This window comes from Phocoena sinus, chromosome 8, assembly GCF_008692025.1.
Source record: "Phocoena sinus isolate mPhoSin1 chromosome 8, mPhoSin1.pri, whole genome shotgun sequence".
In the NCBI taxonomy this organism is placed as follows: Eukaryota; Metazoa; Chordata; class Mammalia; order Artiodactyla; family Phocoenidae; genus Phocoena; species Phocoena sinus.
Window position 1 is genome coordinate 104,972,545 of NC_045770.1, and position 130,513 is coordinate 105,103,057.

General features: G+C 58.0%; 14 protein-coding genes across 36 annotated transcripts; 6 read left to right on the forward strand and 8 right to left on the reverse strand.

Moving 5' to 3' along the window:
• The first annotated feature begins 325 nt into the window (after positions 1-325).
• RAD9A (RAD9 checkpoint clamp component A) lies at positions 326-7,112 on the forward strand. Of its 2 annotated transcripts, XM_032640076.1 has the most exons (11): positions 326-469; positions 557-627; positions 1,078-1,206; positions 1,649-1,763; positions 1,851-1,950; positions 4,445-4,551; positions 4,642-4,751; positions 4,841-4,905; positions 4,997-5,134; positions 5,872-6,079; positions 6,168-7,112. In XM_032640076.1, the coding sequence occupies exons 1-11, from the start codon at positions 436-438 to the stop codon at positions 6,261-6,263; spliced, it is 1,173 nt and encodes a 390-aa protein (XP_032495967.1). In that variant the 5' UTR covers positions 326-435; the 3' UTR covers positions 6,264-7,112. The 2 variants fall into 2 exon arrangements, with proteins under 2 accessions (XP_032495967.1, XP_032495966.1); XM_032640075.1 differs by having other exon boundaries at positions 329-469; positions 4,445-4,751.
• On the reverse strand, positions 6,891-10,213 carry PPP1CA (protein phosphatase 1 catalytic subunit alpha). The gene is made up of 7 exons (XM_032640077.1): positions 10,054-10,213; positions 9,418-9,549; positions 9,033-9,263; positions 8,307-8,411; positions 7,637-7,860; positions 7,424-7,558; positions 6,891-7,338 (listed from the first exon to the last, which is right to left on the reverse strand). Exons 1-7 carry the CDS (start codon positions 10,106-10,108, stop codon positions 7,228-7,230), a joined length of 993 nt encoding a protein of 330 aa, XP_032495968.1. The 5' UTR covers positions 10,109-10,213; the 3' UTR covers positions 6,891-7,227.
• Positions 10,214-10,445: 232 nt separating this feature from the next.
• TBC1D10C (TBC1 domain family member 10C) lies at positions 10,446-20,016 on the forward strand. 3 transcript variants are annotated; one of them, XM_032640072.1, is made up of 10 exons: positions 10,446-11,197; positions 11,430-11,608; positions 12,357-12,456; positions 12,682-12,789; positions 12,876-12,982; positions 13,190-13,304; positions 13,997-14,062; positions 14,187-14,376; positions 15,852-16,006; positions 16,306-20,016. In XM_032640072.1, exons 2-10 carry the CDS (start codon positions 11,433-11,435, stop codon positions 16,651-16,653), a joined length of 1,365 nt encoding a protein of 454 aa, XP_032495963.1. In that variant the 5' UTR covers positions 10,446-11,197; positions 11,430-11,432; the 3' UTR covers positions 16,654-20,016. The 3 variants fall into 3 exon arrangements, with proteins under 3 accessions (XP_032495963.1, XP_032495965.1, XP_032495964.1); XM_032640073.1 differs by having other exon boundaries at positions 11,112-11,179; XM_032640074.1 differs by lacking the exon at positions 13,997-14,062.
• Positions 20,017-22,564: 2,548 nt separating this feature from the next.
• RPS6KB2 (ribosomal protein S6 kinase B2) lies at positions 22,565-37,782 on the forward strand. 6 transcript variants are annotated; one of them, XM_032640067.1, is made up of 23 exons: positions 22,565-22,619; positions 23,054-23,093; positions 24,413-24,686; positions 25,488-26,314; positions 26,547-26,721; positions 26,807-26,892; positions 27,586-27,817; positions 27,900-28,180; positions 28,866-29,816; positions 32,488-32,702; positions 32,799-32,919; positions 33,267-33,335; positions 33,875-34,022; positions 35,084-35,141; positions 35,258-35,358; positions 35,437-35,527; positions 35,612-35,702; positions 35,820-35,927; positions 36,472-36,534; positions 36,679-36,756; positions 36,840-36,947; positions 37,047-37,159; positions 37,359-37,782. In XM_032640067.1, exons 2-23 carry the CDS (start codon positions 23,091-23,093, stop codon positions 37,549-37,551), a joined length of 4,386 nt encoding a protein of 1,461 aa, XP_032495958.1. In that variant the 5' UTR covers positions 22,565-22,619; positions 23,054-23,090; the 3' UTR covers positions 37,552-37,782. The 6 variants fall into 6 exon arrangements, 4 of the variants coding, with proteins under 4 accessions (XP_032495958.1, XP_032495959.1, XP_032495960.1 ...); XM_032640068.1 differs by lacking the exons at positions 22,565-22,619; positions 23,054-23,093 and having other exon boundaries at positions 24,425-24,686; positions 25,488-25,577; positions 25,827-26,314; XR_004351083.1 differs by lacking the exons at positions 36,840-36,947; positions 37,047-37,159; positions 37,359-37,782 and having other exon boundaries at positions 35,612-35,680.
• Positions 37,783-37,892: 110 nt separating this feature from the next.
• Positions 37,893-40,347, reverse strand: PTPRCAP (protein tyrosine phosphatase receptor type C associated protein). The gene is made up of 2 exons (XM_032641005.1): positions 40,231-40,347; positions 37,893-38,744 (listed from the first exon to the last, which is right to left on the reverse strand). Exons 1-2 carry the CDS (start codon positions 40,231-40,233, stop codon positions 38,130-38,132), a joined length of 618 nt encoding a protein of 205 aa, XP_032496896.1. The 5' UTR covers positions 40,234-40,347; the 3' UTR covers positions 37,893-38,129.
• Positions 40,348-40,629: 282 nt separating this feature from the next.
• Positions 40,630-46,057, reverse strand: CORO1B (coronin 1B). Of its 2 annotated transcripts, XM_032641002.1 has the most exons (12): positions 45,973-46,051; positions 45,282-45,353; positions 44,965-45,164; positions 44,443-44,565; positions 44,209-44,338; positions 43,861-44,042; positions 43,653-43,772; positions 42,855-42,959; positions 42,628-42,773; positions 42,389-42,446; positions 41,282-41,560; positions 40,630-41,108 (listed from the first exon to the last, which is right to left on the reverse strand). In XM_032641002.1, exons 3-12 carry the CDS (start codon positions 45,160-45,162, stop codon positions 40,983-40,985), a joined length of 1,467 nt encoding a protein of 488 aa, XP_032496893.1. In that variant the 5' UTR covers positions 45,163-45,164; positions 45,282-45,353; positions 45,973-46,051; the 3' UTR covers positions 40,630-40,982. The 2 variants fall into 2 exon arrangements, with proteins under 2 accessions (XP_032496893.1, XP_032496891.1); XM_032641000.1 differs by lacking the exon at positions 45,282-45,353 and having other exon boundaries at positions 45,973-46,057.
• A 4,576-nt stretch (positions 46,058-50,633) lies between these two features.
• On the reverse strand, positions 50,634-52,425 carry GPR152 (G protein-coupled receptor 152). The gene has a single exon (XM_032641003.1). The coding sequence runs from the start codon at positions 52,017-52,019 to the stop codon at positions 50,634-50,636; it is 1,386 nt and encodes a 461-aa protein (XP_032496894.1). The 5' UTR covers positions 52,020-52,425.
• Positions 52,426-53,158: 733 nt separating this feature from the next.
• On the forward strand, positions 53,159-57,240 carry CABP4 (calcium binding protein 4). Its single transcript, XM_032641004.1, has 6 exons — positions 53,159-54,425; positions 54,818-54,848; positions 54,929-55,072; positions 56,137-56,246; positions 56,597-56,744; positions 56,857-57,240. The coding sequence occupies exons 1-6, from the start codon at positions 54,069-54,071 to the stop codon at positions 56,883-56,885; spliced, it is 819 nt and encodes a 272-aa protein (XP_032496895.1). The 5' UTR covers positions 53,159-54,068; the 3' UTR covers positions 56,886-57,240.
• A 5,884-nt stretch (positions 57,241-63,124) lies between these two features.
• Positions 63,125-68,135, reverse strand: TMEM134 (transmembrane protein 134). 5 transcript variants are annotated; one of them, XM_032639036.1, is made up of 7 exons: positions 67,817-68,134; positions 66,786-66,861; positions 66,237-66,441; positions 66,005-66,081; positions 63,875-63,919; positions 63,606-63,659; positions 63,125-63,515 (listed from the first exon to the last, which is right to left on the reverse strand). In XM_032639036.1, the coding sequence occupies exons 1-7, from the start codon at positions 67,988-67,990 to the stop codon at positions 63,433-63,435; spliced, it is 714 nt and encodes a 237-aa protein (XP_032494927.1). In that variant the 5' UTR covers positions 67,991-68,134; the 3' UTR covers positions 63,125-63,432. The 5 variants fall into 5 exon arrangements, with proteins under 5 accessions (XP_032494927.1, XP_032494929.1, XP_032494931.1 ...); XM_032639038.1 differs by having other exon boundaries at positions 66,237-66,326; positions 66,797-66,861; positions 67,817-68,128; XM_032639040.1 differs by lacking the exon at positions 66,005-66,081 and having other exon boundaries at positions 66,237-66,326; positions 67,817-68,135.
• Positions 68,136-70,866: 2,731 nt separating this feature from the next.
• AIP (aryl hydrocarbon receptor interacting protein) lies at positions 70,867-77,194 on the forward strand. Of its 3 annotated transcripts, none has more exons than XM_032639033.1 (6): positions 70,867-71,062; positions 74,051-74,230; positions 75,551-75,739; positions 76,128-76,304; positions 76,406-76,547; positions 76,880-77,194. In XM_032639033.1, exons 1-6 carry the CDS (start codon positions 70,964-70,966, stop codon positions 77,083-77,085), a joined length of 993 nt encoding a protein of 330 aa, XP_032494924.1. In that variant the 5' UTR covers positions 70,867-70,963; the 3' UTR covers positions 77,086-77,194. The 3 variants fall into 3 exon arrangements, with proteins under 3 accessions (XP_032494924.1, XP_032494926.1, XP_032494925.1); XM_032639035.1 differs by having other exon boundaries at positions 76,406-76,539; positions 76,880-77,091; XM_032639034.1 differs by having other exon boundaries at positions 70,924-72,435.
• A 572-nt stretch (positions 77,195-77,766) lies between these two features.
• Positions 77,767-92,084, reverse strand: PITPNM1 (phosphatidylinositol transfer protein membrane associated 1). Of its 2 annotated transcripts, XM_032639032.1 has the most exons (24): positions 90,879-92,084; positions 89,818-89,936; positions 88,118-88,332; positions 87,912-88,033; positions 87,483-87,707; positions 85,682-86,008; positions 85,509-85,604; positions 85,316-85,423; positions 84,535-84,596; positions 84,191-84,441; positions 83,684-83,873; positions 83,477-83,584; positions 83,098-83,255; positions 82,794-82,999; positions 82,170-82,340; positions 81,339-81,503; positions 80,962-81,110; positions 80,726-80,836; positions 80,179-80,295; positions 79,818-79,966; positions 79,583-79,732; positions 79,319-79,502; positions 78,897-79,025; positions 77,767-78,263 (listed from the first exon to the last, which is right to left on the reverse strand). In XM_032639032.1, the coding sequence occupies exons 2-24, from the start codon at positions 89,893-89,895 to the stop codon at positions 78,000-78,002; spliced, it is 3,735 nt and encodes a 1,244-aa protein (XP_032494923.1). In that variant the 5' UTR covers positions 89,896-89,936; positions 90,879-92,084; the 3' UTR covers positions 77,767-77,999. The 2 variants fall into 2 exon arrangements, with proteins under 2 accessions (XP_032494923.1, XP_032494922.1); XM_032639031.1 differs by lacking the exon at positions 90,879-92,084 and having other exon boundaries at positions 79,583-79,746; positions 80,179-80,410; positions 89,818-90,044.
• A 145-nt stretch (positions 92,085-92,229) lies between these two features.
• Positions 92,230-94,623, reverse strand: CDK2AP2 (cyclin dependent kinase 2 associated protein 2). 3 transcript variants are annotated; one of them, XM_032639043.1, is made up of 4 exons: positions 93,919-94,623; positions 93,513-93,613; positions 93,293-93,425; positions 92,230-92,756 (listed from the first exon to the last, which is right to left on the reverse strand). In XM_032639043.1, exons 1-4 carry the CDS (start codon positions 93,998-94,000, stop codon positions 92,689-92,691), a joined length of 384 nt encoding a protein of 127 aa, XP_032494934.1. In that variant the 5' UTR covers positions 94,001-94,623; the 3' UTR covers positions 92,230-92,688. The 3 variants fall into 3 exon arrangements, with proteins under 3 accessions (XP_032494934.1, XP_032494935.1, XP_032494932.1); XM_032639044.1 differs by having other exon boundaries at positions 93,777-94,570; XM_032639041.1 differs by having other exon boundaries at positions 93,513-94,080.
• Positions 94,624-99,482: 4,859 nt separating this feature from the next.
• On the reverse strand, positions 99,483-105,154 carry CABP2 (calcium binding protein 2). 5 transcript variants are annotated; one of them, XM_032640534.1, is made up of 7 exons: positions 105,065-105,154; positions 104,681-104,909; positions 102,461-102,491; positions 101,399-101,525; positions 100,586-100,695; positions 100,327-100,474; positions 99,483-99,726 (listed from the first exon to the last, which is right to left on the reverse strand). In XM_032640534.1, the coding sequence occupies exons 1-7, from the start codon at positions 105,135-105,137 to the stop codon at positions 99,701-99,703; spliced, it is 744 nt and encodes a 247-aa protein (XP_032496425.1). In that variant the 5' UTR covers positions 105,138-105,154; the 3' UTR covers positions 99,483-99,700. The 5 variants fall into 5 exon arrangements, with proteins under 5 accessions (XP_032496425.1, XP_032496426.1, XP_032496427.1 ...); XM_032640535.1 differs by lacking the exons at positions 104,681-104,909; positions 105,065-105,154 and adding exons at positions 103,068-103,241; positions 103,799-103,956 and having other exon boundaries at positions 101,399-101,533; XM_032640536.1 differs by lacking the exons at positions 104,681-104,909; positions 105,065-105,154 and adding exons at positions 103,064-103,241; positions 103,799-103,950 and having other exon boundaries at positions 101,399-101,533.
• A 5,578-nt stretch (positions 105,155-110,732) lies between these two features.
• On the forward strand, positions 110,733-117,765 carry GSTP1 (glutathione S-transferase pi 1). The gene is made up of 8 exons (XM_032641519.1): positions 110,733-110,800; positions 110,928-110,963; positions 111,375-111,481; positions 111,583-111,670; positions 112,686-112,789; positions 112,868-112,975; positions 113,139-113,379; positions 117,154-117,765. Exons 1-7 carry the CDS (start codon positions 110,746-110,748, stop codon positions 113,325-113,327), a joined length of 687 nt encoding a protein of 228 aa, XP_032497410.1. The 5' UTR covers positions 110,733-110,745; the 3' UTR covers positions 113,328-113,379; positions 117,154-117,765.
• Positions 117,766-130,513: the final 12,748 nt, after the last annotated feature.

Genomic DNA, 130,513 nt, shown 5'->3' on the forward strand with positions numbered 1-130,513 from the left:
TAAATTAGTGACCCAGGCGGGCTCGCCCGCACATCTCCGGATTCGCTTCCCCACACCCTTTGAGCGCCTTGCGTTCGGGCGCGCAGCCGCGATGGGCCCCGCTGACAGGCCCGGCTCACCCGGGGCGCTGAAGGGCCGAGGGAGGCCCTGGACCCCGCGAAGAGACAAGCCAAGAAGGCGCCCGGCGCTCCCGGATCACGTGACCGCCACCAGCAGGACTCTGTCACGTGACGGCGCAGCCGGCGAGCGTTTTTCTCACGTGACGGAGGTGCAGGCGTGTGGCCCAATGAGGAGGCGGGGGCGGGGCTTCCGGGGGCGGTGCGCGGGAAGAGAACCCGGGGCATCCGCGGCGGCAGGGGAGACCCAGAGGGGAGCAGCGAGCTGGGTTCCAGTCCGGGGCCCGCCGCCTGTCACAACCCGGCCGCGGGGAGCAGCATGAAGTGTCTGGTTACGGGCAGCAACGTGAAGGGTGAGTTGGGGCCAGCCCGGGGCTGGGGGCGCATGGGCCGGCCCAAAGCGCCAGCAAAGCAGTGTTTTTCTCCTCTCCTCCCCGCAGTGCTCGGCAAGGCCGTCCACTCCCTGTCCCGTATCGGGGACGAACTCTACTTGGAGCCCCTGGAAGACGGGGTGAGGAGCCACGGTATTGGGGGGGGTGAGATTCCCAGAGGGAGCCCTAACCTGGGCTCGAGTCTCGCCCCCATCAGATAGGATGCCGGTGGGCAGATTTGTCTGCTGAGTTACAGTTTCCTCCCCTGTTGCTGGGACGTCACCTTGAGCCCTGTCATCTTCCCAGACCAGTGTGTGAATTGAGAGCATTTGCCCTCCCTGAAGTGCCCGGGGGCGGGTGGGGTCGGCGCTGAAAGCTGTGTAGGGCCCTTGCTGCGGGAGCGGTGCTGAGGGGCACTCCGGGAAGGCTTCATGGAGAAGATACCCGCTGATTGGAAGGAGAGGGAGGGATTCAGCAGACGACGGTGGAAGTGGAGGACATTAGGGCAAGTGTGTGAGCAAAAACCGGCCAGAGGGCTGGGCCTGACATTGCTGGTGACTGCATCCCTCTCCCCGCTTTTCCTGGCCCAGCTCTCCCTCCGGACCGTGAACTCCTCCCGCTCGGCCTATGCCTGCTTCCTCTTTGCCCCGCTCTTCTTCCAGCAGTACCAGGCGGCCACCCCTGGTCAGGACCCGCTGCGCTGTAAGATCCTGATGAAGGTGAGGCCCCTCCCTCAGCGGTGGCAGTGCACTCCCCCAGGAACCTCTACCACAGTGCGTTTGCTCTGAGGCACACAGTAGGTGCCAGCTGGAGAGAGAAACATATGCAGGAGCAATCCAATGCAAAATGCAGCGCAGGGGCATAGTACAGACATCCACAGGGTACGGTAATGGGAGATATGGAGAGGCTAGTTGATTCTGCCGGGGACCTGCAGACAGTGGTGACATTCAAGCTGGTCCTTGAAAGGTAAGCAGGTCTTTCAAGGCATTCCAGACAAGGGGAGCAGTATGAACGAAGGCCTGGAAGGGTGTAAATTTCTGTGTGTGGGTAGGTCCTTTCCTGGTGTGACAGTGCTGAGCCCGTGATGGGCCAGAGCCTAAGGGGATGTGGAAGCTGGCTGGTGGAGGCGCGGCACTGGGCTGATGTGTTTCCATCGCCTAGTCGTTCCTGTCAGTCTTCCGCTCGCTGGCGATGCTGGAGAAGACCGTGGAGAAATGCTGCATCTCCCTGAATGGCAGGAGCAGCCGCCTGGTAGTTCAGCTGTACTGCAAATACGGTGAGTGAGCGGCTGGCTGGCCAGGTTGTCCTTGCGGCGTGGGGTGGAGGCTGGCGAGGCCCACTGAGACCCTGTCTGCCCATCCAGGGGTGAGGAAGACTCACAACCTGTCCTTCCAGGACTGCGAGTCCCTGCAGGCTGTCTTCGACCCAGCCGTGTGCCCCCATGTGCTCTGTGCCCCAGCAAGGTGAGCACGCTCCCTGGTTTTCAGCTGAGGCCTAGGTTTCTCTCTTCCTTCTTTGGGCCTCAACGGTCAGTTTAAGAAGGCACCTCCTCCATTTTCCCTACAGGGTTTCTGTAGACCTCAAGGAGTTTATCCAACCCGGTTTGCTTTCAGGTCCTTGCCTGGCTCCTCTAAGGGCAGAGGCTGGAGTGAGGAGGGGCTGGGCGCTCCCTTGTTCCATGTTCCTCACTGTCTTCTGGAGTCTGTATTCTCCGCCTCAAAGGTCTGACTTGGTTTTCTGACCACTCAGACCCATTATGACTCCTCTGTCAGAGAACGAGTCTCTGGCCTGCCCTCAAGTCTTCTCTGGCCTGAACACCTTTGAAGGTCCCTTAATTTTTGTGGCTCAGGGACTCATGACCCTTCTCTGGCCTCGTCATCCTTCTGGGATGATCCCCATTCAAGGGCAGCCTCTCTTCCTACCTGGCTGGGCTCTAGCCTCGAGGGGTCCCAGCAGGAGGCCAAGGAAGGAGGCTAGGCGGGGAAGTCCTGGTCCAGGAGGGCTGCCTGAATAAGCAGCTGTAGAGATGGAGCTGTTCTGGGGAATCAGAGGGGCTGTGCAGGGCCCAGGAGACTCCAGCAGATGCAAAGGTCCCTGGTGAAGACAAGAGCAGAGAGGAGTGGCTCCCCTCCCACTCGCCCACACGCTGGGTGCCACTTGCATCCAAGTAACCCAAGGTCTTGTGTTTCTTTTCTTTTGGTAGCCGAAGGACATGGTAACCTCAAGGTCCATTTGGGTCCTGACTTTCTGTTTTTCTGAGTTCTGTTGAAACAGCACTGCCCAGGATTCCTTTGGGTAGAGAAAGAGGGAATCAATCTGTGGTCTGTATTTTGAGGATTTTTCTTTCTCTTTCTTTTTTATTTTTATTTATTTATTATTATTATTTTTTTTTTCGGTATGCGGGCCCCTCACTGCTGCAGCCTCTCCCGTCACGGAGCACAGGCTCCGGACGTGCAGGCTCAGCGGCCACGGCTCACGGGCCCAGCCGCTCTGCGGCATGTGGGATCCTCCCGGACCGTGGCACGAACCTGCGTCCCCCGCATTGGCAGGCAGACCCCCAACCACTGCGCCACCAGGGAAGCCCCTCTCTTTCTTTTTTAAAAAGAGCAATTGTGTTGAGATCTATCCTGATGGGGCTTTTTCCGTAAACCTACGTCGTTGGAAAAGCAGTCAGACTTTTTTTATCTTAGGTATTGGCCTATCCCAACAATCTGTACTGTTCTAGGGTGTGATGGCTTAGGAGTGAATGTGATTTGAACCTAATACATTTTTAGAGGGTGTCAAATTCAGAACCAGGCAGATCCACCTCCTGACCCTAAACATGGTCCTAAAGTAAATTGCTTGAGGAAATTGGATCCCAGAGATTACAGGTGGGGAATTCTGAAGTGTGTCCATATTCCATTGGAGATGAAAGAAGCCCAGCTAAGAGAATTGGGGGCTGACTCACATGACAGCTTATTTCTGAAAAGGCTATTTTATCTTGAAGATTATAGAGTTTGGAGGAACTAAGGTGATTGACAGTGGAAAGAATCAGAACATGTGAAATTCCTTAAAAATTTATTGACTTAAATAATTTTGTCTCTGTTAGACATAATACAAAAAAAAACTTCAAGAAAAAGCAATTGTTTCTTGTTTTTAAATTTAATTTATTTATTTTTGGCTGCGTTGGGTCTTCGCTGCTGTGCGCGGGCTTTCTCTAGTTGCAGTGAGCGGGGGCTACTCTTCGTTGCAGTGCGCGGGCTTCTCATTGTGGTGGCTTCTCTTGTTGCGGAGCACGGGCTGTAGGCGCACGGGCTTCAGTAGTTGTGGGTCGTGGGCTCTAGAGCTCAGGCTCAGTAGTTGTGGTGCACGGGTTTAGTTGCTCTGCGGCATGTGGGATCTTCCCAGACCAGGGCTCGAACCCATGTCCCCTGCGTTGGCAGGCGGATTCTTAACCACTGCGCCACTAGGGAAGCCCCTGTTTCTCTTTTTCTTATGGGCAATTTTAAATTCATAAAAGTAGACGCCAGTTCCTGTCCCAAGTGTTTTGAGGCAAATTCCAGATGTTATTTCACCTGTAACTGTTTATCGGCATGTGTCTTTTCTAGACAAGGATCTGAGGGCTCTCCCTGAAGGCCGCATTTATGCAGACCGTGTGGGGATGGTCTCCCGCCCCTGGGTGGCCAGGTGCCGCCTGCCCGGTTTGGTTCAGCGCAAACAGCCCGTGCTTCCTGCTGTCTTCTGTGGGCTCTGCTCTTGTCCGCCCCGTCTCTTGCAAGTGAACTTCTCCTCCCACGACTGCCTGGGAGCCTTGGACGGGGCAGGGACCATGTCCCGCTCCTGTCCTCCCTGGGGGCATGCTAGGCCTGGCCTGGTTCCCTTTGGACATTGGTGTGCGTCACCATCCCGCCTCAGATCCTGAGAGCGAAGCCACAGGGTGGGGCTGAGTCTTGGGGTGATGCTGTGCCCTCCTCACAGGGTCCTGGGGGAGGCTGTTCTGCCCTTCCCCCCCGCGCTGGCCGAAGTGACCCTGGGGATTGGCCGTGGCCACAGGATCATCCTGCGTAGCTACCAGGAGGAGGCAGGTGAGGGAGCCAGACGTGGCCTGGGGCAGGGGGCAGAGATGGGCTGGGATGGGGCAGGGCCCAGGTTTCCTCCTGTTGCTGTCCCCACAGACAGCACCGTCAAAGCCATGGTGACCGAGATGAGCATCGGGGGGGAGGATTTCCAGCAGCTGCAGGCCCAGGAAGGGGTGGCCATCACTTTCTGCCTCAAGGAATTCCGGGTGAGGTTGCCCGCCATGCGCTCACCGCCCGGTCCACCGCGCCTCCCTGCCTGGTTCGGGGCCTCACTGCTCTGCCTCTCCCTTCCCAGGGGCTCCTGAGCTTTGCCGAGTCAGCGAACTTGTCTCTCAGCATTTACTTCGATGGCCCTGGCAGGTAACTCGGAGCCTCAGGACAGGGTGGGGAGGGATCTGGGATGCCAGGAGCTAAAGGGCCTTGACCTTGCCTGGACCCGTCACCTGCCCAGGCCAGCCATCTTTGCCATCAAGGACTCTCTGCTAGACGGCCACTTTGTCCTGGCCACGCTCTCAGAGCCGGACCCCCACCCCCAGGACCTGCGTGCCCCGGAGCTCCAGCAGCCAGCGCCTCAGCTTCAGGCTCACAGGTGAGAGCGCTGCCCACCCACTCCTCCCTCCCCACCTCTGTGCACCCTGGGGAGCCTGCTGCTTCCAGTGTCAGCGCCTCCCCTCCCCCCACTTCCTGTTGGGCCCCAGCCCTGCAAGCTCAACCTTACCGGGCAGCTGTACTCAGAGACTCCCCCCACCCAGGGAAGTGTCCCCAGGGTCGGGCTGGCTTCCTTCTCTGGCTGAGGCCTCCCCTCCGAGCCTCCTCCCAGGCCAGGGAGAGAAAGGGCTGCCGGGAAGCGGGGGGCTGCCTGGGACTGGGGAAGCCGGTGGCTGAAAGGGCAGGTGGGTTGGGGAGGATGGGCCCAGTGTAGTTTAAGCAGAGGAAGTTTGGCCTGGCCTTCTGCCCAGCATGTCCCTGGGCCCCAGTGCTCTCCGGTTCCTGTCCCCTGGGAAGGTACGGGCTTGGGCCCCAGGTGGCCCAGCTTACAGGACTTGCTGCTCCCCTCCCCCAGCTGAGCTAAACCGGCCCCCAAGATGTCTCCCTCAGGCCTCTACCTCAACTCTGATGAAAGGATTCCAGGTCCACCCCCTCCAGGAAGCAGCCACTTAACCCCAGGCATCCTCTCCCCTCCCACCAAATCAGGAAGTAATAAAACCAAGAGGTCACCAACGGTCACAGGGCTTTTGCAGCCCCCCGCTGAGCCCTCCAAGGTGGGGCCCTGCCTCTGTTCCCCCTCTTCTCTCCCTGCCCTTGCTAAGCTGTCTCTGCTTACAGCACGCCCCACCTGGACGACTTTGCCCTTGATGACATTGACTCGTACATGATCGCCATGGAAACCACCGTGGGCAGTGAGGGCTCACGGACACTGCCCTCCACCTCCCTTTCCCCTGGCTTCCAGCCCCACTGTAGCCCTGGCTCCCACTCAGAGGAGGAAGATGACACCGAGCCCAGCACAGTGCCTGGGACTCCCCCACCCAAGAAGGTAGGAGCTGGCTGGAGACGGAGGCAGGGATGGGAGGTGGAGGGAGCAGCCTCCAGAGCTCACTTGGCTTCCTCTGTTTTCTCGCCAGTTCCGCTCGCTGTTCTTTGGCTCCATCCTGGCCCCTGCACACTCTCCCCAGGGGCCCAGCCCCGTGCTGGCTGAAGACAGTGAGGGGGAAGGCTGAGCCGAGAGGCCCTTGGAGGACTGGACCAGAGGAAGCCCCAGCCTCCCCATCTCCCAGCGCCAACAGGGGCGGGGCCAGCTCTCCTCCAGGGTGGGTGGTAGAGGTGGGCTGTGCTGGAGCTCAGCTGGCTGGTCCTGCCGCCTCCCCCGGGCCCTGCTCGGCTATCTGTGACTGGCCTGGGTCCTGTCATCTCCCTTCGGCCCCCAGTCGATCATGTCTGTTCCCAGTCTTGGTGCTGAGCTGCCACCTGGTGGGAGGCCCCTCACCTCTTAATCCAACCATGTGGCAGGGTTGGGGGCCTGCGTTCTCTAAGCCCACCTCCCTAAGAGAAAAACCTCGGTGGGGCTGCTGGCCCCTGCTGATCCACCTTCTCTGCCAACCAGAACCTGTCCCTCCCTCAGATCCTGGGTACACCTTGGGGATCCCCTGTGGCCGGCACACACTGTTTTGCTTGCTTTTCCAAAACTCTCTGGCCCTGGCTTGGAAATTCCAAGGGCCCCTGTGACCTGAGCGTGTGGCTGGTGTTTCCCTCACTCAGGCCCCATGCCCAACAAGCCTCCCAAGTGGCCCTAGGCAGAAGAGGTCGCCAGGCGCGGCATTTGGGACAAGGGAGACAGACGCCATGGCGAGAATCCAGCTTTGACCTTTATTCGAGAGACCAGATGGGTCACCCCAGGATCCGGCTGCCAGCCCTGAGGCCAAGCAAGGCTGGGGACCCACAATCTGGCCCTGCTCTGCCCTGAGCTGCAGCCTCAGCCCCAGGATCCTGCCTGCAGCCACTGCAGGTGCAGGTGGAAGGAGCCCTGGGGGTTTGGACGCTGCTATTGATTCATAAAAAAAAGAAAAATACACCAAGGCTCCGTGTTCCCTGTGATGGGCGGCCCTAGGGGGCCAGCATGAACCCTCACAGCCACGTGATTTCTGTACAATCCACCATCTGGGGCAGAGGGCGGGCACACGGGGGCTATTTCTTGGCTTTGGCGGAGTTGCGGGGCGGGGTGATGGGCCGGCCTCCAGGGTTCAGGCCGCTGAACTGCCCATATTTCCCCTTGTTCTTGTCGGCGGGCTTGAGGATCTAAAAGAGGCAAGCTGGTCAGGCTCATGGGGCTGAGCCATGGGCCCCCCCCCCCCGCCCCTTCCATCCCCATCTCCACCCCCACCTGGAAGGAGCACATGAGCGTCTCGTCCACGCTCATCATGGCGCCTGCGTTGTCAAACTCGCCACAGTAGTTAGGAGCTGAGAAGAGTGTCACTAGCTGCCGCTTGGCAAAGAACTCATAGCCATCTTCTACCACCTGGATGAGGGTGGGGACAGTTCAGCAGGTGCTGCTGCCCGGCCCCCGCTGCCACCCAGACCAGAGCTGCCAGCCCACCTGGTGTGCCCGGCAGATGAGATCCAGGTCGTGCTTGTGCAGGAACTTGGCCACGACCTCAGCTCCAAAGGTAAAGGAGACGCCACGGTCATTCTCGCCCCAGCCCTGCACGTCCTTGTCAGGGTCAGACCACAGCAGGTCACACAGCAGGCCTTGGTCTGGCACGTCTGTAGGCCGCATGATACGCCGGATCTGCTCCATGGACTGTAGGTCCGGGGACAGGCCTGGGGGGGGCACCGGGGGCAGGTCACTTCCTCAAGCCTCAAAACAAGGGCCCTCCCTTCTCCAGGAAGCCTTTGCCAATCAGCCTCTGTTCCCCCAACCCGCCGCCCTCTCCCGGATTCCTGGGAGCCTAGACAGGCAGAGCTCATCGCCTTCTGCCTCTTCAAGTCCCTGTCCCTTCCAGGAGCACAGTGCTCCCTGGAAAAAGACAAGCAAACTCCACGCAAGAAACCGAGGCCACGACATGGCAGTGAGTGCAGCCTAACGCTGGGGTGCGGGGGGACTTTGTGGAAGAAGTGATATCCAAACCAGGGCTCCAGGGAGAGCTGTTCCAGGTGGCTGAGAATGTGTCCTTCAGCTAACACTTCTGTCCCAAATCCCCCAGGGATGTGGCCAGGCTCGTCCTGCCCAAACATTCCCTCGCCATGCGGCCCAGAGCCGCCCTCACCCCCGTGACAGCAGAAGATCTTTTCATCCACAATGGCAGCAATAGGCAGGCAGTTGAAGCAGTCGGTGAAGGTTTTCCATAGTTTGATGTTGTAGCGTCTCTTGCCTGCCCAGAGGAAGGAGAGGGCTCACGAGAAGGCCCGTCTGCCCCACCCTCAGTGTGGGTCTCTGGGCCTTCCAGGGCACATTGTGTGTTGTTCAGACACAGCTGGCAGAAGAGAATGGAAGGCAAGAAGGGAACCCCCCAACCCCGGGCCAATCCCCACCCCACTGCCTCCCAGGAGGAATTCTAAAGCAGCTGAGTCCACAGGAACCCCCAAGTTCCAGTTCTGGAACAACCTCAGGGTTGGCACTCACCCCCCCGCACATGAGCAGAGCCAGGCCAAGACCGGGTCTGGTCTCTCTCAGCTTCTGGCCAACAGAGTCCAGTCCAGACAGGCATCCTAAGTGCTTAAGTAACGGATGCACTGGAGGGGAGTGTCGGCAGGCAAGGCCCTGCATTAGAATGCTGGCAGCCCTTCAGTCAGCAACCATTCACCATGTCCCTCCTGAGCGCCAGGACCCATGCCAGGAGGGCAGGGCGGAGAGACGTGAACTGGCCCTACCTTCACAGAGCTCAGTCTAGAAGGTGTTTGTCAAACACTGCTACCCCGGCCAGCAGGTCAACACGAGGGCCGCACTGAATGGCGGGGGAGAGCCCTTCAGCCCCAGAGGCTCAGCCACTCACACTCATCGTAGAAGCCGTAGATGCGGTTGATGCTGGCACACTCGTGGTTCCCACGGAGCAGGAAGAAGTTCTCGGGGTACTTGATCTTATAGGCCAGCAGCAAGCAGATGGTCTCCAAAGACTGCTTGCCCCTGTCCACGTAGTCCCCCAGAAACAGGTAGTTGCTCTCTGGAGGGAAGCCGCCGTACTCGAACAGCCGCAGAAGGTCGTAGTACTGGCCATGAATGTCGCCTGTGACCCAGAGAACCAGGTCAGCACTAGATGCAGTCTGAACTTGGACCCAGGGCCAGGGTTGGACTCGAGGGAGGAGAGATCCAGGGACTTTGGCTGGTGGGGGGGTGGTACCCACTTTCAAGAAGCAAAGGGGCCTGGGCAGGGGGCTCACCACAGATCTTGAGGGGTGCCTCCAGCTCCAGAAGAATGGGCTGGCTCAGGAAAATCTCCCGGGATTTGAGGCACAGACCACGGATCTCGTTCTCTGTCAGCTGTACATTCTTTCCAGGCCGCGAGCCCTGCACTGGGAGTGGAATGAGGCATCAGGACCCTCAGGCAAGAAGAGGGTGGGTGACATGGGTGGCCCCATAGGCACTTCTGGGGGGCGCCTGGGCCTCCCGGGCCCCGCCTCGCCCAGGGGTAGCTGTTGCTGCTCAGCCTCCTGGGACCCCCGCCTCAAGCCTCAAGGGACGAGACCCCCCAACTACCCTCAAGACACTCGAAAGAGGATTGCTGTGCGCGGAGGCCTGCCAAAACCTCAGGGGCTAGGCTTCTCGGATTTCTTTCTAACCCCAAGAGCCCTGGCTAACCCGTGCGCCCCCGCCCTGCTCTGGCAAGGGGAGCAACCCCAGACCTCCCAGGGGCGCCGCGATTGGGAAGGGGGGGCACCTGCGGCCACGGGACCTCGCGGCCCGTCCCCGCCCAGTCTAAGCTGGTCCTGGGAGGGGCAAGTCCACCCGCGCGCCACTTCCGGGCCGGGCAGGGGACCAGGGCGCGGCCGGCGCCCACCTCCCCTGCCCCGGCCAACCTTCCAGCAGGCGGCCGATGATAGAGTCCAGGTTGAGCTTCTCGCTGTCGGACATGGCGGCGCCGCCGCTCTGGCCCCAGCAGCTCCGGGCCCGCTCCTGCCTCCCGCCCTCCCGCTGCCTCCTTCCGGCCTGGCGCTCCTTCCGCCCGCCCCGGCTCGCCGCCCCGCCTCCTAGGCCTCCTGCCCCGCCCCGCCCCGCCCCGCCCCGCCCGCTGCTCCTGCGCTCTAGCGCCTCCGCCGGACGCGGGGCGCTGGGGTCGCGGCGGCCCGGGAGGCGGGGCCTCGGTCAGGGGACCGGACTTGGACTGACTCGTGTGTTTGGGGCGGAGCCTGGCCTGTGGGCGGGGCTTAATGGGGCGAGGTCAAGCCTAGCTCCGCCCTTGAGGAGTTACCCTCGGCTGTTCGGAGGAGGTGCGGTCGGAAGTACTGTGGAAGTTGTTTTTCTCTTTCAAGGGCTAAGCAGTCTTTCCCACTTCTGTCCTGGTCGGGAAGGTTGTGTGACCTCATTGGTAACTCATTGGGTCTCCCCAGACAGTGCAGATTAAGCCCTTGAAGTGCAGGAAAGGAAACTGAGGCTCAGAGATAGTAAGAGTTAGCTTCAAATTCACGGAGGACCTCTACCTCCTGAGTCTGGGGCCCTCGGGCGACTGGCTAGGTAGAACCAGACACCTGTTGCTGAACTCCGAGCTCATTTTGGTCCACACTGCCTGTGGTGCATGCTAAATTATTACTTTTTGTAATGTCTCATCCTTGCCTTTTGAGTAGCATAGTAATGCTACATTGTGTGCATGTTGAAAGTATTACTTTGTAAAGAGCAAACACTAAATACACCATGACACTCGTTGGACCCTGAATCGAGTGTTTTACATGCCAGTGACCTCAAATCTAGAGGCAGCCTGCCCTCTCTACCTCTGGCAGGCCCTGGCCGCGTCACACCCAGCACAGGAACCCAAGCCTGCACCCACCCAGCCCACCGGGATGGTGGGAGGAGCCCATGGCCCAGGGCCAGTGGGGCAGGCCGGAAGAGCCCGGGACAGGAAGGGGTAACTACCCCCCCACACGCACTTAGGAGGGGCCCCCCGGCTGGTTGCCGAAGCTGTGGCTGAGGAGGAAGTGAGAGGAGGAGGTGAGGTGCAGCAAGGAGGTAAGCTGGGCTGCAGGGGACAGGGGCCTGGCCTTTCTGCCACTTCTGGGCCCATGCTCCACCCCCACCCCACAAGAGAAGAGGGGACAGAAGGGGCTTGGAGAGATACCCTGAAATCTGTTCCCTCTGACCACGCAGTCAGGTCCTGGGGCTGGGGCCTGGCTGGATAGGAGCCCAGGCCCCAAGCTGGCTAGGAGCTGCCTCTCATATTGGCTTTCCCCACATGTTGCAGCCTATGGCATCAGGCGTCTGCAGCACCATGGCCCAGGCCCTGGGGGAGGACCTGGTGCAGCCTGGTGAGCTGCAGGATGACTCCAGCTCTTTGGGGTCTGACTCAGAGCTGAGTGGGCCCGGCCCATATCGCCAGGCTGACCGCTATGGCTTCATTGGGGGCAGCTCAGCAGAGCCAGGGTAAGTAGGGAAGGGGTGGGGTAGGGCGGTGGGGTGCTGGGAATAAGGGTGGGAGCTGAGGGCTGAATTCTAGAGTGAGGTCCAACCTCGAGGGTCCTGGGCAGGTCTGGGGACTCAGCCACTATCATCCCTTCTCGGGTTCCAGATGGAATCCTAAGGTTAGCAGGGCTGCGGGGGGTGGCTCCTGTATGTCTCTTTTACTCCCAGTCTCTGAGGGTTTCCACCCACCTCTGGGGCCAAACATTCTTCCCCTTTTAATCTGGCCCGGGAATCCCAGATCCAGATCACAGAACCCGCACTTCTTCTCCCACCAATCCTCTGCATTCCTCATGTACAGACAGGAAGACAAGTCCAGAAACAGATAGGAAGGTCACACAGCAGATCAGAGACAGAATCAGACCCAAACTCACAACTCCTGGCTTCCAGTCTAGGACTCTGTCTACCCAACTTCCCTGATGACTTGTCTGTGTCCCTATCCTGGGGGACAATCAACAAGCCCCTCCCTCAACACACACCTACACACCCCCTTCAGTCTCTCCTGCTTCCACCCACATTGGAGCCACATCCTTTCCTGTCCCCATGACAACCACTGGCAACTCCTGGGTGACAGGTCCCCACCCCGCCCCAGAGATTCCCAGAGATCTCCAGGGCCAGGAGTTAGGCTCACCCAGGTAGCATGAAGGGTGGCAAATGTGGGCTCTGGGTAACAGCTGCCCAGCGCCTGGACACCTGTGCCATGTGTCCCCAGGCCAGGTCACCCTCCTGCAGACCTTATCCGCCAGCGGGAGATGAAGTGGGTAGAGATGACCTCACACTGGGAGAAAACCATGTCTCGGCGGTACAAGAAGGTGAGGGGGAGAGTGGTCCCACCCAGGCCTCCGTGGCTCAGCTCCCTTTGCCTCGGCCCATGCCCAGGCAAAATTCACCCCTCCCGTGTCCCAGTACCTCCTGCCTTTTCTCCCTGCTACCCAAAGTGGCTCTTGCCTGATGACAGGTTTTGCTTGGGGCCTGCCGACAGGAGCAGGGGAAGCTGGTGTGGCTGGCCTAACGGGGTCCCTTGGCCTCACCCACAGGTAAAGATGCAGTGCCGGAAAGGCATCCCCTCGGCCCTGCGGGCCCGGTGCTGGCCCCTGTTGTGCGGGGCCCATGTGTGTCAGCAGAACAGCCGTGACACTTATCAGGTGAGGGAACTGGCAGGGGTCCCACCTCCCTTCCCTGGCCCTTCACCACTCTGGGCCTTCACATTCACCTTTTTGTCCACCCACAGGAACTGGCTGAGGCCCCTGGGGACCCACAGTGGATGGAGACCATCAGCAGGGACCTGCACCGCCAGTTCCCTCTTCATGAGATGTTTGTGTCACCCCAGGGTCACGGGTACGAGGCCAGTGATGCCCAGGGACCCCCAGCCCCACAACCCCCAGGTGCTTTGGCCTAGTACCCACCCCCCTGCCCCAGCTTTATATCTTTGCATCTCAAAGGACCCAGCAAGGCCCTCAGGGGGCTGAGGCCTGGGCAAGGGCCACCAGAGGGTGGGGAAGGGATGCCCAGAGGACTGGCCCCTAACGGGGTCTTCTGGCACAGGCAGCAGGGGCTCCTCCAGGTACTCAAGGCCTACACCCTGTATCGGCCGGAACAGGGCTACTGCCAGGCCCAGGGCCCTGTGGCTGCCGTGCTGCTCATGTATCTGCCCCCAGAGGTGAGTACCCTCAACCCTGCTACGGAGACCCAAGACCCTGACCCCCTAACCCCAGTGATCCATGACCCCCAACGCTGGTGACCTAGGGACCTAATAACCCTGTGCTCTGGACCCATGACCCCTCCATCCCCAGGAACTCTGGCCTCAGGGACCTGGGATCCTTGACTCCTACCCAAACCTGTCCTAGTGAGTGACCCAGGGCCTCATGACCACCAACCTCAGCGACCTTCAAACCCAACGACCTTGACTGCAGGAACATGGAACCCTGAGCCCTGACATTTGCCCCAATGATCTAGGAGTCTGGTTGTTATTACCTTGACCTCATGACTTCTGATTCTGAACCCTGTGACCATGATCCCTGACCCCAGTGACCCCAAGAACCCAAGACTTGAACTTTGGGACCTTCCCTAGCCTTGACCAGTGAGCCCCTACCCTGTGACCCTCAAATTCAACCCCCCGAGCCCTGTGACTTCCAACTCCCTACGCCCCTTGGTAGGCCTCTATCTGGGCAACGGGAAGCTTTTTGGTAAGACCTGCCCCTCCTTACCAGCCCCAGCACTGAGTCCAGGCTCCTGGCTCCAGAGTCACCCCAGATGGTGTCCAGACCCTCCCCTGCACCCCTTTCCCCCGCCCTGTGGTCCCCTCCGTGGTCCCCTCTGCGGTGGGCACTCAAGGCCTGTGCCCGCCCCCAGGAGGCCTTCTGGTGCCTGGTACAGATCTGCGAGGTTTACCTCCCTGGCTACTACGGGCCCCATATGGTGAGAGGCTGGAATGGGGCCAGAGGGCACAGGGGGAGGGGCTGGGTGGGGGGTGGGGAGGGGCCTGGGGACTGGGTGGGGGCCTGGGGACCGGGAGTGGAGATGCTGACGGACGTGGCCACAGGAGGGTGTACGGTTGGACGCCGAGGTGTTCACGGCCCTGCTGCGGCGGCTGCTCCCGCGTGTGCACAAACACCTGCAACAGGCGGGCGTCGGGCCCCTGCTCTACCTGCCCGAGTGGTTCCTGTGCCTCTTCGCCCGCTCCTTGCCCTTCCCCACGGTGCTGCGTGTCTGGGACGCTTTCCTTAGTGAGGGTGAGTGTGTGGCTGGCCAGGCGGGCGGGGGCAGGTGTGGGAACTGGGGCCGGGAGCCTCGGGTGCCAGCTCTGCTCTGCCCCACCGCCACTGCCAGTCCTGGCCTGGGGTCTGGGTGCTGGGGTGTGCCGAGGGTGACAGCGCCCTGTGGCTCTGGGGAAACGGCCCAGCCCTTGGCCACGGATCACCAGTGTAATGAATGATAGCCCCCACCCCCAGCAGTGAGACCACCACAGGGAGGGCACCATCTGCTTGGGGGAGGGCTGGAGTCGGGGGGCGCTGCAGAGATCACAGCAGTGAGACAGCTCAGGGACTGGGCACAGTGGGGGCATGGCCGATGGAGCCCCATGGGCCCTTGGTGAGCGCTCTCGGAGGCCAGCGCTGCTCTGGAAGCCAGGGCCACTTGAGTGAGTGAGACCTACATTCTGGTGGAAGTGGGGATGGGAGGCAACGGTACTAAATTAACAAGATATTTATAGATTGTCAGAAGTTCTGTGAAGAAAATAAAACAAAGGATGTGCCAGAGTGTAGGGGGGCGGGAGGAGGAGAGTGCTGTTTAAAGGTGCTCGTGGCTGCTCTATGGAAGAGGCAAACTTGCAGGGCCAGTGTGGAGGCGGAGAGGCCAGGCTGCAGACGACTGACGTGGGGGTGCGGACATGGGAGAGGTGCCAGGCCAAGAGCAGGGTGGTTGGACCAAAAAATGGTAGAAATCAATCAGTACATCTATTGAGCACCTGCTGTATGCCCAGTTGGCTTCAGGCTGTCTTAGAGCTCTGGCCACGGGTGTCCAAGTTGCCATCTACATGGCCTCCCCTGCAGACTCAGACCTCGAGGGCGGGGCAGGGCAGGGCCCCCCGTCAGGGTGGCTGAGCTACCCTTGCCCTCTGCCTCATGCTCCCTTTCATAACGGTGACACCGTTAGTAGTCGCTGCTGTCCCTTTACAAGTCACAGTTGTCACCAGACCTCGCTGGTCCCCTGACTGCTGTTCTCAGCAGACCCGAGGCTACCAGGAAGGAATTCTGAGGCTCCAGGAACAGGCCCAAGGTCACAGCCATGTGTGTGTGTGCGTGTGTGCGTGTTTGTGTGCATGTGTGTCCTATGCTCTTGGCTTAGAGGTGAGGAGTTCTGGCTAGAATCTTTCTAGAATCAGAAGGTCACAGGTCTGAGCTGGAAAGGCCTTCACGTCACCACCCAGCCCCTCCTTGGAGGGACGAGGAGCTGAGGCCCAGAATGAGAAGGCTTGGCGTGAGGCGTTCAGTAGCCCCTGGCTCCTGGCAGGCTGCTCTGCCCAGAAGTGTCTGTGGCCGCTGAGACATGCTGGCCAGAGCTCTCAGATTGCCACCGTACTCTCAGTCATTGAGTCACGGCAGCAGAGCTGCAGGAGGGTGGAAGGAGTCTGGCTGAGGGCAGGTTCAGGTGCAGACTGAGGAAGCCCAGGGCTGGCCCCCCAACTGAGTGAGCCCCCGGCCTGCAGGTGTGAAGGTGCTGTTCCGCGTGGGGCTGACACTGGTACGCCTGGCACTGGGCACCACTGAACAGCGCCTGGCCTGCCCGGGGCTCCTGGAGACGCTCGGCGCCCTTCGAGCCATCCCGCCCACCCAGCTGCAGGAGGAGGTCTTCATGTCCCAGGTGGGTGCCCCTTGCCCGCCCTCTGCAATGGCCCAGCCCCCCTGCACAGTTGCGGAAACTGAGTCCCAGAGGGGGAAGTCAGAGTAAGAACCGGGGCTCAGTTCTTGTCCTCTCAGCAGCAGAGAATGTGGAAACCCCAGGCCTCAAGTGGCTTTCGGTGGCTCCTTTAGTCTCTTTGTCTGTCAGTCCCTCAGCCCTCAGCCACTTCCTGCGGCTGTGTCCTGCCCGCCCCACAGGGCTCTCATCGCTTCCTGCCCTCCCCCAGGCCAGGCAGATTCAGTATCAACTGCTCCCCACAGGTGCACAGCGTGGCCCTGTCCGAACAGGACTTGCAGCGGGAGATCAAGGCCCAGCTGGTCCAGCTGCCCGCGTCGGCATCTGGGCCACCCCCGAGGCCGCAGGCCCGCCTGCCTGGGGCCCAAGCCATCTTTGAGGCCCAGCAGCTGGCAGGAACCTGGGGAGCCACCAGGCCCGAGGTACCCCGCATCGTGGTTCAGCCCCCGGAGGAGCCCAGGCCGCCGCGGCGCAAGCCCCAGACCCGAGGCAAGACTTTCCATGGGCTGCTGACTCGGTCCAGGGCCCCCCGTATCGAGAGCCCCGCCAGGTCCCATCGAGGCTCCACCTCCTCCCTGGACACCCGATTCTGAAGGTCCCACTTCTGAGGGTACCAGAGACTCAGGGTCCCCCAACCCCAGTTGCCTGAACGGTGGATGCCAGCCTCCAAGTAGGCACTGCACTTTACAGCCAGGATGGATGCCTCAGCTTCTCTCCCGTGGACTTGTCAGGCTCGAGGAGGAAGGAAGGTGAGAGAGTGAGGTTTTGAGGACCCAGGCCCGTCATCCGCCCACGGAGCTGTCCTGCTGCCTGGGCCCTTGCAGGCATCAAGCTGGCGCTGAAGGAGGGTGAGGTTAGGGGCACAGGCTGGGCTTAGGGGACCCCAAGGCTCCTGAGGAGGCCTGGAATAAAGTCTGAGCAGAAGCCCGTATGCAGTCAGATGGAACGCCTTCCAGCCTCAACCCCGGACCAGCAGCTCCTTCCCCTCCGGCCCTCACTCCCCTCACAGCCCCACCCCTCCGAACCCAGCCCTGGCTCCTCAGGGCTCACTGAGGCTGCCCATTGGCTGCTGGAAGGTCTTCACCAGCACCAGGAGCCAATGGTAAGCTGCAGTGCCCAGCCTCTTGGGGTCAGGGAAGGCTTCTGCACCTGGGGGAGGAGGGCTCCCCAAGTGGGTGCTGGGCCCAGAAGTGGGACTCTGTCCCCTCTTCTGCTCCCTCTCCCTGCTGGTTCAGGATTCCCCCCAGGGCTGTGGACACTCTAAGGCAAGTTCACCCCCCACCCATGGTCCTGGTCCCGTCCTCAGAGAGAGCCAGCTGAGAACAAAGGCCTAGTGTGCCCGGACAAAGGAGGAAGGGCCCGCCAGCCCTTGCCCCCTGCCTAAGCCCCAGCCGCACCCCCTGGGGACTGCCACTGTGGAAACCCCTCCCACACTCGCTAATTGCCCCTGTGGGTGCCTGAGGTGCCTGGGACTGGAGCCATCGCCAGGACAACGGGGCTGGTTCTGATGTAGGTTTATGTTCCTGCAGGGCCCATTCCCAGTGCCCTGCCTCCCTGCTTCCTTGGGTGCCCTCCCCTGAAGGGGGGAGGAGGAGGGGGAGTACCCGGAGAAAGTGTCTGCAGTCCCACTTAAATGGTGGAGTGGGTTCTTAGTTCCCTGACCAGGGATCCAACCCGAGCCTCCTGCAGTGGTGGCGCAGAGTCTTAACCACTGGACCGCCAGGGAAGTCGCAATGGTGGAGTGTTTGATCCATCCTTCTCAGTGGCTGAGCTGGAGCGTTGGCACCCTCAGATCTAGTGACAGGGCCACGGCTGCAGGAACACGCTCCCTCCACGTATACTCTTGTGGCGCTGACTGTGTGACTGGCCAGGCCCTGGGTCCTGGGCAGACCATCCCACTCCCTGAAGGAGGGACTCACGGAGGTCCAGACCCAGAGCTGAAGTTTACCTGGGGGGAAACTAAGGCTCAGGAGGGGAGGCAACTGGGCCAAAGCTTTGCTGCCCAGGGCAGACCCAAGGTTCACCGCTACCCCCGCATCAACAGCCACGAACCTGACACCCACCTCCCTCTGCCATCCTGGGGCTACTCTCTCTCCCACTGCCCCAGTCTCGCCCCAGCCTGGGTTCTGAGTGTGGGCCAGGGGCTGGGCTCCTGTGAATTAAAGAGAGCTTCCTGAGCCCTCCCTCCCCACTCCCCACCCCACTAGCGTACTTGGAGCTTAATAATAGCACAGTCCCCTGCAGTTCACGGACCCTTTCTCGGACCCCCACACCCTCTCTCTGCAGGTGGCACTGAGAGCCTCTTTAGAGAAGGGGGAGATGGCCAGGTTGAGCGCCCAGCCCAGGATCACAGTGGGGGGCAGACCACGCCTTAGACTTAGGGCGGGTGTCTCATGGACTCTCTGCTGGGAGCAGGTAGGTGGGGGAACCTGCAGGAAGTCTATGGGATTTGCCCTGCACTCCCTGCCCTCCGTGCGCTCAGCTCTTCTGCTGCGAAGGTAGAGGAGCAGGAAAGCAGCAGCCTTGGCGCCAGGGCTGCTGAGTCTGAAGGAGAGGCCACGTGGTAGTCGTTCCCCCTGGATATAGACCCTGGGGCAGGTGGTCTCCAGCAGGGGCCTCTCGAGCTGGGGCTGAGTCACTGCCTTGTCTACTGAGGGAAGCATTTTCTGGGCAGTCCTTCTGCAGGTCCCGTTATCAGCCATCCATCTGGGAGGCCTGAGCCAAGGGGTCAGACCAAAAGAGGACCAGCTCCCTCCTTGTCGGAACGCTTTTTTACACACGCTGTTCCCACAGGGCTGCGCTAGCCCCCTATGGCTCCTGTGCACTCCTTGGGAGAAGATGCCCCTCCCCCAGGTACATGCATCCCTTGCAGGACAGAAGGGAAGTGACCACTCAGCAGGGTACCTTTGTGCAGTGAGCAACCTGCACAACCACACTCAGTGAACCTAGCAGCCCCAGCTCCCCACAGACCTGCCTGGAAAGGGGCTCAGAGAAGGCGAGGCACGCATCTGAGAGTACTCAGCCTGTGGGGACCAAAGCTGGGATGGCACCCAGCGATGTCCATCGGCTGGGGTCAGCCCAGGGGACAGGAGTGGGGCTCAAGCAAAGAAGTGGAAGGGCAAATGGACCCCCGTGTGGGGGGCCGTGGTCTCCACCTCGACTGCCACCCACCCCATAAGTCCCCCCATCCCACACTGTCCGGAGGCCAGGCTTGGACTCCCTGCAAAGTCCCTGCATGGGAATGGCCTTCTCACTCTCTCTGAACCTCAGTCTCCTCCTACAGATAATAGGATAATAACAGCTCCCACCCTAGTCCCAAGAGCACTCTTACCTGTCTCATTTCTATGATGGTTATTGTTTAGTCAAGCTGGGTAGTCACCCAGGGATTGCCTCTCGTCACCTCACGCCTACCTGGCCCAGCTCAGCCTCAGGTGACCTCCAGGCTCTCCTGGTACAAACAGAGCAAGACTGCCCTGCCAGCCTGCTTGCCCCAACTCCCAGGGCCCTGTGCTGAGCTGCAGTTGCCCAACCCTGATTTTCCTCCCTGCGTCCACAAGGCAAACGCCATCACAGCCGGTGCCCAGCCAGGGCAGTCTGGGAGCGGGCACAGAACCACACTGCTCTGTGTGCATGTATACACACACTCTGGCAGAGGGAAGACCCCAGCCCTGCCTCTCACCAGCCGTGTGACCTTGGGCAAATCACATCACCTCTCTGAGCCTCCATTGCCTCATCTGCAAAAGGCAGAGACTCATAACTGCTACCCAACAGGGTTAAGTGAGATATGGCACATAAAGTCCTCTGTACAGTGCCTGGGACAAGTCAAAAAATGTTTGCTGGGGCTTCCCTGGTGGCACAGTGGTTGAGAGTCCGCCTGCCGACGCAGGGGACACGGGTTCATGCCCCGGTCCGCGTGGATCCCCCGTGCCGCGGAGCGGCTGGGCCCGTGAGCCATGGCCGCTGTGCCTGCGCGTCCGGAGCCTGTGCTCCACAACGGGAGAGGCCACAGCAGTGAGAGGCCCGCGTACCGCAAACAAAACAAAACAAAACAAAAAAACCCAGAAAAACAAAACCGTTTGCTGGCACTGCTACCTTCTGCCAGGTGCCCCCTGTCCAGCCAAGCCTGGGCTAAAGTATGCACTATAATCCCCATTTGAGGATGAGAAAACTGAGTCCACAGATGCTACACTGCTTGGGTTAAAAACAAGACAGCAGGGACTTCCCTGGAGGTCCAGTGGGTAAGACTCTGTGCTCCCAATGCAGGGACCCAGGTTCAATCCCTGGTTCGGGAAATAGATTCCGAATGCATGCCACAACTAAGAGTCCACATGCCGCAACTGAACATCCCGCATGCCACAACTAAGGCAGTGCAGCCAACATAAATAAATAAATAAATAATTTTTAAAAGAGTTAAAAAAAAAAAAAAAGCAAAAAACAAGACAGCAGGCCCAAGGTGGAGTCATTTTGTCACCAAACCGAGATAACTTGATTACAGTTTCGGCTCTCCTGGAAATTGTATCTTAAACCAGTCAATCAGGAATTGCCTGACCAGCACTAGCAGGTTCATCTGCCTGATAGACCCCTGCTATTGCCTAAAAGAAAGTGATCTTGCAAGAACCAACCCACTTTTTTGCCTAAGTGTAACTTCTTTGTGTCTGCTCCCTTCTGCCTATAAAAGTCTTGCATTTTACACAACTTCTTGTAGCTCCTTTCTGTCTGCTAGGCGGGATGCTGCCCGATTCATGAACCGCTGGATAAAGCCAATAAGATCTTTAAAATTTACTCTGTTGGATTTTGGTTTTTAATATTTGTTAAGTATCAGATCTCATGCTCTTTGGTGACATCCATGCCCCAACCCTGCTCCCTCCCGTGGATCTCCGTGGAGCTCAGGTTACCCCCTCAGCAAGAGGATGGATCTTCTTGGGTGGCCGCACCTCATTCCAGGAGGCTGGGCTGGCCACAGGGAGGAGTGGAGTGTGGATCTGGTGCTGGGGAGCCCAGAGCAGCCCTAGAAAGCTGTGTGGGGAATGTGGGCTGGGCTGGGGGGCCCCAGGTAAGTCACTTCTCCTCTCTGAGTCCCTCCACTGGTAGACAGGGTGGTTCCTCACAGGCTGCTCTGTGTACGGTTGTAGAAAGGGGCCAAAGCAGCCACCTTTGCCTCCACAAGTGCTGCGGGGCCGTCAGTACACTCCCCCAGCCCAGGAGGCTCTAGGGAACAGTCGGGGGGTGTCCCTGGAGAGAGGGTCTGAGTTTGCGGGGGTGAGGTGGGAGAATTGCAACAACAGCCTACGTGTGCTGGTCTCAGGCTGCTGTGATAATCTTCATCGCAGTCCTATGAGATGGTAACTAGACCCATTTAAGTTAGGAGGAGAGGGAGGTTCAGTCAGACAGGAAGGGGAGGTGCCCAGGCCCGACAGCTGGATCTAGGATCGGAATCCACCTAGTGGGACAACACTTGCGAGGGTATGAATCTCTGGGTGTGTTTCTTGGGGTGAATATGTGGCTGTGATCCAGGTCTCTTGAGGTGTGCTTTTGTGGGTGTTTGGATGGGTGCACCTGGGGGTAAGGATGTGCGTTTTGGGGAGATTGTGGGTATAACTGTGGATGTCCAGCTGACCTGGGTGTTGATGGGCAGGGCAGATCGTGTAGACAAGCCCCTTCCTTTGCTGTGCTCAGACCCACTGGAACTCCCAGCCTGGCCACCCTCTTCCCTCTTGGCCCCCAGCAGGGCAGAGGGTATCCCAGGGAACTGGGACTGCCCTTGTGGGGGGCGTCTTACCTAGTGGCCACTACTCTGGAGGGGCTGGGAGAGATGAGGAGGGGACCCCGCAGATGTACAGGGACCCCTGTTCAAGAAGGTCTTTCTGGGAGTGCTTGCTGCCGTACGGCACAGTGCTCCTTGGCAGACAGCTGCGGCCCCGGGTGCTGGGGAGCTCAGGACTCCATCCAAGGTTAGGGCTCCGGACTGTGTGCTCCAGCCGCTCTCCTGGCCACCCCAGCCCTGAGGGCAAGCCCTGGTACCAGTCTCTGCCGGCTCCAGCTTTCCCCTCCCCCTCTATTCTCTTTCCATCTCTCTTCCATTATGGGTCTCTCTCTATTTATCCCCCTCTGTCCTCTGTCTTTTCTTTACCGCGGCCCCTTAGTCTGTGACCCTTTCTGACGATCGCTATCCGTTAGAACCTGGCCCACTGTTCGACTTACTGTCTCCGAAGGTCTCCTGTCTGTCCCTCGGCTTGTCTCTGTTTGTCTCTCCCTGCCCCCCCCCCCCCCCCCCCCCCCGGCGCCTTGCCTCTGGCAGGGTTGGGCCCGCCCACCCCCAGGACCCCAGGTTCAGGATGGGTGGCGGAGGTTTTGCCGGGTCCCCCGGCTGGAGGACGGTGGGGCCGGGCCACTTCGCCCCGCGCCGCCCCGCGCCTGGCACTGGGCATGCCCCGGGCGCTTCTATATAAAGCGGCGCCGCCTCGGCCGGACGCTGTGCCGCCGCCGCCGCCGAGTCCCGCCGGGTCCGCGCCGCCCGCCGAGCCCGGCAGAGCCCCGCCGAGCCGCTGCCGCCCGCCAGGTACCCCGGCTGCTGCCCGCGCCCCGGGGAGAGCCAGGGAGGGGGCTGCGGGGCAGGGGCCGCGGGGACGGGACCTTGAGCGCCCGCGCCCCCCAGCGGGACCCGCGACACCGCCTGCACACCCCTCCCAGACGTGCGCACACACGCGCGGGGACCCGGCGCGCCCCCCGCTGGAAGGGCTGAGCGCCAGGACCCCCGGCCCTGCCCCGCGCAGCTTGGGATGTGTGAGCTTGGGGTGCGGGCCCTATGGGGTCCGGGCGTCAGCAATCCCTCTGCTTCCTTGGGGTGGGGGTGGGGCAGCCTTGGACACCTCCTGGCTGGGACAGGAGAGCCGCGCGCGGTCGCGGCCACCTCTCTGACCCAGAGTCTTAGGGGCTGGGCTCTGCAGTAGAGATCCGACCGCCCTGACTCCCTCCTCTGTCTCTCTCTGTCAGTCTCTTCCATCAGTCTCTCAGCCTCTCCACCTCTGAGATGGTGAGTCTCCTCTGGTCCCTCCCCACCAAAGCCCAAGACCCTAATCAGAGGGAGGGCCCGGAGGGCGGCATCGGCGCGTAGAAGCCTAGCCCTGGGGCTGCCTGTGCGGACAGACCCGTGACCAGCTGCGCACACACCCCTTGACCGCCCACTCTGTGTGCCATGGGACAAGCAGCTGCTGTGTGCCAGGCACTGCCTCTCTCCCCCATCAGCTCTGGGAGGCGGGCACTCTTGGTCCCCTTTGGCATTCATTCAACCTGCAACTTATTATTACCATGCGCCCTGCCCCATTCTAAGTTTGGGAACATAGCAGTGAACCCATTCTGGGCTCTTAGGGGACTCAGCTCCTAAGAAAGGGCACCAAGCCTCAGAAGTTGGCACCGGCGAACCGAGATTCCAGGCCAGGTCTGAGGCCCAGACCTCTGCCCTCCCGGCTGCCTGCAGTATGCTGTCTCGCAATGACCATGGTGATTCTCTAGGTCCGAGCCTCATCAGTACCCCGGGGGGGGGGACAGGGCAGGCACCAGGCACTCACAAGTCCCAAAGAAACCTCACGACTTGTCCAAGGAGGCCCAGCCTGTCCCCCGGAGGACAGGCCTACCTGTGTCTGCATGTGTGTTCACAGTGAGCTTCTGAGCAGCCTCATTTGGGAGTCAGCCAGCCTCAGAGAGGGGCAGGGTGTAAGATTTCATCTAAAGTGAGCATTTCCATGACTCAGAACATCTGAAAAGAAGGGCACCAGCTTCTTCCTTACTGATGCCTGGCCCAGGACTGGGCGTATGGTAGATTCTCCAGCTACTTGGAGATGACCGTGGACCAGCTTCACCCACATATTTAGGTCTCAGCAGAACTCCACGGTGGTACCTGGGTCACTGAGGCCAGAGAAAAGAGAGCAGCCCAAGAGAGATTGCTTGGTTCATTCGTTCACTTATTCTTCAGTCATCAAACATTGAGCAGCTACAGCGTGCCAGGGCTGTTTTAGGTCCCAGGGCTGCCTCGATAAACAAAACCGGCAAAAAACCTCTGCCCCTCTGAACCAAGCTGGGGCAGACCTGGGCGTGGGATGAGGGGGCAGTGATCCAGCCAGCAGTGCATTGCTTTCTGCTCCCACCCGCTGGGGCACTGCACATACAGTTTACAAAGCACTCCCACTTACATGTTCCTGGTGACAGGCCTTCATCCCCCAACCCAACCCAACCTCTTTTGTTCCTAGGACAGTGTCTGCCCAAGGTTAGGAGAGTGGGGGACTTACACCCTTGGGTGACTTAATATGCCCCTTGCCCACCTTGCCCAAGACCCACCACTTCTGCCTCCCTCAGCTGTCCCTGGATCCGCTGGGTCCCGAGTGTGACTCCCCCCTGGGCTCCAAGGACCTGGAAGAAGAGGAGGGCCCATGGGGTGGGGGCTCTGGCCTGCCACCCCCAGGCTGCTTCCATGGTTCCTGGCGCCATGACGTGGCCCTGGACTGCAAGGGCTCCCCCGAGGGGGCGGAGGCCCGGGCCTGGACTGTCTACTACTACAGTCTCCTGCAGAGCTGTCTGCAGCAAGCTGGCCTTCCGGAGACCCAAGACCGCAGCCAGGTGCCCCGCACAGGTGCCTGAGGGCTCCATGGAGGGGGGCACCCCTGGGGGGGAGGGGGCACCCCTAGGAGGAGGGAGGCACCCTCAGCCCAGCCTGCTTCCCATCCCTGTCAAGGTTGGCCCCTTCCCCTAGGCTCTGGCTTGGTCTGAAGCCAGGGAGACAAGGCCAGTCAACCTCTGGAAGGCAGGCATTTCAAAGGGCATCTAGCACCAGTAAAGTCAGAGACCACGGCTTCCCTCCCACCCCCAGAAAATCCAGCCCTGGGATTTGCAATCCATGTTCTGTGGAGCCAGAGCTTCTACAGAAGTGTCTTGGCAGCTGCTGTGGAGGCAGCTAGCAGCTGGGACCCAGGACTCCTCCTCTGCTTTATCTGTTTTATGTATCAGGCAGCCACAAAAGATTTTGTGTGGACAGAGGGCTTACAGCTAGAGTGCGTGAACATCACAGACTGGGCCCCATTGTACAGACTGGGAAAGTGAGGTGCAGAGACTCCTCCCCCCACCGCACAGGGACCAAGGGTCACACAGAAAGTCAGTGGCAGAGCTCAGGCTAGAACCCACGTCTCCAGTCACCCAGCCTCCAGTGCCTTCTGGGCCAGCTGCAGAGGGAGGGAGCTAGTCTCAGAGGGCTAGGCGGGCAGGCAGCTTCCCCTTAGCTCTCCAGCTTCCTCTGTCCCCTTTACTTTTCTCGTCCGATACCCCGGGAGGACCTGGGGGTCCAAGGGTGAGGGCAGGGCTATGGGGGTGGGGAAAGGTGGGCGGAAAGAGAGCAAGGGGAGCCCCTGGTGAGCTTGGCAACGTTCTCTTCCTCAAGGCTGTCCTGGGGCGGAGGTGACCTTGTGCATTCTGGGATCCCCCAGCACCTTTCTGTCTCTGCTGCTGGAGGGTGGGGTCCAGAGCCCGGGTGAGTGTGTGCCCAAGTTCCCCCACCCCCTCCTGCAGAAAGGGCAGCCCTGCCCTGGCCCGGCCACATCCCAAAATACCCGCCAACCCTGGCAACTGCCTGCATTCCACCGGCCCAGCTGCCCTACTCCGAGTGGGGGTGGGTTCTGGGAGCAGCTGCCCCCGACTACCCAGGGGCCCAGGCTGGAGGTGGAGGGCATGGGGGCATTAAGCCTTCCCTGGTCAGCAACCCTCCTCCCTCTGCCCACAGGAAACATGCTCCTTTGCCTGTCCCCTGCTTGGCTGACAAAGGTGCCAGCACCAGGGCAGCCGGGCGAGGCAGCCCTGCTGGTCTCCAAGGCCGTGAGCTTCCACCCGGGGGGCCTGACATTCCTGGACGATTTTGTCCCCCCTCGCCGTGCCACCTACTTCCTGGCGGGCCTGGGGCTGGGGCCTGGCCGGGGTCGAGAGGCAGCTGAGCTCGCTCGCGACCTGACCTGCCCCACAGGAGCCTCAGCCGAGCTGGCCCGGCTGCTGGAGGACCGGCTGCTGACGAGGCGATTGCTAGCTCGGCAGGGTGACGTGGCTGTACCAGCTACCCTGGCTTTCACCTACAAGCCGCCGGCACTGCTGAGGGGAGGGGATGCCAGCCCGGGACTACGGCTGGTGGAGCTGAATGGCAAAGAGGGCCAAGAGACACTGGTGAAGGAGGAAGTAGGGGCTTTTCTGCACTCTGAGGCCCTGGGTGATGCCCTGCAGGTAACAGGCTCTGCCCCCGAGATTGTGCAGAGGCCAGCAGGAGGGGACCCGTGGAGGGTTACCGGGTCCTGCTGGGAAGCGGTCCCCAACTTTGAGCCCTACCACTGCCCCATCTCTGTGGTAATCCCCTGCCTTCTTACCTCAGTTTACTCATTAGCTTCTGTGGTATGAGCGTCCCACCCTGCATGTACGTGGGGTGGTTGAGGAGGCCCCCTTCCCCTGCCTGTTGCAGGTAGCCACGAAGCCCAGTGGCTGGCGCTGGAGGGGGCGGCAGGCAATGCGTCTGTATCCCCGAGCTGAGCTGGGCCCAGTGGTGGACACAGTGCTGGCATTGCTGGAGAAACTAGAGGAGGAGGAGAGTGTCCTGGTGGAGGCTGTATGCCCACCTGCCCAGCTGCCCTTCCCAGGTGAGAGCCACCTGTGCCAGCCAGAGGGAGAGCATGGCTCGGCCTCCTGGCTGCTCTGTGCTCAGGCCTCACCGTCTTCCCCCAGGCAGCCCCCTGCCTGGCCCTGAGCTGGCTCTGCGTATCTGTGCTGTGGTCTGTCGGACACAGGGTGACAGGCCCCTGCTGAGCAAGGTGAGCATGGCTCAGGTCCAGGTCATGCCCCTGCTGCCACACCCCAGCCCAGTTCCACTGAGCTGATGACGGCTTCTGGGCAGAGAGAGGACAAAATCTTGGGGGGGGGGGCGGTGGAGGATTTTGGTTGCCTCTGGGAGGACTTCATCTGACACTTTCCCTCCTCTCCAACCCTTCCTGTGCTCCTCCCACATCCGGAGCCCTACTTGGTATCCCATGCTGGGTACCAGGGCCCAGGGCTGAAACCTCTTCCCAGAGAGCTCTTCCCTACAGAAGAGGCTGACCCAGGGTCCCTGACAAACCTCCAGGGCCTGGAGCCCTTTAGGAGAGAGGCTTAGGGACCCTCCTAGGTACACAGCTCTGGGCCAAGCTGAGAGGGAGAGACTCAACCTTGCCCTCAGGGAGCTCTAGGGCTAAGCCCACCAGGGTGGGACAGGCCCCCAGGGCTGTAGGCACTAGGAACAAGCATGCTTAGAGCCCTTAGGGAGCAGAGGCCCCAGCTGGGCCTGGAAGCCTGGGTAGAGTCCCCCCAGGGGGACCAGACGGGCAGTGTAAGTCACATTGGAGGACAGGACTTGAATGTCCAGTGAGGGCTGTGGCCTGGATCGTGGCATAGGGGAAGGTGTGCTGGGGCCGGGGACAGTCCCGGGCGGACTCCTCCTGGACCAGCCCCCTGAGCCGCACCTTGCCCAGGTGGTGTGCAGCGTGGGCCGTGGGGACCGGCCTCTGCGGCACCAGAGCTCCTTGCCACGGACGCTGGAGGCGGCGCTGGCCCAGTGCGGCCTGGGTGAGGCTTCGCAGGTGGCAGTCGTGCGGCAGCGCGTCAAGGCGGCGGCCGAGGCCGCGCTAGCCGCCGTGCTGACCCTGGAGGCCGGCCTGAGCGCTGAGCAGCGCGGCGGGCGCCAGGTCCGCACTGACTTCCTTGGTGAGTGCAGGCCGCCCGGGACGGGGACGGGAGGAGAGGGACCCGAGGCCCGCACTGAGCCCGCGCCCCCTGCCCGGCCCAGGGGTGGACTTCGCCCTGACGGTGGCCGGCCGCGCGCTGACCCCCGTGGCCCTGGAGCTGAACGGAGGCCTGTGTCTGGAGGCGTGCGGCGCTCTCGAAGGGCTGTGGGCCGCGCCGCGCCCGGGGCTGGCGGCCGAGGAGGCGGCGGCCGCGCCGCTGGTGGAGACGATGCTGCGGCGCTCGGCGCGCTGCCTCATGGAGGGAAAACAGCTGCTGCTGCTCGGCGCGGGCGGTTTCAGCAAGAAGTTCGTGTGGGAGGCGGCGCTCGACTACGGGCTCAAGGTGGGCGGGGCGGGGCGGGGCGGGGCGGGGCTCAAAGTTCTGGTCTGAGTGGTGGAGGCAGGGCCCGGGGCGGGGCCAGGGGCGGTGTTGGCCTTGGGGCGGGGCCTGCGCGGGGCGATCTAGCCGGGGGCCTGGAGCCCAAGCGTAGGGGCGGGGCCTGTCGCCCCGTCCAGGTTAGGAGTCTCAACTTTTTCCCGCCCCTAGTTGAATTTTGTCCCTGCTAGGAGTAAAAGGCCACTCGGGACACCAGACCAGCAGTCCCAAGCCCTAACCCTGGTGGTTTCCCTACGAACCCTGGTGGTTTCCCTACGAACCCTGGTGGTTCCCTACAAACCCTGGCCAGACTGAGCCTGCCAGTGGGAAAGATTCCGCCAGCCCTCTCTGCCACCCCTCCCATCTAGATGACACCCGCCCCTCCTCCTGCAGCCATCTTTCCTCTGGCTAAACCTTAGTGAGCTCCCAGGTTAAGCACTGCCTCCTCTAGGTTGCCTTCCCTACCCTCTTGGCTGGATTAGGTGTCCCACCTCTGTACCTTCTACTCAATCATCAACAAATATGTTTTGAGCGCGTAGCACTGGTGAAGCTGTCTCCCCTGAGGGCCAGGACCATGTTCTAGGCCCCATCCTATTGCCCAGCGCCCAGCACAAGCTGATCTCGGTGTGTTGCCGCCCTGTGGTTTCTGCAGCTGCACCTGGTGGACTCAGACCCCAACCACTTTGCGTCCCAGCTGGTGCAGACCTTCATCCACTTCGATATAACAGAGCACCAGAGGGATGAGGAGAACGCACGGGTGCTGGCGGAGCTGGTGCGGGCACGCGGTCTGCAGCTAGACGGCTGCTTTTCCTACTGGGATGACTGCCTGGTGCTCACGGCCTTGCTCTGCCAGGAGCTGGGTCTGCCCTGCAACCCGCCAGCCGCCATGCACCTGGCTAAGCAGAAGAGCCGCACCCAGCTGCACTTGTTGTGCCACCATGGCCCACCCTGGCCCGCACCCTCCCTCTATGCTGTGCCCTGCTGCCCACTGGAGAGCGAGGCCGACGTGGACAGGGCTGTCCGCCAGGTGCCCCTGCCAGGTGTCATGAAGCTGGAGTTTGGGGCGGGTGCAGTGGGTGTACGGCTGGTGGAGGACGCGTCGCAGTGCCATGAGCACTTTTCCCGGATCACCCGAGACCTGCAGGGCGAGGCCGACCACCCCGGCATCGGTCTAGGCTGGGGCAATGCCATGCTGCTGATGGAGTTCATCGAGGGCACCGAGCACGATGTGGATCTGGTGTTGTTTGGGGGGAGACTGCTGGCTGCCTTCGTCTCCGACAATGGCCCCACACGGCTGCCTGGCTTCACTGAGACAGCGGCCTGCATGCCCACTGGGCTGGCACCGGAGCAGGAGGCGCAGCTGGTGCAGGCAGCCTTCCGCTGTTGCCTGGGCTGCGGGCTGCTGGATGGGGTCTTCAACGTGGAGCTCAAGCTGACTAGGGCTGGGCCGCGGCTCATCGAGATCAACCCCCGCATGGGTGGCTTCTACCTGCGAGACTGGATCCTGGAGCTTTATGGTGTGGACCTGCTGCTTGCTGCTGCTATGGTGGCCTGCGGCCTGCGGCCTGCCTTGCCTGCCCACCCACGCGCCCGTGGCCACCTGGTGGGTGTCATGTGCCTGGTGTCCCAGCACTTGCAGGTGCTGCGTTCCACCGCCAGCCGCGAGACCCTGCAGGCTCTTCACGACCAGGGCCTGCTGCGTCTCAATCTGCTGGAGGAGACCCTTGTGCCTGGAGAATACGAGGAGCCCTACTGCAGTGTGGCCTGTGCTGGGCCCAGCCCGGCCGAGGCCCGTCTCCGCCTGTTGGGCCTCTGCCAGGGCCTGGGCATCGATGGGCCCCACTATCCCGTTGCCTACTTCTTGTCCCACTTCAAATAGTGCTGGGGCCAGAGGGCGGGGCCAAGTGCTGGAGGGGATGCGGTGGTGCCCTCTGCTCCCTGGTGCTCTCCCTGCTTCTCTTCCCATGGCCCTGCCCCAACCGTTGGAGAGGTCTGGTCCCCTCCAAGGCCCCAGGTCTGTTCCAGAGCGGCAGGGCTATTTTGACACCACAGCCTCCTGGACTTGAGGGGCCACAAAAGAAGTAGCTGGTGGGCTGCTTGTCCTCCCGAAGGCCCCAGTCCAGCCCATAGCTTCCCAGGACTCTAGTCATGGAGAAGCAACAACAGCTGCACACACACACAGACACACACACACACCCTGCCCCCAGGTTAGTTCGAGTGGGCCCAAACCCAGCGCATCCTTCCCACCCCTCCAGGTCTGTCTCTTCCTGCTGCCTACAGGAGAGAACCTGGCCTCTGGCTTTGGACAAATCCCAAGAAAATCTGAGACTAAACCCCTCGTCCTCCTACTCTCACCCCCTCATTTAACAAATTCTAGATAGTTCTGGAGCCTGCTGACAATGTTTGGCAGTGCCCCACCTGCCTCATTTGGCCTGAGCAGTAGAAGCAGGTGACTTGGGGTCAGTAATAACCATCTCCCCTCCAGGCAGACACTATTGCCCCATTCTACAGAAAAGGAAACAGGCTCAGAGAGGAAAAGCCACTGCCTCGATGTCATACCACAGTGGATGAAGAGTCGAGGGACAAGATGCAAGGTCCAGGTTTCTGCTTTTACTAAGTTGTACCTGCCCACTCAGCTTCCAGGCCCCACTCACCTCCTATATGTGGCCCTGAGACATGTGAACACCCCTCCCGTGCACTATGCACCTTATCCACCAAGCTTTGGTGCTTTGGCCTCAGGCACACCTAACCAGCATTGGCAGAGGAGACTCTACACTCCCTTCCTCATTCAGGGGAGGCTGCTTTAAGAACTCTGCCTCTGTGCTGCACAGGGGCTGTGGACAGCTCCATAAGCGTCCCTCTCCAAATAAAGGCTTATGGACTAGTGAAACGTCCAGAGTCTGGGATAGGTTCTTGCGACTTGGCCAACACTTCTCAAGCTCAGGTAGACAGGGGATGGGGAAGGGGGAGGGAGAGGTAGTTACGGGATACCTGTAGCGTCTAGAGCTAAGGATAAACTGCCACATTGACCAGGCCTCTGGGTTGACCTTTGGCGAGGAGCCTGCCAGGGGCACCTACACCAGGACCCAAACCCGAGGGAGGAATTACAACGAGGGCCACACCCAACCAGATAACCCTCCTCCAGCCTGGAGACCCTGAATTCTGTCCATTTGAGCTCATATCTAGCCTCCCCTGTCCAACTGGAATGCACACCCAGACAGCTTCCAAAAATCAGAACTCATCCAAGGCCTGGTCTGGCCCAGTTCACACTCCCAGAGTCCCATCCAACAAGAATCCATCCCCAAATCTAAACTCACGGACTAGGTTTGGTGTTTTCATTATTGTAGTGTCACCAAACACAAGTTCGTGTGTCTGACGCACAGCACAAGCCCATAATTACGGGTGGATCAGTGAGACCCAAACCCTTTCCGGCAGGAATCTGGCAACAAAGCCCAGCAGTGAGCTGAGCACGGAGCAGTAGACGCTGACTTGAGGGTCCTCGAGCGGGAGGCACGTTAGAGACCGTGATGCAGCAGCCGGCTCCCTTACAGAGGCGAACAGAGATATATACTCGACCCGCCTCTCTCTACCACCCAGACAACCTGGCAGCGTAGGGCTCCAACAGGGCTGGGAATTGCATTTACACTCACACCTGCATGCACTTCGACTCTGCCCCGTCCAAAGTCAAAGTCGCCCCAGAACCAAAATGATCGGCTTCCAGGAGGCCCTTGTCCTGTGCCACCCCGGAGGAAGCTGTGCTGGGAAGACTGAGGGGCCCGCGGAAGAAGGTTCGTGGGGCTTAGCACCCCGGCACTCAGGAACTACCATTCCCGAGATGCCTTGTGACGGACGCCAACTTTTCTCGCCGCCAGCTCGCGGGAGGGGCAGTCTCTTGCGTCATCGGCGCGCGAGACCGCAGTCGCGGAGTGATGACGTAAGACCCGGGCCGGTCTGTCAGTCATAGCGCTGCTAGGTAAGCGCCTGGGAGCCCGCGGGGCCGGCGCAGGCATGGCGGCGGTGTTTGACCTGGACCTGGAGACGGAGGAAGGCAGCGAGGGCGAGGGCGAGCCAGAGTTCAGCCCCGCGGTGAGTGGTCCGCCCGGGCGCAGCTCGATCCCGGCTCGATCCCATCATCCAGGCGGTGGGATCAATCGTGCGACCCCCGCCCCGCCACCCGCCCCCAGAGTGGGCTCCTCTCCTGCAGACCCCGGTCTGTCTAAGATCCCGGCCACTATTAGGTTCTGACCCTACCTTCACCCCCACCTGTCTTGCAGGCCCCCAGCCCTTCCCCTGCGTCTCCCTTTCCTGCCCTCGCCTCTCCTCCGCAGTCCTGGCCCATCGCCTGCCAGCTCCCATTCGTCACCCTTTCCACGCCTGGGCCAAGCAGTCCAGCTTGGGGGGAGGGAGCCTGGCACCTCCCTTGGCTCTTACCCCTCGGTTTCTCACAGGACGTGTGTCCCCTTGCCGAGTTGAGGGCGGCTGGCCTGGAGTGAGTGAGGGTTGTGTTGGGGGAGGAGGGAATGGGCTGGGGAAGGGGACCTGAGGAGCATTGGAGCTTGCGCCCGTTAACTTCTTGTGTCCACAGGCCTGTGGGACACTATGAAGAGGTGGAGCTGACTGAGAGCAGTGTGAACCCGGGCCCTGAGCGCATCGGGCCCCACTGCTTCGAGCTGCTGCGCGTGCTGGGCAAGGGGAACTATGGCAAGGTACCGGCCCTCCTCCTTCCTCACTGGCCTCACAGCCTTAGTCTTGCTGCACCAAAGGGTCTCAAAACAAATTAGACTTATAGAGACTTCTGTGGCGGTCCAGTGCTTCCAATGCAGGGGGCAGGGATTCGATCCTTGGTCGGGGAACTAAGATCGCACATGCCCCGCAGCCAAAAAGTTAAAAGAAAAAAAAGTTTGACTTGTACATCCTCTTAGAATCGGACTTGAAATCTTTACCGCCCCACTCCTGGGTGGGCCTCTCGGTCCCAGTACCAGAGCTTCAGGGTAGGGCTTTTTGAAGATAGAATATGGAGAGGGAGGTTGATCCTGTCTCCCCTGCCCTGCAGGTGTTCCAGGTGCGAAAGGTGCAGGGCACCAATGTGGGCAGAATATATGCCATGAAAGTCCTGAGGAAGGTGAGTCATTCGTTCAGCCGACAGATCCTCACCCAGTGGCTGCCATTCCCAATGTACTACAGTGGCCTTTGGGAGACAGCAGTGAACGTAGTGGAGGAGATGGCCACTATCTTGAGCACTTGCTTGTTTATTGTCAGTAGCAATTACATTGTTCCGCAGTATATTCTCAACCATGGGCAGTATTGCCTCCCAGGCAACGTCTGGCAATGTTGGCAGTGTCGATGTACATTTCTGAGTCACGACTAGAGAGGGGCTGCCACAGGCATCCAGTGGGTCGAGCCCAGGGATTCTGCTAAAGGTCTTACAATGCAAAAGACAGCCCCCCACGGCAAAGAATTATCTGCCCCAAATGTCATGAATGTGGAAGTTGAGAAACACGGTGCTACTAGAATAAACCAATCCCTGGAAAGGATGGTTGCTGATAGCTGCAGAATTATGGAGAAATACAATGGGGTGATAGAGAATGGCTGAAGGGTAATGGCTGGAGGGACTGAGGGAGTCCTGGGGGCCCACCTTCTAACTGATCCCTGCCTCTGCAGGCCAAAATTGTGCGCAACGCCAAGGACACGGCACACACGCGGGCTGAGCGGAACATTCTAGAGTCAGTGAAGCACCCCTTCATTGTGGAACTGGCCTATGCCTTCCAGACTGGTGGCAAACTCTACCTCATCCTGGAGTGCCTCAGTGGTATGAGTGCGGGCCCATCTGGGGTGTGGGCAAGGCCAGGGAACCAGCACAGGGAGCTCTGGGGGGAGCTGGGAGAGACGTGGTATGTAGAATGGCCAGGGGGGCCCCACCTCATCCATCCCTCTGTCCGTTCGTTCATTCATTCATTCATTCAGCAAACGTCTGTCCAGTGCCTCTTGTATCCCTCACCGGTGTTGGGGGTGGATGGGAATGGTGGGAGTTTGTATAGATGTCCAGAGGGTTGTTTTGTCCATTTCCAGTAGCCCTTCATGTGCTGGTCGCCCCTTCTGTGTGCCCTGCATCCAGTCAGATCCCAATCCAGACGGTTCATTCTCTGCAGTGTCCTCTATCCTCTCTGCTCTCTTGGGCGGAGGGGAGGCGTCACAGTTGTTTCTTAACTGGCCTCAAAGCCTCCAGCTCACCCTCTTCCTAGTGTCTCCTCCACCAACTTCCAGGGTCATCGTCTCAGAGCACGGGATTGCCCCCAACACTCCTACTCAGAATTCCATGGCTCCCTGCAACTGCCCGGATCAAGCCTGGCCTCCTTGGCCTGGTGTCCCCTGCTCGCCATGAAGCGATCCGGGCCTGCTTTTCCTACTGACCCCATCTGTCCCGATGAGCCCTGGGAGCTTCATTTCCTGTGCTCCATCTCTGCATCCCCTTTAAGTCTCACCGCTGCCAGGGACTTTCTCTGTCCCCTCACGCTGGGGTTAACTGTGTCCTCCTGTCTCCTCTGTGAAGGTTTTGGTAGGCTCTCAGGGCCGTTGCCTCAGTCTGGCACATTGGAGCAGCTGTGTGCGTGTCTGTCTCCCCAGTAGACTGAGCGTCCTGCGGGCAGTGGCTGGGGCTCCTCACCTCTGTCCCCAGCTTCACCCAGCACAGGGCCAGGCACCGAGTAGGCGTCGGTAGACGTTTGCTGAATTGAATTGAGTCCCCACGGCAGCTCTGGGAGGCAGGTAGGGCGGGAATTACGAGCCCCACTCTCCCCGAGAAGAAACCAAGGCTCGGCGAGCAGAGGAGCTTGGTCCCAGCACACAGCTGCTGACATGTTTGTGTCACAGGCGGCGAGCTCTTCACACATCTGGAGCGAGAGGGCATCTTCCTGGAAGACACGGCCTGGTGGGTGTTACCTCCAGCCTCTCTCCTGAGGGGGTCCAGGGACCCCTCCCCACCAGGGCCTGGCTCCACCCCCCCCACCCCCCCCCCGTTGCCTTCACCCTGTCCTGTCTCTGCAGTTTCTACCTGTCAGAGATCACACTGGCCCTGGGCCATCTCCACTCCCAAGGCATCATCTACCGGGATCTCAAACCTGAGAACATCATGCTCAACAGCCAGGGTGCGCATGTGTGGGGAGGGCTGAGCCCCGCGGGGTGGCCCGGGGTCCTGACCGACCCGCCCTAACATTCTTCCCCAGGCCACATCAAACTGACGGACTTCGGCCTCTGCAAGGAGTCGATTCACGAGGGTGCCGTCACCCACACCTTCTGCGGCACCATCGAGTACATGTAAGCGGCAGCCGGCTGGGCCCAGGGGTCGGGAGGACAACCGGGCAGGGCTCGGCCTGACTGACGGTTCCACCCGGCCCCCAGGGCCCCTGAGGTTCTGGTGCGCAGTGGCCACAACCGGGCGGTGGACTGGTGGAGCTTGGGGGCCCTGATGTACGACATGCTCACTGGATCGGCAAGTCCGGCCTCCTCGGGAGGGTGGGCATGGGGGCGGGAGGAGGGCCCCCTCCCGGGGCAGGGGCGGGCCCGGTGGGAGGCCCGCAAGGCTCCTCTCACCCTCTGCCTTCTCCAGCCACCCTTCACTGCAGAGAACCGGAAGAAAACCATGGATAAGATCATCAGAGGGAAGCTGGAGCTGCCCGCCTACCTCACCCCAGATGCCCGGGACCTCGTCAAAAAGGTGGGCTCCCTCCTGCCCTTGGTCCAGCCCCCGTCTCTTCTCCCAGGCCCTGCATAGGCTCCTGAGTCTCCCTGGGCCAGGGTTGCTGGAGCTCCCCACTCCCCTTCCCCCACCTGTACGATGTCCCTTTGGGACGAGGAGCATTGGCTGTGAGGTGTGAGACGTCAGCTCTGGCGCGGACCAGCTGCCGACCTTGGCCAGGTCCCTAGTCTGAGTCCTACTCAGCGAGGCCTGCACCACGCACTAGCCGCTCTCCTCAAAAAGTCGGTCACTGGGGATCAAAGTGGGAGGCTAGGCACCCCATCCAGATTGTGAGTTGGATCCCCACGAATGTGCCCTGGGGTGGTGCCAGCAAAGGCTTTGTGGAGAAGGGGCCATGGGACCAAACCTTGGAAATCCTGAGGGTGTCAGTAGGTGGAGACCACACTCCAGGGCCCCCAGCGCAAGCCACGACCCCTTTCTCACCTTTCCCCACCCCCTGGGGCCACTCGGAAGCAATCGGTACCTCCGCCCGAGACCCTCACCCCCTGCCCTTGTCCTGCAGTTTCTGAAGCGGAATCCCAGCCAACGTATCGGGGGTGGCCCCGGGGACGCCGCTGATGTGCAGGTGGGTCTGGGACCATTACGAGGGGACAGGGCTGAGCCCCCAGGGGTGTCTGGGTGCAGGGGGCAGGGCCCTAGAGCAGAGGGGGTTTCTGAGGGAGCCACGGAGCGTGAAATGTTGGCACGTTTGGGGGCACTCTGCCCACAGAGGCACCCCTTCTTCCGGCACGTTAACTGGGATGACCTCTTGGCCCGCCGAGTGGACCCCCCTTTCCGGCCGTCCCTGGTGAGTGGAGGTCCCACTGGCCTGGGGGCGGGTGGAGGCTCCTGTCCTGGACACCCCTGACTCTCCCCCTGGGGTGCCCACAGCAGTCGGAGGAGGATGTGAGCCAGTTTGACTCCCACTTCACGAGGCAGACGCCGGTGGACAGTCCAGACGACACGGCCCTCAGTGAGAGCGCCAACCAGGCCTTCCTGGTGAGGTCTGGGGGCCTGAGGGTTACAGGGACTCGGGCAGGGGTGTGGCCAAGGAGCGGTGGACCCTGAGCTTTGCCTGGCCCCGCCTCTGCCCCCTAGGGCTTCACGTACGTGGCGCCCTCCGTCCTGGACAGCATCAAGGAGGGCTCCTCCCTCCAGCCCAAGCTGCGCTCCCCCAGGCGCCTCAACGGCAGCCCCTGGACCCCCATCAGGTACCGCGGGGCGGGGGTCGTTCTAGCTTTGGCTCTGCCGTCAACCCCAGGGCTGCCTTGGCCGTCTCTGAACCAGCCTCAGCCTCTGTTTCTCCGTCTACCATGGGGACTTCTATGGCAGGGGCCGCCTGGGTGGGCACTTGACTGCATCCTGGGCCCGTGCCAGTAAATGCTGACTCTGCCTCGGTTTCCCCTGCAGCCCCCTGAAGTTCTCGCCCTTTGAGGGATTCCGGCCCAGCCCCGGCCCACCGGAGCCCCTGGAGCCCCCTCTACCCCCTCTCTTGCTGCCGCCGCCGCCACTACCGCCGCCCTCGAGCACTGCCCCCCTCCCCATCCGACCCCCTTCAGGGACCAAGAAGTCCAAGAAAGGCCGTGGGCGCCCCGGGCGCTAAGAGGGTGGGTAGAGATGAGGGCAGTGGGACCCCGGGCCAGTTCCAGAGACCTGGGGCTGTGCCAAGGGGTACAGGAGCGAGTGTGCGTGAGCGTGTCTCTGCTGGGGGTGGCCGTGCCCCTGAATCATGAACACGAAGGACTGCAGACTACGGCTGCCGGTCGAGGGGGGCTGCCCCCCTGGCCTCCCGCAGTTGAGCTGTGCCCTTGGATTATTAAAGTGTTCAATCATGGCACTGACCTGGTTTCTCCTTTGGACTTCTGGGGCAGGGGCGGGTGGGGTCGTGCCGGGAGGAGTCACTGCTAAGGGATGGGAGGGGCCGTGACAGGACCACAGAACAGCGGCGGGCCGGAGGGGTTTTATTTCAGATGGCTGCCCAGTGCCCCCTGGGGACGGATGGCCTTCCTGGAGGGGCCAGGGATACACAGACTTGGGGACTAGAACTCGTGGCGGGGAGTGACTGTCTGAGGCTCTCCAGGCGGGGGTGTGGGTCACATGCGCCCAGGGCAGGCTGTGTCCAGCCATGGCAGCTCAGGAAGCAGAGGCACAGTGGCCAGGATGTGGCGCCAGGGCTGGCTCCTACAGTGCGGTGACATGGAGGCCCCGGCTCCCAGCCGCCCTAGTGCTGTCGTCCCAGGCCGCGCTACCAGCAAAGGCGTGCAGCTCACTCAGCAGGGCCTCGGCGCTGCCCCCGGAGCCCACCGGCCCCTGGGAGCCGAGGCCCAGGCCCCCTTCGGTGTCATCGTCATAGGCTTCCTCGGCCGGCTCCGGGGCCTGCTGTGGGCTGGGCCCCTCTCCACGCTGCCCCTCTTCCTGGGATTCACGCTCCTCTTGGCCACCACCCAGGTCGCAGTCATCTTCCACGTCCCGCTCATCCTCCTGCCGCTCCGGGTCCTCTTCTGGCGACCCCAGCTCAGCCCGGAGCCAGCGGCCTGGCGGGCTGGCCCAGAGCAGGCGGCGAGTGTGGCCCCACAGCGCGGCGCCCAGGCGGGCCGGGTGGTAGTAGCCCCCCGAGTCCCGGCTCAGGCGGCACCAGGCCAGCGCCAGGCCAGTGGCCAGCAGCAGAAGCAGCAGCAGCAGCAGGACCACGGTGACCGAGGAGCTGGAGCCCGGGCTGTCCTCGGCGCCGCGGCCTGAGCCCAGGGCCCCTGGCAGGGACAGCAGCGTCCAGAGCCCTAGGACGCAGCGCAGGTCCTGGGGGGGAGACAGGAAGGCGCTCATTGCCTGCGGTTGGTGGCCTCTTGGGTAAGATGGGGACAGTCAAGCAGAAAAGCCCTTGTCAGTAAGGCCTCTCCTGGCTCTGTGATGTCCGCCAGCGATGCGTCCTCCTGCCTCTGGCCTCCCTCTCTCCCACTGCACCACGTAAGCCAGCTCCTGCCTGGGGCCTGTGCACCGGCTGTCCCCTCTGTCTGGAATGCTCCATCCCCCCCGAGAGCCACATGGCTCCCTGCTCACCCTGGCTCAAGGCACCTCAGTGCAGCCTAAGCTGGCCTGGATTAGTACCCTGACATTCATCCCCACAGCCCAGCCCTGCTTTACCCTCCTACCCCCTCCCCGACACAGGAGATAACTGCCCGTTTAGTATGCTTATTCTTTTCTCTTCCCCCCAGGAAGATGGGGTTCTTTTTGGCTTAAGCACCTAAACAATTCCTAGCGCTGAGTAGGCACTCAAGAAATATCTGTAGGGACTTCCCTGGTGGCGCAGTGGTTAAGAATCCGCCTGCCAATGCAGGGGACACGGGTTCGAGCCCTGGTCCGGGAAGATCCCACATGCCGCGGAGCAGCTAAGCCTGTGCGCCACGACTACTGAGCCTGCGTGCCACAACTACGTGCCTAGAAACCGTGCTCCGCAACAACAGAAGCCACCGCAATGAGAAGCCCGTGCACCGCAACGAAGAGTAGCAGCCAGAAATAAGTAAATTAATAAAAAAAAAAAAAAAGAAATATCTGTAAAGACTCTGCCCCCAGGAGGAGGGGACGGAAGGGAAGGAAGGCACCTGCAAGGCTGGTGTTGGAGCTGGCTCTTCCTGAGGCCCAGGATGGGGGGACCGAGCCTGAGGCAACTGTGTAGCCTCCATTTGGCCAGGTCCCAGGATGGGGGTCACTGAGACCCCTCTTCCTCCCTCCCAGCCACAGGGACTGCCCCATGGGGACTGCCCTAGCTGCAGCATTTCCGTTCAACTCTCCGTCCCTGGGGCCTCGGGCCTCGCAGGGCCAGGGGCTGGGGCAGGCGGGTGCAGCTGCCAGAGGAAGCCTGCGGTCGGAACAAGGCAGGTCGGGGGGGTGCGTGGGGGGAGGGGTGCCGAGATGCGAGCAAGCCATCTCCCACCCCACACTGTCTGCCCAGGCTCCAGGGATGCGAGTAGAGGCCGTGCCGAGCCCCAGCTCCCGAGCAGAGCAGGTGAGAGTCCACCTGGGGGTCTTGAAGGGGGCTCGGGCATGGAGTGGGGCACTGGGGGGCCACCCCCTGAATCTGAGGGAGGCCCAGGTCTGATGTGAGGTGAGAGGAAGGCCCAGCTTCTGCCCTGGGCTCATGCCAGGTGTCTCGCCTCTGTCCCCTGCCTGGCTGCTCCTGCCCCTGGGCCCGCGGGGGGTCCTTCCTTAGCTCCTGGGGCCTAGACATTCCAGCCCTGACCTCCTGTGGCCCCCACCCCAAGGACCCAGCAGGCTCCAGGCTCACCATCGGTCTGCTGGCCTCTCAGCGCCGGGCGCCCACCTCCAGCCCTGGCCGTGTGGAGCGAGAAATGAGCTTGCGCTCTCGACGCACCTGGGGTTAACTCGGCGCTTCCGCTTCCTGCCCACAACATCCCGCTCAGCCCTCCCTGCAACAGGACCCTCGTCGCTCCCCCACCCCACCCCACCCCCGACCCCGGGGCCTCTCAGAACCACCCTGATCCACACCAGATCCTCACCGGCCTCTCCCTGGGCCAGGCTGGGACTATGGGGGGCAGTGCAGGGGATGTTCACGGTCCCCCAGACCTTTCTCACATTTATGATCCATGGGGGTGCCCTATGTCCCCCCCTCCCAGGGGTCCAGACTTCCTTTCCCAGTCCCACCCTTGCAGCAGAAGGGCAAACCTGGCTTTTAGAAAGAGAATTTTATTTGGAATGAAAATATAGAGCCCATCCCTCCTGCTTCCTCAGGGGAGGGAGCAGGGGGTCTGGGTGGGGGTGGGGGAGATGGTGCCTCAGAGTAGAAGCTCTCCTGGGTACAAAAACCCTCCCCAGTAACAATGCCCAAAGCCAGGCGGTGGCTCCAGCCTAGGCCCACAGGATGGCTCAGGGTGTGGACTGGTCCCTGAACCTGCCCCAGAAACCCTCAGCGGGGGCAGGGGCAGCCAGCCGGAGTCAGTGTGACCCGCCAGCAGAGGCTGAGTGAGAAAGGGGTGGGCGGAGGAGGTGAATGGGGAGTGTCATCCACTGGGCCCAGTTCTAGGCGTCTCCATTTTCCACGCGGCCGAGCTGCTCCTCCAGGCGGCAGATGCGATCCCCCTGCTCCTTGACCAGCGCTCTCAGTGCTCGCAGCTCCTGCATCACCTCCTCCAGCTTCCCAGCCTCCTGCAGGGACATGAGCCGGGGCAGGGGTTTCGGAGCTGCAGCCCTCCCCAAATCTACTATCAGGCAGAGGGGACCTGAGGCCCAGAGAGGGGCAGTGAGTGGTTCAGGCAGGCACAGCAGACCTGGGCAACACCCGAGCTTCCCAACACCACCCTGAGCTGAGGGGCACCTACCCCGGCTCCGGCCAGGCTGCCGCCAGGGGCGGCAATACTGGTGAAGGCAGCAGGCGTGGAGGCCCCCGGGCGGGGGGAGCCAGGGGCCGCGGCGGGCCGGCTGTCTGATAACACGTTGCGCCGGTTGACCTTCAGGTCCCGCTGTTTGCTGGGCACGTAGGCTTCCCGCAGGGAGATGAGGATGGGGTTGGCATCCCGCCCGCTCACCCACTCCTCTGCCTCCAGGGCCGCCTCAGGCCCAGCTGTGTCGGGGTACAGATCATCCTGGAAGAGGTCCGACTGGGCCGGGGGGAGGTCTGGGTCAGCTGGGGCCCACCTGCAGGGTCCTCTCGTCTGGACCCTGAGTGGCCACCTCCTCAACACTCTCCTGGCCTTCAGGCTTGCACCCTGTCAACCCATCTTCCCATGGCCTGACCCCTAGTGACATTTCTAAAGCTCAAATCTGTTCTTTCACTTCCCTCTGGACACCACCGACAGCTTCCTCTGAAGATTCCCCCCACCTTCCCAAGCAGGGGCTACCTACGTGGCTCTGTGGGACTCTGGGAGCCACGTCTGTGCCCTGTGGACAGTGAGTTCCTGGGGCTGGCCCCGTTGAACTCGCCCTCAGCTCTGCTCCCTGGACGTGCCTGGCATGCTACCCTGTGCCCTCAGTAAACGCTGGCTGGAGAGAAATGAAGCACGTTCAAGGCTCTCAGCTGGGGCTCTGAGGCCGAGCCACATGTGGCCGAATCCCCACCTCACAGGAGCCTCCGCTGCAGCCAGACTCCCCGCTCCTTTCCATTCCCACCTCTGTGCTTTCGCCTGGCTTACTACACACCCCTCATTTGGAGGCCCTGCCCCAGCCATGCTGTTGGTCCTGCCTTGCCTCCTACAGGGAGACCTCCAAGGCTGCCCGGTATCTGTCTCCTGTGGCTCATGCAGAGTGAGACCTCAGTTCACCCTGTGTCTCATCCCTGCCTGGCCCTCGCTGGGCACGCTGGCATCTATCCAGCCCGCTGACTACACCCACACTCGGCCATGTCCCATTCACAAGCCTCACCTTGGTCACCCCTGTGTGGTCTGTCTGCTAGAAAGGGAGTGGGTGGGCAGGGAACCAGGTGGCCTCACCTTTCGTGGCACAGTCATGACAATGGGCTCACACTTGCGCTCATGCAGTTTGTAGAACCTGGGAAAGGGCGGGGAGGGAGGACCCATGGGTGGAACCTGCCCCCTACCAGCTCTCCCAGCTCCCTCTGCCCTCCCCTTCCAGTCCTTACCCGGGCCCCTCCCACAGGCTGACTCCTGACCCCGGGGCCCCCCTGGGCCAGTTCCTGCTCCCGAGGAGCCCCCTACATCCACCTTCTTACCGGGCAATCTCGCACTTGCTGACCTCCAAGCCCCTCTTGGGCATGCTGCCCATGCCCCTCTGGGGCTCTTTGCTGGTGAACGTGTTCAGGAAGTGGATGTAGGGGGGCTCGTCTGTGATCTCAAAGTACCGGATGCTGGAGTCACCCTGCAGGGTGGGAGGGGCCAGGGGTCAGCACCTGGGCCTGCCTATCTCTTCCCTGTCCCCAGCAGCCCTGCCCAGCTCTACCTTGCCGCAGACGTAGACCACGTTGGTGTCAGGGTCGTAGAAGGGCAACAGAGCCCCGTTGCTAGAGTCCAACTCCTGCAGGGCCATGGGCTCCCCGAAGTTTTCCTGGCACATGGGTTGAGGGGCAGTCAGGCCAGGCCAGAACCTGCCCTCTCCCCTCACTGTCCTAACCCCTCACTGGGACTGGCCCCAGCTAGCCTCACAAGCTGGCTGGCACTGCCCCTACCACTGCCACCCTTTGCCCACACGGTGTAGCCCTGCCAGGCCCTCCTGGCTCCCCTCCCTCCACTCCCACGGTCCCATTTTCCCCGCCTACTCCAGGCCTTCAGACTACGGCCAGGCCACCAAGCAAGTACTGAGAAAGCCCCCACCACGTGGGAGCCAGGGGTGCCGGGCAGCGCTAGCTGCTGTCTCAGAGGGGCCCCCGGAGGTCGCCAGACAGAAGGTTAAGCCTGTGGGACAGAGCACGTCACAGGAAAGGCTGGAAGCCTTCCGGGAGAAGGGGACCTCTGCACTGGGCCTCGAAGGACAGCCGAGTGTTAACAGACAAGCAAAGGAGGGAAGGGCCTTTCAGGGGCAAGAACACTGTGGGCAGACACGGAGGCAGATGGAGGCAGTGGGGGAAGCCAGAGAGCAGTGGGCAGGGAGAGGAGAGGCTGGCAGGGCTCCAGGTCCTGGGTGCCTCAGGTGCCAGGCTGAGAACCTGGGAACGACAGGCCTCTCCAGGTAACCCCGCCCTCCTCGCCCAGGGTGGAGCCCGTCTTGAGGCTACCCGCTTGGGCCGGCCGGGCCACTCACTGGGTCCCAGAGAGCCAGCTGCCGCTCGCTCATGCGGCTGAAGCCCGTGGTGAACACCTTGCCGTCTGCCAGGAAGATGGCCCGCATGGGCCGGGCCCCCTCGTGAGCCTTCTCCCGCTCCTGCTGGGGAGATGGAGCGGTCAGTGTGGAGCCCCAAGAGAGCCCCTCGGCCAGTCTGCGGCCATCCTCACCCTCCAGGGCCACGTACCGTCACCAGAGTCCCCCGGCGGGGGTCAATGATGCGCACGCTCTTGTCCTTGCACGCGGTGCAGAAGAGACTGCCGTTGCGGTTCCAGCTGACGTTGTAGATGAGGTCGGGGTGCAGGCTGTCCAGGCGGTACAGCTCCTCCGCCGTGCCCACGTTCCAGATGAGCACCACGTTGTCGCAGCCTGCCGAGCGGGGGGCCATCAGCTCTGACCACCCTCCTGGGACCCGACCCGGCACTTGACCTCTGTGGGCCTCAACCTTCCTGGGTGTCAGACGGGCCTGGGAGAGGGTGTGGGATGCTGCGGAGCTGTGCGCATCGAGGGGCAGGGCAGGGGCAGCGGTGCAGACCTGCGCTAAGCAGCACGTTGCGGGCCGTCGGGTGCCAGGTGACGATGCCCACTCGCTTGGTGTGCCCCTCTAGCACCACCACCGGCTCTGTCAGAGGGGAGACCAGCCCGTTCTCCGGGATCTGCCACACCTGGGGAGGGGTGGGGAGGGCAGATGAGGCCCCTGCTTGGCCCCGCTGCCAGGAGCCTTGAGCCACATCTGCGACCCCCGCCCCATCACAGCCCCATGCCTCACCATGACCGTGCAGTCCTCCGAGCCGCTGGCGATGACTTCGTCATTGTGGGGACACCAGTCGATGTCCAGGACAGGTCCTGTGTGTCCGCACACTGTCGGGTAGGCCTTGTCAATGCGGCCGGTCTGCAGGCATGAGGGGGGCAGTCAAGGGGGACCCAAGATGCCCAGGCTCCATCCCTCCCAGAACTTCAGCCCTCCCCTCTGTGGACAGGGAATGATGTGGTTGGCCTGGCCCACAGGTGGCCCAGATGTGACTCTCACCCTGCCTCCTCCTGACCCACCTCTTCCTCACAGGTGTCACCAGGTGAGCAGGATATGTTTGTTGCCTCTGACCCTGACTCTGTGGCAATAAAAAACAGGCTTTCCCTATCGGTGCTAACACCTCCCAGACGGTAAATGTGGATTACGACACCTGCCGGGCAGCGTGGGGATGGGCAAATTATGGGTTGTGAAGGGAGCAGAGAGACCTGGCAGATGCGACCAAGCTGGCTCCAGTCTCCTCCCAGCCCCGATGGGGCCCACCTTGCTTAGGGGGAGCACCAGGAAGGCGCCTCCACCGCTGGCCTCCACAATCACTGCCAGGAACTTGGGGTTGACGGCACAGAAGGTGCTGTCCCAGGTGACACGGGACACTCGAATGTCCTCATAGCACTGGTCATTCTTGACAGGCTGCCCGAACACGTGTCGGAATTTGCTCTGCCGAACCACTTTGCGGAACATGACTGCAGGGTGGGGAAGCGGAGGTCAGCCTCTGCCCATCCCAACAACCCCCAAGCCTCCCAGCACTGCACGAAGGGAGTGGGGAGGATGCGACAGGGCGCCTGTGCCTGATAACCTGCCTGGCTCCCGGTTTCCCAAGTCACAGGACAGGGTCACAGGGCTGACCTGGCCGCCTCTCCCCAAGGGAGGATCTGAAGGCAGAAATGCATTGACCTCCTGCAGAACCACTGCTGAGTCCTGAGGGGCTCTGCTGGACGCTACCCAGGGCGTCTCCCCGGCCTCTGGTATGCGTGTGGAGGAGGGGGAAGGTGCCCGAGCCAGTGCAAGCTTAGCTCCTTGGTGGGTCCTAGTCAGTTCCCAGCAGGCTCCTTCCTGCCCAGGATTTGGAAGCAGGGTGATGGGGAGGACAGACAGAGGAGGCCAGAATGATCTCCGTTGTGGGTCCGCGCTAGGCCACAGTTCTGGGTCCCACGGAATGTGCAGTGCCTGCAGGAATGTGCAGGGAGCCCCAAGCCGGTCCAGGGGGCCGGGCAGGACTGGGCGGGGGTCGGGACGCCGCTCCCAGCCACAGAGCATCCCAGAGAGCCCTCAAAGCGGGGGTCCAAGGTGAAGCAGGAGCCCAACTTCAAGGATCCCGGTCTGGCAGGGGAGACGCTGAGCGGCCAGGGGGAGTTGGGACTGAGGGTGGGGCGCCGCGGAGGGGAAGGGCTCTTCGGACTCGCGACCCCCACCCCAGCCCCCTGCGGCTCTGCCCCCGAAGTCCCGCCCAACCCCCCGCCTGCGCCCCCAGCCCCGGCCCGTCGCGCTCACCAGGGACGCCTGGAGGCTGCTGCACCGTCCTCGGGTGGCTCCGTATCCCAGTCTCTGGGAAGCAGGAAGCGGGAATCAGGAAGTGACAGAGGAGAGAGGGGCGGGGGGCGGGGGCGGGGCGGGGGCTCAAGGGGGCGGGGCCGAGGTCACGCGCGGAGGGGCGGGGCGGGAGGCTGTGAGCTGTTTCCTGGCAGGCGGGAGCCAGGAGTGCGGGGCCGGAGCCCCACGGGGCTCAGGGGCGGGACCTGGGCGGGGCCTGAGAGAGCTCCGCCCCGCTGCCCTCCAGGTCCCTCTGGGGCAAAGGGTCAGGGGCAGCGGCAGGGGCCGGGATGGGAATGGGGCCGTAGTGCGGCAGCCTGGCGGCAGACCCGGACCCCTTCCCCATCTTGCTCCCCCTGTCCGCGTCCTCAGGAGTCGCCAGGATTGGGTGGAGCCCGCCCTCCCAATCCCCCACCTCAATGCGTACTTCCCGGTCGAGTCCACCTCAACTCGAAATATAGTATCTAGTCGGACAGGCGATATATTCACGTGCCTCAAGTTACAAAGGTACGTACTCTTGGTACAATGTAAATAAAACAGTGGTGTTTTAGGGGGCGAGTGGAAGGCCCAGCCCTCTCATTCTCCCCGGTGGACACCTTTGGGTCCTGCCTGGCCTCCTTATTAAAAAGAGAAATAGGGCCATGACCTCCAGACCCCTCAAACCTTCCTTGCTTTCCTCAACCATCTCCCACCGAGGCCTGGAGGTCTGTCCACAGATGTCTCCGTCCTCCTGGCCAGCTCCTGAGACAGGCTGGCCTACTGGATCTACCCCATCCCCATCCCACCCTGGCAGGCTTAGGTGTCCCTGTAGGTCCCACAGGCAGAATCTGCCCCCTCCAATCTGGCATTCTGTTTGACTCCAAAGTCCTTGCTTTTCCCACTGCTCCATAACCCCTAGGACAGGCCAATCCTTCCAGCCCAGGACCAGAATGTGGGTGGTTTGGAAAAGGAAATGCAGCCACAAAGCTTCCCTCTCTGTTGTGTCCCCCAGGCAACAGCCAGGGGTCTGTCTAAAGCCCACACCAGATCCCCTACCCTGAACCCTCTCCCTTTGCCCTTCATCACATCAATGACCCACTGTCATTGCCCCCTCCCCCACCTGTTACCTTCCTCCATCCTCCTCTCTGCATGTGGCCCAGTGACACTGACCCTCCTTATCCCTGAAATACACCACCTCCCTTCCCACCCCAGGGCTTTGGCACATCCTGTTCCCTCCATCTGGAAGCGCTTCCCCCAGATCTTGAAAAGGCTCCATCCCTCACTTCCTCCAGGTCTCTGCTCAAATGTCACCTCCTCTGGGGGCCCTCCCTGACCATCCCCCTTACCCATCACGCTGTGGCCCGTACTTGTTCCCCCTGTACGTTCTTAATCACTACCTTATGTTATATTGTATAATTATTTTGTGTATTTGCTTTATTTTTTATTTTTGGCCGCACTGCACAGCTTGTGGGATCTTAGTTCCCCAACCAGGGATCGAACCTGTGCCCTCAGGAGTGACAGCTCAGAGTCCTAACCACTGGACCACCAGGGAATTCCCTAATTATTTGTGTATTTGCTTTTTGTCTGCCTTGTCCCGCTAGGATGTCCGCAAATTGAGGATTGCACTTTGCCTTGTTTCCCACTGTATCCCCAGTTCCTAGAACAAGACCTAGCATACAGTATGTGTTCAATTAATGCACACCGAATGAATAAATGAACAGCAGCCCTGAATGTGGAATTGAAAAATGTTCATATTCACAGCTCTCAATGTCTGGTGCCTATGAAGGAGAGGGAAGTGTGTCTCTCACCTGTGGAAGGGATGAATCTTCCAGAGGGTAACAGGAACCCAGCCCCATGGAGTGTGTTAGGGGTGAGGGGAGGGGCTGTGGAATGTTGGGGGTAAGCCCTCCCTTCATCCTCTCTGGCCTTGGGTGTGCATGTTTCCTCCGATACAAAACCCTCCTCTGTTGGCCGGGAGGAGATCTCCTCTTTATCTCACAAAACCCTTCATGGCACTGCTCTTTCTCCTGGATGGCAAGTACCCATTATGAGTGGGGTTCCCTTCTGGGACCTTGGAGGTGGGGCTAGCCCACTCTCCAAGAGGTAGGGTTAGTAGCATCTTTTTTTTTTTTTTGGCCGCACACTGCGTGGCATGTGGGATCTTAGTCCCCCAACCGGGGATGGAACCCACACCCCCTGCAGTGGAAGCACAGAGTCTTAGCCACTGGACCGCCAGGGAGGTCCCCCAAGAGGTGGGGTTAGGAGTATGGACCAGAGTTGAAGGCAGGTGGCTGGCACTGAGGATTTAGTCCCTGATCTGCCTGCCATGTGAAAAAGCTTCGGGATCCCTACCTGGGAGAAGGAAGAGGGGCACTCTGCAAGGGGGACATCAGTCCAGACCCTGCCCTAAGGAAGTGTGCAGTCCAATGGGGTGGGGAGTGTGAAAGCATTTGGAAAGTGGAGGAGGAGGCTGTGTGGTGGGGCGGGGTGGGGGGGCAATGCCTGGTGGGCAGGATGCTGCCACGTGGGCTCTGGGGGGTCAGTGCTGTCCCAGGCCTGAGTGAGACCTGGGGGTGTCCACTGGCATAATTGAATGAGTGGCTAACAATTATTAAGCACTGTGTGCCAGGCAAGGATCTGAGCACTTCACAGGGATTAACACTCTTAGAAAATGGAACCATGATTACCATCCCCATTTTACAGATGAGGAAACTGAGTCTCAAAGAGGCCAAGAGCCTTGCTGAAGATCACACAGCTGGTGAGCTGTGGAGAACCAGGATTCAAACAACCTCTGAGGGGCACTAGAGGCCATGTGCTAACCCCACCCAAAGTGGAAGGCTGGCTGAACAAGCACCTAACAAGTGCTCAATAAATATTTGCTGGATGAATGAATTCAACGAGCCTGTGCCTGTCCAGAACTCTCTCCCGCCAGCCTCGGCGCCCACACTGCAGGAAATGCTATGATTATGCTGCTGGTATCAGCAACACCCCCACCCAGCATGCTTCCATCCCCGGGTTTGGTTAATGATCACAACAGCCACACTTGCAAAGGGAATGTTATCACCCCATTTGACAGAGGAGAAGACTGAGGCAAAGAGCAGCCTGGGAACCAGCATCCAAATCTGACTGCACCACTTCAGTCTGCCTATACAGCAAGCACCCCTGGGAAGGGTAGCACGTAAAATGTCATTGCCATTTACACCTACTGGTAAGGACATCTCTCAGCTTCTAAAGGTCACAACGCTGAGCTAATGGGAAAGGGTGGGGGGGGGCAGGGGGTGAAAGGGGAAAGGGTTCATGATTTTGGAACCCTGGGGATTGGGTAGGGTGAGTGCCAGTAGAGAGTGATGTGTGTGAAAAGGAAGTGGCGTGGGGGGTCTGAAAATAGACCTTCAGCACTTCCTAGTTTTTCTAGCAGCTTAAGAGGGAGGAGGTTGGCTCTGCCCTAGAGACACCGTGTGACCTCCAAGGAACCTGTGCTATCTCTGGAGCCACTGGTCCCCAGAGTTCTCTGCTTGGACATCTTCCCATCTCTGCATCTGGGCTGAGTGTATAGAAGGGGCTCAGGCTGAGGCAGGGCAAGGGCACTCTGTACCTCCTCCATGGTGGGGGATGGGCAGGTGAGCACTCGAACCCTTAAACGTAGCAGACCTTGAAGTCCCCTGGAGCTGCCCGAGGCACGGAGGCGGGCACATGCTCTCTCAGGCCACCTGGGTGTCTGCAGCCCAGAGCTGGTCATGGGCACCATGGTCTGCCCCGAAGCTCACAGGATTCCAGATGCTCAGGCCAGGTGGCACCTCCTCCAATCCATCCCCAGCCCCTGCAGGGACATCCCTGGATGTCCGTGAAGGAAGAGCCCCTGTTCACTGAGCCCCTACTGTGTGCCAGTTCCTGCCAGGCACCTCACACACTTTCTCATTTAATCCTCACAATGCCAGATGAAACAGGAGCTCAGAGGGTGAATCAGCTTGTCCAGAGTCACCCAGCGCCGGATTTGAATCCAGGCTTGCTAGCTCTCGCCTCTGCGCCCACCACCTTGCTGAGGGAAGTCCTGCCCCAGCCCCACTGCCCGTTGGGTGCAGGGGGCTGGCAGAGAGGGCTTGGCCGTGCCAGGCCAGCTTGTGGGCTCCTAAGACCCTGGGCTCCTGATGAATGGCTCCCTCCTCTGCAAGGACTTCCTCTTCGGCTCCTCGTATCCAGGTTAGAGGTTGGGACAGGAAGGGGGGCAGGGAGGGAAGGATCAGGGGAGGTCAGATCAAGCCCGGAGAAGTCACCCTGCCAGTCTTTCTCCTGCAGGGCCGAGGCTAAGGGGAGACTGTCCGTGGGGTCTGGGGGGCATCGGAGGGCAGAGCCCGGCAGGGCACCATCAGCTGTGGTAGCTCAGGGGACCGTTGGACCACCGTGTGTGGGCCAAGCACAGAGGAGCTTGCTGGGATCCGGCAGGGACATGACGCTCACAACAGACTGTCCGGGACTTTCGGCTGCTTCGTGTCCACGTCGCCCGAGTCCGTCTGCCAGGCCAAGGGGCTCACTGGGGTTTTCCATGAGGACTTCCTCCACGGCAGCCGTCGTCCTCTGACCGGCTGGTTCCTCTGTCTCCCCAGCTCTTCTGCTGCCCTGGCGGCCCTGGCTTTCCCAGACTCTCACGTGGGGCCTGCACCCGGGGCCTCCTCCTGGGGGGCGCTGCTGGGGCTTTCTCCCTCAGAGGCAGCAGGTTCGGCTGGGTTCACAGGGGCCTCTGGGGTGGAATCCGTGGAGGGGGCAGAGGAGGCTTCGTCACAGGGGCTGGGGGCTGAGCTGGCCGGGGCTCCAGGGGGCTGGGCCTCAGGGCTTGCCTGTGGCTGGGCCCCAGCATCCAGCTGGGGCTGGGCCTCGTGGTTCTCCTGGGGCTGGGCCCTGGGGTTCAGCTGAGGCTGGACCAGAGAGTCTGACTGTGGCTGGGCCGCGGACTCCAACAGTGGCTGGGCTGTGGGGTTCACCTGTGGCTGGGCCTCAGCCACTGGCCCTGGTACAGTCTGATCCCCAGAGGCCGCTTGGGTCTGTGGCTCAGCCGGAGTGAAGCTGCCTGGCCGCTCCTCACAGAGAGCTGCGGCAAAGGAGGAGAGCACGGTGTGCAGCAGGGTCCGGAGGTCGGCACTGGCCAGGAGGCAGAGGAAGGGACTGAGGCAGCTGTCGAGCAGGATCAGGTAGTCAGAGTAGACCAGGGCCTCCCAGAGCAGGTAGCCGGGGTAGAGGTCCCACAGGAAGGCCAGGTACAGCAGCTGCGCCAGCTGGTAGGGCAGCCTCAGGACCACATAGGCTGACAAAACGGTCTTGGCCACGCGGGCAAAGCCTCGGCAGGCCGTGGAGCCGGGCTGGCGGCGGCAGGTTCTGCAGGCGGCAGCCTGGGTGAGCACATGGCAGACAAGCAGCAGGAGGAAAGGCAGGAAGCCCCCCAGGATCTCGAGCATCCGCAGTGGCAGCTCCTCGCTGTCCCAGAAATCCAGGCAGATGACCAGGTCGTACCACCAGACGGCGGCCTCGGGGAAGACCAGCCAGGGCACACTGAAGAGGGTGGCCAGCACCCAGACCCCGGCACAGACCCAGAGGGGCAGGCGGGCTGGGCGGTGCCCAGGGTACCAGCGAGGGCACAGCGCAAGCAGGCAGCGGTCCAGGCTGAGGGCTGTCAGCAGGAAGAGGCCGGAGGAGTAGGACACACCCCACAGGAAGTAGTAGAAGCGGCAGGCGGCCGTCCCCAGTGGCCAGTGCCCTCCATGCTGGATCTCCAGGATCTGGAAGGCTGCTGCCGCCAGGAACAAAAAGTCAGAGAGGGCCAGGCTGAGCAGAAGCAGGGCGAGCCGCGTGCCCGCTCCCTGCCGGGCCTGCGAGCCGGCCAGCCATGCCATGAGCCCATTGGCTGGCAGCCCCAGGAGCAGCAGGGCCACCAGGAAGACCGTGTCCCAGCCGCCCTGGGGGTAGTCCTCATCGTCGAGCTCTGTGCGGGGCCCGTGGCCAGCAGCACCCAGGTTGACTTCCATAGCAGTGTCCATCTGAGGTTCCCAGTGTCCCACTAGACGTGGAGTGGGTGCCTGGTGAATCAATGAAGGCACGAATGACTGAAAAGAAGAGAGAGGATGCTGTGCATCTCCCTGCAAGTCGCTGTCCCTCTCTGGGCCATCATCATCACCTTTGGGGTAGTTGACCTTTGCCAGGGACTTTAAACAGATGACCTCACCTAGTCCTCATACAATCCATTCTACATGTAAGGAGAGGAAGGTTCAGAGGATCAGTGGCTTGCCCAAGGGCAGAGGTAGGAATGTGGGCACCAGGACTCTAACCATTCTGCTACACGGAATTCTCACTGCGTCCAAGCGGACCAAACCAGAGGCTTTCAAATATATTTCAATTAAAATATTAGAGCAGAACTCCTATGTGAACTAAAACTGTGTGCTCAGGATAACGGAGGGAGAGCACTCTTAGGGCTCCAGGGAACACAGTCTAAAAACGACTTGGGAATTCTCTGGCAGTCCAGTGGTTAGGACTCCGCACTTTCACTGCCATGGGCCCCGTTTTCATCCCTGGTTGGGGAATTAAGATCCCTCCAGCCACGTGGCATGGCCCAAAAAACAAACCAAACCAAAACATAAAAACCCACTTGGTCAGAGCATCACAGGCTCCTTTTAGTCGGTGTCCTGGATTCAAAGATTCGGACTTCCCTGGCGGTCCAGGGGTTAAGAATCCACTGCAGGGGGCATGGGTTCCATCCCTGGTCAGGGAACTAAGATCCCGCATGCCTTGTGGTGTGGCCAGAAAAAAGAAAAAAGATTCCAAGAAGGAAGGGCTCAGGTCCCCTGGGCCCATAGGAATCCAAGGGTGGACAGGGAGTCTGGGGCAGAGAGTGGCCCCCATTTGTCCCCTGGGGTGACTAAATAGAAAAGGGGGCAGGGGACTCAGCCGTGTGATGAGGATGAGGGTGGCTGGGTCCCAAGAGGCTCGCCGCCCTCACCCCACCTTCCCTAGGTGGGGGAGGGTGGTTCCCTCTGAGGGTGGAGAAACTAGATGTCCAGGAAAGACTGGATCCTGCCACGTGGCCCATGGCTCCAGCCACTTGACCCTTTAGCCTGCTTGTCTCCCCACCTCCAGGGCCCTTACTCAGGCAGACCCCACTCTGCAAGCTCCAGCCCCTACTGGATCAGAGCCCTGGGCTCCCCTTGGGCCCGGGTGGTGAGGCCTGGCTTACCTGTAAGGTGCAGGCTGCTGGCTGGAAGGAGCAGGGCGTGCCTGCCTGCCCAGAGGTCCGGCCGTCCGCACGGCCCCACACCGGGGCCTGATGCATGGCTCCCGGCGGCACTAAGGCGGCCGGTGTGAAACCCAAGCTGGGAGGACATCAATCATTCATGGGGCTGCTCGCCGGGAAACCCTAACCCCGGCCCAGTAAGGCCAAGTGACCAGCCAGGCCCCCCTATTCCTGACAGGGCCAGATGGCTGAAACCCCTCGCCCTGGGCCCCTCCAGCTCAGGGCAGGCTCTGGGTTCCCACAGGGTCCACCTCCTCCGAGGTCACCCTCAATCATCTGTGATTCAAGACCTCTCTGGTCTGGCCTCTCTTCCTGAATTTCACATATCACCCCCACGTGGGGGCCGCGGTGGGCAACTCATCCTCTCCTTTCCCACCTCCCAGCCTTTGCCCACACTCTTCCTCCTGCTTGAGATGCCTCTCTGTGTCCTCTTAGCTAAATCCTGCCTGTCTCATACAACTGGGCCGTCTTTGACGCTTCAGCGATATTGCCTCCGTTTTATAGATGAGGCAACTGAGGCTTAGAGAAGTGAGTTTGCTGGGTCTCCCAGCTCATAAGCCGCAGAGCTGGCGTCCAAAGCTCACTGCAGCCAACATGTCCTGGCACGCTGTGCTGCTGAGGACGGTCCCCCTGGCCCAGCTGGCTCTGCCTTGGCCACCCCCAGGCAGAGGGCTGGGATTAGCGCCTGGGCTGCCTGCCTCACTTACCCTAATCCCCCTCAGGGCCCGATCCCTGGCCATCAGCTCTCAGGCTGGGGGTGCATAAGCAGCTTTATGGGTCCGGAGAGGCAGGGGTGCTCCGCATGGCCACAGAGCAGGTGAGGGGGCAGCATGGCCCAGACCCACCCCCCGGACCCCAGAAGCCCTCTGTGGGGGTCATGGCTTCCAGTAGTGGTGCTGAGGGGCTCCCCTTGACCAGGAGGAAAAGCAGCAAGAGGATGAAGGGGCTCCGAGGGTCCCGGAAGGGCACTGGCAGCTCTGGGGAGCAGACCCTCACGCAGGGCCCCAAGGCCCTGGGGGGCAGCAAGGACCCCTCTAGGACTGGAGACAAGCAGGAGGGGCCAGCCTCTCGTCGCCAGTCCCACCGGCATCGTCCTGCCCCCCGGCACGATCCTGCTCAGAGGACATACGGGCCCCTGCTCAACCGCATCTTTGGGAAGGTCAGGTGGGGCTGGGGCAGGGCTGGGGGGACTGGGGGTGAGGTTGGGGACTCATGGGCTCACGCTCAGCCCACCCTGCCCCTTATACTCAGGCCTCCTCCAGTTTCTGCTCCAGACTCGGGAGCCTGGGCTGAGGGGGTAGAGTTTCTGCAGTTTGGGGGTGGCCTGGGCAGTGGGCGGAGCTAGACCCCAAACCCAGGGATCTGAGGCAGCGTGGGGCCCCAGGAGCAGGAAGGGGGTCATCTCTTCTCCTGGGGCCCGCGGGACTTCAGCTGCCTTCTCCTGCCCTTGTGGGATGGGCCCTGCCAGGCCAGCGTGGGCTTGGGCTGGAGGAGGAAGGGCGGTCAGAGCCCTGGCCGTCCCCAGGGACATGCTGGACTGTGCCCCTGCAGGACCGCGAGCTGGGCCCCGAGGAGCTGGATGGTGAGTGGCCCATGCTGGCGAAGGTGGGTGGGAGGCGCCCCAGAGCCTGGCTGCCTGCGCCTGACCTCCCTCCCCTGCAGAGCTTCAGGCTGCCTTCGAGGAGTTTGACACGGACCGCGATGGTTACATCGGCTACCGGGACCTGGGCGAGTGCATGCGGACACTGGGCTACATGCCCACGGAGATGGAGCTCATCGAGGTCTCTCAGCATGTCAAGATGCGAAGTCAGTGCTTGACCACACCTGCCTGGGGGTGGGGCGGGGCAGGGCGGCGAGCCACCTGGCTTTGCAGCCCAGGTCCTCTCCCGGCCTCGTGGTTCAGGGGAACGAGAGGTGGTGGGAGGCGGCTGTGGGGTGAGGGCCTGGTGACGGTGGCGTGAGGGGGTGACAGTTTCCAGGACAGTTTGACATTGGCGCCCGGGGGCACCGGGGTCGAGGGTGACAAGGAAGGCACCGGGTGACCCAAGAGAGCCCCTTGAGGCTCAGGTCGAGGACCCCCGTCTCTGACTGAGGTAAAGTGGTCCGTGCTGGTACCAGCCCCCAGGGCTGTCTCTGTCTCTCTCTCTCTGACCCTCCCGAGGCTCCTGAAGAGCGCCTCCTGAGGTTCTGTGAGGCCGAGCGTGACAGAACCCTGGCCATGCCTTGCGATTAAATGTCTGATGGGCTGCCCTTGTGTGATTATCATTAGCCAATTTGTCAAATATCAGATTCCTTTCATCCCAGGACTCCTGCATTTGCTTTTTCTTTACAGTTTCCAAAATGGGATGTGATGTACAATTGACGTGAATATTTTTGTGTCATGCTTCTTTCTTCTCCCCAAAGCTGTTAGTTGACCGTTGGTGCTTTTTATGATTGACGGCACCTTAGAATCCAGGGACAACCTGGGGATGCTTCTTAGGGGTCTTTGCTGCCGCCCGTGGGGCTCCGGCGCTTTACAGCCATGAACCCCAGCCCCCTCAGCACCCTGTCCCCGGATGAGGAGGGAGGCTCAGTAAGTCACCCAAGGCCACACCATCAGTGGCAGAGCCAGGGGGCTTTGAACCTGGGGCCTGTCTGGTTCCACAGCCTGGTCTCTTTCCCCCACACCCGGGGCTTCACTGAGAACACCTGAGCACTTTGCCCTCATTGGAGCCCCGGGCTGTAGCCTCCTACCCCCCCGCCCCGCCCCTGCCCAGGGACGTGGACACCGGTGTTCTTCCTGGATGCAGAGCCGGGGAGGGGCTGGCCCTTGCGACGCCCCTCCTCGGGCCCCAGCCCTCACCACTGTGACCCTCTGCCTGGGTCCGCAGTGGGTGGCCGCGTGGACTTCGAGGAGTTTGTGGAGATGATGGGCCCGAAGCTGAGGGAGGAGACGGCGCACATGCTGGGGGTGCGGGAGCTGCGCATCGCCTTCCGCGAGGTGTGGAGCGTCCAGATGGGCGGTGGGTGGGTGGCTGGGTAGCATCCTTACTGGCTTCCCCCCCAGGAGGCCAGGGGAGACTGGGAGCCTCAGCCTCTGGAGGCCCCGGGCCCTGCAGCTGGTGGGACTAGGGCTGGGGAGGGGTCGGAGAGGGTTTGGCTCACTCCCAGCTGGGGGTCCACCCAGGGAGCCCTCCTGGGGCAGGGAACTCACGGCCTCAGCCTGGTAAAAGAAGGAGTGTGTGGACGGACGAAGGTGTGGGCGTCCAGGCACAGGATGTGGCAAGGTGGAGGCGGGTGCAGGCAGAGGCAGCTTTGGGTAGGAAGGGCTGAGCCCTGCTGGAATCCCAGTTTGACAGGGACAGGGATGGGCGAATCACGGTGGCAGAGCTGCGACAGGCAGCACCGGCTCTGCTTGGGGAGCCGCTGGTGGGTCCTGAGCTGGACGAGATGCTTCAAGAAGTGGACCTCAATGGGGACGGCACCGTAGACTTTGATGGTGAGTCTCCTACCTAGACAAACACCCATCCCTCCGGCTCCCAGGCTGAGCTCAGTGTCTCCTGGCATGGCTGACCTGGACTGGCCCAAGCCCTGCCCCTTCTCCCCCGCAGAGTTTGTGATGATGCTTTCTACCCACTGAGGCTCCAGGAGGGAGACTGTTGCCCCTCTGGCCTCAGACGCCAGCAGGGTTCATGCTGCACACCCTCCCTACAAGGCCCCAGGATGAAAGAAACCCAGCAGCCCCAGGCTTCTTTTGCTCCTGATACCCTCTGGCTGGAGAGCTGGCTTGTGATGTCACCTGCCCACCCTCATCCTCACCTCCCTTCCACCCGAGCTGCCTGGAGGAAACGTGCCCTCAACCACCCATCATTCCCTGGTGTGAGCAAGGTTTGAATCTCTCCAGACACTTGGGAGGTAGGGAGCTCCCTGGCACTGGCAGCATTCAAAGACGGGGCAGTGTAGGGCTTAGTTCTGGTAACGTGGTGAATTGAGAAGGTGGCTGGACACCTCCCACTCTTTATATGTGGAAATGTTTTGGGTGTTGTTTTTATTTAAAGCTGAACGTGAAAGAGAGGGATGACCCCAGGTACCAAAGACAAAGAGAGAACCCAAAGCTGGGTGGTGGGAAGGAGCAGATGCCATGGGGGCTTCAGAGGTGGAGAGGTTTGGGAGCCTGGGCTCTGACACCCAGGCGGGACAAAAGACCTGTAAGAGGCTGGGGAGCAGGGCATGACGTCAGTACACTCCAGCGTCTCAGCGGGCTACCCTGTTCTTGAAAAGGCGACCCAAATATACCTCCACCCACCAGCCTGAGAAAGTGACGAGGTACAGATGTTCAGGACCTTGAGTGGAAAAAGTTACCCCAGTGAACCTGCAACTCAGGTCTGCATGTCAAGCAGGAGTGCGGTCTAGCTCTGTGGTGTGCAAAGCAGAAGAAATAGGAAAAAACTGCTGAGAAAGGCACTCTTTCAACCCAGGGCACATAGGACTTAAAATAAACCCAAACAACCCTGTCACTTCTGAAGATGAACTCATAACAAAAAGTTACAAATCACATAAGGAAACAAATCACCATGAGGGAGACTAGGCAGATGCGGTAAACAGAAGAGTCAGCACCCAAAGTGTAAATCATAAAACAATGTAAAAGAGGCCATTAAGGAAACGCAAAAACAAACAGAAAAAACTGAGGTAAAAGAAAGGAGACCGTTAGACCAGGATGGTACGAAAACAGAACAGAAAGATTTAAAAAAATAACCCAAAGGAACTTCTAAAAATAGAGGATATAGCCATTGGAATGAAAAAAAATCAAGGGGTAAAGTAAACAGCATATTGGACACAATTTAAGAAAAGATTAATGAACTGGAAGCTATATATGAGAAATCACCCATAATGTAGCATTGAGGAATGAAAGACAGAAAATATTAAAGAGTAGTTAAAAGTCATTAGGAATCTCAGAAGAAGAAAATGTAGAGAACAGGCAGGAGGCAATATTTAAAGAGATGATGATTGAAAAACTTCCATAAAGACTTCCACAAAGAGGGACTTCCCTGGTGGCACAGTGGTTAAGAATCTGCCTGCCAATGCAGGGGACACGGGTTCGATCCCTGGTCCAGGAAGATCTCACATGCTGTGGAGCAACTAAGCACATGCGCCACAACTACTGAGCCTGCGCTCTAGAGCGTGCATGCCGCAACTACTGAGCCTGCGTGCCGCAACTACTGAAGCCCCCGCGCCTAGAGCCCGTGCCCGCAACAAGAGAAGCCACCACGATGAGAAGCCCGCGAACCACAGCAAAGAGTAGCCCCTGCTCTCTGCAATTAGAGAAAGCCCGCGTGCAGCAACAAAGACCCAACACAGCCCTAAATAAATAAATTAAAAAAAAGAATTCCACAAAGGCAAGAGTCCAGATTGAAGGAGCACGTTGGAGCCAGAGAAGGATATATAAAAGTAAATGTATAGGGACTTCCCTGGTGGCGCAGTGGTTAAGAATCCGCTTGCCAATGCAGGGGACATGGGCTCGATCCCTGATCCGGGAAGATCCCACATGCCACGGAGCAACTAAGCCCGTGCGCCACAACTACTGAAGCCTGCGTGCCTAGAGCCCGTGCTTCGCAACAAGAAAAGTCACTGCAGTGAGAAGCCCGCACACCGCAACGAAGCAGAGTAGACCCCGCTCACCGCAGCTAGAGAAAGCCACGCGCAGCAACAAAGACCAACGCAGCCAAAAATAAATAAATAAGTTTTTTAAAAAAGTAAATGTATATCTAGATGCATGCCAGTGAAACTGCAGAATACAAAAGGAAAATCTTGTAAACAGCTCGAGAGAGAGAAGTCAGATTACTTACCAAGGATTAGCAATTAGACTCTCCAAAGACTTTTTTCATTGACAAAAAACACATGCAAGAGGAAAATGGAATAAATTGTTCAACGTGCAGAGGGGAAAAAAATGCCAACTGAGAAGCCTGTACTTAGCTCATCTTACTCAAGAATGAAGATGAAATATAAGCTTTTTTCAGCAAACAAAGGCTGAAAGGTTTCCCACCCACAAACTCTTGTTGAAGGGATGGCTTCAGTGGGAAGGAAATTGAAAGCAGAGTATGTACTAAATAATAGGAGAGAAATCAGTAAACATATTGGTAGATCTAAAGAAGCATTAACTATAAAAAATAATTTGGGGGACTTTAAAAACCAGGAGGGACTAAAAAAAAAATAGACAACAATAAAATGGAAGATGGGAAGGGAAACTCTAGACATGCTTGTTTTCCCTAGAGGAGGACAGATTCATTGATTAACTTTAGATTTTGTTAATCATGTAAGGGTAACCATTAATATAACAGAAATCGAGATAGAATGTTCCATTCTCGATAGTCAAATCAACAGAGGAGGAAAAGGGAGAAAGTGAAGAATTCCTCATTAAGCTAGCAGAAGGCTGGGAAAGAGGAAAAAAGCAAGGAAAAACAAAGTCTACAGAAAACATTAAAACACAAGGTAGAAATAAACCTTAAAACAAAACAAAACAGGGCTTCCCTGGTGGCTCAGTGGTTAAGAATCCGCCTGCCAATGCAGGGGACACAGGTTTGAGGCCTGGTCTGGGAAGCTCCCACATACCACGGAGCAACTAAGCCCATGAGCTACAACTACTGAGCCTGTGCTCTAGAGCCCATGAGTCTCAACTACTGAGCCTGTGTGCTGCAACCACTGAAGCCCGCATGCTTTGCAACAAGAGAAGCCACTGCAATGAGAAGCCTGCGCACCACAACAAAGAGTAGCCCCCGCTCGCCGCAACTAGGGAAAACCCGAGTGCAGCAACGAAGACCCAATGCAGCCAAAAATAAATGTTTATTTTAAAAATTACAATAAATATAGGCAGATTAAGTATTTTTGGTTAAAAGTCAGAGTTTCAGTCCCAGAAGAAAATATCAGTATTAGATTGGGCTCCCTATAAGTGATGGAGACCCCAAATAACAATGCTTTAAACTGGATGGAAGTTTATTTGCCCCACAGGAAGAGTCTTAGGTGAAATCCAGCTGTATGGTGTTCAGGGACTCAGGCTCCTTCTGCTGGCTGCTCTGCCATTCTGAGGGTGTAGCCATGTTTGTTTGTTTCCCAGCTGGCAGGCTGGAGGCAGGAACAAAGAGGAAAGGGGGCAAAGAGCATGAACCACTTATACCCCATTAGGCAGGGCTCCCCACCTGGTACGCCTAGTTGCAAAGGATGCTGGGAAATGCAGTCTTTATTTTGGGTGACCTTGTGCCCAGCTAGAAACCAGAGGTTCTTTTATTACAAGGGCAGAGAGCAGATTTCAAAAGGCAGATACCAGGACTTCCCTGGTGGTGCAGTGGTTAAGAATCCGCCTGCCAACGCAGGGGACACGGGTTTGAGCCCTGGTCCGGGAAGATCCCACATGCCGCGAAGCAACTAAGCCCGTGCGCCACAACTACTGAGCCTGCACTCTAGAGCCCGTGAGCCACAACTACTGAGCCCACGTGCCACAACTACTGAAGCCTGCGCGTGTAGAGCCTGTGCTCCGCAACAAGGGAAGCCACCGCAATGAGAAGCCTGCGCACTGCAATGAAGAGTAGCCACCGCTCACCGCAACTAGAGAAAGCTGGCGTGCAACAAAACGCAGCTACAAATAAAATATAAATTAAAAAGGGAAAAAAGGACACATTCAAAGCATAATGACAGCTGAAGGACTGAAAGTGATGGCTTGGAAAAAGACTTACTAGGAGAGAATTAACCAAAAGAAAGCTAGTATAACTACAGACATATCAGGCAAAATGGGCTATGGGGCAAAGAGCATCAGGGATAAATTGAGTCACAATTCACTAAGGAAATCTAATGTTCTTAATCTGTGTGCAACTATTAATGCCTTTTCCAACTAAAAATAAATCATATTTAGAATTTGGGTATTCATCATTTCCTGAGGATGGTGTTGCTCTCAATCCAACTTGGATTACATAAATTAACCAGCAAAAATCAAGCACATTGGTCACATTAAAACTTTAAACGTTGCGATTCAGTGTTCTGTCAACATGTTCATATGGACCAAGGGTTGGCAAACTTTTTCTGTGAAGGGCCAGACAGTAAAGATTTTAGGCTTTGGGGACCATATGGTTTCTGTTGCTCTGCTGTAGTAGTTTGTATGGCTGAGCAGCCAAAGTCAATACAGAGTGTGGCTGTGTTGGAAATTCGATAAATAATAATTTAATTAAACTTGACTTATTGACATCAAAATTTGAATTTTATAAACTTTTTTGTGTCACAAAAGCTTATTATCCTTTGACTTTTATCCCAACCATTGCTAAAATATGAAAACCATTCTTGGTTTGGTGGCTATATTGGGCCTGTGGGGTACAGCTTGCTGACCCCTGAGATAGTCTTATAATATGGAGAATCACCACTTTTGGGATCACTTGCTGTTTAGCTAAGATTGTGAAGTGACAGAAAGTTACGAGCGTAGTAGCAACTCTATGTTAATTGCTAATTTGCCCACTTTCAATGAATGGTGTTCATAATTTTTCTTCTTTCCATGTTTGTTCTGATTTTATCTATTGAAATGTAATTTTATGTCTGATTAATCTGATAATACAAACTGTGGGCTTATATTCTGTATCTTTGTTTTTTTATTTCACTTTTTTAGTTTACATTTTACCTTACAAAATTATTGGTCCATGTTGCATTAGAAATGAAAACTGGTCCCCAGCTAATTTGAGAATCACTTATTTAGGAGTTCCTGCATCTAACTGGTACCCCCCAAAAGTGCCTTGATTGGTGGCTGAGGGTGGGAAGTCTGGCTGGGCGAGGAGATCGGGAGCGAGAGCGGGGGTCTGGGTGCTCATTCTTTCAACAAAATCACAGAAATCTAAAGGCACTGTCCTGGCCGCTGCAGATACAGTGGAGGCCGAACACCTTAATGGCACTCGCGTTTCACTGGGGGCGGCAGACTGTAAACATGAAGTATATGAACAGGGTCTCCAAGGCCCACACTCATTCGGCCAGGCCCTCAGTTGGTCAGCTGGGGACCAGACCAGCTTGCTGACCCCCACCGCCCTCTGAGTCACAGAAGCCCTGGGTTGTGTTCCTCACTCTGCCCTCGGCCAAGCCAGTCTCTCTGGGCCTCAGTTTCTATGGAGGGTGACCAGAAAGAACCTGTGTCAAGTGCCTGGCACATGACGTGGCGCCTTCTAAGAATCTGATAAATGGTAGCTATTATGACCTCAGATTTCAGGGTTCTCAAAGATTCTGTTTCCTGGTTGTTGACATCCTGAGATGCTTGGATTCTGCAGTGGTCTGTTTCCAGTGTTCTGTGGTTCTAAGAGTCTTTGATCACTGAGGTTTTCTGTTATACAGGCCTGCTTCCTATGTCCTTTGACCCCTACTTCTCCCAACCTCTGGGCCTGGGAAGTAGGGCAGTGGGTGGAGGAGGCTGGGCTGCTGCATCCTGGTGGCCCACATTCAGAGCCGGCTGTGGCAGCCCAGGGCCCCAGAGCCAGGCTGGAACCAGGATACCAGCCTCCAGGCCCCAGGCCTGTGTCATCTGAGTGCCCTTGGCCAGGGCCGCCAGGGGAGGCACCAATGCTGCCTCTCTGAGTGGAGACAGGGGCAGGACTGACTCTGCTAAGGACTGGGAGGGAGCGTCTTCTCCAGGCTTGCAGGGTAGAAGAGCCCCAGGCCCAGCTCTGCCCCTGACATGCTGTGTGACCTTGGGCAAGTCATGGAGCATCGGGACTGTCATGTGTACCACGGGGAGATGGACAGTCCTAGAGCCCTTCAGCCCCAAGGTCAGTCCTTTTCTCAGCCTTTCCGAAAGGGGGCTGTGGCCAGGCTGGTGGGCTGGTCAGGGCAAGTGGGAAGTAAAAAGCAATTGTGGGCTGGAATTAAGCATTACCCTTTTATTAGCACAAAACACCACCAACCCAGCAGCCCCCCAAGAATAAGTTAAGGCGCGGAGCACGGAAGGGGCGACTTTCCCAGGCCCAGGTCGTGGCCTGAGGCCCACTGCCCCAAACTTCCGGAGCAAACTCCTGAGGGGACTGGAGCCTTGAGGGTCCCGCAGGGTCTTTTCCCTTGAGATGAGGGTACCGAAGAGGGCGCGGGCCCCAAGGGCGCCCCCTAGGGACGCGAGGAGGCCGCGCGGGGCCTCTCGGCGCCGACGATGGATCCCGCCGTCCGCCGCCGCCTGCTCACTTCTCGAAGTAGGGCAGGTAGAAGAACTGGAAGCCCCGGTGGCCCTTGACCGCGCAGTAGATGAAGGTCACGTGGTAGACTGCAGGGCGGGGTCTGTCAGCGCCGGGGCCCCGCCCAGGGCCCGCCCCCGCCCCCGCCCCGCCCCGCCCCCGCCCGCGCCCACTCGCACCTCCCGGGACCAGCAACAGGAAGCCGGGCACGAAAAAGATGGCGCTGGAGACACCTACGAGAGGGGAGGAGGGGCTGGGTCAGGGCAGGGAGGCTTCCGGGCGGGACTGCGGGGTCACTGCCTGGGCAAGTCTCACTCTCCGAGGTAAAAGGGTCCGTTTCCTGCCGGGAGGGCGCTGAGCGCTGCGGGAGGTGGAAGGGCTTGCCGAGGGCCTCTGGGCACACGAGGGGCGTGACCGCTGCCCGCGGAGGTAGGAGGGGGGCGCTCACCTGGCGAGGGGGCCACCTCCAGTCCCACGCCGGTCAGGATCAACACTGCACACAGATGGAAACACGAGGGTGAGGGCAGGAGCAGGGGGCAGCAGCTGGTGGCAGGGTGGGGACCTCCACCCGCAACCCCCAACATGGCTTAGGCCTGAGGAATGGTGTCCCCCACCTAAGCTGAAGGTCCCCTGGGCAGAGAACCGCCAGGGGAAGTTCACCAAGCTCTGTGTTTTCAGAGCAGGGCACCTGGCAGGCCCTGGGAAATGTCTGTCCCTGCCCCCATGGCCCTTCCCTAGTGGAGCAAGCAACAAGAATCTCCAAGCTACAACCCTGGTGATGAGACAGCTCGGGAGCCTGGGGTATCAGGGAGGGCTTCTTGGAGGCGGTGGCATCTAAGCTGAGCAGGGACAGCAGCAGCAGTCGCAGTTACCTTTTAGTGACCGCCTACCAGCTGCGGCCAGGCACTGGGCTAAGTGTGTTACATGCAGGGCCTTATTTAATTGCCACCTTGACTGAGACAGGTATTACCATCCCCATTTCACAGCAGAGGAGACTGAGACACAGCGAGGGGAAGTAACTTGCCCAGGGCTGCATTTAGAAGGTGGAGGTGATCTGACTCCAGAGGCTTTGCTATGGGCATGGCACAGGCAGAAAGAGAGAGGAGTATTCCAGATGGAGGGAACAGCCTGGCAAAGGCCCAGAGACTGGAGGGAACTCAGGGCTTTCTAGGAACTTCCAGTTTTTGGCGAGACAGGAGAGGCAAGAGTCCAGGCTTGAGGAATTTGGCAGGATCTGTAGGCCTTGGGGAGGGATGTGGACTTTGGCTAAGGACAGTGGGCACTGGGGAAGTCATAGCTGGATCACTTTTTCAGGCGCAGAGAGAGTCCTGGGTCCCCAGTTAGAGGATGGGATGGCGGGGGGGGGGGGAGATGGGGGACCGTACAGCACAGAGGCTTGAAGGGCCACCATGGACTGTTGTGTGGTTTGTGCCCTGCACAGAGCACCTCAAAAAGGGTACAACGGGGGCTGAAACTCACTCCCTGTACCCTGGCGTAGGGCTGTGGGCTCTGCCCACTCAGAGGAGGCATCTTTTTCTAATTCCTGCAAAAGGCCTTTATGGGCTATGGTGGCCCACAGCCTGGCAACATCACTGATGTGGGTTTAAATCCCAGCTCATCTACTTCCCAGCTGTGGCTCTTCTGCAGAGCCTGTGTCCTTACTTTTGAACTGGGATAGTAATAATGCTTGCCCTGTCAGGTGTTGAGGATGAAATGAGATAAGGCAGGTGGCCAGTGCAACTCGCAGGTGTTGGAGAAGCCGCAGCTCCCTCCCCTGCATACAGACACCCAGAGCTGAGGCAAGGATGCTGCTCAGCTTTCCAGCTAGGGAACTCTGACCTTCCTGGAGGAGGGAGAGCAGGTGCCACAGTTGGGCCCTCCCTAAGGGCTCCCCTTGATCCCAACCCTAGATCCCTTTTGGGGACTCTGACTCCTCAGCCCCACAGAATGAGGAGCGTGGGAGTTAGAAAACAGCTGGCTGTGGTTTCTGCCTGCTCTGGGCCTCAGTTTCCCTATCTTGAGTATCTTGGGGGTGGGAGAGAGGTCCTTATCAGCTCTCAGACTCCAGAGGAGGGGAAGTGACAGGTGCCCTGTGGATTGGGCTGGCAGGGCACTCTGCAGTTCTGGCTACTGGGCACTGCTCCTACATATAGGTTCTGGGTTGTGGCCCTACCTCTTGCTTGCTGTGTGACCTCTGTACGGAAGGAAAATAAGCCTGCCCTGCACCTGGCTCAAAGTAGACAGAGAATAAATAGTAGCTGTTACTCTCTGTTCCCTGATGGATTAAACAGGCTAAAAAAAAAAAAAAAAAAGGAAAAGTTTGGAGCATGGAACCAGGTTCCATTTTCAACTATGTGTGGTTTCTTGGCTATGTGACCAGGAGGCTGGACCTGCCCCTCCCAAGGCCTCAGCTTCCTAACCTGTAAAATGGGGGTGGGGTCACGGCAGCCAGCTGCCTCCTCAGGATGCTGGGAGGCTTAGTGTGCCAAGGGGGATGCGATGCAGAGCCCGAATGACAGGAGGGTGGACCCTACCAAGGGGTAGGTAGGGTATGCAGGGGGCCCTCAGGGGCACTCACCCAGCCCCAGCAGGAGGAGCAGGAAGGAGGCCAGCACTACCCTGTGGTTCTTCTGGATCAAAGGGTGTTGAGTCCAGCTGGATGGCAGCAGAGCAGGAGGGGTGTGAAAGAGGCGACAGGAGGCCCACCCCCTCCCATCACCATCCCCCACCCAGAGAGCCAAGGGGAAGTAGTCAGGGCTGCCTGTACTGGGGCAGGGGCCCCAGGTGGCAGGAGCAGGGCAGGGTCTCACCTGCAGCAGGCATTGTAGGAGTGCTGAGTGCTACTGCTGATGGTGCTAAAGGACCACTGGGAGCTGCGGACAGATGTTCGGCCAGAATCCCTGCAGGACAAATGGGCCCGGCGAGGGGACAAGGGGAGGTGAGCAAGGGGACCCTTTGGGATAGGAGTCGTGATGGCGTCCTGGGGGATGGTGCAGAGACTGGAACTAGGTGTTCCTGCAGAATAGGGGGCACTGAGAAGGGACGGGGTGAAGAGGAATTCAAGGGCTGGGGGTTTCTGCAGGACTGGGGGTTGAGGAAAGCTGGGGATTCCTGTAGGACAAGTGACCTGTGACAAGACAGGGGCCAGACCAGGCTGGGGGTTTCTGCAAGATAAAGAGCCTGGTGGGGTGGGTGGGTGAGGCTGGCACTACGGTAGGGTGCAGGACAGGGGACCCCGTGTACGAGTCTCTCGTAGGACAGGATGTGAGAGGGCTGAGTGAGGTGAGCTGGAGGACTGAGCAGGGGCCTGGGGACAGGAGACAGAAGCATGGGGCTAAGAGTATGGGGTGGGTCCCCACCTGGCCCTGACCTGGTGCCGGCTCCCCCATCCGGCTCCGGAGAGGTCTGGGTTCCATCCTCATCGTTCTCCAGGTTCTATTCCAGAACACAGGGCTCAGAAGGGTTACTGGGCTCAGGCCCTTCCTCCCTCCCCTCTGGTGGAGAGGAAGAAAGCGAGCGCACACAGCTGTTTGCCTGGACACACAGCTGTTTGGCCGCTTGACAGCTGTTCCCGCTGCCTTCCCCGCAGAACAGGTTTGATGATTCACAGAAACTGAAACCCAGGTAGGAGGTGGGTGCTGGGGGCTTTGGCAGGGAGGAGCCATCAGGGGCTGGTTGAGGGTTCCCAGGGCCAGGAGATCTCCCAAGCTTGGGAATCAGGGTGGAGTTGTCAGGATGGTATTTCAGGGGCCCAGTGTGGAGGCCTTGGATTTGCGGTGCCAGGGAAGGGCAGGCGAATGGTTTCCAGGTTTGGGGCATAAAAGTCTAGTTCAGGTTGCCAAGAAAAGGATTCTAGAGTTGGTGGAGGTCTTCTGGGAAAGGGGGATTTCCAGTTTAGTGGGAGCCAAGGCATGGGCAAGGACTCATCATGTGAGTGGGGACCTCCAGCTCTGGAGGGAAGGATGGGGTGGGGACTTAGAACAGAAGAGGGGGTGCTGGTTCCCGTTGGATTATCTGGCCTGGGGCTCAGGGGAGTCCTTCTGAATATGGACGAAGTCTGGTTCAGGTACAGAAGAGTTCCCCATCCCTGCGTGCTAAGGGGAGGGAGGGTCAGTACCCAGGATCGGTGGGGACTCCAGGTTGGGATCTCCAGCTGGGGGTGAGGGACGAGCTGCTAGGTCTGGGCTCTAGGCTCTCCAGTAGTGGCTGGGGACCGAAATCAGAGCTGAGAGGGTCTGGGCAGTGATTTGGCTCAGTGGCCACCTCCGGGGGGCAGTCTCCCGCTCCGGCTGAGGCCTCTAGTCAGATTCTCCCGAGTTGGGGTTCTCCAGGGTCCGGCCTGGGGTCTGCCCAGACCCAGGCGGGGGGTGAGGTGGGCCGGGCGGTTCACCTGGTAGCGCAGCCGGGACTGCTTGTCCTCGTCGGCCACCTCGAACCGGGCCCGGCGCTCGAAGTGCAGCGGCCCGAAGCGGGCGACCCCGCTGGACTCAGGCCCAGGGCCCGCGTCCTCCAGGGACAGCTCGAAGGCGTCATCGATGCTGAACTGGGGCCGGGCGGCACTCATGGCCCCGGCCCGCTCAGACGCCCACCACCTTCGCCATCCGCTCCCGCCGGCCCCACCCCCGCGCGCAGACCCCGCCCCGTGCCGTCGTCTAGGTTGCTCGACAGTCCGGCGCCCTGGTCGAGGCCCCGCCCTTACATAACGGCCCCGCCCCCGCCCGCCTTCAGCAGGCCAGAGCTGCCGAGCGCCGAGCAGACTAGTGACCGCGCCTTCTCTCGTCCGGACCGAGCTGGGCTCGCCGCGCCGCCCAGCGGCCGCCTCGGTGAGCGACAGCGGGTGCCTCTCTCGGAAGCAATCCCTGGGTCTGTACAAGGGCCTTGCAGGGGCTGCCACTCGCCAACCTTTCAGGCCTGAGTTGGAGCCGTCTGCATCCCAGCCCGCTCCTCGAGTGCTGAGGAGACTCCTGGGGACCGTTTCCCCACCGTTACTCACCACGGCCCTGCACGGGAGGGGGATTGTCGCCACCGTGCAAAATGTGGAAAAAGGCTCAGAGAGCTTATGTGGCTTGCATTCTCCTCCAATTCTGTCTCCACGCAGACGGCAAAGTGGTCTTTTAAAACATCTGATCCTTTTCTTCTGTGTGTTAGTCTTAAATAAAACTTTTTTTTTTTAATTAAAGTATGCTGCCAAGTCACTCCTCTGCATAAAACCATCCCTTGGTTTTCCACTGTGGTTAGAATAATATGTGAACTCTTGACTAAGGCCCACAAAGCTCTGGTCCCTGCCTACCTCTCCCAATCGCATCAAGTCCTTCTCTGCCCCTCTTTCATCTCACTCAGCCACACAGGCCAAGCTCGTTCCCATCTCAGGGTCTTTGCACGTGCGTGCTTTTTTCTATGCCTGGAAAGCACTTAACCTTGCTCTTTCACAGGGGGATCTTTTCATCATCGGTGTCCCTGCTCCAGTGTCACCTCTCAGAGAAGCCGTCCCTGACTATGAAATCTAAAGTCAGTTTCACATCACACAGTGCTTACCCGAAATTACCTTATTTTACACTGTCTTATTCACCACTGTGTCCACTGTGCCCAGAACAGTGTTTGGCACTAAGTAGATCCTCAGTAAATATTTGTGGACCACATGAATGAGCGCTTCACCCAAATCCCGAATGCTTTCAAGTGTGAACTGGGATTTTAACTCAGGTCCACCTAGCTCTAAGGGTGCTCATCCTCCTGCACTCACCCGACCCACTTCATTTTATGACCTCGGGTACAGAGCTGAGTCAATCCTGCTTCTCAGTTTATGACACATCATCACTATGAGCAAGGCCCCTCTTGAGTTATGTTAATTTATTTTCCCTCCTTCTCTCCACCGTTTTCCTCCTCCCTTTCATCAGATCCCACATCAGTGTGCTCAGTCGGCTGCCTTGAATTCTGTCTGGCCCCCTACTCCACGTGGCATTGGCTTGTATGTGGATGTGTTTGCAATTTAAAAACATGGAATCATGTATAAAACTCATTCTATTTAATTTTTTTTTTTTTTTTTTTGCTGTACGCGGGCCTCTCACTGTTGTGGCCTCTCCCATTGCGGAGCACAGGCTCCGGACGCGCAGGCTCAGCGGCCATGGCTCACGGGCCCAGCTGCTCCGTGGCATGTGGGATCTTCCTGGACTGGGGCACGAACCCGTGTCCCCTGCATCGGCAGGCGGACTCTCAACCAGTGCGCCACCAGGGAAGCCCTGAGGTATTTTTATATATACTAGTGGATTTAATTAGCTGAACATTCATTTAGGATTTTTCATATTTATATTTATTAGTAAAATGGGTGTATATTTTTCTTGCCTTATGGTATAGTTATCTGGTTCAGAATCAAGATTAAAATAGCCTCATAAAATATGTTGGTTGGCTTTCCCTCTTTTTCCATTTTCTGGAGCAATCTGTATAGGATACAGACTACTTGTTGCTTCAGAATTTGGCAGAAGTCGCCTGAAAAACTTCCTGTGTGGGTAAAAAAAAAAAAAAGCTAAAAACAAACAAAGCATGTTTCCCTTTCACCCCAGAGGTTCCACCTCTCTCAGGGGACTTTTGGGGAGGGGGGAAATGAACCAGCATAAATACCTGAAGCCCTTAGCACGTGGGGCAAAGGGGACGGACAATAATTCTTCGCAGTTATGAGGATGGAATGAAGACAGTGCACAGGTCCCAAGACATTCCCTTTATTCGGTTACCTAAACCTCGAAAGTGGGAGCAGAAAATTCTTACAGCTGTTCTTCACAGCTAGTTTCCAGAGGCGGAGAGAAATGTTGTACTACCTCCGAAGTGCGTCACTTCTATCATTCCTATATTTCCTAATACTCACTGGGCAACTACTATGTGCCAGACACCGCGGAGGATTCCATGGTGACGACACATCCAGCCAGGACCCCACAAGGGACTGTCAGTCTCTTGGGGAGTTTACGGTTCCCACAGGAACACAGAGAAACCCTCCTTCCTCTCTTTCTTACTCCTAGTTTTACTTACTTATTTATTTATATTTAAACAGAAAAATCCAGGATGCAAAAGTCACGACTATTGTGCTAGGTATGCTAAAAGAAAAAACCCAGAAAGGAATACACAAAAATAGTAGTTTTAGGGGGTGGCGTTACCGACAGGCCCCCAGCCCCCGCTCCATCCTAGTTCTGTAACTTTGTTATACTGTTCCTACAACTTAAAATAGAGTGGCACACGGCCACTTGGGAGGGCCCAGTCTATATCAGTTCAATGACACAATTGCTAGGGACGCCCCCGCCCCGCCCGGCCGACTCTGGCCCCGCCTCTCTCACCTCCCCTAGACAGTCTCAGGCCCCGCCCCTGGTCAGACCCGCGCGCTCAGCCGCAGCGCAGAGAACCAATCACTGTCCGTTTCCACGTTCAGGCCCTTTATGGCGTCTGCCCTTAGCCAAAATGGCGCCAGCTCGGAAGTTGCCGAAGTTGACGAAGCAGGTCCGGAAGCTGCCGAGCGAGTCCGGAAGTTGCCGAAAGAGAGCAGCGGGGAAGGAGGATGGCGGATATCATCGCAAGACTCCGGGAGGACGGGATCCAAAAGCGTGTGATAGAGGAGGGCCGAGGAGAGCTCCCTGACTTTCAGGATGGAACTAAGGTTCGTGTTTATCCCCTTCCCTTAACCGTCCGTGGCGCGGTGCGCATGCGAGGCGGGAGGAGGCTGTAGGCGAGAGACTGCGCATGCCCAGATAGCAGTGGTCGGTGACCCTACCTCTCACATGCCGAGCTCGACGCTGATTGGTCTGGATTTAAGTAGAGGGTGAATTCGGATGCGTCTGCCCCCGCCCCCTGGCTTGGCCTTGTGGCCACATTGGTTGGGGAGGCCGTCAGTCATTATAAACAGGTTGCGGGAGGTGGGAGGGTTGACCCTATTGCTTGCACAGACCCAGCGCTGGAGAAGACCCTAAACCGGATACCTGGGCTCTGGGAGGGGCCCCTGGTTTGCAAGGCTCAAAATCTATAGACGGAAGGGTCTTCTGAAAACACAGACCAGCTCCATTTCTTAGATGGGAAAATCGAGGCCCTGGGACGACGCACCAACCGAGAGAACAAACAGGCCCAGAGGTTGGGTCTGCCAGACCAGAATCCTTTTGGTAGCCTTCCGAGTGCTCTTCGTGGCATTGCTCGGGACAGATAAGGGCTGGGAAATAAAGAGCCTCCCATCTTCCTCCTTTGCACATCCAGGCCCCCACCTCCAGCCTCTCCGGCCCCTTCCCCCAAACAATGTACATCTCCAGGCTTACCTGCTTCTGCTTATGCAGTTCCCTCCTCCTGGAGGGCCTTTCCCTGTTGCCACTTGCCTGTAGAGTAAGGAGCTTCCTGCCCAGCAGAGCAGTCACATAGGACACGCATTTGAGCGAATGAGTAAAGATCCTGGCCCCCAAAATAGCTGAAGTGACATACCTTGTTGATGACTACAACAGTTTAACATTTAAAACATACTGGGGCCGGGCTTTCCTGGTGGCGCAGTGGTTGAGAGTCCACCTGCCGAAGCAGGGGACGCGGGTTCGTGCCCCGGTCCGGGAAGATCCCACGTGCCGCGGAGCAGCTGGGCCCGTGAGCCATGGCCGCTGAGCCTGCGCGTCCGCAGCCTGTGCTCCGCAACGGGAGAGGCCACAACAGTGAGAGGCCCACATACCGCAAAAACAAAACAAAACAAAACATACTGGGGCCACCAAAAGTAAGAGCTACTGTGCCAAGATCCAGCAGGTAAAGATCCTAGCCTCTCTCAGTGTGAGTGATTTGAGGCAGAGCTGCACAGCCCTAGTGATCAGTGATACCAAGAGGGATCCTTTCCCAGATGCGAGAAGGGAGGTGGATGTGGGTGGATTCCCCCATTGGGCTGGGGAGTTGGTGGCCTTGAAGAAGGTCCTGGCAAGGGAGATCCTGGATGGAACAGACACCAGCTGGAGAGAACACTGTAGAAATAGTGAAGATCTGTGAACAATGACCCTGAAGGAACAGATACAGGTAAATTAAAAAACCAATCACCAGCATTGATTGAGGGCTCAGATGAGCACCGTGCTAAATGCTTCACAAGTTTATTTTCTTTCCTTCTCACAAGCGGAATAGGTACTATTGTTGACCCCATTTTACTGATGTGGAAACAGAGCTCAGAGGAGTGGCTAGGGGTGGTGGCAAAGAGTGTGGGTTCCTCTAACCATATCCTGTGGAGGGTTCAGTGTTTAGACCTCTTCTCTCTTCACTCTCCCTGAGATGATCTCATCCAGGCTCATCTCTTTTAAAAAACTCTCCATGCCTGGGCCACTCCCAGATGTCTATCTCTAGCCTTCCCTCTCCTTTAAAGTTGATATCCGGCTCCCTACTCACCATCTCCACCTGGATGTCTGGTTGGCACCTCAAACTTCACCTGCTCCCCCCAAGCCTTCCCATCTAAGTTAAGGGCACCTCCAGCCTTTTGGTTGTTCAGGCCCAAAACCTCCCAGTCTCCATGGCTCCTCCTGTTCTCTCACTTCCCACAGAAGATCCTCAGAATACACCGGTGATCTGACCACTTCTCACCACTTCTGCCACTACCACCCTGGTCCAGGCCGCCATCATCTCTCTCCTGGGTTATTGCAGTAACCACCTTCCTGCTTCTGTCCTCCCTCCGCTCCAGCCTGTTCTCATCCCAGCAGCAGCAGAACCCACGTCAGATCATGTCCCTCCTCTGCTTGGAGCCACCCGCTGGCTCTCAACTCAGAGTGAAAAAACAAACTCCTCACCACTGCCTGCAGGCTCTGTGGGGTCCATCCTTGCTGACCTAGTGACCCCGTGACGCACAACTCCTCACCCTTGTTCACTCTGCTTCTGCTACACTGGCTTCCCGTTTTGTGAGCACCCCGCACACTGTCCCTCTGCAAGGCTTTTGCACCTGCTATTCTCTTGACCTAGAAAGTTCCCACCCCTTCCTACCCCAGCATCTGCCTGGCTTGCTTCTCCCTTCAGATCTCTGGGGTTTTTTTTCACCACACAGCACAGCTTGTGGGATCTTAGTTTCCCGACCAGGGATCGAACCCAGGTCCCGACAGTGAAAGCACTGAGTCCTAACTACTGGACCACCAGGGAAGTCCCTCGGATCCTCAGATCTCTGCTTAAATGTTGTCCTCGCAGAGACTCCTGCCCGCTAAACTCACCCTGCCATACCCTGCTGCATTTTGTTTTCTGACCCATAGCACTTAGCTCAACCTCACACAGCACATTTTGAGGCCCATCTCTTTCCTCTAGAAGTTCCATGTGAGCTCCACAGGGGCAGGGACTTTTGTCTGTTTTGTTTACTGCTGGGCCTAGCACAGAGCTCAGGCATGTCGTAGGTGCTCAGTAAATATTTATTGAAAGAATGATTAGTGCCAGACTGCTTGGGCTCCTGTCCCAGCCCGTCCACCCACTAGCCATGTGATTTGGACCCCTTCCCTCTCGGTGACAGTATCCTCACCTGGGTGGTGCGGTAAAGCCAGGTGTAAGGTTGGGCGGTGACCCCTGGGAGAGCCCTGTCCCTTGTGCCATCTGCAGGCTGCGAGCTGGGCTTGTCCTTGGGGGATGGGGGAAGGCTGTGCCCTTGTCTGATCCCATTTGCGGCCCGCAGGCCACGTTCCACTACCGGACTCTGCGCAGTGACGAGGAGGGCACCGTGCTGGACGACAGCCGGGTGTGCGGCAAGCCCATGGAGCTCATCATCGGCAAGAAGTTCAAGCTGCCCGTGTGGGAGACCATTGTGCGCACCATGCGGGAGGGCGAGATCTCTCAGTTCTGCTGCGACGTCAAGGTATCCGATGCCCTGTGCCTGCCTGCATCTGTCTGCCCGCACCCAATGGCTAGGCCACCACCGACTCCCTCCAGGGCACCACACCACCAGGACACTGGCGTCCTGGCCCCTATTCCACCTTTTCCTCTCCCTTAGCCGGACTGCAGCCAGGGACTGGCTCTCAAATGCAATGACCCACACAACTCCTTACTTCAAACCCCTCTGGCTCCTGGTCACTGTCGAGCTAAAGTGTAAGCCATAGATGCTCACATGGCCCTGCAGGGTCTCCCTCCCACTCACCTCCCTGTGTTTCCATCCCTTTCTTGGCCAAGATCCTCCCTCCCACTTCAAACTGAATTCCTGGGTCACCACCCCCAGGAAGCCTTCCCTGACTACTGGTGGTTGACTTGAACCCCATCTCTGGGTTCTCCAGCCCCTCATGCTCTGCATGGCCAGGATCTGGTCCTCTGTCTGCATCTAAGCTATTTCAGGGCAGGGATTGGGCCTGTTTACCTTCAAAATGCGCAGTGTGGGCCAGCCCAGAGCCAAGACTCAGAACACATCTGCTGGCTGGATGAATGTTAGCCGAGCAGTCTGCCCTGTGCAGGGTCAGTGAGAGGAGCTGGTTAGACTGGGGTGAGGGTGGTCTGGCTCCCACCATCCCAGCAGATGTTCCTAGTGAAAGGTCAAAAGCTAGGTCCCCAGGAATTCCCTGGAGCTCCAGAGGTTAGGACTCAGCGCTTTCACTGCCGTGGCCCCGGGTTCAATCCCTGGTCAGGGAACTAAAATCCCACAAGCCTTGTGGCCAAAAAAAAAAAAAAAAAGCTAGGTCCCCTGTACCTGAGGGTCTCCCCTGAGGGTTTTGAGGTTGCTGCCCTAAACCCACCTCGGAGATAGGCCCTGAAAGGGGTGGGGATGGGCCAGCACAGAAGAGACGCTGGGAACAGAATGTGGAGGGACCCCAGTGATGGGGGGGAGCCCAGCTTGTGGGCTGCAAGCCTGGGAGAAGGAGGAGGGGCAGAGGTAAGAATTCCACTGGGCTCGTAAGGGCAGGGGAGACCGGTTGACAGCGGGAGTGTGTTTTTGTGTGGAGGTTGGCGGGGTAGGCGCTTGGCTTGGTTTGGTGGCCAGAGAGTGTGGCAGGAGCTGAGGCCCGCACCGGGCTGGAGGGCTGGGAGGCTGGAGGAGACCCGAGGGAAACGCCCTCCTGTGTTTCTGCTGAACCACTTCCTGCCCCTCTCTGGGCCTTAGTGTCCTTTCTCAGATGGTGATGGGGCAGGGGGCTGGGCCTCTTGGGCCGGTGACCAGCCAGCCCATTGGTGCCCACTCACTCTCTGGCAGCATGTGGTCCTGTATCCGCTGGTGGCCAAGAGTCTACGCAACATTGCAGCTGGCAAAGACCCCCTGGAGGGCCAGCGGCACTGCTGCGGCATCGCCCAGATGCACGAGCACAATTCCCTGGGCCACGCCGATCTGGACGCCCTGCAGCAGAAGCCCCAGCCTCTCATCTTCGACATCGAGATGCTTAAGGTGAGGGGCCACCAAGCCCCAGGCACCTCGCCAAACTCCCGCTGCCCAGCTTCAGAGCGGGTGCTGGTCCCACCTGCCTGCCCAGAGTTGGTGGGCCCACTGACTGTTGGTTGGGCTTGGGGTGGGGCAGGTACAAGGACACTTTTGTGGACCCCCTGGCAGTGTCCTCCCCCTCCTTCAGGTCACTGCAAGGGCAGGGATTTTCACCATCTTATTCACTGCTCTATTTCTAGAGCCCGGCACGGTGCTGGGCATGTAGGAGATGCTACATAAAGTTTGTTGAATGGTCAGAGAATGAACAAGTGATTCTGTTTCCGGTGTCCAATGTCCCAGGCCCGGCCAGCCCAGAGGCTGGCCCTCGGCCCTGACTTGGCCTACACCCCGGCAGGTGGAGAACCCTGGCACGTACCAGCAGGACCCATGGGCGATGACGGATGAGGAGAAGGCAAAGGCAGTGCCGGTCATACACCAGGAGGGCAACCGGTTGTACCGCGAGGGCCGTGTGAAGGAGGCTGCCGCCAAGTACTACGACGCCATCGCCTGCCTCAAGAACCTTCAGATGAAGGTGCCGCCTGGAGGCTGCAGTGGGTCAGTGGAGGGGCTGAGGTGGGGCCGGGGGCCCAGGTTTCAGCACCTTTTGCCCTCTCCCTCCCCCCACGCCCCCAGGAACAGCCTGGGTCCCCTGACTGGATCCAGCTGGATCTGCAGATCACACCACTGCTGCTCAACTACTGTCAGTGCAAGCTGGCGGCCCAGGAGTATTACGAGGTGCTGGACCACTGCTCCTCCATCCTCAACAAGTATGATGGTGAGCACCGCGCGCTGGGCCGCCAGGGTGGGCCAGCGGGTGGTCAGTAGAGCAGCCTCCTCCGTAACCCCTGGGCACCGGGGCACGAAACTGAGCCTTTAATATCACCCCCATTCTGAAGTCCCGTGGGAACCCGACCAAATATCGCCCACCCAGGCAGGACCATGGGCCCTGTTGCGCCAGTGAGATATGAAAGGGGGTTCGGGGTGGGGTTGGCCTCCGCATGGGCTCCGTCCCATGATGGGCCCCTGGTGCCAGAAGTCAAGCTAAGTAGCTGGCTGGTCCCCCCTTCGTGCCCTTGTGTGCCTGCTGCCCACTGGCACCCCCTGCAGACAACGTCAAGGCCTACTTCAAGCGGGGCAAGGCGCACGCGGCAGTGTGGAATGCCCAGGAGGCCCAGGCTGACTTTGCCAAGGTGCTGGAGCTGGACCCCGCCCTGGCGCCCATCGTGAGCCGTGAGCTGCGGGCCCTCGAGGCAAGAATCCGGCAGAAGGACGAGGAAGACAGGGCCCGCTTCCGGGGCATCTTTTCCCACTGACAGGGCCCTGCTGGCCCAGCCACCCTGCCCAGCTCACTGCTGCTGCTAGCGGCCCCCCCGCCCCCGCCGTATCATGCTTCTCTGTATATAAAGGCCTTATTTATCTCTCTCTCTCTCTCTCTCTCTCTCTGGGCCTGCTGAGCTGATCCATTGGTAGAGCTGGGTCATCACCCCCTCATCTCCTGGTCCTTGGGTGATTTGGGGAGGCAAAGTATTGGGGTTCTAATCCCAGCTCCCCATTCACCAACTCAGATCTTTTTGGGCCTCAGTGTCCCTGACAGAGAAGTGAGGGTGGTCTCTGTCACAAAGGAAGTGTTTCTTGCTGGCCAGGGCTAAGCTGCCTGGGAGCTTTCAGTCTTAAGCGGGAGACGAAGCAAGTGCAAGCCGGGGGGGCCTAGTGTCCGGTGAGGTGGGCTCCCCTCTGATCCCATGGCCTCAGCTAATGCAGGCAGAGGTTCCAATGAGGAGCCAAGTGCGGCCCCTGGGAACTGAAAGGCCAGCCCGGGTGGTGAGCGGAGGGCGGGGGTAGGCTGGCTCTCCAGGCCCCAATCGTGGCCCTGTCCTCTGACCTGCTGCGTGACCCTGGGCACATCCTGACTCCTCTTTGCCCTTCAGCATCTCTCTTGAACTGGAAACTGGGGGCTGGGCCGCCCTGTGATGCCAAGCAGGTGGGCAGTCAGGTGGGACGCAGGTGGTGTTTATTTTCATGGATTTACACACACTGGAAAAGCCTCTGGGCCCTTGCTGCTCCCTCCTCCCACCCCCAGGGCTGGGTCCCCCCACAGGAAAGGGGACTAACACCGAGGGGCAAACAGATGCAGGATGTGGGGCCGGGGGCCCAGCCTTCCACATGCGGCCACGTGGGCCTCTCAAGTGTGTGAGCAAATGACCCAAGTCCAGCCACAGTTTGGGCCTCACTCTTCGCCGTCCAGCTTGAGGCTGATGCTTCGGGCCTTGCCTCGTGCCAGGGTGGTGGGCGGCGTCCCTGGGCCCTCCCGCTCTGCCTGGCTGGGGCCCCTCGAGCGAAGCAGCTGGCTCTGTTTTCGGAGGAAGTCCACAGGGGCAGCCCCGCCATAGCTGCTCTTGGCCAGGGCGGCCCTCGAGGGTCCCACGGGGGCATGAGGGTGGGAGCTGGCCTCCAGTTGGCCCAAGTGGGCCACATAGCCATCTGACAGGAACTGCGGGCAGAGGTGGGCAGGGATGAGGGGATGGCTGGTCTCAGGCCCACACGCTGCCCTCAACTGTCCTCCCCAGGGTCCTGGGCAGTGCTGGCTGCATTATAGGCCTGGCACAGCCTGACCAACCCCAGGCTGAGCCAGGGCACCTTTATTCCTGGCTCTGCCTCTCTCTGGGTCTCATCTTGAGTTTCCTCGTCTGCAGAATGGGATTTTGGAGGGAAACAACAGCAACTAACGTCTAGCAAGCACTTGCTTTGCGCCCAGCCCCGTGCAGGCTGATACGCACTAAATCACGTGCTCTTCGTGACAGCTGTTGAGGTCTGGTCCATCTTATCATTTCCATTTTGCAGACGAGAAATTGAGGCTCAGAAAGGTCAAGGCCTATGCCCAGGACCGTGCCAAAGTGGAACCAGTACTCAAGGTCTTGAGCATATTATCAATCCTGGCCTGCCCAGCACCTCCAAGCTGCTTGTGACCCCCATCCTAGGAGGAGCCCAGGTTCCCTGATGCCAGCCATCCTTCTCACAGCCGCCTGCCTTAGGTGCTTCTTAACACATGGGTGGTCCTTGCGGCCCAGACCCAGGCTCCCACTCCCCAGCTGGCTCGCAGTCCCCACCTTCACTTGGTCCTTACCTGGCACTGTGCCTGGAGCTTCCGCACGGCGCGGCCCACGATGTAGGTCTGGCCCGGGGGTAGGCCCAGCGCCGCATAGACGGCCACGTCTTTGGGGGACCCATAGCCGGCCACGATGTTCAGTTCCACCTGTGGCCAGAGAGGCCAATCAGCAGCCCCGGGGGGCGGAGTCGTGAGGCAGGGGGTGGGGTCTGGCGGGCATCCGGTTCAGAATGTTTCGGGTCGAGGCCCTATGGTCTACCTCACCAGGTCCGGGTGGGGTCGGGACCAGCCGTATCTCTCTAGTTGGCCCCAAGGACAAGGGGCCCCTGGGACCACGAGGGCCTTGGCGGTCTGTTAGGTTCGGGGGCCGATGGGGGTGAGACCAGATGGGCCTCCTCCCGGGGCGACGGCGGGGACGGGACCCTCCCCAGTTGCCGCACCTCCTGCACCAGGCTCTGCAGAAACACCGCCTTCTGGCGCAGCGGGTCGTGGGTGAGGCCATCGCAGAAGGAGACTACGCCGTGGGGGAAGTTGTGCTGTGACAGCCAGGCCACCACGCGGTGCTTCTGCATGTCGGGCCGGCCCGTTACGTACACGATCAGGTAGCCCGCGTCCTGCCAGTGCCTGCAGGGTGGGGCGGCGGTCAGCTCCACGCGCCAGGGTTGGAGACCAGTCACCACGGCGAGCCGGGCGGCCGCTCCTACCTGACCACGTCCACGGCGCCGGCGCGCACCTTGGGGTCGCTGCCCATGATGGAGACGCTGGCGGTGAAGGAGCCGTCGATGCTGAACACCACGGCCTCCGTGCTGCGGGCCACGACCGTCAGGCAGCACTCAGCGTACGTGTGGTCGCCCCTACGGCCCAAGGACTGCTTGAGCGACATAGGGGCGGGGTCCAGAGGAGCCCACCCCGCAGAGGCCCGGCCCACCCCGCGCTCACCTGACCACCATGCGCACCGGGTAAACGCCGATACCCAGCGCACGCTCCACGGGCACCGGGAAGGTGAGGCGGCCCGAGCTGTTGGTGACCTCGGTGCCAAAGTGGATCCACTTGCCTGACAGCGGCTGCGTCATGATGTAGATGTCCACCTAGCGGGCAGAGGGGGCGAGAGGGTCCCCCTGACGCTGAGCGGAGGAGGGCCGAGGCGCGCCTGTTGTTGGGGGAGGACGGGGTTGGGGGCTCAACCTAGTGTGACTGGGAGCTATCCGTGGGACAGGAGGCAGCACCCGGACCTCCCGCTTGGGGCGAGTTTGCCCGAGGGCGGCCGGTCTACCCGGGACTGAGGCCTCTGTGTCCTGACCTTCTCTCCGGTGAGCGTGACCACGTCCAAGGGCCCGTACATGAAGCGCCCGTTCAGCACCTGGGGGCGGCCTTCGCACACCACCGTGTCGCTCGCGCGGTGGTTGGAAGTGACGTTCTGGTGGAAGGAGACGGCGTGAGCCCGCAGCAAAGAGGTGACAGGGATGCGGGAGGTGCTGGTGAGGGGGACCCGCGCTCAGACTGGGGCGCTCGGCCTGGAGGAGGCGGGGTCGCTGCGAGAGAGGGGCGAGGCCCGAGGGGTGGGCGCTTTTGCTGACCCCGATCTGAGGTCATGAGGGCCTCCGTGTGGAGGGCAGTTCCGAGGGCGGGGAGGCATGACAGGTTGGGGTGCAGAGGATGAGGTGGTGGCGGGATGGTTAAGGGAGGAGACCAGTTGGTACCCAGGGGCGGGGCCGAGGCATGAGGAGGTGGGACCAGGACACAGGACCAGCGGGCGGGATTGGACCCCGGAAGGTCTTGAGGGGCGGGGATTCTGGGGAGAGTAGGCAGGGCCTCGCTCTTGAGGGCTCGCGGGGCAGGGCACGTACCCGAATCTTGACTTGGGTGCGTTTGCGCTGCCACTTCTCCCTGGGGAAGGCCGGGCTGTAGACGGACGGCTCCTCGCACTCGGCCAGCTCTGGCTGCTCTTTCTCCATCACCTGCGGAGAATCGGACCAGCAAGGCCACGTGAAGGGGGGAAGGGTGCCTGGGGCTGCCCCTCCCCCAGCCCACGGCTCCCTATCATTGTCCGGTTCCCTCTCCCACCCCGCATCCCTGGGCCCACCTGGCGCAGGATGAAGGCCACCACATCCGCCGACTCCCAGTAGCTGGCGTGGAAGAGGTGGGGCAGCGAGACGGTGGGGAAGGCGGTGAGCGCCTCAGGGCAGTACAGCGAGTAGTCAATTCGCTTGGTCCCCCACCAGCGCTCCAGGACTGTACGGCCACGGTGGGCAGTGAGTCAGGGGTGGCCTCCCACCCCATGCCCACCCGTCTGGCCCCTAATGCTCTTCCCTCCCTCTTTTCTGCCAACCCTGCTGAGTCTGGAGTTGGGTGCTAGGGCACACTCATTCCAGAGCAAATGCTTGGGGCAAGGATGTTTCAGCTGGGCTTTGAAGGTGGAATAAGTATTCCCTCCCCAGGCTGGGTGGCTGGCTGACTTACTCTTAACCACCTCACTGGTGGTGCTGGGGGCAGCTGGCTGGGCTGGCAGATCACTGCCTAGCTCACTGCCCTTCCAGAAGGCTCCGCTGGTAGAGGTGGGTGTTGAGGGCACCAACATCTCCAGCTCCTCCAGAAAGAGGCCTGAGTGGGTCTGCAGAGTGTCAGCTGTGGGCGGACGGGCGACCTCAGTGGCGGGCTGGGCCAGGCCACCCTCCCGTCTTCCCACCCAAGGTTCCAGGACAGCCTGGCCCCCATCCCTCCACCATCCCCCTTGCCAGCCCTCCCTGGTTGGGTCTTGGCTGAGGCTGAAGTGCCCCACATCTGGGTGGAGGTGAAGGGTGGATGTCCTCTCCTGTTAGCTCACCCCAACAGCCAGCTGCATTCCTGCCGGCATGACTGCCGCCGCCACCTGGACCCAGGCCCACTTGTCTCATGGGGCCAAATGGCTACTCACTTGCATGCACACAAGTACACACCCCAAACCAATACACGAACACAAGTGCATGCGGAGACACAATGCATCCCTACACACAGACACAGCGGCCCCTCTCCCCGCCGGTGGTGGGCGGCTGCTCTCGGTGTCACCACCTCCTCCCTTCAGCCCAGTTGTCACCACTGCCCCCAACTTCTGGGCAGAGAATGTTAGAGGGTCTTGGGGATCCAGACTGCCAAAGGGGCCAGGGGAGGGCTCCCTGGTCCTGGAGTGGTGACATGAGAGAGTACCAATGATGTGGGAACTACCTCATGTCTTCTTGGGAGAGGGGGGCCCACACCCATCCCTCACTGTTGGTGGCGTCCTCTTTCTCCCCTTTATCTTGGTTGGCGGCATACCCAGCAGCAGGGATGAGCCGTCTCCCAGGGGGAACTTCTGGTAGCGCGGCACAGCCAGTGGGGCGATGGCCTGGAACTTGGGGGCCAGCAGGGGCTCAAGGCGGGAGGCGCAGGGGTCGGCCGCATGGAAAAGGTTGTAGATCTGCTCACAGGCTGGCCGCATCTGGGCCACTGGTACCCAGAAGATAAAGGGGGGAGGGGATTCATCTGGGCATACTGGGAGGCAGGGGTTGTGGGAAGCGGCACCCTGACATGCTATGTGACCCTGAACCAGCACTTCCCAGACTCTACTCCCTGGGAGGTCCCTGGGAGTGCTTAAAAGTGAGACAGGTCTCTCGGCTAAAAAGAGATCAGAGCCTTCGATTTGCTGATGTTCAAGAGGAAGCGTTCCCCATGCCTGTTGGACCCCCTCTCATGAAAGCATCTGTGGGTATGCGTTCCTCCTGGTGCACTTCGGGACACTTGGCCTTGGCAAGTCCCTTCTTTCTGGGCCTCAGGTTTTCCCTCTCTAGCCAAGCCATTTATTTGTACGGTGGGGAATGGTATAAACACCCCCATTTCAGATGAAACAAAGAGGAGACGGGGGAGGGGCAGGTGAAGCCCACCCCCACCCTGAGGGCTCACCCTCCAACGTGGGCATCACGGTTTTCCGCAGAGCCAGCACCAGGCCCAGAGGGGAGCCAAAGAGGAAGAAGCCGGAGACCTTGAAGTCAAGGCGGGTGGCACTGGTGAGACCATCAGGAACCTCAGAGGCGGCAGCGGGTGGACAGGAGGCTGTGCTTGCCCGTCTGGGCTCCCCAGAGGAGGTGGCTGAGGGGACCGTCTGCAGGCTGCGGGGGGGGGGGGGGGGGGGCGGAGGGTGCTCAGTGCTGCTGCTTCCGCAGCCCAGCACAAGCCCAGTTTGGGGTTGATGGGGCAGGAATGTCACCTGTTTTGAGAGCCCTCGGGCTCAGGACTGGCCATGTCGCTGTGGGTGTGCTGGGCAGGCAGCACTGAGGGCTCTGGGCTGGCCCGGCCCAGTCCCTCCACCCCATCTGCCAGGGGATCCCGCACTGGGCCAACCTCCGGGGAGAGCAGCTCATTGTTCTAGACGGAATAGGGGACAGAAACAGCCTTAGGACTGGAGACAGTCGATTTCTACTTATTTGGAAGTGAGGAAAGAGGCTTGGGGGTTGGGCAGGGACTTAAACAAAGAGTAGAGCCCCAGAGGAGGTGGAAGGAGGCAGCAGGGGACAGGCCGGAGAGAGGGCATATTCCAGGGGCAGAGAACTAGAGCCTCCTGGGGAGGCGGGTCCCGTCACACTGACCGTGCTTCCTCGGCGGCTGCTGCTGCGGCTCCCAGTGCCCGCGCTGGCACTGTGGCAGAGTGCGTCAAAGCCCAGGATTCCACCGACGCCATCCCCAATCAGCACCACCTGGGTGGAAGGGCAGCGCCATCAGGAGGGGCTGCGGCAGAGGCAGGAGGATGGGGGGCTCCCGCGGCCAGTTCCCCGGGAACATCCCTAACTCCTGACCTGCCCGCAGAAGCCGACACCCTCAGACGAGCGCAGGAAGGCGGCGTAGGCCTGGTTAGTGCGGGCAATGACCGTGGCCACAGCGCCCTGGTATCGGGAGGATGAGGTGGCCAGCAACGGCAGGGCAGCCAGTGGAATGTGGTCCTGGGAGCGGGACAGGCTGTCACCGTCATGGCTGTAGGGGCTCAGGCTGTAGGAGGAGGGGGTATAATGGATGGGTGGGGGGCCTCCAGGCCCTCCACTGCCCCCTCTAAGTCCCCTTGACCTGTTGGCAAGTCCTAGCACTGGAGGGCCTTTGTGGGGCCCGTCAGTATCCCAGAGGCCTTTGTGATGGAGCCATTGACTAGAAACTGAAATCCAGCTGGGTAGGTGACCAGCCCAGGTGTTTGGCTTCCTGGCCTCCTCCCCCTCCCCCCATGGGGCCTCTCTGGTCTCAGGAGCCCCCAAGTGGCTGTCCACACCTTGGGGACCCCGTGTGTCCCCCACCCTCCCATCCCTGACCAGTACTTGGAGACAAGGGCATAGGCAGCGGTGCAGATGGGTGGGCAGGGCACCAGGCGCAGCGCCACGTGGCCCAGGGCCTCGGGGAAGTGGACGCGGGTGACGGCCTCGAAGGCCAGGCTTAGCGTCTGCACGTCCGCCTGTTTGGAGCTGGTGTCTCCAGGGCCCGAGTCTAGGATGTTGCCGCTGTGCAGGATGAGGAAGAGGGCGTGGACTGCGCATGTCTCCGCCCCCAGGTCCCCCGCTCCATCCGGGCCCTGCGGGGCACAGGGGGGGTGCCGGGGATGTCAGAGCAGTGGCCTGGCCGGTGGGTGGGCAGAATGAGACGTGGGGTGGCCGACCATACTCACTTCTGGGTCCCTGGGTGCTCGGGCCCCATCCCCGATATCTTTGGTGGACTCGGTTCCAGGGTCTGCAGGATAGGGAAAGCCAGTGAAGGGGACTGAGGGGTCTGTGGGGATCCCCTCATCTGGTACTTCAGGCACCCCTGCTCTGCTGTCTGCCTGGGCACCCGCCCTCGCCCCCCATCTTCCTCTGACCTTCTCCTCTCACCCGACTCTCCCAGGTCATTTCACGTTTCTGCGTCTTTGCACATGGCCAGTCCTGCTGCTGACAGGCATGCTTCTCCGCACAAGCCCTGTTTGCCTGGAAAATTCCTTCTAATCCTGCCCTGTCCAATATGGTAGCCACTAGTCACATGTGCCTACTTAAACTGAAATGAATTAAAATAACAATACCAATTTCAGTTCCTCAGTCCCACTCGCCACATTTCAAGTACTTGCTAGCCACATGTGGCTAGTGGCTAGAGCATCTCCATCATCTCAGAAAGTTCTTTTGGACAGAGCTCATCCAATCCTTCAAACTCCAGCTTAGACATCACCTCCCACGTAAAGCCTTCCTGGACTCCAAATGAATTCCTCCATTCTCTGTGCTGTGTCTGAACCCTGAATACACGCCCCACATCCATCCATCCACCCATTATCTGCTCATTATTCGTCTGTGTATTTAATGAGCACCCTTTCTGGACTGACATTCATCTCAGGACCCCATTACACTTAGGAATGAGTTGTTCTCCAAGTCCCCACCGCATACGGAGTGCTGGTGGCTGGCAACTGGATGCGCGATCTTTACCTGGCGCCCCTTCTGCCTCCATGGGGCAGGCAAAGGCGTCGATGAAGTCATTGGAGTTCCACTTGGTCATCTCCTTGGGGAAAACCTCGTCACTGTCCGAGAAACCTTCTGAAGGGACGAGGGGCTGCGTCATGGGCTGGCGGGAGCTGCTCAGGGACCACCTCCCCTCCCCTAACAGGTCTCGGGTGCTGACCGTGGGCATCAAAGAACTCCTCCTCAGAGCTGTTCTCAGAGTCTCGGGCGATGTTCTGCATGCGCCACTCGGACAGAGTCTGGGGAGACACGCCCCCTGCAGGGCCACATTGGCCTCAGCCTGGGAGTCCAGCCTGAGGGCCGCTCCCTCCTGCCCCTGTGCCTCAGCCTCACCTCCATGCTGGGACGAGTAGGAGGAACGGGAGGACGAGGACCACTGCTTGCTGAAGCTGGCATCAGGCGAGGCATCGGGGCCTGGGGGCACCTCGGGCCCATCGGGGGTGCCAGCACGGCTGGCCCCAGCCCGGGCCTCAGCGCTTGGCTTCCCGGGGGGCTGGGCCTCGGGCCCCTCACTGCCTGTGTTGCACTTGGCCATGCGCTGTGCCAGCATGCGGGCGGTCTCTTCCTCCAGTGCCCGGATGTCAGCCATGCTCAGCTCTGTCCACTCGTCCTGCCAGCACCAGGCCTGGCGGTGGGCCCGCAGCATCACCCGACGCAGACCTGCAGGCGCCCAGGCATCAAAGCCATGCCCTCCCCACCCGCACGCCCCAGCCCCGAGTTTCCCTGCCACTGCAGCCACATGCCCAGCCCATGAGTTCAGGTAATGGCTCCCCTGGGCTCACCACCCACCCAGGGCCACAGAGTAGGGCAGGGTGGGCACTGTCTGGGAGACGGGAGTGGAAACTGGGGCATTTGTCTTCCTGCCCCACCTCCCTCCCTGCCCACTGCCTCTTTTATCCCTCTGGACACCCCAACTCTGAGCGCTGAGCCCACCCCGACACCCTGGGAAGCTGGGAGCAATGTTTGTTCTTGCTTCTTTCAGCTGGCCTCCTGCTGATTTCTTCACAAGAGTTAACAATTAAGGCGTTGATAGTTAATGAAATTGTTGATGGTTAATGAAGGTGTTAAGAGTTCATGGAAGTGTTGGCACTTAATGAAGCAAAACATGGTACCCGTTCTGGGATAGTTTCATCCTAAGCAGAGGACTAAAGTTAGAGACTTCAATATCTAGGAAATAACGTCATAATGACCGAATTATTGTGATAAACTTCTGGAAGGAAATACACCAGAATCTTAATAGTGGTTATATGTGGGTGAGTTTCATTTTTTTAATTTGTGCTTTTTGGCATTTTTCCAAATTTAAGCTACGGTGCCTGTATTACTCTCTGAGTTAAATTTCCTCATCTGTAAAATGGGAATGATAATTGTCCTTACCTTGAGGGGTGTTGGGGGTGTTAAAGGAGATCTTGCATGGGAAGTGATTAGCAAAGAATTAGGCACGTGGTGATCAATATTAGCTTTTTACTATCTGGCCCAACCTCTTCCTCATTGACAGAAGGGAAAATTAAGGCGCAGAGATGGGAAGTATCTCCCTGGAGGAGAGTTTCCATGAGGGTTCGTGGTGGAATGGAACCCAGGTCCCTGGACACCCCCATCCTTCTACCTGCAGGTAGTCTACCCTCAGACCTGGGAGGTGGGGCAGGGCTGAGCCGCAGGAACTGTGGGGTTAGTTTTGGGGGGGCATGAAACAGGGCCTCCTGGACAACAGGGCCAAAGGATGGGACTCGGAGAGAGCGACAGAGTCACAGCTGTGGCCTGCACTCCTTAGCGTGTTGCAGGTTAGAGCTGGGGACCCTCCTGAGAGCCTCTAAGTCTCGCTTGACCCACAGAACACTGGAGAGTCTTAGAATTTTAATGGATGAGAAGCAGCAGCTCTGAATGTCAGAACCGGCATGGACCTCAGAGATCACGTTGTCAGCTTCTTGCCCGCCCGACTCTCACCTGTACCTCAAGGCTAGGCTCCCCCAACCCCTAGCTAGGCTGTGCGGCTCCCCTCTGCCTCAGTGCCCACCACATCAAACGGAAATGACGGCTTTATGTTTCTGTGTCCCCAGTAGACAGGGAGCATCCCTGGCTCAAACGCACGGCCTGGTGCATGCCGAGTAAATAGAACCTCGCGAGGCTGGGCGCTCACCGACATCGTGGATGAACTGCTCGATCTTGGCCTGCATGCCCCAGTAGCGGAACTCAACCTTGCACAGCTTATAGGCGCACATGAGGGGCCCCGTCTGGGCTGTTGTGCGTGCCCAGTCATCAGCCAGCGGTCCTCGGCCTGTCTTGGCCGAGCGGTACAGCCGGGGGTCTTCTTCCGCTTTGTACTCGCCTGGGGCCACTGCATCCCGCACGATGTCGATGGTATCTGGGGGGGTTCCGGCAGCGCTGAGCAACAGCAGCCCCCTCTGGCCCCTGCCACTCCTCCCCCACCTCGGGATTGGGGGGGCAACTTTCCATGCACAGGAAGCCTAGACCGGGAGAGAGCCTGGGACTTGTCAGAGGCCGCCTGTTGAGGTGGCAGGTGTCCTGAGAGGGGCTCCACGGTCCCCCCGCTGGCTCCAGGCCTCACCCAGGATGCGCTGTCTCCGCTCAGCCCCACTCAGGTTGAAGACATTCGGCTGCTGCCCCCCATCAGGCAGGTAATAGGTCTCTATTTCAATGGAGAATTTCTCCACAAAGGGGCAGGTGTACCTGGGCAGAGGGTGGGGTGAGGGTCACGGCTGTGCCCACCAGGGCTGTTCCCCTCCTGGCCCCAGACCTGCCCCACCCACTCACCGGGTGCGGGTGTAGGGATAGGCATTCCAGGATTCCTCCTCCACCTGGAGGGCGGCCTTGGGCAGCAGTGCCCGGAACCAGCCTGGGATGTGGGAGCCCACGTGGTACACCTTGTGTGTGTACTGCCCACTGCCACCGGGCCCATCCGTGTAGGGCCGGTTGGCCAGGATCTCCACGCCACTGCCCTCACCACTTGACTCTTCGCGGCTCTTTTTCTGCAGCCCAGGGCAAGAGTAGAACGGGCAGCTCAGCCCCAGATCAGCTCCTGGGATGGGATCCCAAGCTAGGCCTGGTCCCCTGTGCAGCTCTGAGGCCCTAGTTCCAGCCGTTCTAACTCTCTGAAACCCGACCCTGGTCCCCTGTAGTTCCTGGGGTCAGGATTACAGCCACTGTCCAGTCCCCTATAGGGTTCTGCAAGCCAGGACTCACTCAGTCATTCAAGTATTTGTTGTCTGCTCTATTCCAGACAATGTTTGGGATTATGTTAATTGGGGTCTGTTGATGTACAGAACACAGACCCCTGCCTGCCCCTGTGCAACTCATGTTCCAGTGGAGGGAGATAGGTAACAGACAGAAAACAAAAAAAAGCAAATTAGAAGGTGCTAAGTGCTGTGGTAAAAAGAAAGCACAGAATCGGGTAAGGGGGATAGGGCTGGGGGTTGCAATTTTGATGGGATGGTCAGGGAAGGCCTCATTGAGAAGATAACATGACCTTGATCTGAAGATGAGCTGGGGGAAGGGAGGGTGCTGAGCAGGTGTGAGGTGGGGGCACTATTCGCGGCAGAGGGGAAGCCAGTGTAAGCTCCTGAGGTGGGCGCGTGCTGCTGGCAAGGGGCCAGGGTGCGTGGGCTGGAGGAATCCAGGAGAGTAAAAGGGGTCCCCACCTTTCTAGGACCCCAACACCAGCTCCTGCCACACCCCTCATAGTTGGAGAGCACTCAGATCCCGTCCTTACATAGCTCTGGAGTTTGAACCTGGCCCACTTAACCCTCTGAGGCCAGATGCCGGCCCCCTTGCCTGCTCAGACTCTGGTCCCACATTTCTGGGGAGCACGTCTGGAACGGGCACCAACCCTCTCCCCTCCCTGAGAGCCTGCTCTGGCTCATTCTTCCTGACGTCCAGGGCCAGACCTCTACCCCCTTCCTCTTAGCCCAGACCTCAGCATGTGGGGTCCCTGCCTGCTCCTCTCTATGACAGATTTGGGGCCTGATCCTCAGCCCAACTCCCTGACCACCTGGGGCTGCCGAGGTCCTGCCAAGGCCCTCTGGGAACCCCTCCCAGTCTTTCCGTACCACCTGAGACCTGCTCCTCACTTTCTGCCTCCCGCTCTTTTGCATCCTCATGCGCTCCTTTGCTTACCCCCAAAGGATTACCCATTCTAAGGAGGATTAAAGGAGGTCAGATGGGGGCTGAGCGCACAGGAGGGGCTGGGCACTTGGGGTGGGGAGGCACCACTAGGCCCTTCCGCCGCTCTTCCCACAGACTTTAACCACCACCACCCCTCCCCCACATCCGACCGGGGAAGCTCTCTCTCCTCCTCTGGCCTGAGCCCTTCCAAGCCCCAGAGCGGGACTGGAGGGGGATTGAGCTGGGCCCGGCCCCTGGTCCCAGGTGCGGCCTACGCGCTCCTGCGGACACCAAACATGAAGCATACCTCCTCCCACCCCGCGCCTTGGTCGCCTACTTCCCACCGCCCTCACCTGGATCATGTAGAGCTGGGCCACCTGGTACTCGTCCAGGCTCATGGGCAGCACAATGTGGTACTCCTTGATGAGCATCCTGAAGGCGCTCGGCCGGCGCTGCGCGGCCTCCGCTCCCGCTGGCGCAGGACACCGCGCGGCCGTCAGTGCGGGGCGGCGGCGCGCGGCCCCGAGACCCGCGCGAGGGCCGAGGGGCTCGGGCCCGGCGACCCCATGCCCGGGCTCGCCGCAGGGGAGGCAGAGACGAGCCCAGCTCTGCAGCCAGCGCCGCGGGGGGCCGGGAGCCTCGGCGAGGCTGAGCGCTGACCTCTTTTCCGCGCAGCCCCCGCCCCCCGCCCGCCCATCGCCACGGCAACCGCGCGCTGACGCTGGCCCCCCGGAGCCGCGGGCTCAGGCCGGCGGGCTGGCTGGCCAGCCTTGCCTCTCCGGCCGCGTCCGCGTCCAAGCCCCTCGGAATGGCATCCCTCGGGGACCCGCCCCCAGGAACCCCCGGGCCCCTCCTTCCGGGCCCGCCTTCCACAACCGGCCCCTCGGGGCCCGCCCCTTGCATCCCTTTCCCCGAGTCGGTCCCGTGTCCCCCACTCTTGGACGTCCACTTAGAACCTTGTCCCCTGGGGTGTCTCTACGCGGAGCAGCCCCGTGCACCCCTCCTCAGCATCTCTGTCAGTGTTCCCCACCCCCCGCCCCCGAACCTACCTTCAAAGACCCGATAACTAACACCTCCGCCCGCTAGACCTGCCTTCCCCACCCTGGCCGGCAGCCCAGTCCCCAACTCTCCCCTTCCCAGCATCCTTTCTGGACTCCCGGCACTTGTCTACGCAGCCGCCCCATCATCCTTCCCGAGGGCTGACCCCTCTTCGGGCTGAGGCAGAAGTATCCCACGGGCCCCCGCCCTGAGAGACCCCCTCCGTCCACCTGCGCCCCGGTTTCGCTGCAGCCCCTACCTACACCTCTCACCCACTGAGCAGGCGAGAGGCCCCCGTTGTCTCCACTTCCTTCCACTCCCCGGCGTCCCCGTCCCCCGCCGTGCTCTTGGCCCGCCCGCCAACGTCCCGGCTCACCTCTAGTTTAGGGCGGGCGCCCCTCACCCGGTACGGGCGGGGGCGGACGGGCGGCGGGTCAGAGCCCCCAGCGCCCCGAGCCCCGGCTTCGGATTCCAGCGGTGGCCGGACCCCCTGGAAGCGAAGCGCGGGCCCATGGCCCCGACCTTCCTCCAGGTCTGCCCGCCGGTGCCCCTGCTGTCCTTCCCGTCGCCCGCCGCGTCACTGCGGCCGCCCCGCCTCCTTCCTGGGCCCGGCGGCCCTCCCCCCAACCCGGGCCGGGTCCGGGCAGCCCCGCCCGCGGCGGAGGAGGGCGGCCCCATTCTTCCTTCCCCTACGCGGCGGGGGAAGAAGAGGCCCTTCTCCAAAGGCTGGCGCTTCTCAGTCCCGCTGTATTCTTTGGGATCCCCAAAGCACTCTGGGTTCCCACCTCCACCCTGGCCCAGCCCTCCTGTGTGCTATGGAAATATGACAGAGTCCCATTCCCAACTTCCCAGGCCCTTGGATCCTGAGGCCCAGGGCGGGGGAAATGCCTCCCCGTCCAAAGTGCAGCCAGAAGCTGGTCTCTGACTTGCCTCTACCTAGCTGGTGGGGTTCCAGTGCCCCAGACCTCTAGGGTCATTCTGCCACACACACAGGCAGAGGCCTGCAGTCACTCCAAATCTTTGCGCTAGTCCATGAATGGGGACCCATGGCTTTCCCCCCTCTATATCTTCTGGGTCCACAGTCCGGTCAATGGCCACCAGATCCTGCGCAAAGGCTGAGACAGCCTAGGGTTGGGCTCGTGGGACCACACCCAGTCAGCTACAAGGCACTGGGACAGTGTATGGCAGCACCGAGCTGGGTCTCACCCATGTTGGAAACCAGTTCTCTCTCCTTGACTGTTTCTCAGGTCCTGTGGGGAGGGAAGCAGCAATGCTCCCTTTCTTTCCTCTCTGAGGACTCAGAGATGGGGTGTATTCAGAGCCTCCAGGGCTGATTCTGAGCTTAGGATGTTAGGGCATTAAGGCACGTGAGGGTGTGGCTTAAGTGAACTGGCATTTCCACCAGCTAGGCACTGCTAGTCCAGGGCAAGAACCCTCTAGGCTCAGGCTGGAGACAGTGCCCTCCAGCCGTGGAGGCAGCCAAGGCCCTGCGCTGCCCCCTGGTGGCATCACGTGAAGGAGGGCAGGGCACTCGGCTACTGGAGCTCACCCTTTCCACTACTTACAGCTGGAAGGCTGAGGGCCAGAGAAGGGCAGGGTTCCACTCAAGGTCAATGGATAGTGGAGGCAAGGCAAAGCCAGGCTCCGTGGGCCTCTCTCCCACCCACTGCACCCCACCTTCCGCCCATCCAGGCTTAGCAAAAGCACCAGACTCAGAAACTACGAGCTGAGAGAACACTCCAAATTATCTTGTATTTATACAAAAAGGGCATATTTAGCAAAAGACACTGAGAAAAGAGTCGCCACGGCCCAGGAGACAGGGCAGGGAGGCGACAGGCCTTCTGAGGCCCTGCTGGGGAGAAGGGGTCTGGGAAAAGTGGTGAGAAGTCCTGGGTAAGTGCTGAGTGGTGGGGGCCACTGAAAGGAGAAAGCTCCAGTTGGATCAACACTGTTGGCAGGTCATGGGTGGGATTCACAGTGACCTCGCTGCTAACTCTTTTGGGGGTTTCCAGTTAGTGCTGCCGACTGGAGCGAGAGCCGCCCACTGGTTCCTGGAGGGCACCCACCAAAGGACACAGAACAGGAAGCCCAGGATGGGAAGTGCAACTCGGGGTGAAGGCCAGGGAGAAGCAGGTGCTCTGCAGTGGCCCGGAAAGGTCCAGATGCTGAGGCGGAGTCGAGTCCTGTTACGTGCGGGCGTTCCGCTCTGTCTCTGCCAGGCACTCTCTGACTAGCGCCCGGGCATGGATGATGCCTGGGGTGTGGATGCGGAAGTAACATACAGGATCTCAGCGACCCTCCACAGTCCCAAGTTCACCCGCCAGTGAAAAACACCCTCCCTCTCCATCCCCTTCCCTTTCAGTAAAAGGGACTATAATCTAATGAGGGGCTGGATGAGGTTAGAGGTTTAGAGGTTAATCCTCAAATTTGCCCTGTTGAAATACAAACTCCCAGGTCCTTCCCTGGAAATTAACTCAATGTCAATTCAATTTAAAACGCCTCTCTGGGGGACTTCCCTGGTGGTCCTGTGGTTAAGACTCCACGCTCCCAATGCAGGGGGCATGGGTTCGATCTCTGGTCGGGGAACTAAGATCCCGCATGCTGCATGGCGTGGCCAAAAAAACACAAAAAACAAACCAAAAAACCCAGCCTCTCTGGATAGTGATCCTGGCCCTAGTCCAGGCTTGGCTCAGGTGGCCTCCAGATGTCTTTCCTTCCCTACCTAGTGAAGCACTAGTGAAGTCCAGTGTTTGTCTCCCGGGCAGGGGCGGTGGGCCTGGCCTCACTTACCTCTCTTCAGGCGCTCCATGGCGCTCTTGCTGCCAGCATAGGTGGGCCGGATCTCTTTGCCCATCTCCTCTATGACCGACAGCAGGTCGGTGTAAGTGCTCTGGGAGCCCTGGGCACCAGGTGGTTTCATTGCCTATGTCAAAAGAGAACAGGGCAGTGAGCTCAGGCCAAGAAGGAGCCCCCAGTCCCCATCCATAGGCAATCCCTCGGCTCCACTCACCTGCACATAGCCCATGGAGGGCGGTCCAAAGTCGTTAAACAGTGGTCTGAAAGGGGCAGCGGCTCCAGGCACCGAGCCCGACGGCGATGGGACACTTCCGGCTGCAACATGCGCCAGTAAGAGGTCAGCGTGGGGCAGGGACGCCTCGCCCCGACGTTCCAAGCCCCGGACCAGATTCGCCCGATTCCCTCCAAAGGGCTTCATTCCAGGCTGCTAAACTTCAGGATAAACCCCTCCCCCTGCGCTTCACCAACAAGCCCTTACGTGACCACGCCCACTTCACAGGCCAGCGAACTGAGGCTCAGCGAGGGTAGGCGGCAGGCCCAGTATTGCAGAACTCAAGCCGTCTTCTCTTCGAGACCTCGACCGCCCGGGCAGGCAAGCAGGGGTGGAGCTGGATCCTCACCTGTAGGGACCGGGGTGCCGGGCCCAGGGGTGCTGGAGCCGGGGGTGCTGCTGGGGGCGGGGGCGATGGGTTTGTAGGACATCCCCAACTCCTGGGTGCGGCAGACGCCGGCCGGCCGCTCCTCCCGGGTTGGCTGCCTGGCCGCTCAGCCGCGCTCTGATTGGCAAGCCGGCAGCACGCCCCTGGTAAATAGAGCTCAGGCCGGAAGGGCGGGCGGGTACGAACGCTCCTTCACTCCCGATTGGCGCGCGAAGATGTCACTCGGGCCTTCTCATTGGCCGAGACCGGCCCCAACAGGCCGCAACCGCTGCTGATTGGTCTCCGCCTTCCGGACCTCGCACCTGTCTGCTTCGGATTGGGCGGTGGCCGACGCCCTCCGCAATTGGCGAGTTCGCGGCCCGGGCCGGCGCGCTCTCAATCCGATTAGTCCCAAAACCCGAGAGGCGGGGCCTCGGAAGCCTGGACCTGGGTCTGGTCCGCCGCGGTTCGCGCCGAGCCGGGCTTCCCGGGCTCGGGTGCCACCCTCGCGCCTCACTCACGTTGCTTCGTACGTCAGCTTCCCGCTGCCCGGTCCCGGTCCAGCTGGCCTGCTGTCGCCGGCGCCGCCGCCGTCGCCGCCGCGCGCGCGGGCGCGCGCGCCTTTCCTCAGCTCTGAGTGCCGGAGGACGCAGGGCTTTGACGTTCCCCACCCTGCGCCCCACCCCGTGCGCTTTTACGTCACCTTTCACCGGTTCAGCAACCTGTCCTCGATCGGCGCATGCGCCCTCCTGAGGCCTCCGTCTGTTCCCATGGCAACGGGTCCGTCACCAACGCTGTTGATGCGCTTCTTCCTCCCAATTGCCTGGACCTCGGGTCTAGGCTGGTGTAAGGTCCAAGGGCGACCTCAAAGGCTCCTCAACCTGCACCCCACCCCCCACACCCCTAAGGCCCCACGCCGGTGCCTCATAATGACAATAGCAGGAACAGCTAACCTTGAATACTAAACTGCATACCGGGCCCTGTACCATGCGCCGTCCTGGATCATGGACTACAGCACCATCTGGAGTCAGACTGACTGATTTGCCCTTGGGCAAGTTACCTCAATAGGCCTCAGCTTCCCCGTCTGTAAAATGGGGACGCTAATAATAACTATCTCTTAAGGTTGTTGTGTGGATTAAGTGAATATTCATAAAGTGCTTACTGTTTCATTCTCCTCTTAAGCATTTGTCAAAGAGTGAGCTTCAATCACGAATATTTTTTAATGATTAAAAAAATCATTTAGGAGGTCAGGGGATCCCAGGATGGAATGCAGAATATGACAAAAGAATCAAACTGTATCACAAATGTATGAAACAGCTTCAGTGAAGGGAGTGGTGGAATAAGGTGCTAGTCTGAAAATGAGTGGTGTCTGTAAGAAAAAGACTAAAAGCACTGCACATAAGCACTGGACCCTAGTTGATGACGTGGTTTCCCATGGCGGTACGGGTTAACAATTCGGAAACCACTACACATGTACAATGTTGGAATGAGAAGTTACAGGTAAGCGAGGAGGAGGAGGCCAGAATGATCCATGTGGTAATGGAGTAGAGTTGGAGGTATCAGTAGGAACTCATGTTTAGCTTGATATAAATACAGTTGGTTACATACAGAAATATTTTAAAATTTCTATGTTCACAGGTTAGTATACATATATATCTCATCACTCTATCGGCTGAGAGGGCCTAGAAGCATGCTTGCACCCAGATCTTGGTTTCGAATACCATTCTCCAATAAAATGAAGCAGGGTTCCTTGGAGAAATGGCAGATTCTAGGACTGGGGCAGGAATATACAAGATGATTCTGAAGCATCTAGTTGTGCCAGAAAGTAAGAAAATGCTAAAATGAAATAAAAACCCCCAAACCCAAACACCCACAATAATGGCGGTATGTCAGAGGGACACAGGAGCCAACTGAAAGAGCTCCCAATGGCCAAAGGTAGAGCAATTTGAGCAAGAAAATAAAATAATAGTACTAGATTATAACTTGTATAAAATAAATATCTATGAGTCCATATTGATGTAAAAATGATTGCACAAATAAATAAATGGAGAAGAGACAAATTTCCCGGACAGAAGAATTTCAAGTAATTTATGTAGAAACTCAGCCCTTAATGAGGTGAATTATAATGCTCCACCCCCCCTTAAGCGAGGGCTGTGTATAGTGACTTCCTTCCAGAGTATAGTATGTAACAGGAGAAAGAAAAAGAGTAATTTTACAGTACAGAAACCTGACAAACACTACCTTAAGCCAGGTGATCAAGGTCAACAGCATCAGTGATATCATGTTGATAGTATGCACCCTTCATATGTTGGGATGAGAACCCCATTCTAATCGTGAGAAAAACATCAGAAAAATCCCAATTTAGGGACATTCTATAAAATACCTGACTGGTCCTCCTCAAAACTGTCAAGAGGGACATCCCCGGTGGCGCAGTGGTTAAGAATCCGCCTGCCAGTGCAGGGGACACAAGTTTGAGCCCTGGTCTGGGAAGATCCCACATGCCGCAGAGCAACTAAGCCAGTGCGCCACAACTACTGAGCCTACTCTCTAGAGCCTGCGAGCCACAACTACCGAGCCCGCGTGCCACAACTACTGAAGCCCGCGCACCTAGAGCCCATGCTCTGCAACAGGAGAAGCCACGGCAATGAGAAGCCCGCGCACTGCATCAAAGAGTAGCCCCCGCTCGCTGCAACTAGAAAAAGCCCGTGTGCAGTAACAAAGACCTAACGCAGCCATAAATAAATAAACAAACAAAAATTTTTAAAAAACTGCCAAGATAATTTAAAAAAACAAGGAAATTCTGTAAAACCATCATGACCAAGAGAAGCCTAAGGAGACATGATGCCTAATGTAACATGGTGTCCTGGATGGCACTCTGGAACAGAGCAAGGGAAAAAGTGATAAAATCTGCATAAAACGTGGACTTTAGTTAATGTGCCAGTATTAGTTCATCAGCAGTGACACAGGTACCATCCTGACGTAAGATGTTAATAGAGTGTCGTGGTTGATTTTGTGTGTTAACCTGACTGAGTCATGGGGTGCCCAGACCTTCGGTCAAACATGATTCTGGGTGTGTCTGTGAGGGTGTATCTGGATGAGATTAACATCCATTGAATCTGTGGACTAAGTAAAGCAGATGGCTCTTCCCAATGTGGGTTGAAGATCTGAAGGGAAAAAAAGAAGGCTGAACGAGAGGGAATTTTGCCTGCCTGACCTTTGAGCAGGGTCATCAGTCTTCTGCTCTCAGACTGGAACTTACAACATTGACTTTTCTGGTTCTTGGGCCTTCGGGCTTGGGCTGGAACTGTATCACTAGGTCTCCTGTGTCACCAGCTTTCTGAATGAAGATCTGGGGACTGCTCTGTGCCCATAATTACCCAAGCCAATTCCTTACAATAAATATCTTCACACACACACACGCACGCACGCACGCACGCACACACACCCCTCCTACTGGTTCTGTTTCTCTGGAGAACCTTGACTAACACATAGGAGAAGCTCGGTGTGGGGTATTTAGGAGCTCCCTGTCCAATATTCAAAATAATTCTGTAAACCTAGAACTACTCTAAAATACAATAAGTGGATGTAATATCTTTATCTGGGTGATGGTTACCCGGTGCATACACACGTAAAAATCCACTGAGCTTTACATTCGTATACGTTACTGAATGTATATTATACTCCAACTATTTAAAGTGGACTTAAGGTAAAAATCTCAACTGACAGCTTGTCTTGGAAAACCAGAAGATGCCGTAGCTCTAGCCTGCTCCAGCTGACAACAGTCAGTGGAGTTGGGTGGCAGGTGCCCCCTTTAGGCGGGGAAGGGGCTCTTGGCTTGCACAGTCGCTGCCTGCTTCCTGTTCCTCCCAGGCCTGCTGCCTGCTCCAGCTGTGTCTGTTTGGAACTTCTGAGCTAACAGCCTTTCTGGGGTGGGAGGGCATGTGTGAGATTTGGGGGAACTGTGGGCACTTCTGATGCCAGCAGACACACGGCAGCCAATTAAGGTCATCCCCCCAACCATCCCCTCTCCCTTGCTCCAGGCACAGGGCCTGACAAGCTGGGGCCCGTGGGAAGGTGACCTTGAGCCTGCTCTGGTCTTCCCCTGGCACCTGTCCATCACTCTTCCCAGCCCCTGCAGAGGGGACAGACCTCTCAGGCAGCAATGCCATCTGTGCCGGCCAGTGGAGGGTGGTGGGAGGGAGTGTGGTCCATGGCTCCCAGACAAGCTGCAGGGCTGGGGCAACTCCTCCTCAGCCCCAAGCCTGCCAGACTGGCAGGAGAGATCACCCGATTGAGGATTAAGCATTAATTGTGATCTGCCAGTCAAGTGGTGCTGAGGTTGCGGCAGCCAGCCCTAGCACCTCGGGGTCCAAGCTCCAGGCTGAGCAGAGTGCCGGTGGCTGCCCGCCTGCTCTGTCTTAAGACCATCTTGTTGGCAGTAGCAATGCTGAGGACCAGCCACGGGCACTGAAAGCTCCTCCCCCTTCCTGACCTGGATATCAAGCCCATCATGCCTCCCGGCAGGTAGGAACGGCATCTGGTCAGGCAGTGCTTGAGGAGGCTGAGGCCTGTCCTGGGTCTGCTCTGACCTGGAGGCGCCCTTTCTTGTTGGCACTGTGATTTCAGAGTCCCCAGGCCTGGGTGAAGTCCCACCTCCGCTTCATCCTAACCTGTGTGACTGTATGCCAGTTCCTCCCCGGAGCCTTCTGGTGCCAGGCAAAGGGGCCAGATCAGCCTGGGGGCAATGAGGGATCATGGCCAGTTTCTAGAGTGTGACAACACGCAAATGGCATTTCAGGAAGAAAAATCTGGCAGCACGCGCTGCATGGCCTGGAGGGGAGAGATGGCAGTGGAGCTGCGTGACCTCTAGCAAGTCACTGACACCCGGCCTCTGGGGTACCTCAATATGGCACATGGGGTTACAAAGACCGTGGCAGGGTTGGAGTGAGGAGATGTGTCATTTGGTCTCCCCGGGAGGCAGACACCAAGCTGAAGTTAGGGATGCAAAAAACGAGGACGCACGGTGAAGCAGGATTGGGCAGACAGCTTCCGATTCGAGGCTGACCTGACCACACCTCGGCTAACCTGGAGGGAAGCTCGGAGCGGAGACCACCTATGTGCTCGGTCAGTGGCTGGGGGCTCCCGGGAAGAGTGAGGTATCAGCCCCAAAGCTGAGGTATGTCCTGAAGAGGCCTGTCAGCTCACTCACTGCTCCCAGCCGACCAGCAAGTTCCTTTTTGGAGGGAGCACCGCGCAGCACCCTTCTAAGAGGAAATGGGATGGAGCTTGGGGAAAGCCCTCAGGCACCTGCTCCTCTCACGTCATCCTGGGTCCGGTAGGAGCCCTTCACAGGATGAGGGGCCACCGCGCACCCAGCTCTGGGAGAAGCAGGTTGGGTTTACTCATCCGGGGACGTTTCCCAACACTTGCTCTGGGCTGGGTGCAGGATCCAGGGAGGGCCCCTACCCACCCAAAGTTCACAGTCGAGGGGACTTCACTTTTGGGGGCCAAATACCTGCAGGGTGAACAAGTGAGTGGTGAAAGCTGCTCAAAGATGCTTTATTGTCAGAGAAATAGAGACGGGCAAGGAGGCTTGGTGGACGAGTGGGGGTGGAGGTGAGGGCAGGCAAGGGCACTGCACACAGGCCGGGGCAGGGAGGAGAGGATGAGGGTCCCAGCTGGAGGCGAGGGGCTCCGGGAACACACTGGCAGGCAGTGGCTCTGGTGCCAAGTCCTGTCTGCTGCCTCCAGCTTCTGTACAGGCTCAGCGAGACATCATTCGCACAAACTCTGCCAGGACAAAGCCAACGTTTTCTGGTCTGCTCTCTGGACTCCCCAGGAGTGAGGCTAATATACTGGCCTTGAGGTGGGAGGGAGTGTGGTCAAGACAGGGCATGCAGGGGAGTCCCCTGAATCTGGTAGGGAATAGGCCAGGAAGAGGGGCTTCATCTTACAGGGAAAAAAACCCAAATCTTGTAACTGAACCTATTTTCCTCTTTGCTTTGGCTGCTAGGAAGCCAGGAACACTCTGGGGCCTACCTTGGAGAATTTCTACACACTGATTTTCCTTGGCTTCCTATTCTTATTTAATCCTTTTTTCCCTCTTTTGGGAATGAAGCATAGAGAAAGAGCTGGGTTCTGGGTAGGCTGCCCGCATTCAGATCTTGACTCCATCCACTTTTGCTAAGCACTCACGCTTCCCTAAGAACCGACTTTCTTCTCCTGCTTATGGGGATAAGAGTTCTTTCCTCCTGGGTTTTCGTGATGATTACCTAGGAAAGGACACAGGCGTGCTTAGCACAGCGCCTGGCACACACGGATTAAGGCTCTTCCTCCGTTAAAACCCTCCCAGGGAGAGCGGTCCTGAGCTTGGTGAGCGGGGGACGGTACCTTCAAAGTCGACCAGGCCGTCCCCGTTGAGGTCAATGTCACGGAAGATCTCGTCCACCTCCCGCTGGCTGAGCCGCTCTCCCAGCAGGGCCTTCAGAGCCGCCCGGAGTTCACCCAAGCTGATGCAGCCGTCCCTGTTGGTGTCGAACTGTGGCGGCGTTGGTTGCGGCATCAGGTCACAGACCGAACCGTTCATTCGTGCAGCCCCTCACTCACAGCAGACAAGCAGCCCCGCCCCCTCCAGCCCCGGTGACCCCACCTCCCGGAAGGCGTCCCGCAGCTCCCTGACGCCAATCATGTCCGCAGTCTCCGCCAGCAGCTTGGGGCCCATCAGCTCCAGAAAGTCGTCAAAGTCCACCTTCCCGCCACCTGGGGGCCACGCCCATCAGAGACCTGGGACCATCAGAGACCCCTGCCCAGCCCTGGCGCCCTCTGCCTTTTGTCCTTCCCTTCTGGTCTGTGTCCCTCTCCCCTGCCCCACTAAATGGGCCTTTCCCTCCCTCTTGGTCTCACAGGCTGGGTCATCTGTGTCTCCTGAGGGCTTTTCTTAATTTTTCTGAAGAGTTCAGTTGGGTTCAAGTCTTGGCTCCAATGATCTGACTTTGTGACCTTAAGCAAGTCACTTAACCTTTCAGAGACTCAGTGTGGAGAATTTCTACACACTGATTTTCCTTGGCTTCCTATTCTTATTTAATCCTGTTTTCCCTCTGTTGGGAATGAAGCATAGAGAAAGAGCTGGGTTCTGGGTAGGCTGCCCGCATTCAGATCTTGGCTCCAACCACTTCCTTTGCTAAGCACCCACGCTTCCCTAAGAACTGACTTTCTTCTCCTTATGGGGATAATAAGAGTTCTGCCCTCATCTAAAAAGTGGGCACGATGGTCCTTGACTCACCCACATCCTAGGGGATGGTGAGATTCTCTGGAGGCAGAGAGCTTGCCTTGAGAATGACCAAGGTCCCGAGCTCTGGGGGCCAACCTGTGTAGACACCTCTGTTCCCTGGGCTGCCCAGCTGCCCTGGCCATGGGCATGGCCTCTGGAGAACTGGGGGTGGGGCAGGTCTCAGGCACATACTGATTTGCTGTGAAATCTCAATGAGCTCCATCTCCGTGGGCATGTAGCCCAGTGTCCGCATGCAGGCTCCCAGCTCCCCGCAGCCGATATAGCCGTCCCGGTCTCGGTCAAACTCCTGGAAGGCGGCCTGCAGCTCTGCCAGGCAGGGCAGAGTCAGTCCTTCCCCCACGTCACCCTGGACCCCATCCTGGATTGGACCTTCTCCCCTTGGTCCAATCATTTCCTCTTTCTAAACACCCATTTCTCTTTGCTGCCTCAGGGCCTTTGTACATGCTATTCCTTTAATTCATTCTGTAAATATTTAAGGAACATCTGCTATGTGCCAAGCTCTGCTCTAGGTACTGGGAATATGGCAATGAAGAAAGAAAAAGAAAGAAAAGAAAGAAAAGAAAGAAAGAAAGAAAGAAAGAAAGAAAGAAAGAAAGGAAGGAAGGAAGGAAGGGGAAGAAAAAGAAAGAAAAAGAAAGAAAGGAAGGAAGGAAGGAAGAAGGAAGAAAGAAAGAAAGAAAAGAATGAACGAAAAAGAGAGGAAGGAAGGAAGGAAGGAAAGAGGAAGGAAGGAAGGGAGAGGGAGAAACAAATCCTTGACCTCATGGAGCTCACATTCTGGACACTCTCCCCTCCTCTTTGGTCCTTAAGTCACCTAATCAAGGAGGTCTTCCCTCTCAGTTCAGTCCCCTCTGGCCCATTTGTTCACTTCCTTGAGAGCACTTAGCACCATTTGTACTTGTAGTTGACTTATTGACGTCTGACTCCAGAGGACACAGGCCATATCTGTCCAGTTTGTCACGTTTCCCAGTGCTCAGCACTGGGCCAGGCACACAGTGGGCACCCAGGAAGTGTTCGCTGAATGAACAAATAAAAAAAGGGGACCGTGACCCACCTGGCAAGTGGGACCAGGGAACTGACAGCTGGGCGTTCTCTCAACCCCGCCCTGCTCAGTCTTGTCCCCATATTCTCGCACGGATGCCCTGCGGCCTTCCTGCTCCTCCTGGAGCGTGCTCAGGCCCCCACCCACTGCCCCGCATTCCGGAAATTCTAGTTCTTTCCCCAACCCTTTACCTTCAATCTCCTCTGGCCGCAGCTCCCGGTCCTGAGGGGACACAGAGAGGTTAAGAATTCCCTGGACCCCCCAGGCACCTGCATCCCTTCCTTCTTGTCCTTTGGGGCCCCCTACAACATGCAGGCACAGGGCCAGCAGTGACACTGCTCCGACCCATTCCTCCCACCATTCCTGTTGATGGACCTGGGCACCTGGCCCCTCTTCCCTGTTCCCCGTGCCCACCCTCCTCTAGGGCCGGAGCTCCATTAGCTGGAGATGGATCTGGGGTTGGGCAGAACCTTGGGCTTGGCCATGGGGGCCTCAGTGTCAGCATATGTCCCTCTTGTTCTCTCTGTCCCTCTCCTGGGAGCCCTGTCCCCTCCCTGACCATCCTCTTGGTGGCTGTCTCTGCCATTTCTCTGGATTGCTCTCGGCCCCCTCTTCTTTCTTTCCTGGCATGTTTCCCTGGGTCTCCCCCGTGTTTGATCCCATGTCTGTTTCTCCACTCCTCTCTGCCCCTTACACCCCTGGGTCTGTGTGCTTTGCTCTGAGATCCCCACTCAATCCTCTCCTTCCACTCAAGGAGAAGGTGGGCACGGGCGGCAGGCAGGTGGTGACCGTACATACGAGCTGGGTGGCGGCGATGCTGGGCCGCAGGAAGATGCAGGCAGGCCCCACCAGGCTACTGAGTACAGAGTAGCAGCCCTGAACACCCGGCCCAGGGCTCCTCTGCTCCTTGGGGCTGGGGCCCAGGCCATGGCGGGACCCCCTTGGCGGGGAGCCAGGCCACTGCCAGCAGTCCTGCAGCAGAGTCGGCCATGAGCTGGGACAGTGACCCCTCTCCCCCCTCCCTCACCAGCCTCTCCCGTCGTTAGAACCCAGCACAGAACAGTGGACCCTCACCATCAGCAACACTCTATGCTGGAAGGGTCCACCCCCTCACTGTTCAGTTGGGCAAACCGAGGCCCGGAAAAGGCAAGAGACTTGGCCACGGTCACTCAGAAAGCCAATGGCAGAGTGAGACCCTGAGCTCATGTGCTGAGTCTCCCAGGCCAGGACTGACTAGCAGAGGGCAAGGGTAGCAGCAGGGATGGGGCAGTTGAGTGGGCAGCTGGGGGCCCTGACGAGCTTTGGCAGGGGAAGCCCAGTGGCCTACAGGAGCCAAGACCAGGATGGGCCAGAGTCTGGGGGCTGCCAGGGAAAATCTCGGTCTAGGGTGGTGGGAACCCACCCCTCCATCCCCCAGCTGCGCTGTAACCCCAGCTCAGCCTCTCACAGGGCTCTGCACCACCCCCCACCAGAACCTTTCAGGGTCCAGCCAGCCTCCTGGCCTTGGCTTTCCCCCTTGACACTCCTACCTTAGGCCCCTGGTGTTGGGGCCGCTTGGCAGAGTTTCCCATGGGCCCTTGAACCATGCCAGGCCTGGAGTCCTGGGGGTAGCCCAGGGCTGGGCCTCAGCGGATGCTGTGGGCTCCCACCAGCCCCCAGCCACTCCCAGTGAGAGTCTGGGAGCACTGCAGGGGATTTTCCTAGGGTTTTGTGGGGGAGATCGGGCGTGGGTGGGCAGGCAGGGAGCCTTGGGCACAGGGGCTTGGGTCCTAATCTGGGATTATCTCTGAGCATCTCTGCTGGTGAGGGGGGCCACTCGGGGCATAAGGCCCCCCTGGGAGGCATAACCTCCCCATGCTCACTCCTGAGGGTCTTCCAGACACCCCGCCTCCAGGACCCTCTCCCCCCACCACTACCCCTAATCTCTTCTAATCAGGAGAGATTTAATGTCTTCAGAAGCAGGGCCCGGAACTGGGAGGAGGAAACCAGGAGACTTCTGTGCTAGAGCAGGCTGGGTCATCTCTCCCCAGAACAGCAGACCCAGGAAGCCCCTGGCCCTCCCTGTCGGACCCTTGCTCTCACCCCAGAGCATCCACCCAGCCAGCCTGCTCGGCACACCTGCCTGGACCTGCCCCCTGCCCCTTGTACTTGGGCAAGGAGCCGAGGGCAGCTGACTTTGGGCTCTGTGGGCTGGAAGCAGGCCTCAGTGAGGGCAGAGGTGGGGAGGGATGCCAGTCTCCCTCCTGGACAGCTGAGTGACTGCTGACCCCTCTGTCACTGTGCACGTCCAAGGTCCCCTCCCTGGGCTCAGCCCTGGGTTGGTCCAGCGGGCCCCGGTTGGGGTGTGGCATCCCCACTGTTCTCTCACGGTCCCCCAGTTCAGGATGGCTCCATACCCCGGCCCCCTTTACCTGCCCGTAGGCGGCCTGCACCTGGGTCTCCAGCTCCTGGAGGAGCGCCCGCCGTCTGGTGGCTGCTGGGTTGGCAGGGGCCTGGCTAGGCCCTGGAGTGCCCTCGGAGGGGCTGGGGTCCCCCGTGGGGAGGCTGCCATCTGCCGGGCCCTGGGGAAGGGCCATGGAGACAAGGGCTTGGCACCTCCCGCTGGCTGCGGGGTACTGCCCCACTCCGCTGTCCAGGGTCCTGCGGAAGGACAGCTTAGTGGGCAGCTGTGGATGTGGTCCCCACAGGGTCCCTGCTACTCTTCTCCCTGCTCCTCACTCCGCGGGCTGATGGCCCCCAGGTCCTCCAAGGTTCCTGTCTTTCCTAGCTCCCCAAGCCCCTCACACAGCCCCTACCTGAAATCCTAGCCTTCCCCTGAGCTGCCGCCCTCATGCTGGCCACAGGCTGCGCCCCGGGGCCCCTCGGCATCACACCAGCCTCTCTGGTTCCTGGGCTCTGCGTCTCCCCACATCCTCTTCCACCTCTGATTCTGTGTTGTTCTCTGCCCCCCTCTGTCCCCTCTGCTCCATGGGTGTCTCTCTTTGTCAGTCTCACCTGCCCTCCCCTCTCCACCCCCTGCCCTCTGTTGACAATCTGTCCAGCTGTGTCTCTGTGGGTCTCTCTGCCCACTCATGCCCCATTTCTTTGTCACTTCCCTCCCTCTGCTGCGTGAGACTATTTCTCACATTGGTCTGTCTTTCTGTCTGTCCATCCTTGCCCTTCCTATTCTCCCCACCATCCCCCCTGCCCAGGATGGCTCCTGGATTCTGGAAAGACCATCCCCCCCAAGTCCTGCCCCAGACCTCCCCCCTTCTCCCCACTCAGAGCCCCGGGGTACCTCTGCACCTCCCACTTAGCTTCTGCCAACCTCGTAGGCCAGCAGCCGGCAGTGGCCTCTTGTGCCCCCTTGTTATGCCCCAGCCCACTTACCGCGCAGCTGCCTGCCCCTCACCTCTCCGAATGAGGTCAGTCGTCCTGCCCCGGCCCTGCTCCAGGGCCCTCATGATTTATTCACCTGCCCTCCGCATCAACCTTTGTCCAAGGGAACCAGATCCCACCAGGCACCTGCCATCTGAGCTGGTGGCTCTGGCCTCTTTCGGCCACTCACGGCCATCCATTCACGTATTCCTTTTGCAAACATACGAGGTCTGCCGGGATGCAGCCCCGGGCCGGCTGCTGGGGCCACGTGACAGACCCCGTCTGCCCTGAAGGCCCTGCTCTCAGGCACATCTAATTCAGAAAAGGGCCGAGAGACAGCCTCCAAGTGCTTGGGGGCACAGACTCAGGCATCAGGAAGGCTTCATGGGGGAGAAGGGGGGATGGGGCGGCATTCTAGGCTTTGCCCACCAATGTTTAGCTTGGCCCTGGGCAAGTGCCAGCATCCCCAGCAGGGATCAGCTGTGAACGGGCACCGGCATCCAGCAGGGTCTGTGGGTGGAGGCCCTCAGGAGGGAGGCAGGGGTGGAAGTCCCTGGAAAGGGTGATGGTGGCCAGAGGCTGGAGGAAACTTCAGAGACTGAGTCTTCAGCAAATGTTGGTGAAGCCCCCGCTGTGTGCCTTCCCGGGTGCTAGGAACCAGTCCCTGCCTCAGGCCGGCTGTGGAGGAGCAAGGGCAGGGGAGGGCCTGACAGGCAGTCAGGGGGACCCTGCGGTGACGGGGGCTGAGGCAGTGACCTGTGAGCCAAGGTCAGAGGGATGAAGGGAGTGACCGCATGAAGACGGGTGGCCATGCAGGCAGAGGGGACATCTTCCACAAAGCCCTGGGCAGGTCTGAGGGTCTAAGGAAAGGTCAGGGTTGAGAGGCGAGTGGACGCCGGCCGGTGGTCTAGGGTGGGAAGGGCTCATTGTGACCATTCACATTGATCATTTGAGGGCTCAGCTTCAGCATCCTTCAGCCCCTCTGCACCCCGGGTCACATCTCCTCCCGGAGGCCAGGAGTGCACTGCCTCCCTGGAAGCACAGCAAACATCCCTCAGAGACAGGGATGCTCCTGTTTTCTGCAAGGTCATAGAAAGGGCCTGCAGTCCTGGCTTCCCTCATGCATTTGCTGTGTGACCCTAGGCAAGATATTTCGCCTCTCTGAGCCTTAGTTACCTAATCTGGAAAGTGGAGGTGGACCTAGTATCTGTCTCATGGTGCCTTTGTGAAAATTAAATGATAAAAGGCCTAGCAGGTTCCCAGCGCATAAGAAGCGTTCAAAAAATGGTGGATGTCACATGTGATGAAAGATTCCACGTCTAAATAACCATCTAAGAAGGTGGGAAGTGTTGAGAAATGTGTGTCCCAAAGTATAAGCCAAAGGAGTGGGAACTATAACTGGTCAGGGAATAGTGGGTAGAAGTATTTTCAATGAAGGAGCAAAGCCTTCGTGTCCAGCTCCAGTGTCCAGGATGGCCAGGTGGATCAGTGGTGGACAAATGAATGGACGGATGGTTGGGTGGATAGGTGGGTGGTTGGTTGGGTGGGAGGCTGACTTGATGGATTGGTGTTTGAATGGTTGGTGCTTGGAAGGATGGACGATTGAGTAGCTGGCTGGATAGATGGACAGACAGATGGATGGCTGGATGGATGAATGGATGGACAGGTGGGTTGCTGACTGGATGGAAGGATAGGTAGGTGATGTGACGGGCTAGTGGTTAAATGGTTGCATAGACAGATGGACAGTTGGCTGGCTGGATGGGTGGGTGAATGAAAAGATGGATGGATAGACAAGTCGAGGATGATTGGGTAGGTAAATGAGTAGTAGGTGAGTAAATGGAGAGGTGGATGTCTTTTGTTCGTTTTTTTTTTAAATTTTTATTTATTTATGGCTGCGTTGGGTCTTCATTGCTGCGCACGGGCTTTCTCTGGTTGCGGTGAGCAGGGGCTAGTCTTCGTTGCAGTGCACGGGCTTCTCTTCTCCTTGCGGTGGTTTCTCTTGCTGCAGAGCATGGGCTCTAGGCACGTGGGCTTCAGTAGTTGTGGCACGCAGGCTTCAATAGTTGTGGCTCGCAGGCTCTAGAGCGCAGGCTCAGTAGTTGTGGCGCACGGGCTTAGTTGCTCTGCGGCATGTGGGATCTTCCCGGACCAGGGCTCAAACTTGTGTCCCCTGCACTGGCAGGCGGATTCTTAACCATTGAGCCACCAGGGAAGTCCCGAGAGGTGGATGTTTTGATGGACTGCTGGTCTAATGTTTGGTTGTTGGATGGCTGAATGATCGGGTAGGTGGGTGTATGGATGGACAGATAGATAGGTGGAGGTGGGTAGATGGCTGGGTGGATGGACTGCTGGTGTAGGTCTTTACAGTCTTCATTCAAAGAGTCCATTAGGCTGGAGACCATATCTTATCTATTTCAGGGTCTCCCATGATGTCCAGCCCACTCAGTGCTGAGACACACTAATTAATGTGTGAATAAAGACTTTTTCTTTATTCACCTATCCACCCAGGAAGTGGGGACTTCCCTGGCGGTCCAGTGGTTAAGACTCTGCGCTTCCAATGCAGGGGGCTCGGGTTCGATCCCTGGTCGGGAAACTAAGATCCCACACACTGCACAGCACAGCCAAAAAAATTAATAAATAAAAATAAAAACAAAACCCAATAAGAATTTCTAAAAAAAAAAAAGATGTGTCTATTTATCTCCTCCTACTCTGAGCTGAGCTGTGATTCCTCTGATGGCAAACGACGTCTCCTTCTCTACTCCGTTCCCTACAAGCCAAACCCAGGCTTGGCATCTGGTAAGCACCATACACAGATCCATATTGAGACACCACTTCACACTCGCCAGGATAGCTAAAGTGAAGAAAGACAGACAATAACAATAGGTGAGGATGTGGTGAAGCTGGAACCTTCACATGCTGCTGTTGGGTTTATAAAATGGTGCCGCCACTTTGGAAAAGAGTCTGGCAGTTCCTCAAAATGAGTTACCGTATGACTCAGCAGCTTCAGTCCTCGGTACATACCCAAGGGAATTGAAAACGTCAGTTCACACAAAAATCTGTACGCAAATATATATAGCAGTGTTACTCATAGTCAAAAATTGAAACAATCCAAATGTTCATCAGTGTATAAATGGGTAAGAAAAATGTGTATATCCAACCAATGGAATATTATTCGGCCATAAAAACGAATGATGTACTGACGCGTGCTACAACACAGATGCAGCTTGCAGACACTCTACTGAGTGAAAGCAGCCAGACGCGAAAGGCCACATAGTATATGATTCCATTTACATGAAAAATCCAGAAGGGGCAAATCCATAGGGACAAAATACGTTAGTGGTTGTCAAGGGATGGGGGAGTGGGGTTGAGGAGTGATGGCTAATGGGTACCGGGTTTCTTTTCGGGGTGATGAAAACGTTCTGAAATTAGTGGTGATGATTGCACAGCACTGAATATACTAAAACCCACAGAATGTACCCTTTATAAGGGTGAATTTTATGTAGCAATAAAGCACTTATAGATATTTTAAAACCCACCAAAGACAGGTGCTGATATATACGTGGACTGGAGGTGGGGGATGGACCCAGCGAGGTGCCTGCCCCATTTGGCTTCTCAAGCTGTGCTTCTGGGCCCCAGAGGAGGAGGCCATAGGGTGGCCACAGAGCTAGACCACAGGCTGGGCCGGTGGAGCCAGAGGGCTGTGGGTAAAAGCAGCCACTGAAACACCACAGCGGAGTGTCAAGCCAGCCTGGCGGACAGCTTCTCCAGGGGACCCGAGGAGTATGATAGCTGGAGGGTGTGTGAGCTGGCAGGAGGCCGGCCCGCTGGATGGCAGGGTGTCTCCCACGCTCCCAGGTCTGGGACGATGGTGCACAAAAGGAGCGCATGCGTGCTCCAGGCCAGAGCAGGTGGCGGAAACTTGCTGAACCTTGGTGTCCTCTTCTGCATAATGGGAACAGGAATCCCTCCCTCCCTCCCTCCCTCCCTCCCAGAGTGTGATGGAGATGACATGAAACCATTTATACAAAAGCTCTTTGTAAGCTGCTAAGTGCTGGGCAGATGTTACTCCAGCTGTGAGTCAGGGATAGATCCCGGCTCCTGGGCCACCTCCCCCATCCGCTCCTAGCCCCAGGCAGCTGTGGGCTCCAATGAGGCTAAGAAGTGTTCCTGATAAACTGCATTTGGTGTTTTCCCATGATTGCGGTGGATACGTCTACACCTGGACACCTTCCTCTTTCCTCGTGGCTCTGACAGGAAAACCAGGCTGAGATGGGCCAGGCTCAGTTAGGTCCCAGTTCCCAAGGAGGACCGCCCCCTGCCCCCCCGTGCCCCTCCAGTACCAGGAAGGGGCAGCCAGAACAGGACTGTGGGTGCAGAGGGGCCCGCAGGGAGACAGGAACGGGCTCTGCCTGGAAGGACGCAGCCGTCCCAGGTCCAGGAGGTCCTGCTCATTCGTCTGCCTCTTTCCATCTGCCATATCCCCAGGCTCAGTCTGTATTTGAAGAGTACAGAGCACTTCGACTCAGTCAAGAAACGGTTTAGAGACTACAAGGCCTTGCAGAAGAAAGAATGAGGGTTAAAAGTGAGGCCCCTGAAGCCAACCAAACGTGTTTACTAGCTGTGTGACCTTGGGAAAGTCGATCTGTGCTTCAGTTCCCTCCTCTGCAAAATGGGATCTGAACAGGACCAAGTCTTAAGGTTGGAATATGTGTAAAGTTCTCAAGGCAGCCCTCAGTCCCTAAGGGTTTGCTATTATTATCAAGGAGAGAGGATGCGGAAATGGGTGTTTATTGAAATAGCATCCATTCAAGCAAAAAGCATTTATGGAGCACCTGCTGTGTGCTGGTGCTGGGGTGCTCAGTCCTGGCCCTCTGGGGACCCTGAGGATGCTGTGTGTTCGGGGGCGGTGAGCAGGTGTAGCGACTGTGTGCTGCTAAGTGTGGGTGCCTCTTGTAAAGCCACTGTGCATCAGGCAGGGTGCACCCCTGCAGAGGGCTGGTGCGCCCCTCCAGCCCTGCTTCACCACAGCCACACCTCGCCCCGACCAAGATCAAGATCCGCTCGGTGGTGCCTTGGCGGATTCCTGGGGTGGGGCGCAGGGTGGAGCAGGACCTTAAATATGAGGCCTGCGGGTCCTCCCCACTTCCTGCCGCACTTGCACTCCGCCGCCGTCAGTGAGTACGGTCTGGACCGGGTGGGGGGAGGGGCCGGCTGAGACACCCCCTCTCCTAGCAGTCCGACCCCCAGACTGCCTGCCTGCGGGGGTCCTCCTTCATCGTCCCGTCTGTCTGTCTCTCCTAGTGCCGCCCTACACCATCGTCTACTTCCCGACCCGAGGTGCGGCCGCTGCTCCTTTAGGAGGGCGAAGGGCACAGACAGGGGCCCCAGCAGCACCTCCAGTCTGGACAGCCCGCGGCGGAGGCGGAGGCGGGACCCCCCGGGGGGCGGGGCCGGGATCTCGGGCCGGGCCTCATCCTCTCTGGGGCCAAGGGCGGGGCGCTCTAGCCATCGTCTCTGGTCCCTTCCTGGGGCGCTGTGGGCTGGGTCTGCCTCCCTGTCCTCCCCCCCGCCCCCCGCAAGACACGCCGGGGGCTCCACCCTTTCTCCACGGTCCATCTGCTCCGCAGCAGGCTCGGGGGCTAGAGTTTGTCCTGTGCCCGAGTCCAGTTCCCGTACTCCTGACTTGCCCAGGGCGCTGCGAGGCTGGGGCCTCTGCCCATCCCCACACCCCGTCCTCCCCTCCCCCAGGGCGCTGTGAGGCCTTGCGCATGCTGCTGGCCGACCAGGGCCAGAGCTGGAAGGAGGAGGTGGTGACCAAGGAGTCCTGGTTGCAGGGCCCACTCAAGGCCTCCTGTGTGAGTGACGGCGCCGAGGCAGCAGTTGGGCCTTTACGGGGCAGCACGAGGGTGCGGGGCAGCTGAGCTCAGCGTCCCTCACCAGCCCTCCCCCCTCCCAGCTGTACGGGCAGCTCCCCAAGTTCCAGGATGGAGACCTCATTCTGTACCAGTCCAATGCCATCCTGCGACACCTGGGCCGCTCCTTTGGTGAGTCCTGAGGTCGAAGGCAGCCCAGTCCAGAAAAGCACCTGAAGGGTCCCGCCAAGATGTCCTGGGGCCTGAGTTGCTGCCACCGGTCCTGTGGCTGGAGGGCAGGCCACGTGGCCCTAGCGGAAGGGGCAGGGCCTGGGTTAGGAGGGTTCTGGGTTATAGGGCTGGGGCTGCCGGTCCCCCCGGGCAGAGGCCATACAGGTCTGGCTACCCTCCAGCCAGTCAGCACCACATGGGTTCACTGTGCCTGTTTCCTGGATGACAGCTCAGAGGCAGCCACCAGCCGCCCCGTGTGTGCTGCTCTAGGCTAGAGCCACTGTGGGTGTGCCCAGGAGCTTCAGAGTAGACCTCCTGCCTGTTTCTTCCTGCTCTGGCCTCACCTGAATCTGGAAAACCCACGCACACAGTGAGCAGGCCTGTGGCCTGTTTCAAGGGTGGCGGGAATGTGGCTTAGGGAGGTGGCTGCCTCTTCATTGGCTATCTTGGTGGGGAGGGGGGTGTCCCAGGAGGACGGAAGAGCGGTGGGATGAGCCAGGTCCAGGCCCACCCTAACTTCTGCAGCCCCAGGGTGAGAGGACAGAGGCCTCCAGCCGCGGCCTGCTTCCCCGTCTCTCGCCCCACACTCTCCTGCACTCCGAGGGACACACCAGTCTGCAGAGCCAAGTGCTGTCCAGGCCCCGCAAGCGGCCACTCCTCTGGCCTAGGGAAGCATGATCAGAGGCTTGGCCCACACTTGCAGGGGGACAACCCGGAGGAAGGGCTTGGGGCCATGTGGGCAGGGAACTTCTGACTCCCAGGGACCCAGGGTGTGGTCTCAAAGACAAGCGTGGGCTTCTGCTGGCTGTGTTCCTTGGGCTCGTGGAGATGGGAGCAGCAGAGTTGGGCAAAGACGACCCTCCAACGCAGGGGACCTGGTTTCCCAGCCCTGAGGCCTGCGGGCTTCCGGGGGAGAGGGGAGCAGCGGGGCCCCAGCCTGGACAGAACCTGACCCTCTGCCTGGCCGCTGACCCAGGGCTCTACGGCAAAGACCAGCGAGAGGCGGCGCTGGTGGACATGGTGAACGACGGTGTGGAGGACCTCCGCAGGCACTGCAGCCACATCATCCATCACGGCCATGTGAGCAGGCCGGGCTTGCACTCAGGGCCGGTGCTGGGGGGCCGCCCGGGCCGTCACGGGCATCGCTCCCTTTCACAGGAGGAGGACAAGGCCCAGTATGTTCTGGAGCTGCCGGGGCACCTGAAGCCTTTTGAGAGCCTGCTGTCCCAGAACCGAGGGGGCCAGGCCTTCATCGTGGGTGACCAGGTGAGTGCTGGGTCCAGCCCGTTGTAGGTCCATTTCTCAGAAGGGCAAACCGAGACCAGAGCAGGGCCATGACTGGTTCACTGGAGTAGTCAGAGTTCTGAGCCCCAGTAGCCCCTCTCTCTCTTGACCCTATTCAAACCCCCTCCCGCCCCCTGCCCTGCAGATCTCCTTCGCCGACTACAACCTGCTGGACCTGCTGCTGAGCCACCAGGTCCTGGTCCCCGGCTGCCTGGACTCCTTCCCCCTGCTCTCGGCCTACGTGGCCCGCCTCAGCGCCCGGCCCAAGCTGCAGGCCTTCCTGGCCTCCCCGGAGCACGTGAACCGCCCCATCTTTGGAAGCCGCAAGATATGAACCCGCTTGGCCTCCCCTGGCAGACGGGCTGCCCTTGGGACCAATAAACACGGTGAGAGGAAAGCTGTGCTGTGCTCACTGAGGGACCGGCTGGCCACAGGGGGCCCTCTGCCCCTTCCCAGGCTGCGTCTCGGAAGGTGAGGGCTGGGCTGGGCCCTGGAAAAGCCGCAGGTCCCCAGAGCTGCCGGGAGACAAAGAGGAGTTCCAAGTCCAGAGAGGAAGATGAGATCCCAAACCTCAAAGATCTACCCTGGACAACTTCCTGCAGGAGGGGGTTGACCCCCCCCCCAGGGGTACTCATGGTTATGGCAACCTGGGAACCATCTCCATCTGGGAGAAGGGCCGCCGTGTAGGGAACAGACGGTCCCTGACAGCTGTGTGATGAGTTCTGTCGTCCGGCACAGGCAGGGCGCTTGGTCTCTGCGCACTCAGGTGCTGTGCGCACACGCCGCTTGGGAGTGACACGCACGCTCGGGTGTTTCACCCGAGTGAGTGTTGACGTTGTCCATTCTCTGTGTCCCCCACAGTCACCTGCGGGCAGGGCCCAGGTGCACGGCCGAAGGCAGACCTGGGAGCTCTGGACGCACCATGCTGCTTGGGAAGCCGGGAGTGGGGGGTGGGGGGCGTGGTCAAGGGTCTCCTCCAGCTCCTGGAGCCTCTGTCAGCCCTTGGCGGGAGCACCCTGCCACCTGCCCGATCCCAGCCCATCTCTCCCCTCCCGAAAGACCGTGACTGCCTCCTGCCTCCTGTGGCACCCTCAGCCTGTCCGGCCCCTCCCGCTGGCTCTTTGGACAACGTGGAGTCAGATAATTCCAGAATGCCTGGCACTCCCAGTGCAGAGCTCTCATGGCTTCTTGCTGCAAAGTCCGCAGCCAGAGGAGCCTGCCAGGCCCTCCTAGAAATGAACTCTTTGGTCTCCAGAACATTCCCCACCCCCCTGCCCGGTTCACCCTTAGAGCTGCTCTCAGCTCTCCGGACAGCCCAGCCCTCCCACCCCTCCCAGCCTTTGTCCCTGTGGTCTCCTCCGGCCCCCTACTCTCCCGCCACCCCCATGGCCACACCCCTTCAGCCCTCAGCCTGCTGCCCCTCCGCTGTGGCCAGGTGCCCTGGGCACTTCCCCCTCTCCTGTAGCTCCGCTCTGTGGGGTCTGGCCTGCCCAGTGGTCTCCGCTCCAACCCTCCTCCTTTGAGGTCAGAGAGCCGATCGGGTTAATTTCTGTCTCCCCCGCCCCCAGGTGAGGTGCTGACTCACCTTTACCGTTAGGAAATGGGTGTGCAAGCACCAGCAAGAACTGCCTCTTTGTGTCTGGGACTCTACCTCCATGGGGGAGGCCGCAGGGCCTCAGTAGTGCCCCTCTCACCCCCATCAACTGAGCCTGTTTCATAAGGGTCTCCTATCACAGGCCTGTCCCAGTTCACAGACCTGGTGGCCCCGCTCCATTCTGGCCCCATACTGGGGACTTCTCGCACTTAATCCCCTCAAGGGAGGAAACCCAGACTCAGAGAGGGAAGGCAGCTTGTCCAAGGCCACACAGCTTATCAACGGGAGAGCTGGAATTCAAACCCAGGGCTGAGGAACTCCTAGGCGGTCCTCGGAAAGGGAAGAAGGGAGGGGGCTGGGGCCAAAGGAGTGGGCAGGAGGCCAGTTTCAGGAGCAGGAGTGACTTAGGCCCAGGCAGGTGTCAGAGGCTCCGGCAGGTGGGCAGGGGCACTGGTGGCCACTGTGGAGGCCTTGCCTGCCAGGCCAAGGACTTGGAGTTGACCCCGGGGCACAGGGGTCACCGCAGGCCTTTGAGCAGAAAGGACTCTTAGAAATCTGAGCCTGTAAGTGCTCAGGGAGCCTCAGGCATCACCTAAGTCTACACACTCACCTTACAGACGGGGAAACAGAGGCCTGGAGAGCGGAATGACTTCCCAGGTTCGTGGGCAAGTGAGTGGGTGGGCCGTGGGGATGTCCTGGGCCTGATGCTCCTGGTCTGGGTGCCTGGCTGCCCCTTAAAGGAGCCTCTGCCTGAGAGACTCTAGCAGAAGCCTGGGGAAGAGGGTCTTTTGTGCATTAGATTTGGGGGGCTCGTGGGCAGTTTTGGTTTCTTTGGGTGGGAAACCCCCAGGAAGGCCCACTGGTCTCGGAGAGGACAACATAGAACCTGAGTCCCCATTGCCCTGGAGGCAGAGATTGGGCCACGGGGGTTCACGGCACAGGTAGAGAGGACAGTGGCCAAGCGAGTCCACAGAGCAGGCTTGGGGGACACGCGGGCATCCTGCAGGTCTTGGGACAGTGGGAGGAAAGTTACTCTTTTGAAAACTTCCTGGGGCCTCCTTGGTGGTCCAGTGGTTAGGATTCCGTGCTTCCACTGCAGGGGGCGTGGGTTCACTCTTTGGTCAGGGAACTAAAGTCCCACATGCCATGCAGTGCGGCCCAAAAATAAATTAAAAAAAAAAGTTAATGTCAGCACAATGTTAAATATCCTGATTGCGATCAAGTCAAAGCCACGGGAATTTTAGAAGCAAGAGTACAGGTCACAAAAAAAAAAAAAAAAAAAAAAAAAAAAGAGTACAGGTCACGTCCAGCCACTGGCCTGCTTTGCTGTTTGCTTTCATGGCTGAGAGGCTGGAAACCAGCTCTGCAAACATGCGGAGATGAAACCAGGGAGAGCACTAACAACTGGGAGGCTCCACTCACCGACCCTATGGAGACGTTTACCCCCAAGAACTGCTGAGGGTTTGTCCCAGAAGTGCTTTCGGCAACAAAACTTGAACTCCACATCTTCCCATTGGAAGACTCTGTTTGGACCGGGGGTGCCTTTGCATCTCCAGATGGGATTTTCCACAAGGTCAGGAAGGTAGCCCAGGATCCCGCGAGCTTTGCTTGCCGTCCCTTCAACCTATTTGCATGAGCCGTGTTCTTAAGAGAAGCACCCAGGGGAGAAAATAAAACGAAGGCTTTTGGCTCACCCATTGGCTGCATCCATGACTGGGTTCTGGCTCAAAAGGGTGTCAACAATGAGAAAGTGGTAGCTTCTCAAAGATTCAGGCTCAGTACGTTTAAGTCTTCAGATAGACCTACGGATTAGGCCACACCTATGGAAAGTTACCATTTTGAGGGTTTGAAGCAGTGGCTTTTTCCTGTTATTCCAAAAATAGGGCAACTGGGACTTTGGCTCATCAATTCGGCCAAGGCAGAGTTAGACACACAACTGGGATGACGGCTCAGCTCTGACCTGGCAATGTCTGTGTGCATCTCCTCCTCCAACCCTGCCAGCCCCCATCATCCCCTGCCGATACCAGGCCCTGTCCTCCAGACACATGTGACCCAAGCCCAGCTAGTCACTAAGCCCCAGCCCCAGGCACAGTGCGTGGTCCGAGGTGTGAGCCCTCGCAGGGAGCTGGGCCCATCAGAGTCCCTCCCTGGCCCAGCCTGGACAGCGCTGGCCAGGCGCCAGGAGCTCCCTCTGCGACCAGAGCTTGCTTTTCTGTACAAGAGTCTGTGACGATGTGACTTTGGAGCAGACTGTGGGGTTGTTTACAGCTGAGAGAGTGGAGCGTGTGTGTGTGTGTGTGTGTGTGTGAGAGAGAGAGAGAGAGAATGAGTTTTTTTAGGCCACAATTCCAGTCCCCGAGAGGCCAGATCCACTCTCTCCTTCCCCTGGTTTGTTTATGGGGCCCCAGACATAAGTTGAGGTGAGTTTCTGTGACTTCAGCTGAAAGAGACGGTGATAGTTTCCAAATATGTACACAAACCCTTTGACGATTTTCCCCTCAGAATTCGGAACCAATCTCCTACCCCTTGAGTGTGACTGGACTTAGTGACTTGTTTCTAATCACAGGTGTGGAAGAGATGGTTGTGGGATGTGCAGGACGAGGTCGTGGAAGGTTCTGTGGCTTGCTCCTGACTCCCGCTCTTGGGTCACCAGACGCCCATCATGAACACACTCAAGCAGCCCTGGTGATAAGGAACCGAGGCTTCGTGCCAAAGCCAGCGCTGAATCACCATCCATGTGAGCAAACTGTCTAGAAGGGACTCCTTACCCTGCCTCGCCCGTTTCTTTCCATGGGAACCACAATAGAGACTTCTGCCCACAGTTCCCCATCTTTCTCTGCCTCTTGATCGACCCTGGTGCGTCTTCAGGCCGCCAACCCCCCACCCCAGCGTGGCATGCCTCGTTCTCCTGGGATCTGTGAGAAACAAACTCTCATTTCGATGGTAGTTGCCTCTTGATCTGTTGGCCTCGCCACACCTAAATAATAATAAAACCTAGATTTAAAACAGAGACCCTGGGCAGCAGCTGCCCGGCCAAACCACTCCCAAATTTCGGACTCAGAAATGGAGATAATAAGTGCTTACTGTTTTAAGTAGCTAAATCTTGAGGTCATTTGTTAGGCAGCAATAGATAACTAATACAGAGTTGGTACCAGGCCAGCACCATCCAGCCCCAGCGTGGAATGAACGTGGAGCAGATTTTAAGCTTCACAAAGCAAGGCAGGTGCTTTACAATGTGTTAATTTCAGGTGTACAGCAAAGGGATTCAGTTATATGTACATATGTATTCTTTTTCAGATTCTTTTCCATTTAGGTTAATACAAGATACTGAATATAGTTCCCTGTGCTCTACAGTAGGTCCTGTTGTTTATCTATTTTATATAGAGTAATGGATGTAACCATATTCGTTGTTTGCTACCTAACAAACCACCCCAACATGTAGTGGTTTGAAACAACTCTCATGTCTTATTCCTGCCAGTTCTGTGGCTTGGTCAGATATCTCTTCTGGTCTAGACCAAGTCACCTGGGGCTGGATGGTCCAGGTTGCCCTCATTGTCACCACCTCGGCCTCAGTGAGATGCCTGGGACCTCCATCCACATGACCCCTTATTCTCTCAGAGGCCTGCCCGGAACTGGATAATGTGGAAGTTTTCCAGCAGTAAGAGAGAGCAAGCCTCAATGCGGAAGTGCTTCTCAGACCCCTGCTGGTGTCACTTTTGTTAATATTCCATTGACCACAGTAAACCACACTGCCAAGCTCAGATCACAGGAGGTAGAGACATTCTTTAGCTCTTGATGGGACAAGGGGCAGATTCACCTTGCAGGGGGGCTTGTGCAGGACAATGGGAAGAACTTGGGGTCCGTTTGCCATCAGCCACCAATGCTTTCAGGCAGAAGGTGAATGATCACAAGAACAGAGGTACAAGAAAGCAAGCGAGCCAAGAGGTGACCACGTGAGTCATTTTCAGGGTAACCGCAAACGACTAGAAACAGAGCGTATGTCACATAAACTAAGAGTAAAGAAACATGGAAAAAAATACTCAGCCAATCCAAAAGAAGGCAAGAAAGAAATGAAAGAGAACAGAACAGGCAGGGCAAATAGCACAAAATAAGACAGGTTGAAACACGGATATATATTAGCAATTAAACTGAATGTAAATAGACTGTCCACACAAATATGCCCAATTGATTCTTTACAAAGAGGCAAAAACAATTCAACGGAGGAAAGGTAGCCTTTTCAACCAGTGGTGCTGGAGCAATTAGACTGCCATAGGCCCCAAAATGGGACAAAATGTTCAGGATCTAGGGCCAGGCAAAGAGTTCTTAGACTTGACACTAAAAACGTGACCCACAAAAGGAAAAATCGATAAATGGGACCTCATAAAAATGAAAAAGTTTGCTCTGCACAATGCCCTATTAAGAGGATGAAAAGACCAATTATAAGTGGGAGAGAATATTTGCAAACCATATATGCAACTAAAAACTAGTATCTAGAATATGTAAAAAAACTCTTAAAACTCAACAGGTAAACCCCCCCCGCCCCGCAATTCTACTTGAAAATGGGTAAAAGACATGAAGAGACAGTTCACTGAGGATGATACAGGTGGAAGATAAGCACATGAAAATGTACTTAACTTCATCAGCCACTAAGCAAATGCAAATTAAAGCCACAATGAGATATCACTACACACACTTCCCTGGTGGTCCAGTGGTTAAGAATCCATCTTGCAATGCAGGGGATGCCAGTTCCATCTCTGGTTGGGGAACTAAGATCCCACATGCCGCGGGGCAACTAAGCCCCAGCGCCACGACTAGAAAGAAGCCTGAGCACCGCAATGAGCATAGAGCCTGTGTCTGTGCATGCTGCAACTAAGACCCGATGCAGCCAATAAATAAATAAATATCAAAAAAAAAAGAAAAGATATCACTACACATTTATCAGAATGGCTAAAAAAATAGTGACAACACTAAATCCTGGCAAGGAATTGATGAAGCTGGATTGCTCACATATTGCTGGTGGGAATGTAAATTGGTGCATTTACAAACTGGAAACAGTTTGGCAGGTTCACGTAAATCTAAACATGCAAATTATGGTACAGCCTAACCATTGCGCTTTGGGGCATTTATCCCAAAGAAATGGAAATTTGCTGTCGCACACGAAACACCTGCATATGAATGTTTATAGCAGCCTTATTGATAAGAGCCCCAAAGTGGAACTAACCCAGATATCCTTCAATGGGTGAGTGGTTAAACATACCAAGGAATACAACTCAGCAATAAAAAGGAATGAACCACTGATACACAGGACAGCTGGAATCTAGAGAATTGCGCTGAATGAAAGAAAAAAGCTAATCCCAAAAGCTTGCATACTATTTGATTCCATTTATATAACATTCTTGTCGTGACCAAATTATAGAAATGGAGGACAGGACTTCTCTGGTGGCGCAGTGGTTAAGAATCTGCCTGCCAATGCGGGGGACACGGGTTCAAGCCCTGGTCCGGGAAGATCCCACATGCCGCGGAGCAACTAAGCCCGTGCGCCACAACTACTGAGCCTGTGCTCTAGAGCCTGTGAACTGCAACTACTGAGCCCACGTCCTGCAGCTACTGAAGCCCGGGTGCCTAGAGCCCTAGAGCCCTAGACCCCGTGCTCCGCAACAAGAGAAGCCACCACAATGAGAAGTCCGCGCACCGCAACGGAGAGTAGCCCCTGCTCGCTGCAACTAGAGAAAGCCCATGCACAGCAATGAAGACCCAGCGCAGCCAAAAATATAAATAAATAAATAAATTTATTAAAAAAAGAGAAAAAGAAATGGAGGACAGATTGTGGTTGCCAGAGATTAAGGACAGGAGAGGGGGGTGGGGAAGGGGAGTGGTGTGGTCATAAAAGATGAGGTAACAGAGCAAGTGGTGAGGAACTGTTCAGGGTCCTGACTGTGGTCGTGGCTACGTGAACCTACACAGGTGATAAAACTGCATAGAATTAGACACACACACACACACACACACACACACACACACACATGAGTCGAACTAAAACCAGGGCAATCTGAACAAGATGGGTAGATTGTATCATTGTTAATATCCTGGGTGTGATGTCACACTACAGGTTTGCAAGATGTTATCTCCAAAGGAAAAGTTTAGGTCAAAAAAAGTAAATAGGCTTAAAGGCTCTATTTAAAAGACACAGGATGTCAAAACGACAAATGAAAGAACATTAAATTATATTCTATTTATAAGAAACAGACTTCATGCATAAAGATAGGGCTTCTCTGTTGGCTCAGTGGTTGAGAGTCCGCCTGCCGATGCAGGGGACACGGGTTCGTGCCCCGGTCCGGGAAGATCCCACATGCCGCGGAGCGGCTGGGCCCGTGAACCATGGCTGCTGAGCCTGCGCGTCTGGAGCCTGTGCTCTGCAACGGGAGAGGCCACAGCAGTGAGAGGCCCGCGTACCGCAAAAAAAAAAAAAAAAAAAAAAGGCTCTGTTTAAGACACAGGATGTCAAAAGAAAGAACATTAAATTATATTCTATTTATAAGAAACACACTTCATGCATAAGGATATAGAGAGGTTGAAAGTAAAAGGATGGAAAAGACATGCTGTGCAGGCACTAACTAAAAGAAAGTGCAGCTACATTACCATCAGGCCAGAAGCACTTTAAAGCCAAAAGTAAAATAAAGTAAAACTTAAAAAAAAATAAAGGGAATTTTGTTAATATGAAAAGGCTCAATATTTATCTGGAAGTTATAAAAATTCTAAATTTGTATATGCGTCTAGTATCATGGCCTCAAACTATATAAAGCAAAACATGATGGAATTATAATGAGAAATAGACAAAACTGCAATCATTATGTGTGTGTGTGTGTGTGCGCGCGCATGAGTGTGTGTGTTTGCCAATCTTGTTTCATTTATATTTTCTCCCAGTCTATAGTAGGAATTTTTTTTTTTGCGGTATGCGGGCCTCTCACCGCCGCGGCCTTTCCCCACGTGGAGCACAGGCTCGGGACGTGCAAGCCCAGCCGCCACGGCTCACGGGCCCAGCCACTCCGCGGCACGTGGGATCCACCCGGACCGGGGCACGAACCCGCGTCCCCTGCATCGGCAGGCGGCCTCTCAACCACTGTGCCACCAGGGAAGCCCCTGTAGTAGGATATTTTAACACACTTCTCTTAGTAATTGATAGACCAGGCAGAGAAAACAAGCAGAATGATATGGAAAATCCAAACAACCACAGAATACACTTTCTTTTCAAGCACACATGCAACATATACAAAATCAATTGTATAGAAACGTCAGCATATTTCAATGTATTGAAATTGTAGAGTCCATTGCCTGTGTACAATGCAAATGAGCTAAAAAACAATTCCAAAAGGAGAAGTAGGATCTTTGTTGTTATGGGACTATTTTGGAAGCTGAGAGTAATCTGATTTATTCATCGTCTACTGATTTATTTATTTATTTGTTTTTTTAAAATTAATTAATTAATTAATTAATTTTTGGCTGCTTTGGGTCCTCGCTGCTGCGCGTGGGCTTTCTCTACTTGCAGCGAGCAGTGGCTTCTCTTGTTGTGGAGCAAGGGCTCTAGGCGTGCGGGCTTCAATAGCTGCAGCACGCTGGCTCAGTAGTTGCAGCACTCGGGCTCTAGAGCACAGGTTCAGTAGTTGTGGCATACGGGCTTAGTTGCTCTGTGGCATGTGGGATCTTCCTGGACCAGCGTTCGAACCTGCATCCCCTGCACTGGCAGGCGGATTCTTAACCACTGTGCCACCAGGGAAGTCCCTCATCTACTGATTTAAATGTTAATCTCATCTAAAAAAAATACCTTCAGAGAAACCTCTAGAATAATATTTGACCAAATATCTGGGTACTGTGGCTTACTCAAGTTGACACATAAAATTAGCCATCACAAATATATACCTAGGAGTGGAGCTTTAGTAGTTAACACAAACAAAGTTTCAGAGTGGTTGAGTCATTTTAACTCTCCCACCAGGAAAGGATGAAAATTCCAGTTGCTCTGTATCCTTGCTACCACTTGGACTTGTCAGTGCTTCAGATTTTTCTAATGAGTGTGTAGTGGTAATCTAAAGGTATTGTGGGGACTTCCCTGGAGGAACAGGGGTTAAGAATCTTCCTGCCAATGTAGGGGATGCAGGTTCGAACCCTGGTCCAGGAAGATCCCACATGCCACAGAGCAACTAAGCCCGTGCGCCACAACTACTGAGCCTGTGCCCTAGAGCCCGCAAGCCACAACTACTGAAGCCCGCGCGCCTAGAGCCCGTGCTCTACAACAAGAGTAGCCCCCCGCTCTCCGCAGCTAGAGAAAGCCCAGGGGCAGCAACGAAGACCCAACGCAGCCAAAAATAAATAAAATTTTTTTTTAAGAAAACGAAAAACAAGAGATATTGTGGTTTTAGTTTTCATTTCCCTGATGACTAATGATGTCACACATGTTTTCTTATGCTTGAGGGTTGTGTAATATTACCACATGGCGTATCTCAAGACAGCAAACACTTCTTTTCCTTAATTTTATTGAAGAATAGTTGATTTACAATGTTGTGTTAATTTCTTCTGTACAGCAAAGTGATTCAGTTATACATACATATATTTTTTTTCCTTATGGTTTATCACAGGATATTGATTATAGTTCCCTGTGTTACACAGTAGGACCTTGTTGTTTATCCATCCTATATATACAGCAAAAACTTTTTTTTTTTAACTTTGAGGGTTGGACTGTGAAATATGGACACAGGTGGCTAGTAATTTGCTCCCCCTTCAAACCAGTCTTTAAATATTTAGTCATCATGTATTTAGCTGGGCCATATAGAAGCTGCTTTAAAAAAAAAAACCAAAAAACATTGTTTATAGAAACAGATTCACTTTCAGGGGCTGAAAAAAAACGCTCGTAACCATTTCCTACTTCTCTGTAGTTCTCATTCTTGCTTCAGGTTGTGTACTAATTGGATATAAGTTCAACTGAAATTACAAAGCCTTCAAAAACAGCGGCTGAAACAGGCTAGAAGTTTTTTCTCACTCAACTAGAAGTCCAGAGTCTTCTGGACAGGCCTAGTATCCGCTGTCCACGGTGTTGGGGACCCAGGCTCCTTCCAGCTGACTCTGTCACGCTAAGGCTGCTGTCCTGTCTCCTCTGAGTTCCAGCCAGGGGAAGGGAGTTCTCTGAACCACACCTACTGGGGAGGCACATTCTAGGGTTTACAATGTAGATGATAAAATAAGTTACTTGCGGCCAACACCCAGCACAACCCCACGCAGCTTTTGGTTTGGAATTTCTGACTTTCAACTGACAATGAGTTCTAGTGAAAATGCCTTGCAAAAATACTCAGCAAAGACAGGCAATGTTATCAAGAAGTTCTTTTTTTCTCCTTTTTCAGCGCTTCAGGGGGTGGGCCAACTCATACTTAACCAGTTATTTAAGGAATCAAGGTGGGGAGTATACTGGCTGCTCTATAACTGGTTTATTCCAGTTCTGTTTTATATAATGGCCTCCGGGGAAACTCCTGGTGGCCTCCGCCTAAGCCCTGCTCTGACTGTGGTGACAAGTCCCTGGTTTGACAGCAGAGTTTCACTTACATTCTACCAAGCATCTCATGAAGCCCGCAAATGTGCCACCCACCACGAGGGTGGAGGGCTCACTCCTAATACTAATACTGTCTCCTCCCATTTGTGTTAGGACGATTTTGACTGCAAGCCACAGAAACCCCACTCAAACAAAAGCGAATGTCTTGACTCGCCCGCTGGGAGGTGATGGATGCTTCTGACTTTAGGCATGCTGGCTCATCTCCTGATCTGTCCCACTCTCTCTGGCTCCCCACACCTGCTCCCTGGACCACTCCCCCAAATCAGCGGCCACATACATGTCCTGGTCTCGGGCTCTGCCTTCTGGGGAGATCCAGCCTAAGACAGCAAGGGCTAGTTATAGTAATAGTTTTTGTGAGTTTTTCCAGCGTTGGGGGTAACTTCTGTGGACATTTATTGACACAATCTTTCAATGCACGGGGAGGAAGATATAAGGCAGGTTCCATGGGCTTAGGGACTCTGTCTCATCCCCTGCTGAGTTCCCAGTGCCTTGAACAGTGCCTGGCACTTAGTAGATGCTCAAGAAGTAGCTATTGAAGGAGTGGGGGGAGGGCGGTCCTGTGGCTCTTGGCGGCGTCCTCTGGTCCTGTCTCTCTGAGCTAAGTTTCTTCCTGGGGCGAGCCTTCCTCCAGGCCACTGCACTCCCTGGTTTTGCCTCAGGAGGGTGCCAGAACCTTGGCGTCTAGAGAAGAAAGGTGCTCCCCACTGCCCAGGACCCGCACCTGATGGTCCCTGGCTGGGGGTCTGAGGGTGTGTGTCAGGAAGGGGCAGGGAAAAACCTTGCCTGGGCCTGAGTCCTGACCCCAGCTTCTCCCACACTGGGATGGAGCTCATCGGTCCCTGGCAGGCGTAGGATGGCTCCTGGGTGGTGTGCACTCCCTGGAGTCAGCCTCAGGGAACAGAGATCCTGGGAGCAGAAAAGCCATCTGGGAATATCCCAGGATAGGGGGGAGGGACAGAGGTCTGGATCCTGAGCTGGCCCAGTGGGCTCTGACCACCTTTCCTCTGCTAAGCTGGTCAGATGCGGGGAGAAGAGGCTGCGGCTCTGCCTGGGGTGGAGGGGCGTGTCTATCTGGTGGCAGGGCTATTATTATTAATTTTTAAAATAAATTTATTCATTTTATTTATTTATTTTTGGCTGCGTTGGGTCTTCGTTGCTGTGCGCGGGCTTTCTCTAGTTGTGATGAGTGGGGGCTACTCTTCGTTGCAGTGCACGGGCTTCTCATTGCAGTGGCTTCTCTTGTTGCAGAGCACGGGCTCTAGGCTCGTAGGCTTCAGTAGTTGTGGTGCGCGGGCTCAGTAGTTGTGGCTCGCGGGCTTAGTTGCTCCACGGCATGTGGGATCTTCCCGGACCAGGGCTAGAGCCCGTGTCCCCTGGATGGGCAGGCAGATTCTTAACCACTGTGCCACCAGGGAAGCCCCAGGGCTATTATTATTTTTTAATACTTATTTATTTTTTGGCCATGCCACTCAGCATGTGGGATCTTAGTTCCCCGACCAGGGATCAAACCCATGCCCCCTGCAGTGGAAGTACATAGTCCTAACCACTGGACCACCAGGCAAGTCCGAGGGCTATTTTTTTGCTGCTTTCTAAAGCAATGTGCCTTCGGCCCGCACCTGCCCCAGAGCACGGTGGATGCCAGCATCTTGGCGCTGAGGGGACACAGACCCTGGAAGAGCCTCGCTGCCACCAACTGGCCCTGCTCCCGCAAGGCTAGAGATGAAAGCCCTTCTGGGGTTTCCAGCTGCTTCTGGAGGGGAGCATTCTGAACGCGAAACCGCTAAAGGAGCTCACCCATGTTTTCAGGTTGTGCTGGGACGCTACAAATGATGTGAGCAGGGCCCGGAGCACCAGGAATCCAGTCCCAGCCCCTCTCAACCCTCTGCGGAGCACTGGGGTAGAGCCACCTTCCCTTCATGCCCTGGTGAGTGGGGGGTCAAGTCCCTGGCTTGGTCTTTGCTGGCCTGAGCCCTTGGTCATACCTCACACGGCAGTTGGTAGGCACAGAGTGGCACTGGATCAGCCCAAGAAGGGGAAGGAGGCCAAGGGCTTTCCCCAGCATCCGCCTGCTCCTGGGCCCCAGCACCCCCACGCGAAGTGGAGCTCCCAGCCCTGAAACGGGCCTTGTTGGCCACTTTCAGCGAAGCTCACACCCGAGGCCCACCAGATGCTGGGCAGTCACAGTGACAGGCCAGTGCTCAGCCAGGCCACTGGGCTCCTTTCCCCATGCGGGGGCGGCTGAACCCACCGAGCGAGGGGTCCAGGGCCATCTGGGGCTGCCACTCCCATCCCGAGCTTCCTCCTGGGGCCTGGCCCACGGAGGTGTCAGCCCAGGTTGCTAGGTGCTGTCAGGGTTGTGGGAGCAGAGAGGTGCTCCTGGGTCCCAGACCTTCGACTTTCTTGCTTTATTCCCTGGTTTGGCTGGAGCGAAACTTCACATGGAATCCTAAGAAAGGTGTGGAAGGTAGCTTTTCTGAGACCTTCCCGTCTAAAAAGTCTACCTTCCCTCTTAACCCGTCACTGGTGGTTGGCCAAGCGTACATTCACAGCTGGGAGTCTTCCCCACCCCAACCTGGGAGGCCACGGCTGTGTGGTCTTCTCACCTCCACCCTCATGGGGCGGGGGAAGCCCAAGGCCAGTCTGATTTCACTCCTTTGTGGGCAGCCTGTTTTTTATTTTTGTCTCCAGGGAAGCTTTTAGATCTTCTTTTCACTCTGGGCGTTGTAAAACTCCTCAGCCACGGCTGCAGGCGTGGGTCTTTTTTCTCTTCATTTTCCTGGATCCTTGAGGTCTTTCAATCTAGAGAGGCATGTCCATTAGCTCACAAAATTCTCTCATCTCGCTTGTGCGATCATGTCATTTTCTCTGTTCTCTCTGTTGGTTGGATGTCTAAACGCTTGGTTTCGTTTTCCAGGTCTCATCTTTTTCTTACTTTTACCTCTTTTTAAAATGTCATAAAATGTCTCTTTATATTGCAACCCTTCAGTTAGACTTTGGTTTTGGCAATCATTTTGAACTTCCAAGAATTCTTTCTAGCTCTGGTTTTCAGTTTTCCTCTCTGGGGAGATGCCGTGCTGCCCTGCCGAGAAGTGTTCCCTTCTGAACCGAAGGACTTACTCCCCAGCCCTGTGCAGGGTGGGGGCGAATAGCCCTGGGCGTCAGCCCTCTTTGGAATTGCTTAGGAACACATTCCCCGGCCTGAGTTCACACCTCCTTCCCTGCCCACATCCAGTGACTGGTTGACAAACAAGGATAAACACCCAATCTTTGTCCCAACTCAGGACAATCTTCCAGAACCACCCAGCTTCCATGCTTCCCATGGGATTGGCTCAGACCTTCACTGATAACCCCACTGCTGCCCGATTTATCCCTCCACCCAATCCTGTTTCCTTCCTCTCTCTCCCGTGGGTGTTGACCCCAAGAACTCTCCCTAATAAACCTCCCCCATGCCAAGCTCTGCTTCCTGGGGATCCAAACCTATAACGGCTGGTAGCAAAAGTGGCCCGAGAAAGAGACACTCAGGGGAGTTTGGAGCAGGGTCACCCATCACCCAACTGGCAATGAAGATGCATCACACTGGTGGCAGAGAGAGCCTGGCCCAGGTAGCAGAATGACTGCTGTACTTTAACTGGGGGAAGAGGGAAGCAGTGGAAAGGAAAGGAATGCACAGGCTGGTGAGGTAGATCAGGCATGTGAGAAATAGGAAGGCAATTGTACCTACAAGGATGGCGGAATTAGGTGTCCATTGCTAAGCTTGATGGAAGCTTTGAGAGAAAGACAGTGAAAGGCTGAGAATGATGAATCGGCATGAGAAGCTAAGGGGTGTGAAGGAAGATAAATAGGCTTCCACCTCCCTGCAGAGCTGGAGGGCAGGGTGCCAGGCCTGGGACTTAATCCTGAGAGCAGCTCAGCTCTAAAGAGGGTACAGTTTCCAATGAGGTAGATCTGCCGTGCCCAGGTCAGGAGACTCTGCCATACGGCATGGCAACATCTGGGCTGACACCCCCTGCCCCGCAGACTCTTGAATCCCCAGCTTCCCCTGAACCCTCAAGCCAGAAGTGGCCCATCCCTCCCTGTTAAGGGCTAATGCTCACCCTCACGCCTACCCCACTTGCTTGAAGAAGATGCAAACAAGACAACGTGCAGCCCCCCAGCCTCTCCTGACCACTGTGCAAATAACTAGGCTAAGTCACCATACGACCTTGTGGGGACAGGCTGGGCTGAGAAGGGAGGAAAGAGACCACACTGAAAGGATCTGGGAACCCAGCCAGCATGTACCAGGAGAACGTGCCAGGGACGTTGATCAAAGGAAGGCAGAACACACCGTTGGACCAAGGAGAGTTTATTGAACAGTTCCCAGGGTTATAGGACTTAATTTCTAGCAAGGACACCGTGAAATGGGGCAATTAAGCTGTTAGTGTGGCTCTTAGTAGCAATGTCCACAGGAAGTGAGGTAGAAATGCCAGGATTGCCATGGTAGACGGTGGGAGGTACAGGTATAAGGCTCAAAGAAGTAGGTACGCAGGATTTCCCTGGTAGTCCAGCGGTTAAGACTCCCCGCTTCCACTGCAAGGGGTGTGGGTTCCATCCCTGGTTGGGGGGAACTAAGATCCCTCATGCCGCATGGTGCGGCCAAAAGAAAAAAAAAAAAAAGAAGTAGGCACGCAAGCCTGGATATTCTATGTAAGGCTGGAAACCCCACATTTACCAAAGCTGTAAGGCGTGTGCTGTCAAGAGGGCCTCACCATCCCTGAGAAGCTCAGTGGCAACGCCTCTCTGCAGGCTAGGGCTGACGGTAGGAGAAGCTGTACAGAAGTGGACTCCCTGTGGCAATGGGGATGAAACAATGTAGCCAGGTGGGCGCTTACGCACCAGAAGGAAGTGGGAGCAATTATTGTGAAAAAGAGCAGAATCAGATGGCAGCGCACGTCCTAACCATAGAGAGATATGTTTGTTTGTTTGTTTTTTCACTTCAGAGCAGTAATTTGGTGTCATGGTGATAAAGAGGGAGAAGATAGAAAATATCTTAGCATTTCTCAGTAGACAATGTCTCCCTAAATAAACATAAAATATCAAAATGCAACTGTGGCTCTGACGACTGCTGGAGCTTCTGACGCATTTCAAATTTAAGTGCAAGGAGAGAATGAAAAAGTCCTTCTGGACCTGTGGTTTTCAACTGTTGGAGATTGTGCGCCCCCAGGGGACATTCGGCGCTGTCTGGAGACTCGCTAGATTATCCCAGGGAGGCTACTGGCTCGTCATGGGTAGAAGACAGGGATGCTGATAAGCAAACTGCAATATACAGGGCAGTCCTTCACAACAAAGGATTATCCAGTCCACAATGTCCATAGTCACATTTGAGGAGCTCCATTTTAGACCAACTCTCTCATTTTACATATGATGCATCTAAGGCCCAGGGTCTCAAAAGTCTGGAAAGAAGTGGGATTTTCCCTCCCTGCCTCACGTACACAATAGGTTATGCTCCGAACAAATCTTACAATCAAACTATTTGATCTAAACTGCAGGAAACACATAGTTCTTACAGGAATCCAGGAATCTACCAACATGATCACTAATTTCCTTCCATGGAAATGTTAAATCTCATGACTTTCTTTCTGTGGAAGAAAAAAATGACCAAGAAACAAAAACCAAAGTGGTCTGATTTTATTTTATTTTTTGGTAACATCTGAACTCTTATTATTTCTTTTTTTTAAAATTGAACTATAGTAGATTTACAATATTGTGTTAGCTTCAGGTGTACAGCAAAGATTATATATATATATATATATATATATATATATATATATATATATGGTTGGCCAAAAAGTTCGTTCAGTTAGTAAATACATCACTCAATAAAGTTCTTGGTAAGGGACTTCCCTGGTGGCGCAGCGGTTAAGAATTCGCCTGCCAATGCAGGGGACACGGGTTCGATCCCTGGTCCTGGAAGATCACACGTGCCACGGAGCAGTTAAGGCTGTGCGCCACAACTACTGAACCTGCACTCTAGAGCCTGCGAGCCACGTCTAGAGCTCGTACTCCGCAACAAAAGAAGCCACTGGCAATGAGAAGCCCGCGCACCGCAACGAAGAGTAGCCTCTGCTCACCACCACTAGAGAAAACCCACACGCAGCAACGAAGACCCAAAGCAGCCAAAATAAAAATAAAATAAAGTTCTTGGTGAAAATGAGAAATGTGTCTTTTATTTTTACTTGAAACTGAACGAACTTTTTGGCCAACCCAAAATATATGTCCTTTTCCAGATTATTTTTCAGTATCCCTCCTACCCGCCCTCTCCTTTGGTAACCATAAGTTTGTTTTCTATATAGAG

What these genes read in the sequence shown, in the direction of transcription:
- RAD9A (XM_032640075.1), top strand. Translation starts at nt 436, where the DNA reads ATGAAGTGTCTGGTTACGGGCAGCAACGTGAAGG. An exon ending in TCTGCCTCAAGGAATTCCGG is followed by an intron (nt 4,752 to 4,840) that starts GTGAGGTTGCCC and finishes CTCCCTTCCCAG; the next exon opens with GGGCTCCTGAGCTTTGCCGA. An exon ending in TACTTCGATGGCCCTGGCAG is followed by an intron (nt 4,906 to 4,996) that starts GTAACTCGGAGC and finishes TCACCTGCCCAG; the next exon opens with GCCAGCCATCTTTGCCATCA.
- PPP1CA (XM_032640077.1), bottom strand. Translation starts at nt 10,108, where the DNA reads ATGTCCGACAGCGAGAAGCTCAACCTGGACTCTATCATCGGCCGCCTG. An exon ending in GGCACCCCTCAAGATCTGTG is followed by an intron (nt 9,264 to 9,417) that starts GTGAGCCCCCTG and finishes TCTGGGTCACAG; the next exon opens with GCGACATTCATGGCCAGTAC. An exon ending in CGCTCATGTGCTCCTTCCAG is followed by an intron (nt 7,339 to 7,423) that starts GTGGGGGTGGAG and finishes TGCCTCTTTTAG; the next exon opens with ATCCTCAAGCCCGCCGACAA.
- TBC1D10C (XM_032640072.1), top strand. Translation starts at nt 11,433, where the DNA reads ATGGCATCAGGCGTCTGCAGCACCATGGCCCAGGCCCTGGGGGAGGAC. An exon ending in GTGTCACCCCAGGGTCACGG is followed by an intron (nt 12,983 to 13,189) that starts GTACGAGGCCAG and finishes CTTCTGGCACAG; the next exon opens with GCAGCAGGGGCTCCTCCAGG. An exon ending in GCTACTACGGGCCCCATATG is followed by an intron (nt 14,063 to 14,186) that starts GTGAGAGGCTGG and finishes ACGTGGCCACAG; the next exon opens with GAGGGTGTACGGTTGGACGC.
- RPS6KB2 (XM_032640067.1), top strand. An exon ending in ACAGGCCCCTGCTGAGCAAG is followed by an intron (nt 26,893 to 27,585) that starts GTGAGCATGGCT and finishes CACCTTGCCCAG; the next exon opens with GTGGTGTGCAGCGTGGGCCG. An exon ending in GCAAGGGGAACTATGGCAAG is followed by an intron (nt 32,920 to 33,266) that starts GTACCGGCCCTC and finishes CCTGCCCTGCAG; the next exon opens with GTGTTCCAGGTGCGAAAGGT.
- CORO1B (XM_032641000.1), bottom strand. Translation starts at nt 45,162, where the DNA reads ATGTTCCGCAAAGTGGTTCGGCAGAGCAAATTCCGACACGTGTTCGGG. An exon ending in AGCAAGTGCGAGATTGCCCG is followed by an intron (nt 42,447 to 42,627) that starts GTAAGAAGGTGG and finishes GCCCTTTCCCAG; the next exon opens with GTTCTACAAACTGCATGAGC. An exon ending in TCATGACTGTGCCACGAAAG is followed by an intron (nt 41,561 to 42,388) that starts GTGAGGCCACCT and finishes CCCCCGGCCCAG; the next exon opens with TCGGACCTCTTCCAGGATGA.
- GPR152 (XM_032641003.1), bottom strand. Translation starts at nt 52,019, where the DNA reads ATGGACACTGCTATGGAAGTCAACCTGGGTGCTGCTGGCCACGGGCCC.
- CABP4 (XM_032641004.1), top strand. Translation starts at nt 54,069, where the DNA reads ATGGCCACAGAGCAGGTGAGGGGGCAGCATGGCCCAGACCCACCCCCC. An exon ending in GGGCCCCGAGGAGCTGGATG is followed by an intron (nt 54,849 to 54,928) that starts GTGAGTGGCCCA and finishes CCTCCCCTGCAG; the next exon opens with AGCTTCAGGCTGCCTTCGAG. An exon ending in TGCGCATCGCCTTCCGCGAG is followed by an intron (nt 56,247 to 56,596) that starts GTGTGGAGCGTC and finishes CTGGAATCCCAG; the next exon opens with TTTGACAGGGACAGGGATGG.
- TMEM134 (XM_032639036.1), bottom strand. Translation starts at nt 67,990, where the DNA reads ATGAGTGCCGCCCGGCCCCAGTTCAGCATCGATGACGCCTTCGAGCTG. An exon ending in TCCTACAATGCCTGCTGCAG is followed by an intron (nt 66,082 to 66,236) that starts GTGAGACCCTGC and finishes GCTGCCATCCAG; the next exon opens with CTGGACTCAACACCCTTTGA. An exon ending in GCTCCTCCTGCTGGGGCTGG is followed by an intron (nt 63,920 to 66,004) that starts GTGAGTGCCCCT and finishes ATCTGTGTGCAG; the next exon opens with TGTTGATCCTGACCGGCGTG.
- AIP (XM_032639033.1), top strand. Translation starts at nt 70,964, where the DNA reads ATGGCGGATATCATCGCAAGACTCCGGGAGGACGGGATCCAAAAGCGT. An exon ending in AGTTCTGCTGCGACGTCAAG is followed by an intron (nt 74,231 to 75,550) that starts GTATCCGATGCC and finishes ACTCTCTGGCAG; the next exon opens with CATGTGGTCCTGTATCCGCT. An exon ending in TCGACATCGAGATGCTTAAG is followed by an intron (nt 75,740 to 76,127) that starts GTGAGGGGCCAC and finishes ACACCCCGGCAG; the next exon opens with GTGGAGAACCCTGGCACGTA.
- PITPNM1 (XM_032639031.1), bottom strand. Translation starts at nt 89,895, where the DNA reads ATGCTCATCAAGGAGTACCACATTGTGCTGCCCATGAGCCTGGACGAG. An exon ending in GGAGGCAGAAGGGGCGCCAG is followed by an intron (nt 84,597 to 85,315) that starts GTAAAGATCGCG and finishes CCTATCCTGCAG; the next exon opens with ACCCTGGAACCGAGTCCACC. An exon ending in AGCTCCAGGCACAGTGCCAG is followed by an intron (nt 78,264 to 78,896) that starts GTAAGGACCAAG and finishes CTCTGCCCGCAG; the next exon opens with TTCCTGTCAGATGGCTATGT.
- CDK2AP2 (XM_032639041.1), bottom strand. Translation starts at nt 93,716, where the DNA reads ATGAAGCCCTTTGGAGGGAATCGGGCGAATCTGGTCCGGGGCTTGGAA. An exon ending in CCTCCATGGGCTATGTGCAG is followed by an intron (nt 93,426 to 93,512) that starts GTGAGTGGAGCC and finishes CTTTTGACATAG; the next exon opens with GCAATGAAACCACCTGGTGC. An exon ending in CATGGAGCGCCTGAAGAGAG is followed by an intron (nt 92,757 to 93,292) that starts GTAAGTGAGGCC and finishes TCCACACCCCAG; the next exon opens with GCATCATCCATGCCCGGGCG.
- CABP2 (XM_032640533.1), bottom strand. Translation starts at nt 105,137, where the DNA reads ATGCCGAGGGGCCCCGGGGCGCAGCCTGTGGCCAGCATGAGGGCGGCA. An exon ending in TGCGGGACGCCTTCCGGGAG is followed by an intron (nt 100,475 to 100,585) that starts GTGGGGTCACCG and finishes ACGCCGCCACAG; the next exon opens with TTCGACACCAACAGGGACGG. An exon ending in CGGCCTGGTCGACTTTGAAG is followed by an intron (nt 100,209 to 100,326) that starts GTACCGTCCCCC and finishes GTCCTTTCCTAG; the next exon opens with GTAATCATCACGAAAACCCA.
- GSTP1 (XM_032641519.1), top strand. Translation starts at nt 110,746, where the DNA reads ATGAGGCCTGCGGGTCCTCCCCACTTCCTGCCGCACTTGCACTCCGCC. An exon ending in CTTGCACTCCGCCGCCGTCA is followed by an intron (nt 110,801 to 110,927) that starts GTGAGTACGGTC and finishes TGTCTCTCCTAG; the next exon opens with TGCCGCCCTACACCATCGTC. An exon ending in ACACCTGGGCCGCTCCTTTG is followed by an intron (nt 111,671 to 112,685) that starts GTGAGTCCTGAG and finishes CCGCTGACCCAG; the next exon opens with GGCTCTACGGCAAAGACCAG.